Source organism: Strigops habroptila, chromosome 1 (assembly GCF_004027225.2).
Source record: "Strigops habroptila isolate Jane chromosome 1, bStrHab1.2.pri, whole genome shotgun sequence".
NCBI lineage: Eukaryota > Metazoa > Chordata > Aves > Psittaciformes > Psittacidae > Strigops > Strigops habroptila.
In genome coordinates, this window is record NC_044277.2 from 70,850,389 (window position 1) to 70,989,399 (window position 139,011).

The window sequence follows — 139,011 nt, forward strand, 5'->3', positions numbered from 1 at the left end:
CTTCAGAGGAAGAAGATGACAAACAGTGGATGCATCCCAGACCACTGGTGGATCACAAGTTTTGCTGTCCAGCAGCACAACTTGCATCTGCTTGATTTTATAGGCAGTATCTCGTGGTGTTACACTTCCCTGTTCCATAATGAGTGTTACCACATCCTGGCAGCAATGCTCAGTGGGCAAACAGTCTTGTCACAATGCTGACAGGAGATCTGGCTGTTCTATAATGGGGATCATCACATCTTGGTGACAACCGCAGTTTTGAAAAGGGGAAGAGAGAAGTTGATATGTGATCAACATGCTTACATTTTATGGCTGTTTGTCTTAGGAAATGGCTTTGGTTATGCTAACCATATTGCCAGGCGTCAGGAGCAGGGCATACTGGTCACATGGCTACAAAGGAAAGCCTCATCTTAGTGTAAATGCTCTTCCTAAGCAAAAATCAAACACTACACTCAAGCAGTTGAGGCATGTACACACACCACTGCCACCTCTGAGAAGGAGACAATAACCCAGAGCAGAAGGTAGCAAATACTACTTTACTCATCACGTCAGCTGTGAATGTGTGTCCATGACCAGGGAGAACTGTGGATGTGGACGATTCAGTTCTGACTCAGTTCTCCAGAGACCTAGGTCTGTGATATGTGTAAAGTAATTTCTCTTTCTTGGAGAAAGTCCATGTACTCAGTAACTTTTATGATAATTGGCATTGGTCTTTTCTAGAAAGGTACTTATGTTAGCACAGGACTGAAGGGGAGTCAGAGGCATCTTTGCAACAAAGCTGTCAGGGAGGAAGGGCAAGAAACATTAGTATGATCCCTTGCACCTCTTGTAATCTCAGAAAACTGAGCACCAACATGCTCTCTATGAGGAGACTCCAATGTTGTTCTCATCCCATAAAGAATGACTTGAGGCTTATACCGGTGGCAAATGCTGTTCCAAGTTATTGCAAGCAGTGCATAGTAGTGCACGGTCCTGATGACAATGCATTAATCATAGCCAATGACAAAATGTTTTCAGGACCAAGTGTTACATGATCTTTGATATCTTTGTAAACAGTCATCAAAACAAATCAATTCTATAAGAACAGGCACTGCATTATGTTCCCTCTGTATCCCAAGCCATCTTGTTCCTCATGCCTCACCTAGGTCTGTCTTTTCACTCACACAGTGGACAGACTATTCTGTTCGTAAACTAACTGCTACAATTTGCTTTTCTGATGAGTTCTTAATAGCACATTTAAGCCCTGATAGCAGTTCATCTATCAGCCACTGCTTCTGTGAGGCTCAAATAGTCAATGCTTGAGAAAATTCTTCCTGTGAGCAGTATATGGCTGGATGCGTGCCCCGGCAGTGCCTACACCGCTAGGTAAGCACATCTTCTCAAGCTCACAGCAGAAGCTATTCCTATCTCTGTATTGGAAGAGCCTGCCGACTGTGATTGCAGCCTGCTCTCACTGTCTCTGTGACTCTTCACAGCCTGTCAGTTTTTCTATTGACACTTTTCCAGTTCATCACAACCCCTCTCTTTTCTGTAGGCTTGCTTCTGTAAGAGTGAAGTGCTTAGACTGCCTCAAACCAGCAAGTGGTACATTAACTCCTCCGAAATTGTGTGTTTGAGTCTGTGTCCATGTTCACTCCGTTAGCAGTTCCTTTTTATCCTTCTTTGGTTTACCTTCACATGTTCACACAGACAGCAATACGGAACTGAAGAGAGAAAACAAGTCACACATAAAATATTCATGGAAGACAAGATAGATACTTTCCCAGTTTGTCAGCTCTGTCTGAGATTCATCTCCTGGCTAATCTGTTGCAAAGTCTACTTATGTTCTGCAGGAGACTTAGGTTTTATCCTCATACGATGCAAGTAATCTGTCTATTTGTGTCTGAAGGCTTTATTTAATTCTTACTCGCTTCCAAAGGAAATGCACACTCTGTTTTATCTAGAAATTGTTAGTTGCTCATTTCTGCTAGAATAGTCTTTTCTGTCTTGTCTCATTTTATGGCTCATGCAGATTTGGACCTTGTTCATGGAACATACAATGACTTTCCATTCCAATATATCTGAGTGATTGTTAGATTTTTTCCCTTTCCTTCTCCTTTTTGTAGACAATTTTCTTTGCCATTACTGGCATTATTACATTCATGGAAGAATATATTGGGGAAAAAAAAGACAAAGACAGGTTCTATTACTGTTCTTTTCCTGAATGAGCAACAGCAAGGGAAGTGGGGAAAAAAAGGCCTGCAGTCTCCAAGTAGCAGCATCAAACTATGGATAAGGAGTAAACCAAATACTAAGCAAGAAACACACACCACCAGGTAGTTTTTACTTAGGCTTAGCCAACAGTGACTGTTCTGTTGACACCAAATGTTGAAAACAGCCTCAAACATTGTGCTGGTACCATTTCTAATTAACTGTTTCAAATTATTTTTTCAAGATATTGAAGATATTTAAATTTATTTAAGATAATTTAAAGCCCTTCAAACTATAGCTGAGAACAGGTTTGTTCAAATAATGTTAGGCTCAGTGATCTACAGCACAAACGCATCTTGACCAATTTAGTAAGTAGAGACACACTGGAAGGCTGGCATGGGATGAGTGTCACGCTATTTAGGTGAGGGAAAAATAAAGTTGGGAGTAAAGCCATATAATCATAACTGGACTGAAGGCCTGGGAAATCTGCCTTTTAATTTCTAATCTGCATTGTATAATGATGGAAGAGGTGAAAACTACTGGAAAGTGGGTACGAACTGTTGAACTCCCGCTGCTTTGATCTGTGTCTATGGGAATACAAAGTGACTTATAACACATTGTCTGCATCATTCTCCGGTGCTGTGCTGGAGCCTTCTGTTCAAACACGTTATCTTTCCCACCTTGTTTGCAAACCAAAGAGTTCAGCAATGGTAATAAATTAGTACCATTTCTGCATGGGCACAGCATGGTTATATATCATCATCAGGGTGACATACCTCCATGAGCAAAACCACGTTGAAGCCTGTTTCACGTAAAACGTGAATAATGCGATCTGTTGGTTGCTTACCAACAAGCCATGGCCTTTAATGTTTTTAGGATCATCTGTAATTTCTCACACACTGGTATCTTGAATTTTGAAACAGTTTGGCAGTGAAGAGGAGATTTGTGTTCATTGTGTTTCAGCAGTAAGAGAAGTTCTCTATGAAAGAGCCAGCACACTGAATGGCCTGGAACAAATCTGCAGGGCCACAGCAGGTCTGGCTTAGCCAGCACCTGTTAGGGAAAACTGAATGATCTTGCTTTTGTCCACCACAGAAAGATTCTGTAAAGCAAAGATTTGTGTATTGCCAACAGTTGATGAAGAGAATTATGGAAAGTAGTGTGAGCCAGAAGTATTATTAGAATTATAGGGAGACATGGGATATGCTTTTAGAAGGGCATTTAATTCCCTTTTTCCACGTTGCCTTTCACACTTATTTCCTTTTTCTTCCTGAGAAATTAAAAAAAAATGTGATTTTAATAGAAAATGCAATTATTGCCTGGTCTTTTCCGTCCCTCACAAAAAGGTTGGCTGTAATACCACAGTGTAATAGGGACTGCTCTGGGAGCAGTGGCTGTCGCAGATCTCCTTCCACACTACCTGCCTATAAGCTGTTCAGGACGATGAAATGCTGGTAGTATTTTTAAAACAAACTTGAACTGAATAAAAATGACAGGCAGTTACCGGGATACATATAAGAAAGAGAACTCCCCATAAAACTTTTAGAATAGGGAAACAAATCTTGAACATTTACTATAGCTTTTAAGTATATGTATGATGAGAAAGAGAAACCGGAAAAAGTTAGATACAGCGTATCCCATATGTATACCTGTTCAGAGCTTGCAGACACTTGAGTGGTATTTCAACCATATCTGTGTTTCTTTCCTGAAAATAATGTTTCAGGGAAGTGGTTCAAAGCACTTGCTTTTAGAGCAACAGCCAGAGCAGAAATGTCCCGGAGTGTGTAACACAGACCAGCAGCATGTGATCAGACGCTCACTGTCAGACTCATTAATGGAGTTAGTGGAAGGAAACACACACCACTTCACAGTTAACGTAGGCAATGGCTGTTTTGCAGATCTGTCTGCCTTTCAGGTAGCCTTTTTTGTTCAGTATATTTTGGAGGAAGTGTGGGAGGAGGGGGAGATGCTGCTGCTGCATGTTCAATGCAAAGTGCTTGGCTGTGATAGGCTGAGGGGACGTGGATACTCTGCCTATATATGCTGGTAACTGCATCCTCTGCGCTTTATAGCTGTCACAGAGGGGCAAAGAAAGACAGTGAGAAAGACAGAAGAGAAGAAAAAACCTTACCAACTCGCTGTAAGTAGCATTCTTTGACCTTAAAGCTTTGTAGTTTTTGAATTCAAGTGAGTGTGTTTGGATTAATGCAACAATTGGTTACTTAGAGTGGGAGCTCGGCTAGTAAACAGCCAGCCGGTGTTATTTTAAGGATAATCTGGGGTACTCAGAAAGCATTTCTTTTTAACCTAAGTTTGCACAATGTTGTGTGCACCTGTCATTTTGTGTTTGCTTGTTTTTATGTATGATGTATGTCAGCTATAACTGTTTATGTACATTTATGCAGAATCCTGTATATCCAAAAGTTTATATCTTGACTTTCCAAGTGTAACAGTTCTGAATAACCAAGCAGACCTTGAGAAATTCTTTGCCAAATATTCTGAATAATAAGATTTTCAAGATAAATTCAGTGCAGGACTTTTTAGGGTGAGGTTTTCCTCGGAAATAAACCTTTCCCATCACTATAATAAGACCTCAGAAGGGAAAATTACTAAATTTGCAGACTCTGTGCCAGTGATAGCAATTAATAAAACCAGCAACTTCTAAATGGAAAATGAAATTTTTAAATGAAATGTAGGGCCTGTAACATAGATACCTAATTCATAGAATCATAGAATGGTTAGGGTTGGAAAGGACCTTAAGATCATCTAGTTCCAATTCTTGGCTTGTGCAAAGGTAGAAGTACAGAGTACAGATCCAGTTCCTTTTTACTCATGCTGAAATAAAATTCATCCTATAGTCCTTATTCAGGCAATACTATCGCCAATAGTAAAGTTTAGTTTAACAGTAGCAACAGCTGCAAAAGCCTTCAGTAGCAGAAGGGTTCAATAGCAGAAAGTCCTCATGGCTTCAGTGGTGTCACTGTAGCACCACAAGCCTCTAAATTACATTATATTCTGCAACAGTCAGTTGGCAGAATAGAAAGTGCACTTGTCTCATTTATTGGAAAGATATATAGTTATTACTTTTTTGAGCCAATGCAGCTCTCAGTTTAAGGTGCTGTTAGTGGCTTTGTGCATTTTTCCTGTTGTATTTAATAATAGGAGCTGCTAAAAGATTTTATTATGTTAGCTGTTTTTTATTTGATGAACTGGAGAACAGGCACTCATAAAATTATAATACATCAAATACACTTATCTCCTCGTTTGTTCTTTTTTCTCTTGTTCGTCCTCATAATGAATTTCCTGGTAGCATTTAGATATCTTTTATATTTAGTTAATACAGATAACAGATTCTAAAATTATAGACAATACTTTTAAACAAAAATAATAAGCTGAATGTTACCTGCATAATGTTACACCTATTTGATACTTAAATGTGCTTAAACTGCTTGTTTGTATGGTTCAGTTTCAAATAAAGCAGAAAATGGTTTGCAAATGAACATTATACTGAATTTACAATCTAAAGACTTAACAGTTTTTAGTAACTTCACTAAAGTAAAATATTGCCATGTTCTAATTTCAGTGCATTAAGGTAGGAGCAGTTTAAACAAAGCATCAGAGGATATGTTATCTGTGACAAAAATCCAGCAAAATTAAAGAGCAAAGAGTCTATAGATGAATAATAATTTGAAGAAGATACATAGATATCATTTAACATTTAACATGATTGTTCTTGGTTTTACCTGAAGTTAAGAGCATAACTCAATCTTCTCCAGTAAAGTAGGACTTTATCTGAAGAAGTATGCAGTGGTGACAATATCCATTGATTCTTGCTGGGAACAAAAGTGCTCACACATAGCGTATCGTAGAATCATAGAATGGTTAGGGTTGGAAGGGGCGTCAAAGATCATCTAGTTCACCACCACCACCACGGGCAGGGACAGCTTCCATTAGTCCAGGATGCTCAAAGCCCCGTCCAACCCAGCCTTGAACACTGCCAGGGATGGGGCAGCCACAGCTTCTTTGGGCAGCCTGTGCCAGTGCCTCGCCAGTCCTCATAGTAAAGAATTTCTTGCTACTAGCTAATAAAAATCTACCTGATTTCAGTTTAAGTCTATTCACCATTGTTCTGTCACTACCTGTCCTTGTAAAAAGTCTCTCTCCAGCATTCTTGTAGGATCCTTTTAGGTACTGGAAGGCTTGGGTTGGTATGCTTGGTAAAATTGATTTTTATCAATCAGAGTGAGGCCGTCAGTGAATTTCCAGTCTGTGCTTACAAACTGATAGAGGTTGATAAGTAGGGTGGGTGCCTGCTGAGAAGCTGTGCTCTCGCCAGTTGGGGTTCAGCTGGCAGATGTTGAATATGCTGAAATTCATCCTGGGAAGTGTGAGATCCCTGAAAGCAGGGAGTCTTTATCAGTCTTTATGGGCCTTCAAGAAAACAGACCACTATTAAATACTTTAGAGAAACTCTCAGCTTCGCTGAAATTTCCATTTAGTTTTGGAAACTCGGCCTGCATTATTTTTCAGTTTAAATTGCTTCAACTTAAGTGCATAATTCAAGTACATACAGATTGTAACACTCAGCCCTTCAGGAAATATGGTGCTCTCAAGCAGAGTTTTCATTTTAGACCCTAAAAGCTGAGTTATTTGAGGTATTTTGCTTCTTAGAAAATCACATTCTATATTTTTAAAATACACCAGCATAGAGGGAAATTGTATTGTTGCATTGTACATGTGTTGTATATTCATGTGAGAGGTAGAAGAGAGAAATACTATGTACTGTTTAGAGAGGTGATGTTTTTTGAATTTTGAGAGTACTAACTGGTAAGCATTATATTTGTCAGATATTCAGTCTGCTGGATGTGGCTTCCGTGGCAAGTAGTACTTTCAATCAGATGAAGTGAGATCTATAATGAAAAGTTGAGGAATAAAAATAGGGATGAGAGCGTCTTGTCACTCACAGAAGAACGGATATAAAATAGGAGGTGAAAAGGAAAAGTGGAATAACCACTGTGTTCCTGTGTATGCCTTCACAGTTCCCAGTGAGATATGTGTGTTACAGTAGGTAAGGAATTTCCAGGCAAGGACTTTTAGGAAAGATGATGCCTAGGTACATAAAAATAGGTAGGTAGGTAGGTAGGTAGATAGATAGATAGATAGATAGATAGATAGATGTTTAGATAGATCTTAATTTCTCTTTATTGCCTTCAGGAGAAAGAAGAATGAAATACTGTGTCTCAGAGTGAAGCAGATTGATGTATTTCACTGGATCAAACTGAAGTGAAAGTTCATTAGAGGTTAACTAGATACCAGTTTATATGAATTTATAACACTGCAGTGACTATGGCAGATTTGTGATGGATGGTTCATCCTCCCATTCTTTATGTTTAAGCTTCCTGATTCAATTACTTCTCCCATGCAAAACAGTGGGTTTCCCCTGTAATTTAATTCTTCATCCTGAATTTTGAGGATGCTATTGAAGCAGTGATTTATGACAGAAGTAGTGCAGCCAAAACAATGTTAGAATGAGCCAATGGACCTCCATTTCTTAGGAAGACCTATAGCTAGCACATAACAAATAAGATCTCAGTGATTATCTAAAATGTGTGTTTTGTCAAACTGAGTTGACAATTTTCAATGCCATGGTCATAGGCTGAATCCACAGAATGTGTATCTGATGTTTAGATCTAAATTTTTTTTGCTTATCCTGATATACGAACTTTGTCCAAACTGTTAATAATAAAAATGTCAATAAATTATATTGGCATACTATATAGGAACAAGATAATGCGGGTATTACTTGGAATAGAAAGAATTTCAGATCCAAAAAGATCTCAGTGGTAGAAAAATAGTCGCAAGCTATATAACATAGTATCTATGTTGTAGTGCTATGATAAAATAAATTTATTTTTGTCTGTGTGTTTGTGAGCTTACACATGATGCTATTTATGCCATTTGATTTATATTTCAGGAAAAAGACCAAACGATCCACAGGACCTTCTGTGTCCTATATTTGATTGATAAAAAGTAAAGCTAGAGTGATACTCTTGACATCATACTTGACAAGTATAGTGATACTTGACAAGTATAGTGATACTCTTGACATCATACTTACAGTTCATTGGACCCACAGATACTGAACGAGATATTCAGCTGAGCTGATCCATGTGTAAAAGTCTGTAGGAATAGCTGTAACTCAGTGGTGAGCAACAGTAGTGCTAGAAACACCAAATTAGTGGGAGTTCTGAGTCAATTCAGTCTCAGGCAACTCCTACTAATTTGGTAGTCATGGGTTGAATTCTTATTTTCACAGTTTTCATCTCTGAAACCAGAGGAAAAAATAACAGATTACCACATGCAAGTTCTTCAGAGCATGCTATAGCAATGAAGTGATGAATGAAGTAGCATAAAAGAAATAATGACAGCATAAATTAAGGGTTAAGTTAGAGATATTTTGAAAAAGAAGTGAAACGGTACGATGTTTAGATTTATTCTGACGAAGTATCTAAAGCAACAAATGGAGCCTTGGGGTGTGATTAGCTTGCTGCCACAGAGATGCATATTGATCACTGCAGTTTATGCTGACTACTGATAATGTGTTTTCAGCAACTTAGTAGCAAGACCTGAGAAAGGTCCTAATTCCCCTTTCAGAAATGCATAGAGAAAGCCAATTAATACTTACATGATGGTTAAAGAAAGTAATATAACTCTAACAAAATAGCAACAATAACAGCTATTGTCGGCAGGAGGTGTGGGCTGGGGTGGGCCGGGAGGTGTGCGTGGCGTGGGGAGTGGGGGGATGGAGACTAGAAGTCCCTACTGTTCAGATCCTTGCTTTCCCAAGTGGTTAATGACCTACAGCAGCACCCTGCCTTTTTAAATAGCAGCAGCAGCTGCTCCACACAAATCCCAGGTCCTCTATTTGTAGCAGCGGACATGTATCTAGGGTGGTGTTTATCAATGATGCCTTTCTTTTGTAATGTGACAGTACTAATTCAAGTATAATAAAGACCCCAGAAGGGTCTCTCTTTTCTCAAAATGATGACCTCTGTTATAAATCCTTAGCACAAATAACTGATACCTAAGTAATTGTCTCTTAATTACCTAATATTCACCTTGTGCTTAATATAATTATTTCCTTACAAAGTGAAGATCTGAAGGTATGTGAACTAAGTAGTAACTGTTTACACTAGCAGCGAATATCCTTGCTTCACTTGCCAATTTTCTTACTAGATCCCCAGGAACAGTATCACTCACTCAATCTGAGTGTATAAAGACTCTTGGACTGTTTTCAGGCCCTGTTGTCTCAACCTTGTGTTTACTGAGCACTCAAAATGCACAGCCACATACAGTAAAACAGTTGGGCAGCCAGGATGGCAGGAGCAGGCACTGTAGTAACATGAATAATGTTTACACAGTACTTTGCAGTCAAACTCCAGCTCATCGGAGCTGAGCCATATATCACTTTGGGTGTGCTCACACAGCCTCTGCCTAGCTTAAAGCACACTTAGAGCTCCTGCCCAACATCTTGGAAATAGGGTCAGCCCCAGAAAGCTTTCTCACATCCTGCAAAATACAGCACAGATCAAGTCTAAGTGAATTCTAATTGAAACCTTGGTATGAAGTAAGGTTTTGTAAATGACACAGTATGTGCATTTACAGTGAAAGAGTGAAGAAGCTAAATCCTGAGGCAAGATGCCGGGTAGGAAGAAGATAAAATGACAGGGAAGCAAAGTGGATCACTGTGATAACTGTGATTATTATAGCTCGTTATTATAGATTATTTTAGAGACAAACAGCATGCTATTTTCTTAGACCTCTTCTTAATGTGCCACATAACAGTGCCACATCCTTGTGTCAACCAACAGCAGCAGGAATTAAGTCTGTGATTTCTGAATCTTCACTGATGTGCCTTTATTGCTTTCCTGTGGTAAAGATACAGCCTATCTGTATTAAGCTGATCTACACCGTGAGTTAGGCATCAAAGATTTAACAGTGTGATTTATTTCTATACAATGTTCAGCCAGTATCAGAGTGGAGCAGAATGCAATACTGTATGGATATTGGCCTAATATGCAGAAATGAGAGCATATGGTCTTTTCAGAAAGGCCATATGAGTCATGCTGTAAATCTGAATAACAGGTTTAAAGCTAGTAAAATTTTCTTTCAAAAATGAATTTTTTATTTATTTTTTTTTTAGGGTTTTTCTGGTAAGAAGTCCTAAACTCTGATACCCATGGATGCTGCAGAGTTCCGCAAGAGAGGGAAGGAGATGGTGGACTATGTTGCAGATTACCTGGAGAAGATAGATAAAAGACAAGTCTTCCCAGATGTGGAACCAGGATATCTAAGGCCCCTCATTGCAGACTGTGCACCCCAGGATCCTGAGAGCTTTGAGGATGTCTTTAAAGACATTGAGAAGATCATTATGCCAGGGGTAAGAAAAATGGATCTGTAGTGTAATGTTCGATACTGCATGTAGGTTTTCAAAGGCTTTAAGGAAAGTGCGGATTGAAGGCTGTGCAGCTAGACCTTACAAACATAAGTATCTACACTGATTAGCTTTTAGAAGGCAGGATTCTGCTTTGTATCGCTAGTTAAATATGACCTAACACTTTACACAACAAATGTTTTCTGTTCTTGCTAAAAATAATCAAATTGTTATTTTGCTTCATGCAAGGATTGCTTTTGGAAATAATCCCCTTTCCTCACCTTGAACTGGTTAAGGCAAAGCTTCATAACTTTCAATTTCATGTGATATTTTTGCTACTTGCAAAGTACAGTAAATATTTTATAAAATGCTTTTTTTTTTTTATTAGTCTGCTGTGCCTACAGTGTTCCTTCAAGCTGATCTTTAAATGTTAAAATTCTCTTAGGAGTTTTCCTTTTATTACAGGGCTGACTAGAAAGGATTCTTCCCGATACTTGTTCTGTTGACTTACTCTCCTAAATGTCAACTTCTAGTAGCTTTTAAGGCAGATGGCCACTACCTAAATATTAGTCCTTGGATAGATCAGTGTTGGACAGACAATGCAGAACAAAGTATCTGGCATTTGTCCTGTTTTGAATCTTTCTCGGTTTTCCACTCCCGGTGTACCTTTTTATTTTAAATATATCCTTGTCTTTTAAGGCCTCTAAATAGCTTGAAGAGGACAGTATTATTAGTAAATGTTCAAGAGGAATCTCCCTTTTGGGTCTCTGCAATAACCATTTTGCGTTGCTTCTCTGGATATAGTTAGGTGATGTGATTGCAATGTGACTGGACCCACTGCTTTGCAAATGTGTTTAGTCAGTGTACTATAATACCAATTCCTTTTCATTGACCAATGTAAATATTTGATATTCAATATGACTTTATCTTGTTTCCCTTGGAACCAACACTGCTGTCCTTTCACAGGCAAAATCTCCACTGAAATCAATGAAAATCTCTCCACTCTTCTCAAAGATTTGTGGATGAAGTCTGAAATCCGACAGAGTTAATTAGACAAGAGAATTATGTCCAACACATGCAAATACTTTCATTGCTGCTCATAGATACGATTGCCTTTTCTTTTTCATTGGATGAAAACACTAAATGATTATTTTGTCTGTGGAGTAGAACAGAAAACACTTTGCTTTAAACACGTAAGAACATTCAAGAAAATAATATCAAATTCAAAAAGAAGAGTCATATGAGAATAAAAAGTGAGACATCGAATTCCAGTTATATCATCAACATGTCATATTTCCTAATTAAATTGTTTTTTTCTTGATATTTACATGCCCTGCAAGTAAATTTACAAGGTAATACATGCTGAAGAAGAAATGTTCTATCCAAAACTTTCCTCTGGTGTGAAATGTTAGTGTTTTTGACACAAAGAGCACAAGCACATAATTACATAAGTACATAAATCCCTGTTCTTATAGTAACTCTGATTCTGCCTATGTTGTTTATACTAAATACTGAAGACTCACATGAGCATAGAATCATAAAGTCATAGTATAGTAGAGGTTGGATGGCACCTCTAGAGATCATTTATTCCACCCCCACTGCTTAAAGCAGGGTCAGTTAGAGCAATTTGCTCAGGACCATGTCCAATTGGGTGTTAAATGTCTCCAAGGATGAAGTCTTCACAATCTCTCTCTTGCGTCTTAAAACCCAAATCCCTGTTGTCAACACTAAGCTCAACACTCAGGTTGCTTGGATGCTTCACTACACACAGCTGTGCTCCCAGCCCATCTGCAACTAGGGCACTGAACCTTTTATGTAGTTGCAGACCTGCGGGTGGAGCAGAAGCCTTCCTCCTAGTGCCAGTAGTTGCAAGCTTCTACTCTTCACCAACACAGGACTCCATTCCCCAGTGCAATAAGCAGAGACTCTGACTGCTCCTCCTTTGGTATGTTTTGGGGTTCAGGCTCTTGTATCTGAGATACCTTGTGCAATGTCTTGGGAAGTTCCGCTCAATCTCTTTTATGTCATTTCTGATACTGCACAATCAGCAGTATAAGACCTCCTTATGTTGGATAAAACAGACCCTCCATTAGTGCATACCTCCTGCAGGCTAAAAGACCATCTTGCGCTGCCCCAACTTTGGCAAGAGGCCTCATCATCCCTGTAATGCCAGGCCTGTAGAGCTGCATACTCCCTCAGGAATTTAGTCTGGGTTGAGACCCATGATGTGCCAGGGCTAGCTGTTCAGTTCCTGCTGGGGACTGTGCCTTATGGAGCGTCACAACCACTGTGGGGCCCACGTACACTACTCTTAGTAGTGTTTCTGGACCTCTTCTATGCATAGTGCTGCACAAGCTGCTGCTTCTGTTGGCTGTGTTCACAGAAACTGAAGTGTGAAAATGATGGTGCTGTACAAACACATGGTGGCAGGGAGTATAGGAAGAACTTAACATAGGAAGACTTGTTCACATTTGGTTTAGAGACTTTTAAAATTATTTGTAATTTGTTTTAGGGACTTTTGAAATTGGCTATAGGGACAATCTACCCCCATTATTTTCCCTTAATCTTCTTCCCATCTTTTTCCTGACAAGACTAACATTTTTTAAATACATCTACTGTTTTTCAGCTATAGTGATTTTCTAGTGTTTCACCGGGGAATGTCTTATTTCCATTTTATAAACGAGGAACTGGGCTTCTTCAAGCAGAATAAGTAATACGACAGAGGTCATAGAACCTTATTTTGCTGTATGCTATCAGTGGACCATAAGTGATTCTTGTCTCCTTCATGCTGATATCTTTACTGTATTACTTGTGTTCAGGCATTTACCACATTGGATGATTGAAAACATGAAGATGATGTTCCTTCAGAGGAGCAAGGATCAGTTAATTGCGTAAAGCAATAATGCAGTACCCACTGCTGTCTTTACCCTATAGGAGAACAAGTATTCATGTGTGGTAAAACTTCTCTATGGAGACTTCTTGTGAAATTGGATATAGGCCTTCAAAGGGCAGTCCGCTAAGTGATAATGACCATAATGGTGCCAAGTTCCTAATATGAACACAGGGACTGAGGGAACAACTGCTGAACTCTGATCTCCACATCAGGAAGCCAAGGTGGAAAGGATCTTATAAAAATATCAGTGGGAGTCACCTTTCTCTCTCAGACTTGCTTTGTTCTCTTGAGATATATGTTCTTTTTTAGAGCCAAAAATTTTCAAGTTTAGTTGTAACTGCAAGTAGCAGTTACGAAGATGCTAATTTTCCTCACATTGGATCCACTAATCTATGAACTCTCAGCTGAAGTACCTATTCTTAGTGTGTGGTAAAGGAAGACTCTTGCTTAGGCTAAGCAAGCCACAGAAAGACAGACATCCTTGGACGAAATCTGGGCAATGAGATGTCTCTGAGAAGCATTAGGGTGGTAATTACTGACATCAAGACACTTGTGTATCACTGTTTATCAGCAGAGGGCTGAAAAAACAAGCATCAATTATATCACACTCTTTGCAATATTTGACAAGTGTCTGTGCCAACATGGCGAAAGAAATGAATTATACAGCTGCTTCAAGAGAAGGGGGAAGGGGAGGCAGGAGGAAGAACTGCAGCTGCACTTGCCCTAGGGCTTTTGGCTTTTTTGCTTTGTGTGAGTGGTGCAACTGAAATCTGCTGTGTTTCATCAAACAAATGGCTCCCCGCAAGTAGGCAGTTTAACTTGATTAACCCAAGATGAATGTCACAGGTCTTACAGATCACAAAGGATTAGAGCTGGGGAGATGAACAGCGGCAGCCCTGGCTCATTGTGGACGTCAGTGAAAGTCTGTGCATGTGGGTCCTATCAGGGACCGCTGTTTATTGGGTATTTCTAAATCTGTTGTTTGCCTGTGAAAAGCCAAGTCCCATCCCATTTTTTTTTTTCTGATTTGTGAAGGTAGGTGTTTGCCACAAGTGCTCTAAAACTTTGTTACAGCAAAGAAAGAGATCCTGACCAGGTAAGAGATACAGCTAAAAATGTTCACAGTGGCCTGTCTTTGGATACCTGGTTTGAGAAGGTTTGGATCTAGTGACCAGTTGTTGTGGTTTAACCCCAGCTGACAAATCAGCTTGCTCACTCCCACCCCTCCCTCCTCCATGGCATGGGTAGGAGCAGTGGAAAAAAGGTAAAACCTGTGGGTTGATATAGGAACAGTCTAATAATTGAAATGAAGTAAAATATAATAATAATATCAATAATAACAGTCATAATAATTGTAATGAAAAGGAAGATAACAAAAAGAGAGAAAGAATAAAACTCAAGAAAAACAAGTAATGCACAATACAGTTGCTCACCACCAGTGCGGCAATCTGCCTCTCGCAGGTAACTCCCCCCAGTTTATATACTGGGCATGATGTGCTGTGGTATAGAATACGCCTTTGGCTAGTTTGGGTCAGGTGTCCTGTCTCTGCTTCCTCCCAGCTTCCCGTGCCCCTCCTCACTGGCAGAGCATGAGACTGAAAATTCCTTGATCAGGGTAAGCAATACTTTTAGCAACAACTAAAACATCGGTGTGTTATCAGCATTGTTCTCAGACTGAAGCCAAAGCACAGCACTGCACCAGCTAGTAGGAAGAAAATTAACTCTATCTCAGCTGAAACCAGGACACCAGAAAAACAGGAATCTTGAACATAACCCGTACAGGACTAGTTTAGATAGTGGAAAATTGTAGTGGATTGGGGCTGTTTTCCTATGAAAGAGATAGGGGCATCTGAAATGTTATATATGGTATACTATAGCAGAGAAAGTGATATCTGATTCATTGTGTATACAAGAGTTAAGACAGTTTCCCTTAGCATGGAGCATGTCCCTTAAAGAAGAGCTGGTTGTTGGTATGAAGAAGGCTAGGAGAGGAAATAAATGGATATATGCAGCATGTAGAATAGTGTGGTACAGTGACCCCTGAGTTAGCTCTAGAACTAGAAACCTTATCACAGACTGGGAGAGAGGGGAGTGTGAAAGGTAAGATTGATCAGAGGTGGGAATGCAGAACAAAACAGGAAGGAAATACTGAGCTCAGGCAAGAGATAATGTATGCTCTTACCATCCTTAATTAGAACTCCAGTATTAAAAAGAAAAGAAAACAAAATGGCATAAGAAAAGGCTTAGCTTCAATAACTTGGCAGCCTCTGGATTTCCAACCAAAGAAAGATCTTATACACATTCTGCTGAATTCTTGCTTATAGTCCATCTAATCCTCTAGAAGCATTTTTTTCTAAAATTTGCCTTTTATCTTGAATGTGAAAGCTGGTTTTGTCAGACATATCATATCACATCTCATTATTTCCACTGCACATTGCAGTGTGGCAGTACATTTCCCATTTTCAAATTTTATTAGATTGGAGATGTGGAGCACTATCAAGTATCTCATAGATCCTTAAAATTGCATAGATGTTGCATATGATAATTCTAAATATTGCTGCTGCAAGACAGTTGACTAATTTGTGCTGTTATTGTGTTGTGCTCTCATATTAGAAGATATAAAGTGGAATTGTATATAAATCACAACTTGTTACAGAGAGGTAATACTTTAATTTTCTACAGAAGATATTGAATACTGGAACAGATTGTTTCATTTTGTAGTAAGGAGCTGTTTGGCCAGATTCAGTGCCTGAATTTTAGCAAATAACTCCAGAGTTATTTGGAGCAAGAGAGTGGGCAAGAGAGTTCTGTGGACCTCTGCTGCCCTGAAGACCCACTTGCTAAGTCAATTGCATGTCAGAGATGAAATAACAGAGTATCAGTGAGTCCCTGAAAGCAGAGGCTCAAGAACAATGCCCTGCACAGACACTCATGGTGTCACTGCTCATGCAAGTCTTGCCTTCTAGGCAGGGAAATGGAGAACTCTGGTTTTGGAACTGCTGGGAGGTGGAGGCAAGAACTAGTTTATTCTGATATGAGTAAAAGATAGATACAAAATAGAGAAAAAACAAGGAAAGCTATTCTAAAAAATGTAACACTAAAAAACGTTACAGTCAGGCAGTGAAGAACTGTTGACTGGCCCCAACCTCTAATATTTTCTGATTTTGTGACAATTTGTTTCTGCTTCCTGCATTAGCTAAAAATGACTACTTTTCCCTTAATACAGGTGACTCACTGGCACAGTCCGTACTTTTTTGCCTACTTCCCTGCAGCCTCTTCCTTCCCAGCTCTTCTTGCAGATATGTTGTGTGGTGGAATAGGATGTGTGGGCTTCTCTTGGGTAAGTTTACTGGGGTATGTACTGCTATGTGGTACTGGTGCGTCACCTTGCCAGGATTTTAAGCATTTCAGTATCGTTCTTCAATGAAAATATTAATAGCAGTAAGGTCATAGGACTATTTTTATAGGTGAATTTCCTTGATTAATTAAGTGTTTTCACATAGCCTATATGACTCAAGGAATAAAAGGCTATTTCCTCATAGAAGTTTTGCTCTTGAAAGATCACCAGCATTTAGGATCAGTGGTAGTGCAAACTTACTGGTAATTCATTGAATGGTATGACTGTTGCCTATCACCCAGTGTTGTCACTCATCAGCTGGATGAATAGAAAATTGTGTTAAAAAAACCCCACATTCATGTAAGATGGGCTCTTCTCAAGAGGTTGTTACTTGATGTCAAAAAAAGCCCAATGCCAAGATGCAATTCCTAGCTTTGACATGATTCTATGTGAGGCGCAGTTTGACTTTTTTTTTAGTGAGTATTAGGAAAAACATGCACAGAATGGTCTTCGGATCCCTAATTTGGCTAGTGAAGTTAGTCTGTCTTCCTAAAAGACAGAGTTATTCTTGCTCTGGCAGATCCTATTTCTCTTCATGGTCTAGTGAGGTTATTCCCTCTGTTCTATTTTTCAACCCAGGCTGCAAGTCCAGCTTGCACAGAGCTGGAGACTGTCATGCTGGATTGGCTAGGGAAGATGATTAATTTGCCTGAAGAGTTTTTAGCAGGGAAGGATGGCCACGGTGGAGGAGTCATTCAGGTAAGAGAGGATATGAAGAAAGAAATCGGGATGAGTTTGTGGACTCTGATTTTGTGAAATCTTCACACCAAAATGCTACTAAACGAATGTAAAGTAAAATGAAGAGCTGCTTAAAATTTCAACTTAAATGGTTCTATCAGTAGATAATAGAATTTTCAGACTACACTGCAGTATCCAAAATAGAACAAAACCCCCAAACTTTGATGTTAACTGCTTAATGAAAGCCTGAATTAACAATTAATACAATGTCTGAACAGAGTATCTGTTAGATAATGAATATATCATCAATGGGCAAACTTGCATGCATAATAAAGCTGTGTTGTTTGACAGCCATGGTTCACTCGCACATGGTCTTTCTGCAAATGCAGACTCTGGTCACAGCTATTAATCTAACTGTAATAGATCTCTAGTATGAAAAAGACTGAATTTTAAATAGTTGTTCTGTGCTCCTTTGATAATCTCTGGAGTCTGGTCATTGGAAGCCAGGCAGGGCACAATCCATTTTATCTTAAGATAGGCTTCAAAAATACATCTGAATTACATGCTAGAAGTGGGGGCTTCTTTCTTTGATCTCAGCTGCAAATGCCTATAGCATATTCCAATTAATTCTTCCCAACATCTTCCCAGGAAAGTATGAATTTAACCCAAGTGCTGTGTTTCTCCTGGGCAGAGCTGCAATATTTCCAGCATAGCTCTTTACTCATCTGCTTGCTCTCTTAGGATCTTTATTATTATGATGACTGGGGAGGGGGGTTTGTTCAAGAAATCAAGCTTTTGTCATGCGTCTCAGCAGTATTTATTTTGTACCAGTGAAAGCAAGCAATTATGCCTGATGGTTATCAGCAGGAAATATTGCCCTTCCAGGCTGACAATGCTGGATTGCTCATAATTTTCATCAGAAACCAGTCAGTTTCAAGAATTGAAAGTGGGCTCTGTGTTCCTGCTTACGATGAAGTCATTTGTGCTGCAGATCTTCTTGTCTTGCTCTTGAAACAATAATGATACAAAGAAGAGAGCGTGAGGCAAAGACAACATGAGCGTGTGAAAGTGCCAGTCATTCTCTTGGTAAATACCAAGTAATTATTGTGGTATTGGGTAAAACAGCCTGTAAAAATTGGCTCTTAATTGCATTTGAAAGTCTATGTCAATATGAAGCACTTTGTTGTTGTGTGCAGGATGACACTTGAAAATGGCAAAAGATGAAAGAAAATTTCAGTTCAGAGCTCTGGTGGACATGAACATCAGCTCTTGCTGATATTTCTTCCGCCTCTTGAGCCTGCTTGCCATGGCAACCTTTGTTTGCTTGCAGTAAAAGGAAAGGTATCATCATCCTTCACCAAATGCAGAATACAGCATTCAAGAGGAGAAAAAAAACAGCTTTTAAAAATAAGTGAGAAAGCAACTTTCTTCCTGAAGCTTGTATCCTGCTGTTCATTCTAGATAAACTGCTGAAAAGTGTACCTACTTTGAATTTTAAAGAGTTCTTGCTCTGCAAAGAAAAAGTATTTTAAGGGTGAAACAAAATGAGATTCAGCCTATCTTTGGCCTGGCAAGGAACACTGATGATTTATCTTTCTTGTAAGTTAGCCAAGTAGTTCAAGAACCAAGTTTTTTTTCCTCAAAAATATTTAGCACAAGATTGATGCCAGGTGAATAGAAGAGCTGTAACAATCCATGTTCTGTAAACACTATATGCTTCAGTATAAAAAAGGTGACTTATGGAAACTGAGGCAAGGTGAAAAAGCCCATGTCTATTGTGAGACATCCAAAAACTTTCCCAAGTTGCTGGATTCAGGCGCCTTTAGGCTATGTCCGAGCCCTATATCAGGAGGCAAGATTCAGCTGGGCAACACGCCCTTTCCTTTTCATCCTTCTATGTAAGGAAATTCATACAAGAACTGTTGTATACACTGACTAAACACCAGCCTGGATGAGCAGCCAGGATGCCAGGGCATCTTGTGCCACCCCTCAGAAGGCTGAGGCTATTCTTGAGCCTAAATCATTTGCCTGCCCATCCAGGCAGTCTCCAGAATAGTGGGGGCTTAAATTTCCAGATCTTAAATTAATGCCTGAACCTTTGGAATTTCCTACAGCCATTTTCTTTTATACATTTGTGTGCATTTCTTTAATATGGATATTCCTTACATGTCCTGGAAAGACAATAACGATTTTACAGGGCCTTATCATTACCAAATATGTTTTAATAAAAGTAATAGTATTATTTCCCACATACTAAATGCATGTGTGCTAGAGCTAACTTTACTGTGAAGAACCCAGATTTAGAAAGGTCGCTTTCAGTGACTTGCTTGATGTGAGTTCTTGCACACAGGCTTTGTGTTGCCCAACTTCATTACGAGGACATACAGCTCACCTGAAACACTGTATGAACATCACAGTAAGGTGCAGTGGTTTGCACAAATGAAAAGTATTCTCACCTGCTGAATTTCTGGAAAGGGTATTTCAGACAACATTGTCTGATGGTATGCTTAGAGTATTCGATTATATACTGCTTGTAAAAAAAATCAGGAAAGAAACCAGTTCATCAGAAAATAGGTGATGTTCTTGACTGAAACATTCCTTGCATCTGCTGGACATCCAGGACCAGAATCATTATATTCTAGCTCACAGGGCTGTCAGGAAGCACAGGTATTTTTTCCCACTGTTACTTAGATATTGTGCTGAGCATGGCAGAAATAGTTTCGCTAACAGAGACATGGTGACAAAAGTTTCTCACCAGGAAACTTGAATTCTGTTGAGATGTTGCCATGTATAGAAGGCAGTTTTGTCTTATATAAATAGCTCAGCTAACTTCAGTATTAGGAGAAAGACTGAGCTCATTGGGATCATTCTTATTTATGAAATTGTAAGATCAGACACACCTCCAGGGAAGAAATAAAACTTCCCAAATATTTAAACATTTGTTGTAATTATTAAGTATACACAAGTCTTCAACAGAGGGAGCATAGAATTTTGGTACAGGATAAGAAACACCACCCCAAAATTAGCTTGTTGTCACTGGGGATATTTCTGAAATATACTTATTAATATAAGCAACTGTATTCATTGCACTGTCATGTGCTTGGCAGAGGAAGATTCACATGACAGTTGTTCAACTTTGAAAGTACCTAAAAACAAAATCTTGTGTATGGACATCCAAACCCACTGAAATTTATGAACATGTTTACAAACTGTTACTTGTAGTTTAAAAGAGCAGTTTAGAGCATGTTTCATCTGCCTGTTCTGCAGGAAAACCATTAAGAAAAATTGTGGGATCTTGTATTCTCTTGTGAAGTTTACAGATCAATTGATACAAAAATTCCTCTCTTTGTTGTCGCAGAGTATCCCATACACAATTTATACTTACGTTTTGTGAGTTGAAATGCAATTTAGAAATAGTGTGCGACTGTTTGTTACATCTGTGTGATTTTGATGAAGAAAACATACATACCATACTTTGAAATGCAGTTAGCTGTATTGAGTCATAACTTTTTTGCTTTTCCAGTGTTTTTTCTCCTTTAGCCACAATAATTGACTTGCCCAGGATAACTCTAAATGTTGAATAATCATTATAATTATGCATATTGCTTGATAAAAATGAGAGTTGACAGCCAGATTCTAGTGGAAGTTAAATTTGCAGAAATCCAGCGTAGCAGAATTCAACAGCTACTCTGCCATTGTCACTGGTTAACAAATGATTGGTGCCTGGTTGGAGAGCCTTTTGACATACATTTCAGTCTGTGAGTCCAGCTTTCTAGTACTGATTGCAAGGCTGGTGCGTAAACTGAACAATTGTAGAGATTGAAGAGAGCAGACAGAGGCATCGGGAAGGAGGAGACCAAGATCAAATGGAGATTCCTTCCTTGCTGTCACACATATTCTTAAAAAGCCTGAGATCGTGCAGTTTCTCATGTGCAGTTTTTGTTAACCACTTTGCAGATTCATACAGAAGAAAATGTTGCTTTTCTTCTTCTGGAATGTCTTCCTTTTGAACCTTCCTTCAATTTGTCCCACAGGGAAGTGCAAGTGAGGCCACCCTGATTTCACTGCTTGCTGCAAGAACAAAAACTATCAGACAGGTGCAGTCAGAAAAGCCTGAGCTAACAGAAGCAGATATCATGGGCAGGCTGGTGGCCTATGCTTCTGATCAGGTGAGTACCTCTCCAAACCATGGAAACATGGGGTCTGTACTTAACAATTCAGTCATCTCAATAGGCAGGTGAATTAAGTATAAACTCTTTGGATTGGTGACTATATGGTTTTGTGTGTCCGTGTGTGCACACATTGTTTTCCTCCAATATACACATGTGCGAACATACACACATACATCCTCCCCCTGTACGCATGCATAGTTGCAGGTGCAAGCACACAGAAAACCTAGTACATGAATATAAAGTAAATTGGTTTGTAGTACTTCAAGAAGCCCAAAACATTATATCCTTTTATTTCTTTTTTTTTTTTTTAAAAAAGAAAAACTCTGCTAATGTGTCCATGTATAAATCCAGCTAAGAAATCTTGTAAGAAAACAGAAAACATAATCCTTGATTTCTGGCTGTGAGTGGTATTTCGCAGACTGAGTTAGGCTAAATTCTCAGCAGGCCAGGACCATGAGAGGCTTTTACTGTTAATGAAACCAAATTTTAATCTTGTGAGTTCTGCTGCTCCTACCCTTCTGACACACTAATCCTACTGAAGGGCCAGGCAACGTTGTTTTTCTCAATAGCTGTGACATTTTCATATCTAAATGTCAATGAGATAGAAGAAACTTAGCACTTGATGTTTAGTTTAAAATCATAGCTGATTATGCAGAATAAAATGGCGAAGTTTTACGCTTACCTTGATTTACTACCAAGTGTATGTTCAAAAGCACTGGAGAGCAATTTAGAAGTATACTTGCTCTTTGCTGTTGGGAAGAGGGACTACACTTGTAGGGTGAGAAGAGTCAGAACAAGAAAACATGAGGAAAGATAAATGTTTTTAAAAGGCACAAATGATATTTGTCTTTTTTTTTTTGTCTGGGACCCTAAGGTCTGTACTGTGCAGATCGCCAGTCCCAGAGCTCAAACTCTGACTCAGTGATGCACAAAGCCTTTTACTTGTTTTCGGGTTTTGTCCCATGTAAGTGGCTGACCTGAAATAAGGTCTGACAGGCCTTACTGCTTACTGAAGGTCAGAGGATCTTATGTTTACAGAAGGATTTGCCTTAAGATATTGCTGACATTTCAAAGCAGATTGTTGCAGAGCTCACTGGTCCTTCTGTATTAAGAACAGACCTGTGTGACTCACAGGCAATAATCCACAAAAGAAAGTAAACGTAAGCCATTCTGTGGGAGAGAAAGCCATGCACTGACAGAGTGCGATACTGCAAGAAAGCATTAGGAGGGAGGTAAAAAGGTGGCTAGTAAGGAGGCCCAGAGCAGAAAGCTAAATTCAGATCTTATATATCTCACTAGGCATTTTTGGAAAATCTTTATCCCATTGAAATAATTTTGCTTTGCGTTAATGAGTACAGGGCAGGACTGGCAACAAGGCTTTCCCCAGTAACTGCTTTGGCGGTTGGAGACAACAGAAGAGGATTCTCTTCTAGGGCTATCCTGGGCTATCTCTGCCTGGGCTATCCTGGCTGATGTTCCTCTTGCAAGGGGCACTGGAACCTTGGAGCTAGAGGAGTATCTAGCTATCCCTGACAGTAGACACCTGACTGTCTGGGACCAGGACAGAAGTCAGAGTAGTTTTTTGATGTTCTCAACTTTTCTCAGGCCATTTCCTTCATCAGCCTTTTTTTGCCATGTTTATTTGGCTACCTTAAGCAGCTGCCTATTCATTTCACTGATTTCTGCTTGGTTCCTTGCTCTCCTCAAAGGTGGTGTGAGATTCCTGAGTACTTTGCTGAGGACTAGGAATTCCATGGAGCAGCAGGTTACTAAAGATTTGTTATAATGCAAAAGAACCTTGGCAGTTTTAACCTTAAGATTGTGAATGGCTATGGTTATCAGAGAGCCTTATTACCATTTTGGAGAGTTGAGGAAGTAACTCAGAGGTTCTGACTGGCTGACAGCCTCAGTGTATTGTTATAGTTTGCTTATTTGCAATTCATGTATAAATCAGTTATAAAATACCTCTTTCTATTGTACACTTGAACGAAGTATGGTGTTGCTATGGCACACACATTTTTTTTCCACTTCAAAAGTTATATTTCAAGTCTAGACTTCCACATTTTCTCAAGTTGTTGCCTGATTAGTTTACCAAAGTACTTTGACAAGAGGTACTGCTGAGATGCAAGTTGATAGTAAATCTGCCTTGTCATTCCTGGGGAATATGAAGTGATAGGCAAAAACTTGTATCTTCATCTGGTCTTGTTCAACCTGTGCTTTAGCTTAATCTTTTCTGTCATTATATGCTAAATGAGAATAGAATTAGTAAGTGCTCTTCTAGGCATTAGCAAGAACTAACAAGAGTAGGATGGAGATTAGGAGTGAGAGTAGTCACAATATGAAAAGGTGAGGAATTATTCAAATTAATGACAATTAGTGAAATCGTAGGAGATGGAAGGTAAAACAGCTTTTTTGGGGGGTTAGTCATGCTCGAGAGGATTTTGTGGGTAAAGTTATTATTGTACTTCACAAATTTATAAGAATTTTTTAGTGATACCTTTGATTTTATTTACGAAGATGTGCTTTATGTTCTAAAAATACTATTTATGGAGAATTCAGATCAAGTGGGTTATAAATAAAATAATGTATTGGGAATGATCCTTAATTGCCTAACAAAATGAATGAATGATTGAACCACGATTTTAGTCTGTGTGTAATCTAAAAAAAAAATAAATTATCATGTAAGAAAATATCTCACTGTACATACTTTAACAAGACATTAACTTTTTAGAGTTCAGCAAAGCTGTATGCCATAAAAATATGATAGTAAGCAACTGAATCATTATCAGGCAAGCTGATTATCTGCATGTCTTTTGGTTGATTTAGAGCCAAATCCCGAAGCTCTTAATCACTCCTACCTAACTGTGAACATGTTAATTAAAGCTCTCTCTAAGGTTAATTGAACTCTTGTCTGAATGATGCCATGGCAATGGTCTCAAGAATACTTCAGGTTTTCCATTAGTGTATTTTGTGTGTGTGTATGCGTGTATGTATATATATATATATGTATGTGTGTCCATATGTCTGTATGAAAGAGGGAGAGGTATGTGTCTGTTACATACCAGCAACAGTCCCAGGATCTCAAATATTGCTTTACATGAAAGAAATTATTATTTTATTTTTAAAGTCAAATTAACTTCTTACATTCCAATAAAAAGTATCTGTCTTAAAATTTGCCCATTTCCTTGTAGGCTCATTCATCAGTGGAAAGGGCCGCACTAATTGGTGCTGTGAAGATTAAAAATGTTTCTTCAGATGATACATTCAGTGTTTGTGGTTCAGCCCTAAAGAAAGTTTTGGATGAAGACAAAGCTGCTGGTCTTATCCCATTCTTTGTGAGTACTGGATTTAATTAGTGGATTTATTGCTTCTGATAAGCTATTTTTGACATGAGTAGATGATCTCATCCCTAACAGAGGGATCAATAGGCAGCCTAGCTAGAATACCACGATAGATTCCATGAGTGTTCTACACACACCTTTCTGTGCAGGAAGAGCAACTAATTTGAGCAACTGGTTGCACTTCTCAGCAAAAATGATGTTTTAAAAGGACTTAAAGATATATTAGACAGCCGAATAAATGGAGGTGAATTTTGTAGTTGCAGTGTTATAATCTCCTAACACTTGAATTCTGAACTGCTGTTTTTAAAAAGGTATACCTTTATTTTTCAGGTTCTAACTTACCCATAGGTAAGTTTAAAAGCAAGAAATTAAATGATGGTATCTCACACTTAAATATTTTCAAGAAACAGTAGCTTCCCCTCCTCACTGCTGTAGCAAAGAAATGAACCTCCATAATATACCCAGGTATCATCAAGATCAGACATTGTCAGGCGGGTATTTGTGAACATGTAACTTACCTCTAAATGTGGAAGCAGAGATTTCTGCTTCCACAGCAGTCTAGCAAAAGCAAATGTGTTTATATCTCAGTAGCTAAAGGTCATAATCCCCCTTTTTTTGACATAAAACAGTGTTTGTTAGATTGGATAAAATTCTAAAGTTCGGTTCTGCTATGATAAGTACGTGATCAAAAAGAATATTTGCTTGCTCATCAGATCTATTCTTCCTGTCAGTTCTTATTATTTCAAGTTAAAACGAGATTTTGCCTTTTGGTTTTGGATTGTTGTTGGGTTTTGGGTTTTTTTGTGTTGGTTCCCCCCCCCCCCCCTCCCCCCCCATGGAGTAAGTAATTTTTGTACATCATCAACAAAATGATTTGCTCATTTCTAAGCATATGGGCTGTATAAGAAGTATAATACGCTACCAAGAATATGTTTTTACTGGCCTTCACTGAAGGGAAATTGGAGAAAAGAACTACCCCTATTTTAGAAACACAGAACTTTAGAAATGGGTTTTTTTTAAGAGAGCCAAAGATATGTCACGATTTTTTCAGAAAAAGTCATGTCTGACTTGACAGTTGTTTCTTTAATTTCATGTAGTAACATTTTGAAAAGGGCTAAAGTGACTTAAATTTCTATGAACTCTTTTCAGAAGAATTAGCAGATTAAGCTTGCTTATAGTCATGGATAAGTGCCAATTGGGACAAAGAAGCTTAAATGTCACCAAGCTCTTTTGAAAATGTAATCTTTTTACTCTTCTTGTTATTAACCTTTAGTGTCTGTTTTTATGTAGTATAACGATGACTAGGCTGAAAAGTGGTTTTGATACGTGCAGAATGCTGTTAATTTCTAGTCTGACTATAACTAGAGAGTCCTTAGCATGACCAAGCACTTCTCATCAATTGCTTTCCAATACAATAAGATTATGACTGAGAAACAAAGCATTTCTAGATATTCCAAAGTGAAATTTCTTCTGTGGGCTGCACCTATTGAAGTGGGGATGTGCCATAAGGTATGGTTTATTTCTTTGTTACATGGTACCAGCTCATAGTATCTTATACAGAATCCTACTTGTTTATGCACTATATCACATCTCCATACACTAACTACAAAGTTAATGTGTTTTTTCCTCATCTTTTGTCCATTAGAAAAAAAAAGCAACTTGCCCCTCATAAATATTTATTTCTTATTAATTTTTTTATGTGTAGCAAGAGGAAATAAAAAATTCTCTTTATGTATTCAGTGACATCTTTACAAAGGCTGATTTAGGTGGTTTTGTTCTTCCTCTGTTTGCTTAGCTGTGCAAAACAGGCTTTTAAAGACAGCAGAGGCTGGTCTGAGTTAATATGGCCTGTACCAGGTTTTCCATTTATTTGTATACATAAAACATGTCAGCTTAGATTAAACTAGATCTCATTATCCTTATGGATGGCCTCTTAACTCAAAAGGTGTGTTAATTCTCTGTCATGCTGAGCAACATTCCATGCACTGTGTTAGTGCTCCGTTTTCTGGCTTGCAGATTTCAAAAGCCTTTCCATTTCTTTTGTTCTTGAGTATTTTGGTGCTATTTTATTTTGTTCTGGTGCCAAAGATATGCACATTGCCAAGGAAACACCTCATGCCATGCTATTCCTTGTCTCCCTGTATTCACTGATCCTTCACTAACGGGTGTGATTCAACATCAAAGCAAAAGGTTTAACAGAAGAAATTCTGCCTAAAGAGACTTTCGGCAGCAGAGGGATCATTCCTAATGAAGACATCTTGGCTGCATCCAAGCTGATGCAGTCTCCCTTGTAAGAAATAAAAAAAAAAAAAAAAAAAAGGTTTGTAGGGGATTAAAAAGAACATACAAGCAAATTACAGTGCCTTATAGGCATGATTCTCCTCTTGTATTTAAGGAACAAATGAGGAATTATTATCCTGAACTTGATAGAAGTGCTTTGCTTGTAGAGGTGAGTGGAGAATAAGGGGAAAATTAGCTTGATGTGAAACAGGTTCTCTCATTACAGCCATCTGGTAATTATAGGTTTGCTTTTCACATACATAGGATTTGGCAGTCAGTCTTTTTTTGGGGACAGGCATTGTCTTTAAAATGAGTCTTTGAATTCCTATTCACCATCAATATATTTTAGCACTAGTAATGTGTCCAAAATTCTGTTCATTGAACGCTATTGCCAATTAGTGTACCCAGACCTCTACTTTTGTTTCCTTTTTTTAATTTTTAAATTCAGATGTGTGTTAATTTGCCTCTTTCAAGGCACTTCTGCAGAAATTGAAACAGATATATTTTTGTATAGCAAAGCAAGCAGACTGTGCAAACAAAGCACTTAACCGTGTCAGATGTTAAGGCACTAAAGTTGCCACAATTTACTGAGGAGCAATTGCCAAGGGTGTACTGAGGAGCAATGGCCAAGGGTGGCTGATATGCAGCCCTTTATCTGGCCACCATATAAGGGGCAGCTTTAAAGCATGTGCTGAGGTCATGTCCATTTCGATAATTGCAAACATTAAGTGGTGGTTAAGCACACGCAGAAATGCCTTTCTCAGTTGGACCCTATATGCTCCTAGCTTGAGACAGGCCTCTACTTTGGGTGAATGTTGACCGGGATGCTCAAATGTGGAGACCACCAAGTAAAGCACTGCTAAATTCAGGTGTAGGGTCCACTGCATTCAAGCCTAGTTTACTTGAATATATCTAAGTGGCCTGTGAGCTTTATGCTGTCTTTCATAAGTCAACACTGATATGTTGCAGATGGCATATATATAGTACAATATACTTCAACAATCTCTTTCAGTATAAAGCTGCTTTAACATAATTGCCTTGCTGCTGAACAAAGGCCCAGCATGAAATCTCTCTGATACTAGCTGAAATGACTCTTCTGAATGATGATCTGCAGGATATTAGGAAGCAGGCTGTTTTTATCTGGACTCACTTGGGAAACAATAAATCAGAATTAGACTAACAGAGGAGCCATCTTTTCAGTAGAAGTTAACACTAAGATCCTGACCACAGATTCACATTTGGAAGAAGCATTCTTGAGATGTGTACAGGCATCCAGGGTGATGTTTCTTAATCCACAGTTTGTGAAAAATCACTGTTTTGTAAAGCACTGAGTGGTTTAGTAAACTGTTGCAGTTTTCTACAAGCCACAGACATTCTTATGAGTGCAAGATGGCAAACAACTGAGTAGGATAAAATAAAAACAGTAAGAGAACATTGAAGGTTCTGCCTCATTATAGTTAATTGCAAATGAAAAGCTTTGTGGTGAAACTGTGCAAAATGTGTCCACATATTTTTCAAAAGCTGTAGGAGGTCTTCCAGTTGAAAAGATTGAGAGTCATTGCTCTCAGGCATCATAAAGATTCATGCACATTTACTGACATAGCTCTTGATTTCAGGAAAGTAATACATGAGATGACTGATGCAAGCATTTTAGCTGCTTTGTATTAGCAACCAGGGTTGAGTCAAATTTGAAGTGCGCAACCTGAAAAGGATAAGGCCTGCAGGCTATACTGAGCCATCAGTCCTGTTTCTGTGATGCAGCCTGTCCTCCGCCCTTTGCACAAATGTGATTTTGCCAGTGTTATACAGGTTACAAATTGAGTTAGATTTGCTGTGTAGAAGTGAGACAGGATAATGAGAGTCCTGAAAAAAGCAGATGCTGTCACTTGAAGTGGTTTCTGAGAATTAAATCAAGTAGCTTTAAGGCTTAGACTCCTGCAGAGAGGACAACAAAATTATTTTAGAAACTGAGGTACGCTTTACAGAATTAGCCATTATTTAAATGACTAAGCATATGTCTGAACTCATAAAATCTCTTACTGAAGCAACATACTCATCCTGATTAGAAGGAGAATACTTTAACTGCAGTACAACACTAATAACAATAATGTGTAAGTTTCTGTTGTAAAATCTCTGTCTTGCTTTAGTTGCTGGACTAGCCAAGATAATTTCACTCTAATCTTCTCAGAAAGTCTACAACATATTATCATAAGATATATGTACAAAAGTAGACCTAAGTCTATAGTCCACTCTTTATTAGAATTAACCCCTATTCTTTATGTATATAGAAACCCCAGAATTTTCTTCATGGCATCCTCCATTTCTTGTGACCCAATTTGTAGATCTGTAGTTCAGCCAAAGATGAAATGCAAGTTTCTCCTGATTGTGGGAACATCCTAGGTAGACAATAAAGTGATAAAGATATTTTGACTCCACACATGCATGCCGCCTTAGTAAAAGAAGAGAGCAAACTTACTTCTTTTCTAAAAAATATCCTGCACTCTTTTAAAAGCAACCTCCCTCAAAGGATGATTAAACTTCCAGAGAAATCATAAATGTACCTCCAGGCACTGTAATTATTCTGTTCTTCTCATGTGTCTCAGAATATGGGAAGGCCCAGCGTAAAGATTAGATTATTCTGAGGGGAAAATGTGTTAGCAGCAAAATGTTCAGCTCATTTGCAGAACTATATTTGTTTCAAACTCAGGTTCTTAGTAGCTTGATTTGGAAAAAAAAAATTGAATTTTCCCTTTCTTATTTTTTAAGAAATTGTTATTTTTACTAGAAATTATTTACTATTATAAATACATAATAGTATATTATTATGAAATTATAGTAATATTTTTCCCCATAGCAAATATTTTAATTGGTGCAATGAAACATGGTGATAGCTATTAATATTTCTGTAATTGTGAAGTTGGGGGAACATGCGCGCTGTCAGGGATAAAGTGTTTTCAGGTTTTTGTATGACTACATTTAATCAGGTCTCCCCTGTACAGATTATGGCTTCTTCTAAGAGTGTACATAAATTCATATGAATAGAGTGCTGTCTGAGTACTTTCCATTAAACAGAAAAAATCAGCTCCCTACAACAATTTAAAATATCTCTGAGGTATACAGTATGATATAGATGCAGAAATGTTTGAAAGTGTACTTGAAAGAGGGGATTTACCTCTCTAGCAACAGATTATTGAACTAGTTCGATATTCTTGGGATGTATAATTTTAAATGTCTGGCTTTTTGAATACATATCCACCTGCTCTTTTTACTGAATATTTATGTCAGTGTGGGATTTCCAAGAAATTTTGAAAAATCCAGTTTAATAAGTAGCGAAACAGCCATCTCTCACTTTGCATGAGTTCTCTAAAAACCTGGAACTAGCAAATGAAAATCCTATCGCATTTATCCAACTCTTTGTCTCATAATCAGATTATTTTTTGCAAGATGCCAGGCCTTTCTACTGTGCTGTTGCTGCATTATTTCACAGAATGAAAAGAAGAAAAAAAAGCATGATGGAAAATGTGAAAAGCAAAAAAAACTTGTTAAAACCTCATGAGAAGTTATTGAGAGGACTAGTTAGGGAACCCCAGAAGGAAAACCAACTCTTAGTTCAGAGATGTGTACAGGACCTGCTTCAAGATGTGACTGTAGATGATTTGTAACAGTCTCCAATATCCAATAGCTGGTAGAAGTGAAAAGGCAATAAAATCTCTAGCTTGAAAGCAGGTGACAGCTTATGAATGAGGATGAGTGTTCAAGGGACAAATAAAGGGTAAAATATTGGTAGCTATCAAGCATTCTGTTTAATTAGAGCAGATTTGCACACTTAGTGCAAATGTGCATCACCTTTTACAAAAGGGGGGGGGGGAAGCTGTTGTTGTTTGAGTATGGGAACCCCTAGAATTAAAGAGATATCACTGAAATGCAGGAGAGACAGCATGTGAATGTTCAAGCCAGATGAACAGGAAAAAAGCATAAACTTGGCAAGTGAAACATGGTATTAGGCTAAAACAGGCGATATAGGATTTAGGCAAACAATTTGCTACTGCCATAATAACATGAAATTATTTTTCTCAGAAGTAGAAAGTTTGTGCTAGAGCGAGAGAGAGTAAAAGCTGAAGCAGATAAGGCCACATCAGGTAACAGAAACATGAGCAAAATCCTTTAGTACAGAAGTGCTTACTCACATCATGATGGCTGTAACAGACAGGCCAAAAGTCCACCCTGTCCCCAGCTGCAGCTCTCAGCTGGTCATTGGCAATACATCCCCATTCTGCAGCAGCTCCACAACTACGTAGCAATGACAGCTAGTATAGCAGTCCTGGACAAACTAAACAGATGCTTAGAAACAGAAGATTACTTGGCATGTTGGATGAGCCAGAGAAGTCCAATGCAGAGAAGGAACTACTGGAAACTTTCTGTGATGGTATCACTCCTACAAGGGAGGGCAGTGAACCCAGAGGCCCTGCATATGTACTCAGTCTGGAGCTGTGTCACAAAACTGCACTGGATAGAGTTTTAATGCATAGTTGTGCCTGTGGTTTGCTATGAGAGTATGTTTTTTTCTTGAAAGGTCTCATGGATGGACAGGTATCAGCTAGGTGTTCATTTGTCTTCTTATAGGTCTTGTCATGAGTTCACTGAGGGATGTGGACACACACAACAGAAAAAATGTGGCTAGTTGCAGATATGTAGGGAAAACAGTGAAGGCAAAAGATAGTGCATTGGCAGTGTACTTGGCAGGAAAAGGTAACCAGAAGTACAAAAATAACCCCCCCAAATTCTGGAGTTGACATATTTATAGTCATGTCCTGGCTGTATTATAGTTGTGTGTGACCTTGGATAAATGATCCAATTCCTTTGTACTTAATACCCTTAACTAAAACCCACCATATTTTATTTGCCTATTTAAACTATTATGTGTCTTCTAATGTATAAAAATCCAGTACAAGGCAAAAAACAAACCCAGTCTTTATTAGCACTTGCAAAAAGGAGACAAAGTGTTTAAAGTGTAAGTGTAGCAATGAAAAATAAAATAATGTCAGTTTATATGCACTTGGTAGTTGGTTTTTGGGATTATAATTCTACCTGCATATTCCCAGTAAGATACCATAGCTCATTTTCACCTAGTTATATTCTTTTTCTACTGTGAAAATACAATATTTACGTTGCTTCTGCCTTTTGCCCACTGGTAATGCAGCAGGATACATTAAATGAGGCATTAACTGAATGAAAGAAGGATGTTTCCAGTATTTTGGGATGAATTTGGGAGAAAAAGTTTCTCTGGGAATATATCTTGCAAACCTAATATGCTACTAGTGAACAGGTCCCAGGCTTCACATCCGTTGAGCACAAAGCAGTTACAAGTCTGTTACAGAGCTGTGGCTCTTTAATTCAGGCAGTAACATTTTATGATTCATTCTGTCAACGGCGCTTCCAGCACCTTTAAGTTGCTCAAGTTCAGAGCTTGCTTATAGACCATAAACTGCAAATCATTATGGTGATAACTGCGTATGTGAAGTTAGTATTGGGCCACATGATAAGCATGTGGAACACATGGAAAATATATAAAATACAGCATTAATGTAATACTGTGACTATGTTGCATTACTTGTCAGTCAATTTTAGATTAACATTTGATTTTATGCATCTGTTCCAATAGATGCCTATGGGAGCTTTGAAAATAAAAAAAATTGATTCTCAAAAGTTCCACTGAAGGATGGTTATTGGCTAAAATCCATTTCTTTTGCCCTATATTATCTATTATCTCCGTTTATTGTTGCCTTTGCAGGCAGGTTTTTTTCATTTGATACTATTCTTTGCTGTAACGTATTTTATTTTTTTGCCTTTGTTTTTTGGCTCTGCAGTTCTGTGCAACACTTGGAACCACACCTTCCTGCTCCTTTGACAAACTGTTAGAACTGGGTCCTATCTGTAAGTCTTCACTGCTACTTTCTAAAATTGCAGATACCAGTTAAAGCCACACTGAGTCATTTCCAGGGCATTGTGCAGCATCAGTGTCCAAATTCAATAAGGCTACTTATAGATGAAACCTTCAGTTACAGTTTTTTTTCTAATATTAGGTCAAGCAGCAAGCTTGCTTTCTCAAACTGTTAAGGAGTACAGAGGACATTGCCTTAAGGGTTTCTTGGGCGGAGGGGGGAGTATTTTGGAACACTCAGTTAAAAATTACTGTAAGTGCTTCAGTTTGTAACATTTTTCTTCAAGTCCTTCTACCTGCAAGTGCATCTAGAGCAATGGTCAAGAACGCGGAAAAGCTGAATTCTGATTATCCTTTGCACCAAGTGTTTTGCTTTTGTCTGGTTCTAAAGACTATAAGAAGCAGGGAAATATGCACCAAAATTCCACATATATTCTCCGTAATCCTCCCTCTCCGTTCCCCAATTTCTTTCTCAAGAGAATAGGACAAGCGCCAGGCTGTTTAATACAGTGATCGAGTCATGGACTCCACGTAAGTATTTCTGTGCTATGGTTTATTGTGTCAAGCTTTGATCTGCAGCAAGGCTTGGACAAAAGCACACACTTGCTGCCTTATGAAAATGCAACAGAAGCGCACCGTATCTATTCAAATGTGCATTTAGAGCAGGAAATTTATAGCTATAAGCAATTGGAAGCACCTTCATAGAAATGCAGCTAGATTTGATGTTCTGTTAATTTATTCAGGTAGGGCCTCAAACATTTGGGGTTTCTGTGGTGGTGACTTGCTCTGTGAGGTTTCTTGCCCTCCAGCTCAAGGGCCACAGACTCAGTTCCTCCCAGACCTTTCTACAAAGGATTCTAGTACTGCTTGGCAGCTAGAAATTATTTTGCTGTTCAGGTTACTCCTATAGACCTGACCTAACAAAATAGGGACACCAATACTTTTAGGTATAGCAGCTAATCACATGTGTTTCACCCATTGCTCTCAACGATTTCCTCCTTGAGCAGCAGAGACCAGCAGAAAGATTGCATACTACTCAAATCATAATCACTACTCATGCTAGATTTTCTGTGCACAGGTGAATTTTCTTCTTAATATACATGAGCAGTAGTCTATGAAATAAAGGCAATGTCTCAAACCAAGTATGTTTAAAAATACATAATCAGTTGAACGTTGAACATGTTTTCAAATAAACCTAAGTCATGGATGTTGTGGATAACATTTCATTAGCTTTTTCCAGATATTCATGCAGAAAAAACAAATGTAGTTCACAAGAATGCACATTCCAGCATGAACTTGGTGCCCAATTGCAGATCTGAATTGATATACCTCTGTATGTGAAAATACCCATCAGAATTATTTGATGACCAGTGTGAAGATGTTATGTGGGCTTCAGTCATCAACTTATAGACCAGAATTCTTACCATGTGCATTAATAGAGGTGATCTATAGCAGAGTGTGAACATTAAATTACAGAGGATGCATAAGAGGCTTATATGCTAAAATATTTCTTCAGAAACCATTCAGTGACTAATCAAAACTAGTACTTCCTTCACCTTTCCGTCCTTGCTTTTGTGTGTCTCAGTCCTTGAAATAAATAGTTTGCTGCACGTAGTTCAAAAGCATGCACATGCACATATATCAATACACAAAATATACTGTTTAGAATGCGTTTGTGATTCATGAGTTAGAAATGGGGAGCACAGCTAAAACTCTAGCTCCTCTTGCTAAAGTAGATAGTTTTAATGCTATAGAAAGGAAAACTACATCTCTAGATACATCTTTTTAAAGTGCGTTTTATAATGGTTCTTAAATCAAAATTGTTTACTATTTTATGTTGCTTAATATTAATAAGATAAACCTAGACATGAAAGGACTCTGTTCCTGTAGAAGTGTGGAGGAAGAAGAATATGTTACGTATACATCTTTATGTATTAACAGAAACCCAGATGGTAGAAACATTTAATCTCTTAATTCAATTTTAAATTGGGAAAATAATAACAACAAAGAAAAATCTCTCAGGCACTTGGCTCATGCAAATGAATAGGGCTTTTTAATCTGCTGTTTAATTTACTTCCCCTTCAATTACTTTTCTTTATTTTTTTTAGGTAATAAGGAAAATATCTGGATGCATATTGATGCAGCCTATGCTGGGAGTGCATTCATCTGCCCTGAATTCAGGCATCTTTTAAATGGAGTGGAGGTGAATGTGGTGTTTCTTCTCTAGCAGCCTGCAAAAATCTTGCTCTTTCATAGAATTTGTGTGTTTCTTGTGCATCCCACATTAATGGCTCTTCTAGAATCTCTGAGTATGCTGCACTTCAGTTTGCACTGCAAATCCCTGTATGTTCAATTACATTGCTTATGTTTATGTAATTTTTGCTGCTTTATTCTGGGAATATGCTAGTTACCGCACTATATCATTCATAATAGCAAGTAGTAGTGAATCAACAAAGTGTTTTACAAAATACAAAAGAGGAACTTTTCCCCAAATATCCAAAAAGTCACATTTATAACATTACACGAAAAAGGAAAAAAGAAAGAAAAAAGAAAAGATATGTCTGATTTTTAGCTTATATCCTGAAAGTCATATAGGATACAGCCAGTAGCTGTATCTCAAACAGACAGGGTTTAATAACCAAGAGAGCTAAATGAAATATTCCCCCAACAGCACTCCTGTTCCTTTCCCCCCCCTTGCTGAGCTACTTGGCATTCAGTTCTTAGATAAGAATACTTCAATTTCCTGCTGCTTCCCTCAGACAGTCAGATAAGTTCTTGTCTTCCACGTCAGTGGAGAAAATATTACTGTTTGGTAAAGCCAGAAGTTTAAACACAGCACTGATAGGTAGTGACTAATGAAGAAGAGGAGGGAAAACCCCCTCACAAATAAAGCATTTCTTTCTGTCTCTTCTTTTATCAGCAAATGAAGCTTGTTGTAATTTCCTGTGGGGGAATATTTTTTAAATTATTGTTATTGGTTCCTGAAGGAAATGAAACAGCGTCCCTTGTCTGGGACAGCATTTGTCATAAGAGTAAATATTTAACAACCGTGAAGAGGTTTCCTATCTTACACAGTACAGGGAGATAGCTAGATAGATGTATAGATAGACAGAGAGACAGACAATCTTCTCTTATTAGAGCAATCGTTAATTGTTTACAAATGACAGGGAAGGTTATGAGAAGCAAAAGAGAACAGAAAAGTGCTATATGGAGTAGTCAGACCCTAGTACTGCCAGGCCCCCATCTCTTTTTTAAGGCAGATGAATTCTGCCTTTGTTAAAACACACAACACTGACAAAGCTTTTCCTACATGATGACCATCTTACCTATCTGGGTTTTCTCTGACACTATGCTTAAATATACCAAGTAAAACACGCCTGTTACATGATATACCAATATGTTTTGTGAATGCTTATTCTGTGTTGGTTTTTCGTTTGACTTAGATAAAAATGACTTCTACTAAAAGAAAATACCCTGGCAGTAAAAAAAAAAAAAAAAAAACCCACACACAAAAAAAACCCCCAAAAAAGTAATTTCCTGTTTAGTTGTAGTTTTATGAATGAATGTGATAGGAAGATTCTGAACTAAATATATCATTTATCTTTATATATGAATTTTGTGTGTATATGTTTAATATTCTTGGAAATAGAAAGCTTAGTGAAACGTTATTGAAAATTGAAATATGAACCACAGTGGGTGTTCCTGAGTATGCAGATGGGTTTTTTTAGTTTACACTGATCTATATACTTTTCAATAATATATGTATCTGAAAAGTATAATTGTTAGCAAATGCTCAAAATGTTGATAATACCAATAGCCTAGCTGCACACCTAACCTGAACTCCATCCCCAAAATAAATGAAGATTTAGCTAGAATAGTTATTAAGTAAGGTGACACATCAGCATGAACATTATCTATAAAGACCGAATCCAGGAATTCATTCGTAGTTAAGGTGTACTCAGACAATTTGACAAAGTTGTATCATTAGCACATGGATCCTTTTCTCTTTCATAATTCTGTTTTTTTATTTATCCATTCTCAGTTTGCAGATTCATTTAACTTTAATCCTCATAAATGGCTCCTAGTGAATTTTGATTGCTCTGCTATGTGGTAAGTATTACAGTAAAAGGAAACATTACAAGAGACAAAAAAATCACATGTTAAATTAGTCTGCCTTTCTAGCAGTAAACATTCATTTACATTTCTCTATTGAAATGAGGAATTCTGGATAGCTTTGACTCTAGTAAATTATTTACAAAATTCACTCTTTTAATATAAGTTTGAAACAAGTAAAATTTTGAAATAGGCCTGAGCTCTGCATTATGTTCCCATGAGAAATCCTGAAAAGTCTGCACGTTCATACTTGCTCCATTTTGGGACTGTTTAAAACATACATGAAAAAACTTCCTTTAAGGATGTTAATGCAATGAACAGCATGCTAAACAGAGCTTTTTCTTATTTTCTATAAAATTTCTTTTTGTTTGAGCCTGAATTCTTTCAAATGCGTTCTTAAATGCTTGGGATTTGGCTGATTTCAAAAAAGACTATTTATGCAATTTTGCACTGAATTTCAATTTCCCCAGATGACAGCAGAGACAACATTTCGATATAAAAAGATGCCAAAGTAGAAACCTGCAGACATGCTTTGAAACAAAGCAAAGGATCATAGCAGTAACAAAAACATCCCATAGAAGATGATTCTGTTGTGTCCCAATCTGGAATGTCCAGAACCTAGCATCTATCAGCATCATGACTTATGATACTTCTTAGCAAAACAGCTAATCAGTAAATGCAGACTATTTATCAAAATAAATGAAAGCATTAATTTCAGATATAATAGAACAAAATTTGCAAAAATCAAAAAAAGAAGGAAAAACTGAACATTAGAAAGAAGAATTTAAAACCTCATCCATAAGAAGGTCACCTTGTTTAAAAGAATAAATGTGAGACAATGATCATTCAGTTGCCTTTGGTTCACCTTTGGCTGTTTTAATATCCTCAGCAAAGTTGACTTTTCCACAGGTATGCAGATTATTCAGATAAGACATTTTCTACTTTAATAGTTTTCCTGACATGGGCACTTCAGACATTCCAGGACATTATGCTGGGTTTCCTTTTTTTTTCCCTTAGAGCAAATGGCTTCCATTTTGATCCTGTTTTGCCTGGCTGTCCAGGAAAACAGCGTATATACAATCACATTGTCTGTCAGTTTATGTTCCCATCTCAGGCAATTTTAGCTTCTTCCTAGAAAAGCTTACACTTTAGACTTAGGAAAGTCTTTTTCTACATTTTAGTTTTTGCTTTTTCTTAGGTAAGCCATTGCATAAAATACTTGTTTTCATAGGTAGGAAGATTCCATTACAAGGAATCTCAAGAGACCTTGCAACATGTCTCCTTACTTGATGCAAAAACTTCACAACTACAGCCATTCAGGTTTCATTTCAGCAAGGCACTTACGTATAGGTGTTATTCACTTAATAAGAATGAAGTATACATTTACAGTTAAACTCTTTGACTTGAAGCCAAATCCGTCATCCAACTACTTCTAAGGCCTTTGTCCCAAATTCACCTCTCTTACCAATGCTGCCAGAAAAGGTGAAATGTAATAAGAAAGGATGAAGGAAGCTATGAGAAAAATAACTATGAAGGATACGTAGTCCTTTTAGGATCCACGAGAAATGTAAACCATGATATTGTAACTGTAATAATTTGAAAAGGGTTCAATAAACAGTGAACACCATTTCAGAATTAAATTAAGCTGAGTTCCATTGACAGGCAGGCTTCCAAATCACACAGGCTCCTCAGCACTTCTTCTCCCAGTAAACACTCCAATTTTTTTTCCCTGCAAGTTGATGAAGATAATCTGGACATTAGATCTATAATGTAATTATTTAACTGCTCAGTGCAATATGTAGCACTGATGTTATTTGGGATTTGGAGGCAATTTCATTATAAACCTTTTGTAAAATATTCTCAGGCTTCTCAATATACAGAAAAGGGCAGTCAATTTCCAATATAAAGGAAATGAACACAGCCACTTCAGGAGGGGTATATTTTTCATATTCAAATGTTAGGGTCCTTTAGAGACTTTCCCCTGAAAGTACCGGTCAGTTTTGCCTGACTTGTTTAATTGGTACTCTGGAATATTATAAAATAGGAAGAAGTTGGGTTTGGTTTTTTTTTCCAGAGAGAGTGAAAATAATAGTGTTTCTTGATATTTTTGCCTTTCTTTCAGGTTTTAAGTGTTAACTTTTGTTTGGTAAGGTTATTTTAGTATTTGGAAGGAAGGTGTTTAAAGAAAATGCTTCTCTGTAGGTGGAACTGAAATTTTCCTGTTGGTTTATAAAATGAAGTAATCTTTTTGGTTCTTGTAGCTATCATTTAAAATGCACAGAATAGAGTGAGATAGAATAGAACAGACGTTGTTGAAAGCTGCAGATGTACAATCCAAGTAAGTAACTTCTCAGAGATTTTCACTGCTTTTATTCACCAGGACTTTTGTTGTGCATTTTGTTCTATGAGTACTTAATACGTGAATCTTTGCCGCTCAAGTTAGATCTTAATAGATCTATTAGCATAACATCAAGCTTTTAAAAAAATCTGGGTTATATCATGGACATTTTTGAAATATATATTCACAATCCTTCAGTCAACCAGGGGTATTTGCAAGGAAAGTTAAGAACACCATATCTGTCCATTGCCAGACCACACAAGCACTTACTGCAAAGAAGTTTAAATACATAGGGTGAAATCTAGACATGGTGTATAGAGGTGCAACTTAACTGGTTCATATACATTGATGTCCAGGCTTTGGATTTATTTTAGTAATCCTTTTAGACAGTTTTTCATGGTTGCCAGATTAAGACCTGTGAAGTCCCCAGATGGAACAGACACCATCTTTTAAAATAGGAACATCACTAAGGAAGTCCAAGGTGGCGGCATTTTTGTATCTTCTAAGCTAGATGGTCCTGCAAAATAGCTATCTGTTCCATTTAACACAGCGTATTACAGGGGAAGAAATGAAGCTCTCACAAGACAATGGATGTTATTGCTTGTAACTCAGGTTAGTTGCATACAGAATGAACACTACTGAAACATGAATATGTCAAAGTAATCAAATATATCAAATAAACTAGAGTAGAACAACTTACGGTTTGTTAAAAATATTTAGTGTAATTAAACCTGCTTTCAGTTAATAGTTTATTCTTTCTGTCTACAGGACATTTCCAGCACACAAATAAGTTATTGTTTTTATTGAGAGCATTCTGAATATCTTTTACTGTTTTTCATGTGCATAAATTTACTTATCTTCAGCTATGTACTTTCCATACCTGAAGGCAAACATATAACTGTTAATCTTTGTACTTTCCTAACCGTTAGTGAGAAGAAGGCTTTTCGTTTGTTTGAATAAGATGTTTTATGAACACAGTCTAGATGTGGATGAGAGTGGGATTATGTTTTGGCCCATGCATTTGTACCTACACACTAAAATACTGGAAATGACATTTTTACTTAGACATTTACAATTTTACATTAAAACATTAAAACCCAGGAAGAGATACACAGAAAATCATAAACGGTTTGGACTTTTGTCATTTAGACTGTCTGCGTGTTGACATAATTATTGCTTACTTCATAATATATTTATAGGCCTAACATAATGTTGTTGCAGTCTTTCCCTTTTTGATTTCTGGTTTCTTCTTCTGCCTCTGTAAACCCCAACATTTGTGGAAGTGAGGCAGTCTTACATATAGAGTGAAGCATAAACCAGGAAAATCTTGTTACTATCCACTGGTAAAACATAGCTTATTCTCTCTAAAAGGGACACATTGGCTTTTGAACCTCAGTCCAGTCACACTAGCTGGCAATTGTAAAGTATGCTTCTGCTCAGTTTTACATGGTGCTGTAGTATGTTTGTCAGTAATTGTATATTGGATCCAGCTAAGGGCATGGTGGTACAAGAGGGAAGCCTGAGTCTGGACCCGGTGGCTCATCCCTACCACTTGCTACCACTGCAGCATGCAGAGCCAGGGGCCAGCATCCACAAAGCCTCACCGCGGCTGTGCACGGTGTCTAGGAAGCCACAGCTCTTCCCACACAGCTTTGTACTGCAGTAATTTCAAGGCAACTTCTGTTGACTGCAAACATTAGCATTGCTTCAGCTAGTCTCACATTCTGGTGTGAGTGTCTATCACCATAAAAAGATCCTCTGTGTCTGTTTCTTGTCTGTTTTTAAATATGCAATCGTGCAGTCATGCTGCCCGTTCCTGCTGAGCCTTACACTTAACTACTTGTAAGTACAGTACTGATATGGCTGTGAAAAAGCACTGAAAATGGCACAGGCTGTGCTCAGGAAATGCGCCAGTTTAAACACATTCAGTTTGCCTTCACTTCATGTGGAAATTTAATCCCGTCAATTTTAATTCTTAAATTTCTCAATTTGATGTCTTTCTTTTTTTATACAGGGTGAAGAAAAGATCAGATTTAACAAGTGCGTTTAAATTAGAACCTCTGTACCTGCAGCATCACCATCAGGAGTCTGGTAACTTTATAATTAAATGAGATTATTATTATTTTGTTTGCATATTGGTATTTAATGGAAAGAAGGACTTAAGATGAAAACTGAAATTCTTAAGACTATCTATGTTGTTTAGGAGCCTATTTCCATTTTCAGAGTGCCCTGGGGAGTTAAGCTTGTTAAAGTGCAAACACATGTCTAGTGAGATTTTAGTTAGTATAAAAAGCAATAGAGGGAAAGCCATTTTATAAATCATTATATTAATACTTTTATATTGGGATTTCCCCAGCTCCAGACTTACTACTGACTCTTTGCAGGAGTGTTGAGAAATTTATTAATGATCTTTGGGCAGTCAGATATTATCGGGTGCTGTGTACTGAGTCCCTTAACCTGCCTTCCCCAACATACCTTTCTCCAGAATGGTTTCAAGATCTGATTTGGTTTTAGAGTTTCTGTAGTCTGTGACCTTTTTTCGTAGCTATGAGTGCAAGCTCTGATTCAGTTTCAAAAACCCATGTCAGGAGCAAACACTTCTTGAAACCGCAGAGAAGGGGTGAACTGTGTTTGATATCTGTGCTCTATTTTGAGTGATATTATCCTATTGCTCTCATGTTCTTAGATTGATTGTAGAGGAGGCAGTAAGTGCAGGCTATCTATCTTGTAGAAAATGCTCATGAAAGCTTGTCACAAAAAGCTTACAAAGAACTTACAAATCTTAGGCCCTGTACAAAGCTGCTTAATGAATTAGTGCTGCTCCTTGCACATACCTAGCAACTGCAGATTGGAATTTGCCATCCTGACGCCCATTTTTACACACTCAGTTATTAACTAATTACTTGAGAAGAAGGTCCCAACAGTGCAGTGTCAACATGTGGTGCAAGTTCCCTCATAACTTTCTCAAGAAGGTAAATCACATGTGGATGTCTTACCATTTACTCTATCTCATATTTTTCCTGGAATTGCTGGTGCTGATCTGTGCTCAGAAGTGTATCCTGAGTACTTTTATCTTCTCTCTGTTATGTCTATGAACTCATTGACATTTAAATCAAAACCATCCAGAATTCCACCATTCACAAAAAAGCCCTAGGGAAAACGGATTCCTGTGCCTCAATCCTGAACTGCCAGAAATTTTACATTTTATTCCTTTTTTACATTTCCAAGCAATGCAAATACAGAGCAGTGCAATAAACAGGAAAATGCAATAACTCTGGAGCTGAGCTTCACTCTCCAAAGGCTAGAAATGTTAAGAAAAGATACTTTTTTTTCCTTTTTAAATGAAAAATAAAAGTTACAGAAAATACACTTGAGTCACTAGCTTTTGCTTAACATACATGAAAAATACCTCAGGAGAAAAAATCCAACCTTAACTAAACTGAAAATACGTTCTTGTGACAAGTGACAATACTGATACAAGAACCTTGGGTCTTCCACAAGTTAAATAACACCAGAAGAAAATCAAACCTTTCTTAAAACCAGGTGCTTTCAGTCAGGCCACCTTTCAGTTGATGTGAAAACTTTATCTGCTCAGTTGGATAACAAGTCGTTCAGCCTTTGTTTTGCCTGCAGAAGCTGTGATAGCATGTAATGTGATCTGGACATAATGATTTCAAAGAGATCAACTGATTACTAGCAGCCTAGTGACACTAAATTTTTCTATGCTCTATTCCCATTTGATATTTCCAAAGAGCTGGACAACACTTTTCAAATGCAAATGCCCCTAGTTAAACTGTTAAACCCAATGCACAGCTATGTCTTCAATAAACTTAGTCCAATTTGCAAAGGTGCTGTTACAGTCCCTATTGATCCCTATGGGATTTATGGCATATCAGCATATGAAAATATGACTTGTATAATGGAGGGTCTTATTTTTTGAGAATGTCTCAGGTCTGAGAATTCCTATAATGGTTTACAAGGCAAATGAAGTAGCATTTTTGAATTTGCTGATCTCTCACTCAAGAATTTAAATGAGTGGAAAAATATCTCTATATCTGTGAGCAATTACTCTTAATAACCATATGGCAATTATGTGTGCCCCCAAGGGGAAAGTCTTTATTTTGTCATTAATTATAATTTTATGTGATTTGCATCATCACACCAGGAAGATTGTACTAGCTTGCCTGGCAACCCAGGATATAGGTCAAATCCTAATGGCAGTGTTAGAAGAATGCAGCTTTATACTCTATTGTGAATGCCACGTATGCTCCCACAATGCTACTCCTCCTGGTTAAATACAGATGTAAGACTAAGGCTTGTAATCAAGGACTAATCATTGATTGCATTCTGCTTCACAGCTTGTGAAAGGCGTTGTTGTGGATCATTAGACATAGCCCCTTTCAGGAGCGTAGGATTATTTATCTATCACCAGTTGCTTTACTCTCTTTGCTACCAGTCTGGCAGCTATCAAACAAAAATGGCTGCTACAACGCAGAAGAATATGAACGTTATTAAATTACCTCATTACTGAGCTGAGACAACCATATTCATTATCTGAAGTCCAGGAATAGGTTAATGTTTATTGGTTGTTGTGGGTTTTTTTTTTCATCTGGCAAATAACCTATAACAGGTTAAAGAACCAAATGGCTTTATGTTACAGGGAGGAAACACCATGTTTTTTCCAATGTTTTGGCTGCATAGATGAGAAAGCATTTACAAGAGAGCTTGTAACACAGGAAATACAGAAATACAGCCCTTTTAACTCCTGGAAAATATAAAGGCTGAGAATTGTGTAAATGGCATAGATGGGATAAATTCAGAAACTACAGTTCTATATAGAACTTTGGGGTTCATAATTCCAGGGGCACTTAGACAGCACTTTCCTATGGAATTTAGGTAAATACTTTCATATGAGGCTTATACTCCACTGCAGAGTAATAAAGCAGAATAAGAAAGCTAAGCAGATGCTTCTACATTTTCCTAAAGAAAATGTCAGTTTAATTTCTGTTGCTGTCTTACTGTAATCCAGTTTTATGTTACAATTTACTGTGAAGTCAGTTTAATTACCTTATTCAAAGAAAAGGTAGATACAACTTCTCTCTGTGTGCTTACATAAAAGATAACTAATAATGCCCTCCATGTGCCTCCCTGGACTGCTTTGTGGCTTGGTCAGTCAGTGTTTGTAAGGGGCCTTTAGTACGTCAAATGAGAAGCTATAAAAAAATGCAGAATATTATTCTGCAAGCAGGAAGAGGTCAATTCTGAGTCATTTTTTCCAGTCACTTATTAGACATGCTGAAGAATTAGCAACAAATATATGAATGAGTTTAAAAGGCAGTTAGAAGTGGATTATTTTAAAAAGTGTTAACAGTTTGCTATGGTAAAGGTGGTGACATTTCACAGCAGAAAATGAGTGATGAAGTGGGTTTGGGGATTCTGCAAACTGTTTCAAACAAAATCAGTAATAGCCAGTTCTTTTACTACTTCTTTTCCTTATAAGAAGAAAACAAACACAGCCCATCATCTCCCCAGTATCTGTGGTATAACAGAAAGTAAAACTGTGTTTCTTCTCTCATAAACTGTTTAATTTGCTAGTAGTATATTCTGACTTGCTAAGGAATGAAGCTTATTACAAGCACCTTCATCTTGCATGCTGCCAAGTATCCTACTAGATATTTAGTGGTCCTGTTGACCCTGATGATGCTGAAGCTTGTAGCAAACATAGAGCATAGCTAAGATACAGCTTTTTCAAGAGCATTAGAATGAATGATGGCTTTGTGTGTTGTGATGAAGCAATGTCAACATTTTTTCTTTAATTTCTAGGCCTTGTAACAGATTATCGGGTAAGTACAGCATCAATGTAATAACTAACACTACTACTCATATATACTGCTATTTTCAGGACTTCTATTTTCCATTACTATCATAAACCTTATTTACTATCAAAACCTCATGTTTATTTCCAGAAATGCAGCTTGATAAGTTTTTAATGTTCCTCAAGCTGAAACTTTAAACCTTAATTTTGAACTCTGTTTGAAGGCAGAAGACGCTTTGCATGTACAATATCTCAAGGTTTAGGCAGCAGAAAGAAAGGTCCTAAATGGCTGTGGGTTTTCCCTTACTATGGTGAATAATACATTTTAAAAAAATGGGGAAGTGTTTTAATCTTTCACCCATAGAAACATTGTTGCTTTGGAATGGAAGGTGGGCCTGTCATTGCAGATGCTAGACCCACAGCTGTAAACAAGCCAATGTACACAAGCTTCTAAGACAGATATTCTTCTAAAGCTTTTGAGGAGAATTCAGGATGAACAAAGGAAATCTGATTTGCCTTTTGACCCTTCAATTCTGACACCAACCTCCTTTTCCAATTTTAATTTTAAAATTTTGAGTATTAAACAGTAACCCCAGGACATTACCTGGGAATAGACTTTTCTACAATTATTTGACCCACCTCCACCAACTGCCTGTAAGATGTGGCAATGTATTACGCTTCAAAATCGTTGTAGAATGTACAGTTTCTGCAGTGTCACTGCAGTGGTGACTTCTAATGTGGGTGCCCTCCCTTCTCCCTGGCTTGCAGCACTGGCAAATCCCCTTGGGCAGGAGATTCCGCTCCCTGAAGCTCTGGTTCGTGCTGAGGATGTATGGGGTCACGGGACTGCAGGAGCACATCCGCAAGGTGACTGGAATTTGGTTTCTTGGGTAACCTGTGGTGGGATGGCAAGGGAAAATGAGCTGGCTACCTACCTACTTTCCATGACTTATGGACTTACATCAGAAAGCACAGGCAACCGCTTTTAGACAGCTCAGATCAACAGGGTGCTGCTTGCTTGCCCCGTGTAGTGTCACAATTTCATATCTTGGCAGGATCAAAGCTCATCCATTTTGTATTAATCTTTAGGGAAGACAAGCCTAGGAGTTTGGAATTTCTACAATGTGGGACCGTAGTTCCCTCTCAAGTTAAGCCAGAAGTTTTATTGTGGAAAAACATGTTTATTCATTACGTCTTTATTTTATTAATGTGCATGCCATGCATTGATAGCATGTTTAGATTATGACTAAGGGGTACAGTAACTTACTGGGCATGTCTACCTCTGCTCCTTCTTTGTTTCCTGTTTAAAATACATCTTCTTAGGAAAAAAAAAAAAAAGAACATGTACAATTTACAGTTTGTTAAGATTGCTGTAAGTACTAAGTTTATTCTTGATGTAAAAAGAAGGGGGTTTTTATCACTAAAAACCACATCTGGCGCCAGCCTAAATTACATATATATTTCCTCTGCAGCAGTAAAGTCAAATTCAAGCATACCTTTCATCTTTATGAAGTTTAGGGAAACTTCTAGTGAGGGGAGATCCATGGCTTGGCTCTAAATATTTACAAAAATATCCATTAGCTAAGGGTCTGGTATGGTATAGCAAACTCCCTGCAGACACACATTCCTTTCTATTGTGGTACTAAACAGATTAATTCCTAAGAAAGGCTTTTTCCACTGTTGTAAAATCACTGCATGAGGAAGTCTCTTTAGATTTGGAAGGGTTCCGGGATGGAGGGCACCCGCTGTGCTTCTCATTTTTATCACATTATAATTTTCAACTGGCTCTACAAATATCAAAATTAGGTTTTTATCCTTACTGAGGCTTTCAAAACCAGATTTTGACAACAGTGGTGATCTTGATGTTGTCATCCTTGTGGCAATCTGATATATATCCTTCTGATGAAAAATTGATGCAAGGTTTGTTAGCGCTTTACTAGGCTACCATTACAGTTTGTAGTCGGATTCTCTCTCAGGTTAGATTTCTGGAGACTGCAATTATTTCAATATGATGTCAAGTCTTTAAGTAGGGCTAAATCTCCCACTGGGAGAATAGAGGGTTGGAAGCCTCATATCAATTACATGGCCTTTTATAAAGCTGGTTTCCACGAGTCAGTATTTACATTCAGTAAGTTCCCTGTCTCCCAGACATTTCCCTGGCTGTCCAGCCAAAAAGTGCTTGTCTTCCTATAATGATAGCTGAAGACCAGGTTTTTGTATGTTCTGTGACAACACAGTTCAGGAAGGCAGAGAAAATCAATCTTTTTCTGAAATAAAGCCCTAATATGTTCCCTTATTTGCAACAGTACCTCAGACAGGTAGGTTTCCAAGGACTTGTTGAATTCAGTGTGTATGTTTAATGTTTCATTAAGGACTAAATTGTTCTCTGGTATACAGAGAAAAATAAGTTAGGGCCTTATATTTGTGACTTTCAAAGGGCAAGAGAGGTAATTAAGTGCAGAATTTGGCTCACTGTACACAGCTGTCAAACTGAAACCAGTAAGTTAGTTTCTCCTCGCCAGCCCCCTCTCTCCCCAGATTAATACTCATTCAGTTCAGTGGGTTCCAGAGCAGCTCTTTCTTTTTTCTTAAAAAAGTAACTTCTATCTTCAGCAATTCTCTGTTTAACCTAAATTTCAAGAGAGACTTGCATTTCATTTGCTCCCTGCTCTAGCAGAATTTAAAATCTCTTTGGAGTTTGCAGACATGTTGGTAAAGTTATATCAGTAGCTGCAAAATAACAATTATAAATAAATGTGTTTCTCATCTTGCACATTTTCCTCTTTTCTCAGGAATTATTGTGGGTTCCAGATACATTGTGATGACTTTTCTTTTGGCAGTGTGGTAATGAAGTATGTGAACCAGCCTGATGCTGGTTTATATTTCCAAACCTATAGACAAGTTTCCAAATGAAAAGTAATTTGGAATTTAACTTCACTTGTTAACTGCACTTTAACATTGCTTATCCCAGTGCTTGGCCTTGGAAAGTTGCTTTCTTTTAAATATGTTGTAGCATCTTGCAAGCAACAGCTTTTATATTCCCATTGTGGGCAACAGCAGTCCTTGAAAAGAATAGCTGGTACTGTATCTAGTGTACTTGGGGCTCTAGCTGTGTTTTAAGGGAACCCGTGTAGTTGCCAAAATTATTTCTAAAGCTGCATTTTCTTACAGTGGGTGGTGGAGTGGCCATAGGTAGAATAAGAGACTTAGGAGCAGTGGCAGAAGCAGGTATTGAAACCTTCAAGTGGAGGGCAGAGGCTGGAGCTGGGGAAGTTGTGTTATTACGGAGTTGCCCCAGAGAAAGGGCCATAGAGTCAGGCAGAAGAGTGGAGGTTTGAAACAGCATCTTGGGCTGGAACCTGGGGAAGGGGCTGCTTACATCTGGGATGTAGCATGCGGTCGTACACCACGTAGGTCTCATACATCAACATACCTATGTGTGAGACATGTTGTTCCGGTCCACACTATACAATAGTAACTAAGGCATGCCTGTTCAGATACAGGCCTGGGCCTTATTGGGAGATTTGGGACCTAGGGTTTCAGTTCTGTTCTGAGTTTATGAAATTCCCAAAAAAGGCACTTCAGCTCCTAAGTCATAGAAAACTTATAGAACATAGAAGACTTATCCAGTGTTTACAGACTTTGAGTTAGGCTTCTTTTGCAGTGCCAGGTGTTACTTACAAAGTGATTTGAGATTTTCAATAGTGATGAACTTCTGTCATGACATAGAGGGGAAAAATACTGCATAACCTTAAGAAGTCACCCTATTTGCTGTGTGATCAACAAGATTCCATATGGAGGACCAAAGATATCTGAAATTATCTGTTTACAAACTTTTCTTTTTTTCTGGATGTAAACTGCCACAAACTCCCTATTTGTCTCTCTTTTTTTTTAAATTTTATCTTTTATTAGTATGTTTTAAGAAAAAGATGTTTGTTATGTTTGCAGCCTTAAGGACGGCATCAAAATGACGTGATAACCACTGCAACCTGGCATTTGCTTGTACTGAGGAAGGCATTTGGGAACTAAAATACTCCTGGGAGATGAGAATGTGTGACTTGGATTTAGATACAGTTACTTTTTTTGTTTTCCAAACCTTTCAGTTATGCACTTTTTTCCCACACAACTTATTGCAAAGTATAGGTCTTAAAGCAGTGGTAAAGGGGAGGACAGTTATCTCTGAAGGATGTGGGGAGACAAAAATACAAATTTTGTAGGTAAGTCACAAAGCCACAGAGAAGATGTACAAAGAGGGCAAACTCAACAACAATAACAGTCTTCTGGACTAATTCCAAACACTCAGGGTCAGTATAATGTGAAACCCAAAAGGTCCATTTGTAAATGGCCCATTTGCAAACTGCGTGACCAGCCATTACTTCTGTGTTGCCTTAAGTCCTCTCAAAGAGCTCAGAAGTCATTTGAGAAATTTAGCAGTTAGTGGTTTTGTATGTGATCCCCATGAACATTCCAACTCAGATGAATCCTCCATAGGACCAGAAGAAATCAGTGCACTGTGTCCTTCTTTCTTTGCTGAGGACAATGGATTCCATTAAAAATTAACAGCAGAGACCAAGAAACTGTACAGAACAGCAATGCAGAGACAGTGTTTCAGCTGGGGACTGGCATAGTCCAAGTGGCTGTTGAGAAGACTCTCTTGACAGCATTTTCCTTCTGAGTGTAGTGGGATGCAAGCGAAGGCTAGGCAGGTATGCTTATTTGCACAGTCATATTAATGTACTCTGACACTTCAGGGAAGCTCCCTTCAGTCAAAAACTACTTCAGTTCGTGAAGGCTTTGCCCAAAAATCAAAATTAATTTTATACACCTCAATGCAGAAGCAGTTATAGTTATATTCACACATATAAATACACATACACAGATTTTTTTTAAATAGGGACCACATCTTAATGCCTTATAAGTTTACTGTTCCTATTAGTGATTATGTAAGACACTTCCCTTAATCCTGAATAACCAAATTAATTAGGTTCCTTTCTTGTTTCCCTTCTTACTGCAGAAGAACAATGGTTATTTACCTGAGATAGTGATACACAAAAATTCCTTACAAGCTTCTTTTCTTCAATCTGCTAAATTTCACTGTGAAGAGAAGGGCTGGTATTCTGTTCCTATATACCAAGGCTTTTCAGGCCACTAACGCAGTCCTTGTGATTCCACTTTGGGAACCCACAGGATAAAAAGATTGTCTTGCTGGAAACAGTATGCAAGTTGGTTTGTGAAGGCAGGTGTGATACTTAAAAGCCCCTCTTAAAGAGTTTGAACTTCCAAGCTTATGATGTTTACCTTTATTGGGTATAATTATTTTTTCCTTGCAACGATCTTTGTAAAAGCAATTCAGGATAACAGCTTATGGGTCAAAGGTGCAGGGCCTTCAGTAATTGTGTTAAGCAAAGTTTGCCCAAGGAAGTGGTGGAGTCAGCATTCCTGGAAGTCTTTGAAAGATGCATAGATGTGGCACTTAGGGTCATGGTTTAATGGCGGGCTTGGCAGTGTTAGGTTAACGGTTAGAGGTGATGATGTTAAGAGTCATTTCCAGCCTAAATAATTCTATGAGCCTACACAGGTGAAACTTCAGTTAAATCCCCACTTTCTCACCTTCAGGTTCTGTAAAATCTAAAAGACTTGGTGCCCCCCAGTGGCTTTACGAATTATTGCTACTTGTTAAGACGGTGGATAAAACGACTTGCATCAAGACATGACTCCAAAATACTTCCAGAATTTTGATTTGTGTTTTACTGAATATTGTCTATTTTCCCTTGCTTTTATTTCTTTCAAATTCCCGAAAAATTCTTTGGTGCAAAAAGTGGACATAAATACCTGCTGTAAAATATACAGCATTGGTCTGGAGTTTTCTTTTACAAACTACTTGCAGGAAGCCAAATCTTCAGTTTTTGTTTTATTCCGTTCCTACCCAGGTAAATTTTGATTAAATTCAGTTGGTGATTACATTCAGATGAACAGTTGTGAAACTCTCATCTCATTAAACATGAGTTTTTTTATGTCTTTGATTTCCAAGACGTAGTGTATGCAGTGTGAAATTTTGCAGAGCTGTGTAACAGACATCGGTTTGGTTAAGGCTATAGAACATGAGGATAGGAGGAGACAGTAAAAGATCATTGTAACACGTGTGCATATTTCACATACTTTTCCATGCACATATGCATACAAGCATCTGTATGTATACAGATATTTCTGGTCACTTTTCATAGCTGTAAACTCATGCTGTTTATATTAGCAGAACATTCAAATGCCTTGGAAAGGATAGGCCATTTTATTGGTCTCATTCCTGACTCGAAGAGCTTTCAGTCTAATTTTAGAGGGAGATGATAAATGGATGTAACAAACAGCAGGGAGGACGTGGTAACAACAGTAAGATTGGCTGGTTGGGTAGGGTACCAGTATGCCCAGTATACGATTTTGAAGCAATGTTTTGATTCAATATAAACAATGTTTTTCTATTTGAAGAAATATGCAAGCATCATAATGCTGTGATTAAGACTGCAAGATGTGTTTGTCTTTGTCCTTACTTTCTTCCTTTCTTTTTCTTTCTCTCTCTCGTTCTCTCTTTCTTCCTTGCTTTCTTTCTTACTTTCTTTTATGTAATTTCTGTTTTTGCCTTGTTCTTGCCCTTTTGCAAAAAGTTCCTGTGAGCTGAAACCTTCCACATCTAACCCTGGCCCAAAGTGAAATGTTTCATTTTTGTTTGATATCTGTCCTTGAACTTGAAAAAAGGCAAAGTGCGAAAGCAGGAAAAGACATGTGCTTAGTTATTTTTCCAAAATTATTTGCTGCCATAAATGTATAAAAGCTAAGGAAGTTTTAAACATCATTTCAGGTGTTGCCCATAATTTTTGGTGTAGACTGGCTATTGCATGAAGATGAACTGTAATTCTAATAGCTGGTTGCTGTTGTTGTTGTATTATTATTATTATTTTTTTAGCGCAGTGAGCACAAAGCTGATGACAGCCAGAGAGAGGGAGACTGGGTAAGGTTCTGCAGGTACCTGTTGAGGAGAGGAGTTCTTCTTTTCCAAGTGCTTTTGTATTAATTTTCTGTTTGGAAGAAAGCAAAACATGGTATGAGAATGCAAGCATCACTGACTGAGTGTTAAAACTTCCCAGTTGGTTGTTAGTATGCCTGTTGGTATTTTTTCCTATTTGTTTGATTTTGGAAGAGCACTGGTTTGTTATGCTCCAAAATAATTGCTCTGGCTTCATGTCCAATGTCACTCTTTTTCCTCCAGTAGTTGTAAACAGATTGGCTGAAATTTGCTATCTATTTTCTTGCTTGTACTGCCATCATCTTTCTTTTCAACTGAACCTGAGCACCCAGGTGAGAAGAGCAAGCAAGTTCTCCCCTTCGTCACAGTTATTTTTGTATTAAGTGAACTATTCTAAACAGTGTCTCTTTCCAGCTTATTTTGCACTGGAATTTTGATCATTTTCTCTCTGTATGTCTGTATATCTCTCACTTTCCCCAAAATAACTTTTGGACTCTTTAGACATTCCCAGACAAAACTAACAGTGGTAGAAAACCTAAAGAAGAATTATTACGATTATTTACTATTAATATGGTATCATATAAAACTGTGCCGAAATCTTTCATTAAGAAACAGACTAGTACTGCCTAAGATAGACTGAGCTACTGATATAGTAACGGCTCAATATGATCTCTGGAAGTCATAAATGGGACGTAAGTTAACATAAACAGATGGCAACATGTGAATATTATCATATATGAGGAGAATGAAGAGAGAAGAGAGATTAGGGATGGAAACAATTTAGCACATCTTTTCTCTTGATGAATCAAATTTCTACAATGTAGATACTGTCTTTCTCTTCTCAGCATGTCAGGCTGTCGCATCAATTCGAACATTTAGTCCGTCAGGATGAAAGATTTGAGATCTGTGCTGAAGTTATCTTGGGACTAGTCTGTTTTCGGCTGAAGGTAAGAAAGCTGAGACCTATTTCTTCTGTCGTGTTTTATAGCAGTAAAGTAACCTCAATTGAATATAATCTTTGTAGTTAATATACTTTATTATTTTTTAAAGAAAGAAAGTTCATGTAGGTCAAAGCACATTAAAGAAAGAAGCTTAAGACAATTTTGTTGAAAATTAATTAAATGCTTAAGAGAAATTCAAGCATATTAGGGTATGGAAGTATACAGTCAAGGCAAACAAATGGTCTACACGGTCATACAAAATGACCATTATGTTCTGTGCTTGATGGGCTTTGATGAGGAGGATTGTTTTAAGGTACTTCCATATGATGTGTGAGTGTATGTGTGTGTATTACGTTTTCTTGTCAAGTTAATTTTATATGTGTGTATATTTAATGTTCTTGAAAATAAATAAAAATCATATATACATAAAATTACTATCATGGATGAAGATTAGAGTAGTAAACACTTTTTTGGGGGGATTTTTTGTTTTGTTTTGGTTGGATTTTTTTTAAGAATACACTTTCATTTATAAAATCTTACAGCCAGACTGGGCAAATTGGAGCCAGACACAAGTAAGAACAGGTTGCATGGGAAGCCAGCTTCCCAACTGCTCTTGGCCTTAGTCTGCTGCTTTTTTTTTGTGCTGAACATGATCCTTTTGTCCTTCTTGGCCTTTCATTCCCCACAATCTCTGGAAGAGCCAAGTTCATTGATGTAGAGACCTTACCCAACAGAAACCTGAAAACTCACTCTGCACTCAGAGCATAAAAGCTGCAGTAGTTGGGAGGGCTCACTTGTTCAATAAGACATTAAAAAGGGATCAGTATCTTATTTTAGGTAAAGAACACATTTAATACAGGAGCTTGCAACTAAAGCCTCTGTAAAGGACTGGGTTGTGACACTGAATCTGAACACCAAGCAATAATAATAACAGCACTGGTGTTTTCCAGGTCACATGATACCTAAATGAGCTTTTTGGTTCTCTGAAGGCTCACAAGCACATCTTGGCCCCTTCTGGCCAGTGTGGTGTTACTACTTTTCACCAATTCTTTTCTCAGTCATACAGTTGCCACAGTTACCTGAACTTGATGCGGTTGGCTGAAGGAGCCAACAGATCTTTAATAATAAGGTAATGGTGAATTCATCTGGAATAGGAAAATGGTTTTGTCAGAATTTATGTTTTTTAAAATAAAAAGAAAAAAACTCCATCTGATGCTAGAGAATCAGAGAGATTACAGAACATGGAGTTTTCCCAGTAAGAGGAAACATGAATGTAATTTCTTTCCTAACAGGAACTTTTAAAAGATTTTGAGGAATGGGTTCTGTTGCTTTTATTGCTCAATAACAAGATGTTGGTTGTAGTCTGCTCTCTCACGTGGAACAACAAACACTAATTTTGCAGATCCAGAGACAGCTGTTAGTCAGTGCTCTGTATTTACTTTAAAGGAACAGTCCTGGTGAAATAGAGCATAGCAACACAGGAATTGTCACTTTTGATCAGACCAGTAGTTCATGTACATCTGTTGTCCTGTCCCTGATGATCCAGAGGAAGAAATCAGATCTACAGGGAACAGTTTTACAATAGGAGGTAAATATTGGGCACCTAGCTAAGAAACTTTTGGACAAGTTGCAGAATAAAGGCACGATTCTGCTGAAAATCAATGTTGAAACAGCAGTGTTTTCATTGCTTGCCTTCCCAGTCCAAAAAAAAGAAAACAAAATAACAAGCTTTTAAATGAAGTTATAGTTACTTTTTGCAGCTTTATTTGCTTTTTAAATCACTCTTTAAAAAATGTTCCTGTGATTTCTGTAATTAGTATTAAAATGCATCTTCATCTTAGAAGTAGGACACTTGTAACTTTTATGTAATTATAGTAGGACTAAGAACTGTAATGCTGCACAGCTGGAGAAGTATGAAATGTTTTCCCTTCCTTTGTTCTTGAGAAACCTTTTTTTATTTTCTTTCTTTTTTTGCTTAGCTGTAACTGTTAATTTTTTGCCTTTCACACTGTTGCACAGATGCACTAATAATCTGACTTTACAACCATTTCATCAAATGTATCATGCCAAAGGGTTAATTTTTGGCCTCCTTGTCAAGTGTGCAGATGAATACAAGTCAAGCTAGTCATTTCTCCAGGGGAGTGAGAATACTGTCTTATTGAAGCTGACAGACTCAATCAGAGCTGGCTTCTCAAAGCTCTGGGAGAGGATTAGTCACTACTAACTTCAATTTGACGTGACAGCCGAGTGTCAGAGCAGCCCCTAGGTGCAGCTGTGAGAGTAGAACAGAAGAAAGATATATAAATCTTTCTCCTGCCTCCCCTCACCCCTGCCAAAGGCATGAACTTAACATCATATAACTGCCTGTATTGCCTGAAAGTTAGTGCTGCACATTTTATATTAAAGACAAAGATCATAATTTTAATGATGGAATACCTTTGGTAAGAAAACAGGATATCATTGTCACCAGTGACATACCCATAATGGGTGGGGACTTGCAAAACACCAAAGTCGGTCCTTTTCTTAGTTAGGAACATTCCAGTTGCATGGATATCTCCTAGAAGATTAAGGCGAAGCTATGAATTTCAGGCTCTCATCCAAATTCCCTGACAACTTGTGCTGAGGCAGAACAAGGTTTTGACTTGGGTTCAGCTCTAATATGATCCAAAGCCATGAGAATAATACATTTATCCTCAGTGCCAATGGGAAACTGCATCTGCCTTATGCTTTGGTTTTATATGGAAAAGGCTAAGCAGGCAAGTCATAACTGCACAGATTTGGGAGAACATGTTTTCTGATACAGATGCTTTCAAGATGACCTGTGCTGCTACAGGAACAAAACTGCTGCTGAAGAGATGGATTTGTCCAATTGTTACTCTTTTACTGCAGTCAGTGTTCAGTGAGGGAACTCTGTGGTAAAAGCACAGGTGCTCCTGGCATCTCCTGCAATTCTGTGTTACCAGCAGTGTAATGGAAAGAGTAAAGGCCGTACAATAGCTGAGATACTTCCCCAAATAATAAAATTATAGCACTCAAGATCGACATGGTATATCCTAAGCTATTACAGCTAACTGCCCAGCAAAGCTGAAGCCAGCTCTCTGTCTGCCAATATAGAAGTTAGACAGATGGGTTCCTTTATTTTGGGTAACAAAGACTGTCAAAGATATGCAGCTAGCACTTCATCCTGTGTTGCTGAATCAGGCAAAAATCCCAAGATTTTTGGGATCCCTTCTTTCATTGTTTTCATTTAAAGTGATTTACAACTGGTTTTGAAAATCTGATGACATCTTTAGTTTTATTTGCAAATGCTGACGGACATGAACTAGGAAAACCACTGATTCAACATTGGCTGAACTGCAAAAAAGCCAGCACTCCTCTGTACAGCCCTGTTTCTTTTGAGATTTGATATTAAAAGCATACAACTGCTCTAAAGAAACCTTCACATTCACTATTTGAGCACAAAGAGAATGAAGTACACTAGAAGGAGATAAAATCCAGTACTGCATGCAGAGTCCCTCTGACCTTCTGCAAGATATTTAACACTTATATCTTTGTTTCCTGGAATGCAGAAGACTGACTGCTTCCAGTGGGAGGGTCAGTTTACCACATCTCTGAGCTCTACTGCCCCTCAAAACCCTCTCTCTGTAGGTTTCCGTGGTGGACGCTTCCTACAGAACTTGAGACAAATACTTTCTTAGGATTTCTACTGATAGTATGAAACTTACTTATGCCAGGGATGCATTACTGTAACTATTTCCTAATTAAGGGCAGGATTTCAATCTTCATATTCAAGTGACTCTCTCACAGCAGCCATGCTCAAGTGCAGACTGGAGGGTTTGCTTTATGAATGTTCGTAGAGCTCATTGCAGAACTTCCTCCCATATTGGTTTGATTAGACCTAAGAAAAGTGGAATCAAATAGATGTAATAATGAATGCTTTTACATGAAGCTACAGAGCTCACGACCTTAGGTCACAAAAAAGCAGTCAGCTATCACAAATGCCCCAGTGTGAACACTGCTTCTAAACCCCAGTTAATCCATAAATCTCTTGTGGCTGAAAAAATATCTCTTGCGCCGTCATCTTTTTGTAATCCTTTGATGGCAAACGACTGAGAGATGAGAAAGTGGCTGCATGTTACTGGTGGTACCTGGGCTTGGCTGGTTGGTGGGATTTACATATTCCAAATGCACTTCTGAAATTCATCACCATATCCACTGAATTGCAATGATTTCAGGGCTCAAATGAACTAAATGAGGCGCTTCTTAAAAGCATAAATGAGGCCAAGAAGATTCATCTGGTACCGTGCCACCTGCGAGAGAAGTTTGTGCTACGTTTCGCTATTTGTTCCCGCATGGTAGAATCCACCCACATCAAGTTTGCCTGGCAGCACATCTCACAGCTGGCAACTGATCTTCTGAAAACATGGGAGCGAAACCACCACCAGCAGAAACAGCAGTGAAGTAGCAGTGGGGAGGAGGTAATTAACTGGCTTTCTCTGTGTGGCCAAGTTTTATTTTAGGGGCAGGTGGGAAAGTCAGGATATGAAAGGAAAAAAAAGAAACCAAAGCCTGTTGTTATACAGCCCAGCTGCAGTAGCAAAATCCTTGCCAGCAAGTTGTGTTGTAACCTTAATCATTCCTTCTCTGTACTGTGGTTTCATCTTGCCTGTTTCCAGGGTGCAGAGAGCCATGGAGGCTCGAGCTGTCATTTCCTACCAGTTTGTAATCAAGAGCATTTACTGAACCAGGCAATGGAAATGTGTTAGTGGTCCCTCTGTTGTCCCCTTTAACCTTTAGCACACCCACTCCTTGCTTCACAGGGGAAACTGGGGGGTGTCATCAATTCATTTAACATTGCTGTGACTTCAGAAGAATCCAATTTGGGGAAAATTCAGTAACCTGGTTCTAATACTGTTCCGGTCCTATCTAGGCAGGCTTGCGCAAATGTTGTTGTCATGATCTGGGGCACTGTCATGTCATGACATGCTGTTTGCTGCAGTACTTTTGTAAATGAAGTTCGAGCTTCAAAACTTTCTTTGTTACACAGCCAGATCAGGGGAGGGTGAGTACTAAATGGGCACTAACTGTCCTTATGGCAGGGTCCCTACTTTCTCCTAAAGGGTTTGCTTTTAAAACAGCCATTTTGTCAAATCTGGCAGCTGGTTTTCACTTTGATCATTCATAATGAGGCCTCCTAAAAACTCCTTCCTAAGAATTTTGTCAAAAGCCACGTGCTACCTGGTATTCTGTATTTTTAACCATGTTATTATAAGCAGTGATTACTTGAAAATAATTAAGCTATGTTCTGTGAAACGGAGTGGTGATTTCTTTTTATGGCTACCATTCTGCTTACTTCATTGTGTAATAAATCTTTGACAAAATGTGCTAAGAAATGTGATGAAAAAAATGTTCCTCTTTGTTTCTCAATTTAGGTAACAAACAAGATCTAGCAAATCACAATAAAAATAGAAATTAAGAGAACTAACCCTCAAAATATGGTGTGGTGTCCCCCCCATGGTTTTCTTCCATTAACAATGACGCATGGAATATGAAAATATCGGAAAACAACCTTCAGAGAAAGTCAAATAATGTGTGCTTGACACCAACCATTGCTATGTCGTACTGTCGAAGGCAGGTACAGTAAAAAGGTGAAATGAAAGTCAGAAACCATATCTGACTTTAATAAGTACTTCTGCAGTTTTGAAAACATAAATTCCAGGCAGTTATTTCTGTGTAAGTAAGATCAAAATAAATAGCTACTCCAAGAAAAGGAATCTGTAGGATTCATTTCCACATTTGCATTTGTTTTAATCTTCTCCTTTGAACAACTTGCACAATTATACAGCTTTCTTCCTCTGTCACTTGCAAATATAATTCCTACATTTGGGAAGCTGCAGGTAGACCATGAAACATGCACCAGGGCAGCTAATTTGGCACACAGTCTGCTCCAAACCACTGTCTTTCCAGAAGGGATTAAAGAAGTTGAGTATGGATCTGGTGATTCCTAATCACCTCACTTCTGCTGTGCAAAGCGCGGAGGGATTAGGGTTAACGCATATGCAAATGGTACGTGAGGGATGTGCATGAATCCTGACAGTAAGGAAAAGTGGACCAAGCTCTGCACTTCCAAAAGGTCTGGCTGTGTGCCCAGGGGAGGCAGTGACATGCCACCCTTCTGTAGGGCTCACCAGAGGCTATGTTATCCACCCAGATGGAAAAGCTGGTTACTATTTCTTTAAGGAATTGCTTTCACAGGTAACAGATGAAGCAAGGGATGACAAATGAATCTGGCAAAAGCCTGTAATATTTGAGCAGGTGACTGAGCCATTCCACCAGACGCTGCTCTCAGCTACAGGATCAGAAATTCTGATGGCATCATTCTCGTTAGCAGAACCAATATGAAATTAAGCTTTTCTGTAGTGGCACAATGCAATAGATTGGTAGACTGAAGACAGCAGAAAATGCTGGCAGTTGTTTCCTTTCTCTGTTATCAGGTTTTTTTAAAGCAACATTATTCAGTTCTCCTGACTTGGGAAATAATGGTCCCATATGGTCCACAGTGGTACAATTTTACAGCTTTTGCACTATGACAACACTAGAATCTAGGAGCCAGAGAAGAATTACACCTTCTCTATGAGACAGACCAGTGTTTTGTATGTGAAATATCTAACCAGGTCTGCCTAGGAACAAAAAAAGAGATCAGATTCTGGTCAAAGCTATCATAGAGTAAATCCAGGATAATTCCATTGAAATTAAATGGAGTTGTTTTGGGCTTAAGTGACTATAATTGAAATTAAAATTCTAACTAATAAGTATTGGAAAAGAAGTGCATAAGGTAAGGCAACACTAGGCTGAACATAAGAGGATTTTGGTGGAAATCCTCTCCATGGAAACTAGAGCAGAGGTGGATGATGCACGCCTGTGCGAGCCTCAGGCTGCTGTAGAACAGGGATGCAGGCAGGATCCACATCCAAACCCAGGAAGGGTTAAATGTTCCCAAGCGCCCAGAATTAGATACAGGTCTCTCTAGACATTTGTGGTAAAATGGTGCCAAAACCTGACATTCAATGAAACACTTTTCAGATTACGGGTATTAGTTTTACAACAGGCTGTTGTCCAGATACCAGAACTTCTGGGAAAGAATTTAGAATAAGGGTTAATTTAAAATATTATAAATGCAGTAAACGTTATTTTATTTTCATTTTTAAGGAAGTGATGTAAGTAAATCTTCCCAGAAACTGCAGTGACAAGACCCCTGGAATTACATTTCCCCGTAGCCAGCCCAGTACAGAAATCTGAAGTTCACAGTCCTAGTTTTTCTGAGGCGATTTGAATATGTAATTGGTGAAGGGCTTCTTAGGGTTCAGTCTCACATACCCTCTTTTCCCCACCTGGTAATTCCTTCATAGACTATTAATGTTAGGTCATCTGAGAATGGGATCTGGTCTATGTTATCGACTCCAGAACAAAAGTGTTGAAAAGAACATTCTGAAAGAACATAACTGCTGTTTCTGTTCTGTAGCTTTGCAACATACCTGTGAGTGAGAAGTTCCGTGTTTATGAATAGTGAATGTGTGAACCTGGATTTATTGTGCCTTGTGTGCAAAAGCTAATGCAGTCTGTGCCGATTAATACTGTTTGATGTTAAAAATAACTACCAAATCTCAGAGCTGTGCTTTAGTAGAATATCCACATCTCGAGGGAGACAGTGTGGCTGCTGGAGAAGGGGAGGGGAAAGTAACTCCTCAGTCAACATACATTTGGGGTTGTTTTTGAACTAGTAGGGTGCTAGTGCCATACTTACATTCTTAGTAACAATGAAAAATTATAAATATATTTTATTACTGATGGTGAAATATTGAAAAGATGTATTTATGAAAATATTGCTAATATATTATATCTGAAATGCATTATAATTATTAAATTCCTAATTTTCTCTTGCCTTTACATATAAGATTCTGCTCATGGTTGTTTTGTTGCTGTCTCCTCTAAGGATACTGTACTTATGAGTGGTACTTACATTGCACTTGCCTTACAACAGCTGTCTAAACCTTGAGACGTGTAACTCGAATTGCTCAAAGAATTGCTCAAAGACAGGAACATACGGGAAACAAAACTGAGAACCCTGATGACCAGGGTGGTGGAGGCAGATTAAATAACCATGGATGGCTAAAATCTACATAGCATATATATAGTCTGTATGACCTAAATGGAAAAATAATCAGATGTTTAGTGCTTTTTTATTATAATTTGTTGAGTTCCTTTAAAATCTGTATCTAAGGACTACTTGAATGGACACATAGGTTTTAATTGGCAGCATTAATAAATGGAAATAAAACTATGACTATTGTCTGTGTTTGCTCTTAACCACGCTTTTCCCATTTTATTCATGCCAGATGCGCTGTAAGGGGTCCAACTTCCCCACTCAGTGGGTGGAAATCATTGCCCTGATTTTCACCGTCAGTGCCTTCTCCTCAGTGTCTCAATGCCTGGCCAAACCAGAATCCTGCAGCTGGAAGTGCCACTGGAGCCAGCTGCCCAGCTTCGGCTTTGGTTTCCAGTCCAGGCACCGTCAGGTAGGACAAGGCAGCATCCTGTTCCACTAGCCCTGCCTACCCACAGCCTGTGTTCCCCAGGGGAGCTGGGCCGTGGGCTCCTTCCCTCCCTGCCCCTGCACAACCCAAGGGAAATTGGGCGAGCGCACCTTGGTAGAAGTGTGATGGCAGCAGTGTTACCAGCTACAAACATTAGCCCAATTTGGTCTCAGATGATAACTTGCTAGTAGAGCAGACAGTTTAATATGCTGTTTGCACTAATGGTATTACAAGCTTGATGTAGAACAAAAACCTGACAGTAACAAAAGAAATGTTTCTCATGGGAAATTAAATGTTCACCCACACAGAAGCGACTGTGTTAATACCAGAGGTGTAACTGCAGCGTAGTGTGCTAATTTGCATCTACATCGGTGCGCTAATTTGAACGTGGGCTGGTGTGATCCAGCTAGGGGCTCCATGACGAGATTCAGTTCATGGGACACGGCCACCTGGGCCACCATCTTTTGCCCTGTGAGCCTCATCTCATCCCTCTGCCAGAGCCCTTTTGCAGAGCCGTTCTCCAGGGAAGGCCTGTTCAGCAGCTGTTGTTTCTGAGGGTGTTGGGCAGCATCAGCCTCCGATGCTGCCACGGTGGCTGCAGTACTTGCAGCCAGTGATGCAGTGGGAGAGATGGAACAGGTGTCCGCGGAGCTCTGGCGCTGCGTGTGCAGAGGTGCGGGAGCCCATCGCTCACAGCAGAACCACCAGCTAGCCAGGCTGGGGCTTGTGCATGGCCTCCCATGGAGCTCACCCTGCGCAGAGGGCACCTTGCGGGCCCCGCCTCCCCCAGTCTGAGCGAAGGGCACCCAGAGGGCCTTCTACTGAGGGAAGGGCGGGCAGCAGATGCCAGGGTACGTCCACGTGAGGTGGCTGCCCTGCGGCGTGGGGCAACCATTGACTTCAGCACCGAAGGAGCCAGGGGCACCCCTGCTCCTGCAGTCACCGAGTGCGTGACCAAGCCTTTATCACAAAAGCTTTTCCGAAGCCCGCGCTTGTCCTGTGGGGGTGCGGGAACCGCCCTGGGCGGACAACCGGCACCGGACACCCGCGGCTCCCGCAGGCCGCGCCGTGAGGGCGAGGGCCAGGGCCGTGTGCCGCGTGCCGCGGGGCGCTGCGGGGGGAGGCGGTGCGGGCCTGCCGGCCAAGGCACGGATCCCGCGCCCATTGGAGGGCGCGCTTTCAGGCGCAGCCAATAGGGAGCGGGAGAGCCCGCGCACCGCCCCCTCGCTCTCCCTCCTTCCCTCCCACAGCGCCGGTAAGCCCCAGCGGATGACGTCACGGCGGCGAACCTTCCCCCGCTCGTCCCTCCCTTCCGGTCACTGATTGGCTGCGTCTCCCAGAGCCCTGTTATCCGATTGGTGGGCGGGAGCAGGGCGGGGCTTGCGGCAGCGCGGGCGCGGGATCCGCAGAGGCTGCTGGCGGCGGCCGGCGCGGCGGCTGGTGCGTGCGGGCGCGGGCGCGGGGCGGGAGGCCCGGGGGGATGTGTGTGTGTGTGGCGCTGCGGGACCCATCGGCCCCCGTCCCGTGCGGGTGCCCGCTCCCCTGCCCCCGCCTCTGCTGCAGGCGCCGGGCCCGGCCCGACGCGGTTGGCGGCCACTGGCGTGAGGGGCCTCGCTGCGTGCCCGCGGCCGAGCCCGCGCAGCGATCCCGAGGTGAGGGGTCTCTTGGCCCAGGAAGGCCGCTGCGAGCCCACAGGGCTCTGGTCTCGGCTTCTCCCCCGCTCCGGTGTGGCGGGGGTTGAGCCGCTGGAGGCTGTGCCGGTGAGGAGGGCTCCTGCGGCCGCGGGTTCCGGCCCGCTGGGCGGTGTCGGGCTGAGCCCGGGGGGCTGGGCGGCTGCCGTGGTGCCCGTCTGGGTTCTTGGCCTACGGGCGGGCGGGCTTTGCCCTGGTTTGGAATCACAGAACGGTTTGGGTTGGAAGAGACCTTAAAGATCATCCAGTTCCAACCCCCTGCCGTGGGCAGGAACACCTCCCACTGGAGCAGGTTGCTCCAAGCCCCGTCCAGCCTGGCCTGTATGTTCATGTATGCATGAACGTGGCTTGTCAGGCAGTTACTTGCCCCTCTGTTTGCTGAGGCTGAAACTTGCATGCCAGAAATTCCTTATTGTCAGTGCTTTGGTAAACCCACAACTTCAGACACTTACGTTGTAAGTATGATGTCCGCATCTGGGAATGGTTTTGGCTGACTGACCAGGTACACATTTGGCTGACTCTTGGGGAAAAATACTAAGACTGTGGGGGCAACTAATGGAAATTAGACTAGGGAGAGAATGTGACACTAGAAGATGCTTGCAAATTAAAATCAAACTGAAGTTTTAAACTAGCTACCGGTGCTTACTTATGACCTTCCCTCAAAGCCGTGAGGATGATTACTGAATCTTTACAAAGTGGTGGTAAACCTGAGGTTTTCTGAAAGATGCAGATCTATGGAAATGTTTCTTGGGAGCAGAAATATTTCCTATGTTGCTGCTAAACTTTTTCTGAGCTTAGCTTTTGTGTTTCACGAAATGTTTTTGGTGCAACAGTTACAAAAAGGTAATATGCACAGTGACAGTTATTTAGTATGTTGTTAGAGAAAAGAAATAAAAGGCTCAGCCCTCCATCTCCTGTTTACCTGTTACAGATGGATTGTGGTGGGAATGTGTACCTAATTCACTAGGTGCAGATTGGACTTCTCACGGTGCAAAAGTTGACAGTAATTTTTCAGAGAAAGTCTATTTTTTTTTCTTTAATTACCTTCCTGTTCAAAGGCACTGAATTTTTAGGTTAAAAACTATTTTGACTTTTCTAAACAGCTCTATAAAGTTTTGCTGAAGTTCCAAAAAATCCAAACCAATATAATTTATCTCCTTATTGTTTATTATGCGTGTGACCCTCCTGCCAAAATCATATTGTGCTCTCTGTTGTCCTAACACTGTTGCAGGCTTTTTGGAAGTAAATAGAGGACACTCTCCCCCCGGATTCCTTCAGCTCTATCTCCCCAGTCTTGTATGTACATTACACCTGCGCCTCAACCTGTGCTCGTACATCGTAGTTGATTCAGGAGAAGATTGCAGGTTGACTTGTGCTTTGTTGGAAGGGCTGCAGAATATATGGACCTCCGCTATAACAGGTTTTGTTTGAAGTATTCTCTGGCTGGAACATCCTTGTACATAAGGAAGCTCAGAGAAACAAGAATTCTATCTGTATCAGTCATATCCTATGTTGGGCGCATGTCACTTATGGACAGATGAGAAGATCAGAATTACTGTGTATTAAGAGCTTCCTGCAAACCCTGTTGAGGCGGTGATTAGTGTCTTGTAATTTTGCTTGTGCCTGTGTCTCTTCTGAAATCATGAATCCTTGACATTACCAGAATTATCTCTGCACGTGAGACATTGCAGAGAAAGAGTTTTTTGAAAATACATCATAAACATAAGCGTATCTTTTCAAGTTGAGCAAAATACTCCTTCCCAAACAAATGCCATCTTGCCTGTTTCTCTAAGTAAAAAATTGCCGAAGGAATATAAATATCCCTTTCTAAAACTGAGAAACAAGTGTTGCTGTAAACACAGGAGAGCTTTGTTTCTCTAAAATGTAAAATGGGGACATTTTAGCATGTTCTAAATGGAATAAATAGTCCTGAACATTTGCTCTAAATCTGTAAATATTTTCTTAATCTGAAAGTTTACTACGTTCTGGCTTATTCATTCCACTTTTACCTCCCTTCAGATACTTTTCATATAGTTTTATTTATTAGCTTCATTGTTTCATTTCTATTACCATCACTGCAATAAATTTCATCATTCTGATGTATAATCTGTCCTTCTCTGCACTGTGCTGTGTTCTGTCAAATAAGAGTGAAAGCACTGGTGATTGCATTTAACAAGGCCAAGTTTTGTTTGGCCATCTGTTACCATTCTTTGCACTCTACTGACCTCCCTGGGAGACCTCTGGTTAGAAGCAAACTCTCTTTTTTATGGGGGTTGAGTTTTGTTTGAGGTGGTTGTTCTTTTTTCCCCTTCTTTTCTTTTCTTGACCAAGGAAGAAAAGAGAACCCTAGTCTAAATGGCTTTACACCACAAAGCTGGTTGCTTTTTGGAAATGGTGAAGTGTCCAGGCTAAGTAGCTTACAAGATCTACTGCTCTGTTTATTTCAATTAAAATAATGTATGTTTTCAGGTATATGTATTTAGGAAAGGGGGAAAGCACCTAAAGCAAATGGCAGTGTAATGCCTTTTCTAACAGCAGGCATTTTACGTGTGTTTCAGCATCGGTGATGGAACCCCCCAGCCCCAGCGCTGTGCACCTGAGTGACTGGCAGAAAAGTTACTTTGCGATTACCTCCGGCACCTGCACGCCCGGCCAGAAGGCAGATGAATACCGTGCCAAAATCCTCCATATTCAGTATGCATGGGCAAACTCCGAGATCTCTCAGGTCTGTGCTGCCAACCTGTTTAAAAAGTATGCAGAGAAATACTCTGCGATTATTGACTCTGACAACATAGAGACTGGCTTGAATAACTATGCTGAAAACATCCTGACTTTGGCAAAGTGTCAGCAGAATGACAGTGACAAGTGGCAATCTGCCTTGACAACAGACAATGTATTTAAATTAAAGCATGTGCAAGAGAGGATGCAGGCTGGCAAAAATTTCCAGAGCTCTCAGATGGCACCAGCAGATGCCTGTGTTCTAGCTGAGAAAGGGGTCAGTGCCTCTGCTGCTCCAGCCCTTCCTAAACTCAGTGTCTTCAGCAGTGCCGGAGGGATGGAGCTCTGTGCTGGCTCAGCAAAATGTGCGAGTCAGGGACCGGATCTCCTTGAGCATCCTTCATCTTCAAAGTCTCTTCAAAGCAGTGTGCTTCCTGTGGCCAAAACTTCAGATACGCTTCCTGCATCTTCAGCCTCCTTAAATGAACAGGTGCATGCAGGTTTCCAGGCAACTCCACTATTTGGAAGTAAAGAAGCGACAAGTAGTAGTGCTCTGAAAATGTCAGGTAACTGTCGTGATGGACAAAATTTGCCTGTTTCTAATCAGTCAGCTGTACCTGTGTGGTCCACGAGTTCTGGGAAAAGAAAAGCATTTTATGGTCTGGCTGATGAAGGCAGCACGGCGATTCCTAACCTTGCTCCATGCCAGGCTTCTGGTAGCACAGAAACCAGTAGTTTCTCAGGGTATAGAAACAGAAATGAAGAGGCCAGTGTTCCTGGTTTTAGAACAGCAAAAGAACAGCTGTGGGTGGATCAGCAAAAGAAACCTCAAAGCCTACCCCAGCGTGCATCAGTCTCGTCGTACGGAGGCATAAAAAAATCACTGGGAGCAGGCAGATCTCGGGGTGCATTTGGCAAGTTTGTTCCTCCAGTTCCCAAACAAGATGGAAATGAAAATGGAGGAGCACAGTGTAAACCTCATGCAAGAGGGTCGACAGATCCGTCACTGCCTGTAGATGAGCGACTGAAGAACATAGAGCCAAAAATGGTTGAACTCATAATGCATGAGATCATGGACCACGGGCCTCCGGTCAACTGGGATGACATTGCTGGGGTTGAATTTGCTAAAGCTACTATAAAAGAAATAGTAGTCTGGCCTATGCTGAGGCCGGACATCTTCACTGGGCTACGTGGTCCTCCTAAAGGAATTCTTCTCTTTGGCCCCCCTGGCACTGGCAAGACTCTCATAGGCAAGTGCATCGCATGCCAGTCTGGAGCGACTTTTTTTAGCATCAGTGCCTCTTCCCTGACTTCCAAATGGGTAGGTGAAGGGGAGAAGATGGTCCGTGCGCTATTCACTGTGGCACGATGTCAACAGCCAGCAGTGATTTTCATTGATGAAATTGATTCCCTGCTGTCTCAGCGTGGAGATGGGGAGCACGAGTCATCAAGAAGAATAAAAACTGAATTTCTGGTCCAGTTAGATGGAGCGACAACCTCCTCAGAAGATCGTATTCTGGTGGTCGGAGCAACCAATCGACCCCAAGAAATTGATGAAGCTGCACGAAGGAGACTGGTGAAGAGATTGTACATTCCTCTTCCCGAAGCCCCAGCGAGGAAGCAGATTGTTACCCGTCTAATGTCGAAGGAGCACTGCTCCCTAAATGAAGAGGAGATTGAACTCATAGTTAAGAAATCAAATGGGTTTTCTGGGGCGGACATGACACAGCTTTGCCGAGAAGCATCTCTGGGCCCTATCCGCAGTCTTCAGTCCCTGGACATTGCAACCATCATGCCAGACCAAGTACGGCCAATTGCTTTCCTGGACTTTGAGAGTGCCTTCAGAACCGTGCGGCCCAGCGTCTCCCCGAAGGACCTGGAGCTGTATGAAACCTGGAACCAGACATTTGGCTGCGGTAGATAAATTGCATCCTGACTGTTTCACAGAAACATTTCCTTACCACTGTCACGTATCAAACCACGATAATTTAGAGTGTCTGCACGTCTTTTGGTTTCTGTCTTTTAAATAAATTTTCTTACGTTATGCAGGCAGATACCTGGGCCCTGGCCTGAGGTTTCACCAACTGAAATGACCATGAGGATCTGCTGGTCACGAAATGAGAAACTCTAAACACAAGTAGCAGAGTGAGAAGCTGACTAAAGTTACAAATAGCTGTTGTGAAAGATGGACAGATTTCAATGGTATGTAAGGGGAATGTGGTCAAACCTCACATAGAATTGGAGAGAGTATTGGGGGGAATTTCTTGAGACCACTCTGCTGTATCAGTAACACCGTGCAAGGCAGAGGCATCCCAGGTAATGTTATCAGAAATAGCAGTTTGGGGTAGGAATGTAGCAAAACTGGGACCAGTGGGGAAAAGTAGTTCAGGGCACATTGTCTGGGAGGAGGTTGGAGCAAAGGGGGGAAAGGGTTGAGGTGGGCATGGGAAGAACATGCATGGAAAATACAAGGGACGAATAAAAGGGGTTGGCCCCATGTAAGCAGTGCTCTTGTCTGACTGAGCCCTGTGCCGTATCACTGCTGTCTGCCTCAGCTTCTTATTAAATACTTTTTCTGATGATTTTTGGTCTGACCTTGCTTTCTGTTCTGCATCTGTATGTGTGGATGTGTGTTACTGGGAGGTCTGGGCACCTGCAGCTGGAGAAGAGGCTGTGAGCCACAGGGGCACTGGGGTCTGAGGCCGGCCATGGGCTGACCAGCGTGTTCACAAGCAGGTGCTGTAGTGGTCCCAGTGCACGTGCAAACTTCACTGGCAAAACTTAGTAGCAAGCTCCAGGCTGGACTCTGTAGCTAAAAAACAGCATCTGGAAGGAGCCCAGATACCAACCAGTGGCAGGGGAAGGGGCTCAGTGCGTTTGAAGGCTCTGTGAGCGCGGTGTCCTTGTAAAGCTGGAGAGCGTGTGACCTGCAAGTCTCACTGGTGTGCTTCAGTCCTGCGTGGCTGGAGACAAGGGATGAGATGGGGCTGTGCTGTTGGATTTGTGTGAATGCATTTACCATGTATGTGAGTGCTGGTAAAGGTGCTGCTCTGTGTGTGTGTGTGTATCTATCTGCTGTTTGGGATTAGGGGCTCAGCCTCATTCCTGGCTGGACCCATAAGCAAAACCAGTGGCAGTTGCATCCATCAAACGAAGATGGGAGAAGCCGTAGTCTGGGAGTCTACAAGAAAGCTGGAGAGGGACTTTTTACAAGGGCAAGTAGTGACAGGATGAGGGATAATGGCTTTAAACTGAAAGAGAGGAGATTCACACTTGATATTAGGGAGATTTTTACAGTGAGATGCTGGCACAGGTTGCCCAGAGAAGCTGTGGCTGCCCCATCCCTGGCAGTGTTCAAGGCCAGGCTGGACGGGGCTTTGATCAACCTGCTCTAGTGGAAGGTGTCCCTGCCCTTGGCAGGGGGCTGGAACTAGATGATCTTCAAGGTCCCTTCCAACCCAAATCAGTCTATGATTCTAGGATTGGGCTCTAGTGGCTGGGAAGGAGAAATCCCATGTCCCAACATCAGCTGGGTTCCACTGCTTCTTGAATAATCTTCATGTGACAACAATAAAATTCACAGTGAGCTTGTATTTGGTGTTTTTACCTAAGGTCTGAAGGAAATACACGTCCTCTCATCAACAGAACCTGTCCTTACGCAATGACTGGACAGAGCTGCCCCTGAATGGAAAATAAATTGAAAGCTTTCTGTTGGATTCTTTTGTCAGTGTGGCAGAGCTGGCTGCTGTGGTGTCCATGCTTTATTTTCAGTTTCTCTAAAGCACGTCTCCTCTTAGGGAAAATGCAGAGCTTAAAAGGTACTCTTACATAGATCCTTTTAAAAAAAGGATAAATGCTGCTCAGCTAGCATTTTTTTTTTAAAGCCATTTGGGAGCTACAGGGGCTATGACACTACAGTGAACCTTGAATTCAGAATGATTTAGAAAACTTGGAGTTTCTTAAGAGCTCATCCTGATTTAAACATAAAAAAATCAGTTCTATTCTTACCTTATGTTTTTAGGGAAGCCTGGTATGTATTAGAAATTGTTTTGCAGAGATGGAAGAATTCAGGTGTGCAAATTTGTCTTGATTTTAGAAATAGTGCAAGTAGAATAATCAGATTATTTTGTGAGAAAAACTGTGGTGGGGTCTGAACTGATTGACTTTTGGGCCACTTGGGTAAAGATTATGAGATTAAATCTACTTTTACGAGTTTAGTGTTGGAGAGCTAACATAAACATAAACATAAACATGTACTGGGTAAGGTTTTTGCTTTCTCCAGATATCTTTCCCACCCTAATGAAAACATGTCCTTTACAATCTTTTTTCTTAGGCAAGTGAATAAAACCCCAGAGAATTTTAATTGTTTAATAAAACTTAGAGGTAGCTCAAGGGTAGTAAAACCCTTATGTATGGTGAAATAACCACCTTATTTATGCTGGGAATTATTCTGGTATGCCATGTGAGCACACTGTGCTCAGCTGTGTATCTGAATACTCATATTTTAATGGAAGTGGCTCTACTAAACGACTGGCGAGAGTGCATGCAATGGTAGGGAATAAAATGCCTCCCAGGATGACAAGGGCTGAGAGAGAAACGCTGCAGTGCTGTATTTGTCTCCTGCAAAGTGGAAATTGTGAAAGAGAGAAAAGGTAGAACCACAGTCCCAGACAGGAGTATCCTTCCTCCTACTTCTTTTAAGGCCACGTTTGACAGGGCTTGGAGCAACCTGGTCTAGTGTGAGGCGTCCCTGGCCTTGGCAGGGGGTTGGAACTAGATGATCTTTAAGGTCCCTTCCAACCCAAACCATTCCATGATTCTTGTGTTATTCATTACTTAGCACTCTCTTGAGTTACATGAACATGCTTTTGTTTTAGAAGGCTCATAGAAACAGTAAAAGGGAGCGTCGGGTAAAGTTTATTCTTTTTCTCTTTTGGTAATTATGTAGGTAATATGACTGTCTCTTCAGCTATCTAGCAAAATTCAGGCTTTGCTGCAGGACTCACAAGTCATCAGGACTTCCAATGTTGGCCCCACATGTATTTCATAACCTGCTATAATAGTACCACCAAACAGGAGATTAGATCGCCGGGAACATAATTTCAGAAATACTGAAAATTGCACAGACGTAGGGCATGATTGTAATTTAAGGGAAATGGTGCAGATAAATCCACTTTAATGGATCTGTTTAGTGTATGCAGAAACCTATGTCCTTCATTATTTATTCTTTTTGGCTGGCTGAACTTTGCAAGAAGAAATGCAGGACTCTCCTCTGGTTTTGTGGTTCAGCAACGTTTGGTGCACAATCTCTCAGTTTCTCTTAAATGAAGGTAAATAATTGCAGTCCTGGAAAAGGGAGGTCTTATTAATAATCAAGGCAATTCAGAGTCTTCATTTTCTCAGTGCTTCTCGTATTCGAGTTAGCTAAATTGTCCCAAAGCAGTATGAAATCCCCAGATGAATTTTCATTTGTATAGAGCTGTGCCACACAAGTAGGCAGAAAGCTGATGAAACAGCAATGATCATCATCTGCTAACAGCGAGTGGATGAAAACCAGACTGACCTCCAAGAGCATCGTTAAGATTGTCCTATTGAAATAACGCAATTTCTGTTTTTCTAGCAGGAATTATGGAACTGCTCCCAAGCCAACATGTCGCTGGAAAAAAAAACACCACCAAACAAACAAACCCCCACTTTTTATGTTAAAATGATATCTTTGGTGGCTGTGAGGGGTTGGTCTTGGTGAGCACCTACATTTCCTATGACTTAGAAGATGCTTTGAACTGTGGAGATATAAACAGTGCTTGCACTTGTCTTCAAACCCAGGAGTGCACCTTCCTTTGAAATGTAAATACAAAGTCAGGCTTGGGAGAGTTTTGTAAGAAGGTGTTGCAAAACTGAGTGTTCAGGATTGCTAAAAGAATCACTGTCAGAAATATTAATAACAGTAATTTAATAGAAATTTATAAATGTGTGATTCAACAGAATTCGATGGCAAGGTTCGCTCTATTACATCCATGAGACCTGAAGTTGCATAGGCTTTTCTGATTTTAAATTTAGAGTAGCTGTGAGGGTGGTGAGGCACTGGAACAGGTTGTCCAAAGAAGTGGTAAATGCCCCATCCTTGACAGTGTTCAAGGCCAGGTTGGACAGAGCCTTGGGCAACGTGGTTAAGTGTGACGTGTCCCTGCCCATGGCAGGGGGGTTGGAACTGGATGATCTTAAGGTCCTTTCCAACCCGAACTAGTCTACGATTCTATTATTTATTATTTTTTATTTACTGATATTAGTAAAACTGTCTTTTGACAGCTTTTTACCTATAGCCAAAGGAGAAGGTGTCTCTCTCAGTTGGGATGGTCCTTCCACCCAAACCTGTTGCACTGAATCATTTTGATTAGTAGGCATCACCAGTTAGGAATATTACCCAGTGGTGGTAAAGACCTGCAAAAAAAAGTCTGTTTTCTCCTTTCCAAATGAATGATTTTTATGTTGTGCCAGTTACAACTAGTGACTGCTTACCCTTGCAGATCTGATGTAACCAATGAAATTTCTTACAGGCGTTGTCACGAAATAGCTTGTGCTCATATACTTCATTCGATATTCTGAAGAAGGAGAATTTGGCCTTCATTACTATTTCACCTATGGATTTATTTTTCCCCAAATACGAAAAGAAATAAGAAGAGGTGTGAGATATTGACACAGGCAGCTTGAATTGCTCTTGATATGTTGTATTTCTTGCATACCAGTTATTTGTGTTACAGAATGGATATAGACCTGTTACAGGTGGAATATAGCCAAGTAAGTACAATTAGAGAGACTCCAGATTTGTCTTAAATTGTGGAGAATCTTCTTCAGCGAGGGCATGAGCTCTGGAAGCTGGTTTCTGCAGGCTGGTCTGGCGCCAGCTACCCCTTGGAAAAAGGGGGGAAATAATACACAAAGAATCAACAGAGAAAATTGCAAGGTGTTGTTGTGGAGAAATTGATTACAGTAAAGATGCAAATAAACAGGTGTACTTTGAAGTGATTTTGGCAATAATGGTGAGTTTTTCAATAACGGTGGTTTAATGTTGTATAAAAGCATCGTTTAGCAGTGATGGCATAAAACTAGGAAAAAGAAAAACCCTGCTTTCATGAATGTCACAGAATCTGCGGGCTACAACTGGAGAGGAGGAACAGGTAGGAAATGCACCCATAGTGACACAGGAGGAGGTAATAGGTAATTTGTTCCCAGGTTCTGTGATTAATCTGTTATTTTCTGAACACCCCTGGTAATTTCTTTTTTCAATGATTTTAATGATATGTTTAAGAAGCTCCACCCTGTCTCCTCATACAACAGTGAGCCTTACAGCTGACTGCAGGAAATTAAATGTCGTAATTGAAACCTTGTGATGTCAGAAGTCGTTCCAAACCCAGAAGTTTTACACCAAAGAAATGCAGAAGAACTCAAGATCAAATTTTCACTAACTTTTGCTGTCCTCTGCTAAAAACACACACTAATGCTCTGTCTGTAGATGTCTCAGAAGAGACAAACCTGAGCACGCTGGGGACTGCTCTGTGGTAGTTTCATTCATGTAAACTGTTTCTCATGCACTTTTAAAAGTAGTTGTGGTAGTAGAATGCCCCAGATAGTCCCAGTAGTACAACCCCCTCCTCTATTGACCCCGGAGTAGGGATAATTTATAAAAGAGAAGGTTACCTTTTATCTGTATAACATAATCCCCATAAAAATAATATCTTTAAGAGTCTTATTACCCTTGCCGCAGTGGAAAAGTACCACCTTGCTTGTATTGCTGTAGAAGGATGCAGCCATTGTCTGTAGGTCAGTCGTAATGTCCTGGACACATCTGCCTGCTGATGGAGGAGGCAATGGTGCTGCTGCTGCTCATCATCCACAGGCTGGGAATGTCTTTCCTACAGCAGTGTTAGCAGCAAAAAGTGTGCGATGGGATACGTGAGCCAGAGGAGCTCAAATGCTCTCTCTAGACATGTGTTTAGGGCACTCTTAGTAAGACTAGAAGATGCGCTGCTCGGTACATCCTATGTAAAGTTTAGAAATTTATGGGGAAAAATATTATTCACAACAAATGCACTGCTTTTCTAGTAACGTCGGTCTGCTCAAGGGAGAGTAACACCCCTGTAGCTGTGTTGACTTGATCTTTTTTATAGCCTGCCACCAGGTGGGGATCTTTTCCCAAAGAAGTCCACCCGATTTCTTAAGGAAAACCCGAGGGTAGTCAAAAGTTATGTTTCCGTGTTTAGTCACTTAAAATCACCCAGTATTAACTACTTGTAACTGCCATTTCATTAAGGGTTATTGTTGATTCGTTGGGTAGAAGAAGATTGTGTTGAAGGGAGCTGTGAAAACCAGCCTGACATCTCTAGTCCTCCCTATTTAACAAAGATAGGATTTTAAAAGATGAATTTTACCTTGTTTCTCAGGCTGTACTATAGCACTGGGGTTGGAAAAAGAGGTGAAAATCCCGATACAGTGCATTTGTGTTGAAACTGATCCTTGATCTTTGGAATTTTAAAGCAGAGTAAAAAGCAGATATGAGCAGTCTTCCAGGCTGAAGATCCTGAAAATGCATTGAAATGCAGATACATAACAGGTAGGAATTGAGTCTAATTAATTCAACAGTCTCAATTTGAGTGTTGGTTGATAGCAAGCACCATTTGTTGCTGTCTTTCTGTTGTCTCGCAAGTCATTGGTGGTGTTGTAGTAGGGTTGAACATTTGGTGGGACCACTCTTATCCCAGTGGTGCAGTGCAGGGACCTTCCCCTGACCCACCTGACAAAAGTCCCAGAAGACAGAACTCCTACGTGCAGGGTAATCATTAACCTTTCAGGCGATGCCTCTGCTGACATTTGGCTGAGTTGTGCAGGTACATACCCATCTGTGGTCAGCACTGGGGATAGCTTTTGTGACTGAAGGAACCACTGGACTGATTTCTCCAAAGAAAGAATTCTCTGGAGCTGCTGAAAAGCCCCTCGAGGAGCATATTTGAAGTGGAAATTGCTGATGCCATCCATGGTCATTGATCACGTATATGAAAAACACGTATATATTTAGATATAGGTGGCTCATATTGCTCTATCTTCCTGAGTCCTCAGTTTCTCACTTCCCTGCTTTGCAGGTCAGATACTTTGCAGCCAATTTACATCAATTCCTGGCACTGTTTTTAAAGGAAGCAAGGGGGAACAGCGTGAAGTCTCGCTTTCTGCCAACAACAGGAAGCGTTTGCTCTTTGAGTCGGGCAGCTTGTTTCAGCCATGCCTGTTGTTGAACCAACAAACTACAAGACTGGATTCAGTCTGCAACACGGTAGTGCTGCTTCACAGTGGCACAGAGGGGCAGAATGGATAGTCAGGGAGAAAGCTGTATGCTGCTGAAATTCCCTTTTTCCTAGGGAGCATTTCTAAAGTCTGAGGAAAGAGAGGGGAAATGGCAACAGCATCTCTCTCTTGTTCTGCCTTATGGGTCTGAACATGCTGCTACTGAAACCTTGCTAGGGGTGACCGCTGGAGGCCTCTGGGATGATGCTGTGAAACACAGCTGCCCTGCCTATTGAATGGAGAGAGGTGCTCTCTTGGATCCTGTACTTCATTTTTGTGTCTAAAGCAGGCTGGGGTACAACATGGGCCCCAGGAATTTGTTACGTAGTTTTTCGAGACTTCCACAAGTCACTCTAAAATCCTTATTTTGTTTTTTCCTGAGACACAGTTAAAACTGAAACTGATATGAGGCTACCTTAAAAAAGATCCCGCCTCTGAAAGAAGTGTCTTTGCAGGAGCTGTTTCCAGGCCCATTTTTGGTACATGGCATTTATACTATTCCCCTTTTTTTCCCCCTTGCCACTGCAGCAAAACTTCTCAGAAAGCTATCTGCAAAAACCAGGTGTTTTTCCATCTACCTTCATTCCTCCCTGTATTTCCCTGATGCAGAGGCAGGCTCAGTGAAAAAAGAAGCCAGGAATGAGCAAAGTGCAATTTTCTGGAGAAATTATGTTCTTGTATTTTACTGTCACACAATTTTTTTTTTTTTTTAATGGTGTAAATTTGCTTTTCCCTCTCTGCTGCCACCAGACCTCTGTGTTTGTTCCTTCCTTCCTTCCAGGTATTTCCTTTCTAACTACGCACTAGCAAACTCATCGGGGTGTGCTGTGGGGCTGATGACATCCCTGCTGGGAAAATGGGATGGAGGTGCCTGGTTAAGACTGGAGGCTGATGAATGCCCCCAGGGCAGTTGTCTGATGGCTCCAGGAGTGATAGGCTTCCACAGGGCATGTCCGAGGCTGAAGATGCACTAAGGGCTCTGACTACATGTGGTCAGGAGACAGCTGTGGTGGCAGAGCCTAGAAAGCAAGACCCTGCTGACAGAGCATTTGTTCTGCTTTTCTGGAGCAAAAGCTCCAAGGATGACCTCAGGAAACACTGAGAAAGGCAGGAATGGTGGGAAACAGGGAAGGGACTTGTCCCTCTGTCCCTGCACACCTTCTGGAGAGGCTCTGCTGAGTGGCACCATCCTCCCCCTTCTCACTGCGCCAGAGATTTTGCCTTGCTTAATGTTAGTGCAAGGTATTGTTAGGGTATGGTATTGCTATAACCATAATATCCATCATATAAAATTATGGACATGGCCAGAGGCTGAGTAGCAAAAGCACACAGCACAGTAAGATGTGGAGAGGATGGGTCTTTGAGTCAAATTATTTCTCTAATTGCAAAGGAAATTAGGCAAGCAGTTTATATAGGAGAAGCAGAACCAAAAGGAAAGCTCTTCGCTTTCCCCCTTTGCACATACTGTTTCTCCAGAGAAGCTGTGGTGATCCTGCAAAATTTGACAAGGAGGGTGTAACAAGTTCTTCCCTATTTTCTGGAAATCCCACCCTCTTTCCACAGCTTATCTGAAGTTTCTATTTTGCACGTTGGTATTTGTGCAAAGTTTCCAGCAAGCCTTCTGTTTTCTGTTGTAAATTAGCCTGCTCACCAAAGCCACCATCGGGTTCTTTTTCTTTGGAGCATAATATTTTCACGTGGCCATCGCCCTGTTGGGGCTTGGTTTGTTGTTTTTTATGGGGATTTTTTTGTCTTCTTTTCCCTGAGATAGTTGAGATAGAGCGATTTTGCCTTGCTTTTTTAAGGCTATAGAAAAGCATCTCAATTTGGTAAATCGGTCGGGTACCATGAAGCTGTTGTTTGAGTAGCTCATTATGTCTCCGCAAGAGAACTGAGGCCTGCAGTGCCATGCACCAGACAGAGGGCCCCTCTCCCAGGCTTGTTTCCCTTTTTATCTGTACATCATTTAAAGACAATTGCAAGGCAAAAGCTGTCTAACTTCAAAAGCTGATCATGGAAAGGATTATGGATCTTTGTATGCTGGGTCAGAATATTCTATAAATTAGGTAACATAAGATGTTTTCAGTTACAAAGAAATGGAAGGAAAACCAGCAACTGCTGGATAAAAATATATAAATTATTGAATATTTTGAATTAGTCACACATATGGTATATAAGCATACAGCACACACACACACTTCAATGTAAGCTAAAGCCTGAATTCTTAGACCTGTGGCCTTCTTACAGCTCTCAGGAGTTAGTGCGAGGGTCTGCAAACATGGATTCCTGATACTACCTGCTGAAGAGGAGGCCTGGTCTGTGGCTGGAGAATAATCCAGTGTTAGAAGACGTAGCTACCAATCCAGATTTTGTGAAAAACTCATTGCATGATCTTGCATAAGGAATTTAGGCACTTTTTTTGTGCTAGAATTTCCCTCTCAAGGAACGGGGAAGGGTGTGATAGTTTCACAGCAGTGCTGCTGCTTACCAGCTTGTCAGAAATTGTATCTTAGATTTTGGAAACTATAGAATAAATTTAAAGGTAATAGGATGAAATAATATTCCTTTTTGGTTCAGCTTCATTTTTACCTATTGCAATCTTACTCCTCACCCCTGAAGTCAACAGAGCTACACACCTCCTGTATTGAAACAAAAATGGATATTCTTCATAGACTGGGATATTAAAAAAGAGGTATTTTTATTGTTTACATTAATGACAACATGAATTGTTAAGAAGGATTTGCACTGTGTGATTCTCTGCTTTGTCAGATATTGAATTAAAAAGGACGCATGAATGTATGGTGAGAACACCTGCATTGGCTGTCTGGACTTGGTGGTGGTTACTAAAATCCAAAAAAAAGTAGTTTTAGTTCACAAATTGATTTTAGACTGAAGGATAATCGAGAGAAGAGGCCAACTCTTCCATAGGATAAAGGGCATGCAACTATTAAGAAGGGTAGAATATTTTATTTCCCTGAAGTGCACTGGGTTTGGCTTTTCTAAGTGCTGTGGTAATAACCCTTATGGTAGAGAGTAATTTCTTCACTGCTGAGCTCGGTGTGTTAATTTTTCCACCCAATCTTCTACCACCCTTCATTTCCCTCTGGTCTTCCTATCACTTCTGGTACATTTGCCTCTACCTTCAATGACCAAATTATGATCCAACCATCAGGAACCATTTAACAAAACTCTAGCAGATAACTGTAGTCTCCTTCTCCTGCTTTGGGCTTCGGAGTTTTGTTGAAAATGCTTCATTTTAGAATCCTTAGTCTATTAATACACACATTTCATTGTCTTCCTAAAGCCACTCCAGCTTTTCTTCTTGTGCATTTCTACTCTTTCTGCAGATCCAATCTCTGTTTAAAGGTCGGTTAAATGCAGTGTGGTTGTGGCTTGGGGAGCAGTAGCATGCTGTATGTGCGTGGACTGAGGGTCTGTCAGTACTGCCTATCCTTCAGCAGCTTGACTAGTTCCACTTGTTCAGGTTTACCCTGGTTACTGCAGTAGAAATCCTCCTGCCAGGTACAATCACAGTATCAGCATTAGACCTTATAAAAGTGGTTTGTGTCTCAGTCAGCTTACATTTACAAAGGGATAGTGAGACAGATGTTTCCAAAGCAGAAGTTATCATTCTAATTTGTACACATATTTAATGAGTCCAAAACCCCCCCACACACATGCGTAATGTGTTAAGTGCATTTCCCAGGTGCATTTGCTAGACTATGCAAATATAATACTATACATAGTATTAGTCTAGAACTGAGTGACTGGATGCAATGCAAAAATAAGGAGTTTGTGAATGTTTCAGAGTAGGGCTTCTGATGTGGGGTATGTGCTGTGCTAAAAAAGAAATAAATTCATATAACAATGCTTCTGCTGGTGCCTGCAAATATGTTTTCAGCAAGTATTTACTCCCTCTTCTTTTTTCCCAACACAATGGAGAATGAGCCTGTATTCAGTCCCATGGCTACATGCAGGAATCTCCCTGGGATGATGAAGGTACTTTTTTGTGCACTAGAACTATCAGTGAAACAGAACCTGAGTATCTGAATCCAGACTTGAACCCCACTTAATGTTAAGAGCAACTTCGAGCTCTCTTTTAATTAAATTAGATGTAAATGACATTATTATAAATTAAAGGACATTATTATAAATTAAATGATTTAAGGCTGTGGTGTATTTAGTCCTTGTTAATGCAAAAGGAACACTATAAAGCTGTAAACGTAGACATTACTATGTCCTTTGAAACAAAATAGGGAGGAGTAGTAAAAAAGAAATCCCTCCTTTACTCGTAGCACATTGTATCCATGTGTTAAACTGCCTCCTCAATATTCACGGTGTTTTCCCAGGTTTTTGGTAAAGGTTTTTAGTGCAGTGCTGGCATGTGCAAAGGTTCTGACAGGTTGGGAAGGTTTTACAGCCAGAGGCTCCCCAGTCACACTCCCCCGGGGCAGAGGGGTGAGGTGCTGGGCTGCTCTGGGGCTCTTGGCTCTGCTTGTGGTAGTAACGAGCTTACAAAGGGCATTAGCCCAGGCTTGTGGCTGTATCCAGGCTCCATGCATTTTGGTGCATGCAGATAGAGGCTATTAGCTCAGGTTTGGTTTTGCTGCTCGTTCACAGGGTGACATGAAGTTCATGACCTTAAATTAAAAATCAGAGGCCACTGAAATTAGTGCATACAATTTCAACTGGCTGAACGGAGATCAGGGGTTATGGCCCTGAAAGCTCCAGCAGTGACCTGCTGAGCCCCCCCGCCTGCAGCGCAGGTTTCCCTAGAAGAGCTGGGAGCCACCTCAGGCAAACAGGAGGTTCAGAATTCAAGTTTAATCTGGTCAAGCACTGAGTGGGAAACAAGAAGTGAAAACTGTCAACTGTGCCCAGATCCATCCAGATCACTTCTAGGGACAGTTTTGATACCAAATTATCCTTGTTATGCAAATTTCCTCACCAACCGGCTGGTTCCCAGTTATGCATGGGGAGAAGCGGTGGCCACATCTGCTTCCCGTTTTGCTGTTTCAGAGACGAGCCATCTGTTTGGCCTCATCCCGAACAGCCTGCTCGGGGCTGATTAACTTCCTCACCCTGCCAGCCCGGGCTCACTGTCTGCTGCAAGGTGTTGATGGGTTTTTTTGCTTTCTTTCTTTTTTTTTTTCTTCTTTTCTAACTGCTTACAAACCAGAACCTTCATTTCTCTCCCAAGGGACAGGAAGGCGTTGGTTTGTGTGATTTGCAGCCGCCACCAGCAGCAGCAACAGCAGCAGCTGCCCTCTATCACTCACATGGTTCATATGTGTGGTCAGGATAGATAAAACTGGGAATTGTTCCGTGTCCTGGGACAGGCTTTGAAGCAACGAGACCTTACCTTATGTGAAAAGACATATATAAGAATAAAATGTTCTAGTGCTAAATGCAGCAAAAGTCTCGCTGCAGTTAACGTGGATCTGTTAGTTTAGTAAGAGCTGGGTTTCAGCCATGCTTGCTGCATCCTTTTTACATTTACAAGTGCAGACCTGCTGCTGTCTGAAGCTTGCTTCAGCAGTTCCTCACTCCTGTCTATCCCATTTTCGGTGAAACTCTGCCAATTCTTGTCCATCCTGTTTTCTGAATCTGAACCTTGTGGCAGTTGCGGCAGGATTTCAGAAGCGCCGCATGTCCACGGCTGACAGCGGCTTTGCTGAGAAGTGCATGTGCAGCAGACCTGAAAAGTCAAAGTCTGCATAGCCAAAAAAAAGATGCATCAAAAATTAAAGTTGAGAAACTGAGATAATAGACCTTCTGTTGAGATAAAGGATTCTGCTGCCTTCCACAGGCCAGGTCTGAGGGGTTTTGTCATTCTTTGGACTAGAATTTGTTCTCATGCAGCATTTTCCTTCCATAAAAGAAGCTGGCACTGTTTCCTGATGGTGGGGACAGCCCGGCTGGCCCGCAGCAGGGAAGGATGCCCTGGAGCTCAGACCACAGGACAGGCAGGAACAGTTTTTTCATAAATCAAGCATTTTGGTTTTCCAGTTGCAACACTTCCAGCTTTCAAAGTGTTGCTCCTGCTGCTGGAACGTGAAGATTCCAGTGAAAGCTTCTCCTTTATTTTTGACCATCTCACAAGCTGACAAAACCAGGGCGATATCCCCAGTGTACTGGCAGTCAGGAACATTTGTAACCTCTTTCCCCAAATAAGATGTTGAGTGATCTCACCCCCCTCCCAGAAAAAGGGAAATTGTGGCATTATTGGGTCTATGAGCTCCAGGTTTGGAGCCGAGTTGTCATTTTGATATCTACTAAAAGAATCTTGCATGTTTTAGTGTATTTCTTGATTTCAAAGACTGACTAGAAAACAGTTGCTGAGCACATGTTAATAGTATTTTGGTGTTTAGATGCTCATATATGGATTGGGAAGTCTGTCTGGGGACTTGAGGCTGAAAATGCTCATCCCGTTAGTCATATGTTTGTGTATAACAATTTGTATCATCTTGTCACTTACCACCATTTCTGATGTAATTTAATCAAGCTATTGCAGTAGGAAAAAAATATAAATGTGATGATTTAAAGCAAGTCTTTAAAACTTAACACCCAGGATAGATTTTTTGGTATACAAACTCTCATTTAAATCTGTGAATGTCTCTACATTAGTTCAAGGACTTAATAACATCGATTGAGGCTATTACATTTGGTCTATTTTTGTGATTATGATGATTTTAATTATTACTACTATTATTAATTATTTAACAGACCATATTTACTTTGCAGAAGAATCACCTGCTGCAACAGAAATTTGTAGTTCATTTCATTTACTGAGAATTAGCTATGATGAACAGAAAAATTAGGATTTTTAAAAGGTCTTTCTTATAGAAAAGTAGCAACAGTTTATGATGAAACCGTATTACAGTAACGTAAAGAAAATTTAGGCTTTGGGAACCTCTAAGAGAATTGATTACAATACCATTAGAGGTTTGTTTGGGTTTTTTTAATCTCATTTTGTTCATAATAATACAGTTTTACAAATGGACATATTTCTAAAACTTTATAAATGGTGCTTTTTCTACGCAAAAGAGTGATTCTTGTTTGCATTAAATATGTGATGTGAAATTTACTGTGCTGGAATCTGAAGGAAACAGGGACACCTGCAGAGAAATCACCTTTGTTATATGGCAAATAGTAGAAATAATTTCTCAGTGTTTTATTTTGAATTACCTTGACTCTACATGCAGAAGTAATTGTGTTCTGTAATGACTTTGGCAGGCTGGTGAGAGGGAAGGGTAAGACAAGAGGGCTGGAAAGGAAGCAACCTCCTCAAAGCCAGCTGCTCACAGGAGCTATATGTGTGTTTTGTGGCCAGGGACATGCTGGGTAGGAGCAGCCAATGTCGAATCACAGAATCACGGAATGGTGTGGGCTGGAAGGGATCTTCTAGTTCCAACCCCCTGCCATGGGCAGGGATGCCTCACACTAGACCAGGTTGCTCCAAGCCCCATCCAGCCTGGCCTTGAACACTGCCAGGGGTGGGGCAGCCACAGCTTTTCTAGGCAACCTGTGCCAGTGCCTCACCACCCTCACAGGGAAGAATTTCTTCCTAATATCTAATCTAAATCTCCCCTGTCAGTTTAAAGCCATTGCCCCTTGTCCTGTCTCTACATGCCCTTTGAAAAATCCCTCTCTGGATTTCTTTTAGGCTTCCTCTAGGTATTGGAAGACTGTTATAAAGTCTCCCCTCAGCCTTCTCTTCTCCAGGCTGAACAAGCCCAGCTCTCTCAGCCTGTCTTCATAGGAGAGGTGCTCCAGCCCTCTGATCATCCTCGTGGCCCTAAGGCCTTGGACTTGTTAGAACTTCGTCTTCAGCTGGAGCTGGCTTAGCAAGGCCGCTTCACACAGCTGGGGAGTGCAGGGTGACTGCCACAGCGTGGCTTTTTGTGGCCACAGATGATGGGCTGTGAGGTCAGCAAGGATGAGCTCACCGATGTGGGCTATAGGCAGTAGAGGCTGAGGCTGTGCATGATGTTCAGTACTCCTTCACTGCCCATGGGGCTGTCTACTTCCATCTCAACATACATTGCCCACACACGCAGAGTCACCAGCACAGACACACACATGCACGGCCTTCAGCTGTTCTAAACAGCTTCTTCGCTCACTAGAAGAGTAACAGAAATGTTCTGGGGTTTGGGGTTTTCACCATGTTCTCTTGTCTTAAAAGATACATCTCACTTTGCAGGCATAATTTAATAACATTTCCAAATTTTATGAAATCTGCTTGTTTTTGGTTTTTTTTTTTTTCTTTTTAAATACAATGTTCTCAAAGAAAAATGAAGTTACAATATAAAATCACAGCAAAAAAAAGAAGTGTGTAAATACAACTTTTCTATTAGAAAAGGCAATGTCTGGGGAAGGGCTGGGAAGCAGGTACTTTTTACTTTTTTAAAACAGAGATAAACTTAAAGCCATTCACCATATTTACTCATTCAAAGGTTCAGCTAAATCATATCAGGGTATTGCACCGTAGCAAGAAAAAAGAGAAAAAGGGAGATTACACTAAACTAGTTTTCTGAGGGCACAGTTTGTTTCGATGTACACACACACAAAATATCCTATTTTCATGCCTTACATATGGTCATAAATAAAATTATTGAAACACTTGTTTTTAAAGAAATTGAAGATGATTTTGTGCAAAAAAGAAAAACAAACCCCCCAAAAAACAATAAAGGCAAAACTATAAAAGCCCCTTCATGAACAGAGAATGCTGTTTGCTCCTGCCTTTAGACTATGCCCTCTGATACATTGTGTCTTAATATACTTACTTATACTACTGTACTGTTTAATATACAACATCAACATATTCTGTTATAGCATAAATAAGAAAACTCCAGACGCAGAAAACAAACCCACTGTGATTGACAGTGCATTATCATGTCATATGAACCATTTTAGATATATACACACGTACATATGTATATAAAATATTAATGACACACAAAACCACAGATAGGGCATGTGCATGTCGACAAGAAAAGTGACACAGAAACCCCTACACGTGTGTGTGTGCACAGAGATGTTGTGAAGGCAGTAAACCTACCCAGCAATCAGAAATCACATTTAACACCTAAGTTCAAGGCAGCCTGAAACTCCACTGGAGTTATGCTTGCTTACACAGTTAACGAACGTGGCTTTATTTGTGTTGGATTTTAGTAAAAGCAAAGAAACAAAACCACCTGAGTAATCTTCTGTCCCCTCCCTTTTATAGCTTGGGGTGTCTTAAAATGAAGAGTTAAAAAAAATTATGGCATGGGGTATACAGTGTCTTAAATCGAAGAACGGTAGGAAAATGGTGTAAGAGCAATAAAAGCAGAATATTTCTGTGCAGTCAATGTCTAGCTTCAGACAGGACATTGCAGCAGGGCTGGGAAATTACTTGGTCTCTTGTTGGTTGGTATTGATCAAAAGTGGAGAGGGGTAAGAACAGCTGACTGTACCCCTACCAGCTATGAAAAAATGAACCTATTTCAACTTCATTGAAAAAAAAAACCAAAATAAAGGGGATTCATCACTGTAAGCTCCCCCCTTGAAGGTCCTCTTCAGGTCGTTCTTATACAAAATATTTGGTAATACCTTGTTGCCAGGTACAATCTGTCTTGAAGCTAAGTGTGTAGCAGGCATTGATGATAAAATCATAGCTGGGGCACAATTCCCTGTGCCCACCCCCTGCACAGTGCCTCAGGCTGGAAGGAAACAAGCAACAATGTCACTTAAGGCAACTGAGTTACAATATGGAAGTAGAGGGCGTAACCTTTGGGCCTGTAGTTTACACTATTCATTTTTGTGGGGGTCATTGGTCATCCTGCATGTACCAGCCTACCTGATGTGCTAGTCATTTACTTCCACTGTTGTGGGTACGTGCATCAGTCTACGGATGTTCATCCACAGAGTTCATATCTGGTGACAAAGCTATGAAATAGGCATGCACATATGCACTTTTTCAGTATAAAAACACTTCTGTGCCCATGTGCCGTTTGAGGTAAATGTCCTAGTTGGCATGAAAAGCTGAGACATGAGACTGTAAAAGCATATATTTGTAACTCATTATTTCATCAGTATCTTTCTTCTAACTTCAGTGTTGTTGCCCCTGACTTACACCTGCAAAAGTGAAAGCAGAAGAAGGAACTCTGTGTGCCTGTAATAGTTTGTATATATAGGAAATGTATATCAAATATAGCTACACGTATCAGGCCAAATTGTCTGGGGTACAAGCATTCATGGTTCCATCAAATTTCTTTTATAATAAATATATGTGTTTGCATGCACTTGTGAACAGAGAACATGTACCTGTATGACAAGACTGCTGTCTTGTTGGTTATACGGTTGTGTTTATTGCAGAATATCCATTTATTATGGAAAGTGGAAGTTTTTATAGATCAAGTTAATAAAATGGGTTATTTTTATGCATGTTGCCCAGGAAGTATTGCAGCACCAATAGCAGATTTTTAGGCAGCTGCAAAAATTTCTTTTTTATCCAGTCTTAAAGTATGAGGGTACTCAGGGAAAGGAATGAACTATTAGGAAGAGGAAGTTCAGTAAAAGCCTTTACAAAAAGTATTTTTTTATATCAGCTGTGCTTGGGGTTAAAATCTTGTATACTTAAAGACAGAAGTTTTTATTCTAACTGAAGTTACAGTAACTGCAGCAGAACCCACCACGGAGTGGCGGACTCTACTACACTCTGCAAGTGCTGCAGTCTCTGGTCTCCATTCAGCAAAACACTTTTTTATTTAACCTTAAGATTAGTTCCACTGAGGTAAAAGTAACTTAAAGCACATGGTGAAATGATTTGTTGAATAGGAAGCCAGGGTTCTCAGCACCTTTGTGGGGCTTGGTCCTTCATTAAACAGCAAGCGCCAGGAAGAAAGGAGAAGGCTACAAATTTTGACTGGCTGATTTAATTCGGGTCAGTGCTTTAAAAATAATTAAGTGCAACACTTATGAGTAGAGCCACAGAATCTACAAGAGGACATCTGTGCAAGCAAAAGGGGATTTTTTTATATGTAAGAAAGGGACATTTGGATATTTTCCAGGCATTTTAAAAAGATGAAAAATGTGCGTAAGGAGACTTTCCCCACACATATTTCTAGCTAGTGCTTTTCTCAACTGTACATCATACTTTTCTAAATAAGTAAAACATAAAAAAGAAAGAAAGAACAATTAAATACATTGTAACTTGTTTATGCAGAGAGAGGAAGGGTTGCTAAACGAAAAGTGGGGTTTTATTGGGTAGGGAGAGAAAACATTTGTTCAAAGAGCCAACAATACCCTTTTTCTATACATTAAATGCAGTTCATACTTCACAGAGTATATTACAAGGGTGTTTCTTTTATCTTTCACATACCCGCTTGCCTGCCCAGTGACACAAACAAGGCAGCACCCTTGCAGGTGGAAACGTTCTATGTTTACCACCAAAGCAACTCAGAACCCTCTGGTTGGAGGGTCCCGTCCCACCCCAGCTGTCTGTGAAGCCATCTGAGGTGGGCACCTCCATCTTTAGTCGAGTTTAGTCTTCCCAAAAGAGTCAAATAATACCAGGAAGTCAAAAAAAAGTACATCTGGTGTAAGAGACCTATGCTCAGGGTGTTAAGTGAGAAAGCTTGGCCACTCCTGCCCGTTGTGTCCTCGTTGGCATGGTGCATCCTGCACATGGTTAGCAGTTTTGGCAAGGGAGGTTTGCAAGAAGCATCTGTTAAGGGAAGTGCTTTCAGCTATGTGACTACAAAAGCTCCTACTTACATTACTAAAGGGTTTTGGTGATCAAACATTTTCAGTAAAAACTTTAGTACTCATTTTAGAAAACTGAGTTGCAATGCATGCTACCAAAAGGAAAACTTTTCTTGTGGGAGAAGATAGCTGAACTTCTGATTCTTTTGTTACTTTCACAGCCCAGCTGACTTGTGCTTCGCTGCTGCCGTGGCTCATGCAGCTCCAGTAACGCAGCTGTTGAGGCTAGATATGTGCTGGAGGAGTTTTAACTCATGTGGAAACGGTGCTCCCCTCGAGTTATGTGGGAAGAGAATTCGTACCTGTCCTGGCTATGGTAGCCACACATGTTGCATTCAAAAGGATCACGGAACCCATGGCAGCCCATATGGATCGTATACATAACGTGATCCAAGAAAAGGACTCGACAGTGTTCACACTTGTAAACTTTCACTTGTTCCCCATTGCTGCTGATCACTTTAAAAGCATCCTGGGAATTGTCAGTACCAGCCCTCAAGACATCATATTGCCTGTTTTCTTCTTTTATAGAGATGCCATTTCTTGCATGGGGACCTATGTGGTTTGTCAGGTAGATTAAACCACTGCGTTCCTCGTTATTGCTCTCTGTATCTGTTGAGTCTTGGCAGCTGTTGCTGGGGGAGGCATCTCGTTCAGAGGAGACAGATTTGGCTTTGGAAAGCAGCAACAAGTTTTCCACTGCGCTGTCCTGAGATGTATGGTTGGAACGAACCTGATTGTCCCCGAGAGGTTTGTGGAGCTGATACATGGGGCTGATGACGGGCACCATCTCAGAACCACCTGGCGGTGTCTGGACAAGGGGACGCAAGGACTCTGCCCCCAGGTAACTGATGGCGTTATTAATGGCCTGGTCTATAACGTGAGTCTGCATTATCTCATTTTCCTTCTCATAGTTGGTGGTGGCATCGTATGGAAGATCAGACAGGCATTTCTCACCTGTAGTGAAAAACAGTCAGGAGTTAGAGGGTTGATTTCTTCGTAATTAAGGAACCAAACGTAATGGATTAATAAAACAGCAACATGGAAGAAAAGACTCGGTCAAATACCACCTGAGGTATTCATAGTTCTCTAATACAGCTGGTCAGAAAAATTGTTGGTTGGTGGGGTTTTTTTGTTTGTTTTAACCTAGAAAATAATCTGAGGTCCTTGGAAAAGCAAATAGATGAAAACAGATCCTGGAACTAATTGTATGGAGACTCATGAGAGCTAAAGATTGAGTGCTCCATCCTCTCTTTCTCCTTTAAACTGGACCCCCTCATCTGCCTCCTACAGTGAACTGAGGCATGCCTTTGTGGTTAGTGAAGACAGTGAAGACAGCACAGTTACAGCCAGCCTGGCCTTCATGCTTCAGATCATGAAGCACATTGTCAATATTTTTCCCCCAAAATATTACAATTTTATAGTGGAAATTGTGTGGTTTAGTTTTAGACCTTCAGTTTCTTACAAATAACCCACATTGGCAAAGTGATTATATGTCATTTTGGACAAAAATTAACAAAATCTTAACTTTTCAATTTCCTCCCCCTCCCCACCTTGTTGGTTAAATAAGCCATGGTAGACACATTACTAGAAGCTACTTATGTTTCTAGAAATCGTGGAGTCAAAAAGTTGTCATGTACAGGAGCAGCCAAGAACCATGGAAAAAAATTAAGACCATTTGTAGTTGGAATATATTTTTCCTACGAGGTAAAAAGCCCTATATAGAGCAAGATTACTTCTTGCTTGTAACTTCAACTTCGATTTGGGATACCAAATATAAGGGGGGACTCTTTAACTTTTTTAAAATCAGACTGCACTTATGTATTTATAGCTGGATTCCCCTGTATTGAGTGCTGAGTTTCACGACAATTTCTCAAGATGCCAGGACAGATAGGACTAAGCAAGACATAGAAAGTAAAATTTAGGAGCAGAAGAAACTGTTTAAGTGCACAGATGCTGATTTTATGAACCCAAACAGTCTTCTCAGTGTAAAGCAGCAATGTTCTTTTCGGGCCCCTAAGAAATTTATACAAATGCAAAGGGATAAAAAAATCCCACAGGTTCCTAGGAACTACCAATAACACCCTGTTTACAGTCTGGATGGATTTGCTAGCTCTGCAGATCTTGGGAAATTCACTGAAAGCCACAAACATCTCTATGAGGGGCTGTCACCATTTTCTAATCAGCATGACATTGCTGGTAGGCCTTGGAAAGTCCTAATTTGTCTAAAATAAATGCTAATATGAGCATGGAAAGTTTACCAGAAGATCTGCAAATTAAGTTAACAAGAATTACCCACTCAGATTCTAGTCAAATTGACTATTCGAAGTCAGTGAAGAGCTCAGAAAACATCTAGCATGACTCTATTGCAATGATGGGGCTAAAGTGTAGAAATTCCTGCTGTCTACATTTCCCACAAGATATGGTTTCATACTAGTTTGTCCATGTTCTGCAAGCAGAGAAAGAAACACGGAGCATTTCATAAGTTCCTACAAGGGATGTAGGGTACAGACACCTTCTAGCTGTGCTGCACAAGCTTCTACTTCCTCTTGTTTCCTTTCTCTATTATTCTGCCAATGTGAACACTCCTCTATGGGGGTGCATTCTTTTTTCTTCCAGATTTACCCTTTCTACTGCTATAGTCTTCAGGCAGAGTTTAAGGCTTAAGATTCAAAATAGGCATTGTGAAAGACTCTTGAATTAAATATAGAAAAACTCTGCCAATATGAATGTATACCCTTGACTCAAGGAGCTAAAAATGAGGTCAAAATCATTTATATTCCATGGGCACTGTATACTCCTGAGAAGTGGCACTGGTCTTCATTATATACAAGATTTTAGGCATCTAGAAGGCATGATTTTAGTAGCTATTTCTTGGGTAGTCTTTGCTTTCTGTAGCCTAACTAGTTGGCAGTTGGACTGAGAGGGTCAAGTGCTCATAAGAAAAATTGTTTCCAAGCAGTGTGTCTGAAACAGACACAAACTTGAGGTAGGCAGGTATCATTTCTATATCTGGGCAATGCAGGTAATACTTGTACTCATTAAAAATAATAGCTCATTTCTGTGGTTATCAGAGCATAAGTAAATTAAACTGCTAATGGTTTGATACACTTCAAGCTTTGCACTGCTCATGGTTCTGCAGCAGGTACCAAATTGTAAACCCTTCTCTTTTCTTTACTGCCTATTGTTTCCACGTGATAAACGTGTCAACCTCACCTACAGTTCTCACTCTGGTTTGGATGGCACAGTTCTGCTTTTGGGTCTGGGAGCTATTCCAGTTTGGAACACATAGAGAATTTTACAGATAACTTTCTTAACTTGGTGAACAATCTCACTTTTGAAAGGTAATGAATTTAGCCTTGAGAAAAAAGAGTGAACAGCAGATCATCTTTCCCTTATGCAAAGGGTGCCATTTGCCCCTTCTCCCTGGAATTCAGCATGGGATTTGGGATGACACAGTGATCTACAGGAGCAATAAACATGTTTTATTACACAAAAGCTCTCCTGACCAGCTGGCCCAACCTTGTGTTAATCAGGAATGTACCTATTACATGAAGCAGCAGGTGAGGATTGGAAAGGAAAGGATTTGGGGGCATTTTCTTGTCAGAAAAGTTCATCCTTTTGAAGTTTAACAAATTTCCATAAATATCTGCTGCCAGTAGGTTGTCTTCCTACACCACACCCTGAATAACTAACTGACAAGAAACTCTGCCCTCCTAAAACTTGTAGTTAAACTGGCTGTCTTTACTGTTTCTCAGGGTGAAGAGAGAAAAGGAGAATGAAAAAGCTAGTACACACCCACAGATACATCGCATATAAGATACTTGCTAGTACCTTTTAAACTTTAATACTTTTAGTCTTCCTGGAGCTTTCATAGAATTAGTATTTTGTCTAATGCAACCAGGTACTAGAGTGTCTAAATGAATCAGGTTTGCTTCATGTAATTGGTATATTTTTGGTAACTACCTCTACTACAGCTTTTGTCCTTTAAGAAGCATAAGCATTTCTTATCCTTGACTACCTCCTGCAATTGTTGCCTTTGGATGTTAAAAAAATCTTGGACTTCCATTTCAAACCTCCTGTCGTAGCTGAGATTCCCCTTTCCTTGTCTCAGAAATACTAATTTTCCTTTCACCCTTGTGTCCTCATTGAAGAAGGTATATTTGGAATTTCTGTCCCATAACTGATTGTTTTTGGCCTTGACTTTTGACTGAAGACCTTCTTAACATGTGTTTTGTTTCAAAAACTTCAGTTTTCTCTAATTGTCTCCTATAGAATGATATTATAAATGAACATGCAGAGAATTATAAAAGAATCTGACTAGATATGAGTAGATGCTGTCCTCTGATCTCCCATGTTTTTATTTATGTAAGACTAACTCTACATAGCTAACAAAATACTGTCTGTGTGTCACACAAAACTCATGTGACCACTATTTGGTACAGACTTACGGAACAGAAAAATATACATGTAGCCTCCACTTTTTTTTACTGTTAAGACAGAAAACTACTAGGTGTAAAAAGGCCATGAAGTTTTTACATTATTTATAGAATGTGCCCAAAGATCTTTTAGGTATTATTCTCAGACCTGGTTTTATTTGTTTCCATGATTATTTTGGGCTATAAAAGTAAAGTATACAGACTTTATAAAGGGATGAAGAATATCATCCAGCCTATGTTCAACTACTCACAGATACTTTCACAAACACCAATATGCCCAGATCTGAATGTCATCCAAGATGTTAATAAAATAACCCTGAAAGTGTGGTCAAATGCTTTCCCAATAGGAAACATCTATTCCTATCTTCAGGTTCTTAAGGCAACTTCAAAAGCCTGTCCAGATCATGTAATGATCTCGTCCACAAGCATTAGAAAAAGTTGGGAAAAAAGACTTAAAATCAATCTCCAGATGTGCAAAATTAAAAATACAGAAATGTAGGCTGGAGAAATTTAGTTGTTTTGGTTTGGTCTGGTTTGGTTTTTTTTTTTACCCCAACACATCTCTGTATCTGTTTTTATAGATATTGCTAATTTAGTAAAACAAGTAAAATCAAAATCATAAAGCAAAAGTTAAAATCTTGTGAGATGATTTTTGGTTTTGTTTTCTTTTTTAGGAGACAGCAAACGTTTAACTCTTACCAACAAATTTCTGAGGCATAGAGCTCTTACGTTTGGCGACGTTACTTGCTAGTCTATCCAGCACGAGGGATCTTTCTGACCCTATCTTGCACAGGTCTTCAGCCATTTCACTCTGGTTAGTATCCTCTTTTATGACTGAAATCAAATGACATCAGAAGGGTTAGGCACGCTTGTTCCATTTTAATGGAACTATTGTCTTCAGGTTATTGTTTCTCAGCTAATGTCTTTAAGCTCCCAACCAACTGGAAGGAGAAGCTCACCACTGCAGACACAGGATGATTCTGACTCTTGTTAACAAAGTCACTCATGCTGATCAATCTATGTACATGTTCATGTTTCCCTCCTTTAGGATACAAAAATGAGATCGCAGCTGCAAGGCATCTGTCTGTATGTAATGTAATCCCTCCACCCTTGTTCTAGAGCCACTCTGCATTTCTGCAAATAAATGAGGTCCTAACATTATACTGGACATAAAGGAGTTCATCTTTTCATTCTCCTGCTGTCGTCCCCCCACCATCCCTCTGCACCTTTCTCAGCAGAACTGCCTGTATAATCATTGCTTTTTCAGCAGGAAAAGGGGACATGCTTCTCATCTCCAGCAGAAGGTTCATTTGCAACCTACACCAACCCTTCACCCCACCCTCTTCTTTTTCCCTAGTAAACATTTCTATACTTCATTGATGCAATTTTAGACTGTAAATGACAATTTAAGTTGCTTAAGTCACATCCATAGGGGAGCACTGATATCCAATACTCAAACCTGTTTCCCAACCTCCTGCTGCTGCTGTGACACTGTTGAATTAGAAAGGAGCTCAGCTGTAAGGCTCAAGGAAAAGGAGACTATTTCACTTTCACTACATTTTACTTCAGTACTTTCCTGCAGAAAGGGAAGGGATGTATGAAAATGCATTGTCAAAGCAATGACTATGAAAAATACACGGAAAGGTATTTCTCACTTCCAACATCTAAAGGAAAAGTGATATGCAGCAAGATCACAACAAAATTGATTGATTAACTGATTTTGTTTGGTTTTGTTTGGGTTTTTTTTGGAGGGGAAAAGGAGGGAATTGGTAAGGGAGGTCAGAGACAGGAGAGAAAGGGGTTAATTTTACTTTTATCTGATACTAGGATACAGGTATTTTTCCTGAACTTGTGAGTTGCTATTAAAGGGAGAAGCAAAAGATGACTTTTAGATTTGATTCTGCAAGCTATTTCAATTGGATGCACCACTCTGCTTCATTTTGCCTTCTGTGTGTGCCTGGTGAGAATTTGTTTTATCACTGGGTTTACTGGTTCACAGAACCCACTACTCTGACACCTGGGTCTTTCTCAATAGTGGGGAACATGCTGTTCCTATGCAATATTGTTTTGGCAATATACCACTGACATAAAAGGATGTTTGTGAAAGTTTCATTGTTCCTGAAAGATGTGAAATCAGGGTCTGGTGGATAATTAGAAGGAGGACTTAAAGTGTCCTAGACAACAACACTCCACAGTACCAAACTGAAGAGTACGCAACTCTGCAGTCCCTGCTGCAGTAACACATACTGCAGTGACAGTGACAGTGAGTCTCATGGAATTATGCCCCAGCCCCATAAGATTCTGAAGACTGTGACAAATATAAGATATGAGCCGAATTTGATCATAAAGTTGAAGAAGAGTAAAGGGCATTGTTGGCACCTAGTCATTATTGAACAAGCACATGCCAGCATCTTGTGCTGGCTAAGGCTTCCACATATCACTTCAGGAAGGGACAGAGCAGCCTATTCAACAGGGAAACAAATGATTGAATTGCTAGTTAAAAGTGGAAATGATCAAGAAATATCTGTTCAGGATATAATAACATTCCATTTCTAATCAATTTGAGAGGGGGTAAGTTATGTATTCAACTCTCAAAACTTTTAAAGCTGCTATATAGAAAAGTAAAAATTACATACTAATTTCAAGCGTTTGCAACTGAACCCCCCTGAAATTTGCTACTGATCTGGTAATGATTTTTCTGTAATTTGGTGTCTGTGAACTGAAAAAAAAATCATTTTATCTTTTCAAATAAAAATCCACAAGTGACTGAAGAATTGTAATTCTTTTTAAACTTTGTAAACTGTGTTGTCTGCTATTTTATATAGGCCTGGTAAGACTTCAGCACACTTCCATTCAACCCAAATGCAAGACTCCAAATAATATCCATAAGAGAAGAACTTCACATAGAGAGTGAGATTCTAGTCCTCTAAAATAAGAATTTTGCCATTAAATTCAGCAGGTTCCTAATTTCATGCTGAACCTCCTTTCTTAAAGGAAGCAAACAAGAATTAAAATATGAATACAATCTCTTGCTCCCCTCTTTACTCTCTTTGTTGGATCTTTCCCTTATTTAAATACTTCATATTTATGATATATCAATTATATTTGTTAGATTTATAAGCTGATGAAAAGCTTGTACCAGTTTGGATCCTTTCAACTGATGACTGTTCGAAGTATACTGCACAAAGTATTTTCAAAATGCTGTGCAAAGCAATCCCAATCTAGCAGAATATCAAATCAGATGTTCTAGCGATTTTTGTACAGACTTTTTTGAGTCTGAAGGGCCTGAATTTTGGCTCTGATAGCTCCATACCACACCCTGAAATATTATAAGAACAGTGGTAGTATGGCTATTTGGTTTTCTAGATATAATGTAGAATGCAATAAAAATCCCAGGACACTTACTCATTCTCAACTGTTTCATTGTACATTTTCATCTTTGAGTTTATAAGAGAAATAATGTAAAATGGCAAAATGATAAAATGTTATGTTTGCAGTGAAGTAGAATAGATTAGAATGAAAAATACTAGGAAAAAAATGCAGGAAAATTTCCTCTTTTAGAAACACAAACAAATTGATTTATTAGTTCTGAGAACTCAGTTTGTTTAAGAGTGAAGTTTTTGGCTGGATACAAGGTCTAAACTCTGAAGTTAATCCTCTATTTGTTTGGGGTTTTTTTCCTAATTTGAAAAAGCACTCATATTAAATATGGATTTATATAATACTTTCAGTATATGCAAGGAAGAAGTAATTCTTGGGAAGCACTCACGAATTCCACAAGTTTTCATCCCACTGAGATACTAGGTATTCGGTCCTAAGCTAGTGTAAACTCTCCTGTCATGATTTTCTATAAACAAAAGTCCATCTCTAAAATGGTACTATTCCTTATCAAAGTTTACGATTCCTGACACCAGTTTCACCTGGACATTTTTGCTTACTAAGACTTTAGTAGTAGTTCAGCTATGCATCCACTCAGATTTTCATGTTCTGTGTGCAGGCATTAAAATCCATGTGCCAGACACTGAAAATTCAAATACTAACACAGAATATTTGCTTCTAGATCCTATCACCTATTTGAGGAATAAGTATTGCTGCCTACTGTGTATTACATTGAGCTTTTCTATTTATACATACATTCTCCAGCCTCTCAATAAAATTAGAAGGGTTGTTGCTCTAACTTGCTGTTTGCCAGAAGCATCTCAGCTGTATTTGCTGCTATCATTACGTGCATATACTTTACATTATTTGATAGCATGTAAAAACATATTCAGGTTCTGTCCAGATACAAAATATTAAACGAGGCATCATTGCAAATAGGTCAGAGGCAACCTTCCATTTCCATAATTTGAAAAGCCAAATAACATATACTGGCAGGATCAAAAAGGTATACAAGAAGTGTAACTTACTGGATGGGCTGAAACTCCACCACAGGAGATGGATCTTATATTTTCTATCTAAAACTGCACATGCAAGGGGATTTTTTATGGTTATTTACTGAGACGAATCCCAGATAGAACTTTAGGATCTTCGTTAAAAACCAATCCAAACCCCAATATCTGCTTGCTATATTTCTGGGCATAATTTTAGGTTTGATATTCTCCGAGAAATGGACTTTACCTTCATCATAAGGCTGATCTCTCAGAGAAGCACAACAGTTCACCACATCCCCCCAGTTTTCTTTTAAAAAGGAGGTTGGGAAGAAAGCTATCAACAAATTATTAGCCTTTCTGGATTATCTCAGACAAACTAGCTGCATTTAATGCCTTTGGCTTCATGTCCTCATGCTTGGAAAAGTGGGATCAAAGACAGATGGCTCATCCTTGTTAAATGAGTTGGTCTCAGTGGTCAAGTAAGCCCTTTAAGCTGTGCCTGGAAAGGACAGAAGATGTGCAGTGTGGAAGCTTCTGCAGCCCTACCCAGAACGCTAATATTAAGCCTTTATTAAGAATACATCCACAAGAGTACTGCAATACAGGACTTGGGGCAAAAGGGAAAGGTAGTAAGATGATGTAGTCATACTGCCTTGAGATGGTGAACTGAAATTTTCCATGTCTTGCAAGTGTTTTGCTACACACCTGAGTTTTGCTTTGGCTTTTTGTTTGAGCTAAACAAAACAATACAACAGCCAAATATTTTTCAAATATAGACTAAATCCAGATGCAATATCATACAAAGGGAGTGGGTATGTGCCTCCCCAATGCAAAAGATGCCACAAATGGTACTACTGTTCTTTTTGCACTCTTTTTTCTGTGTACATGACAGGACAGAGTTAATCTCCAAATGGACACGTTCATTACCTGAATAAAGACTGCTTGAGATATTCATGGTTTGCAGGTAGTTATGACAGCGTTCTTTATGTTCTTCCAAAGAACTGCGCTGCTTATAGCTGCGACCACAGTATCCACATTTATGAGGTTTGCCAACTGCAGAAAACACAATCAATGGAGAGATTCAGATGAGGTATTCAACAGTCTATTAATAATGGTAAGAAGAACAGGAACAAAACCTATCCCAAAAATAAACCCATGCTCTGGTGAACTGAAGATTTTGTTAAAAAAACAAACCCAACCCAAAACCTAAACCCAAACTAATGGAAAACTAGTTGATTATCTTCACATCAACAGGCCAGTTCTGTGGGTGCTGCAAGTTGATTTTAGATGATTCACATCAGATAAAGTCTGAGACATTAAATCTTCAAAAATGGCATCTGCACAAATTAGAAACTGAGACACCTTTGAAAATCTGTGTATAGCTGCTGTAGTGCCTAGCTCCCACAGAGACTGCCATTGGGGAACTGACAGCGTAGGTAGAGACACCTGCCCATGACTGAATGTCAATTCTGATGTAACTACAATCAGCTCAATCCTTTTAGGACAATGTTAGATTCCACATGTTTTCTGCTTCTGGAAATTCAAGAGACATGGCATGAGAAAACGTTTTCTGTATTACACCAATCCAGATGCAGGTAGTTACAGGAATTTCGCAGTAACAATACGGTTTCATAGACTTGTGGATGTGAATTTTCTGTCTTAGCATGACAAGACTGTCACCTTATATGTGATTTCACAGTTTTAGATGGTTACACAGATTAACTTTTGAATTCCATTTACAAATTCTCACGTGAAAATCAGACTCAGACATCCAACTTATTTTATAATGTATTGATGTCAATTAGCCAATTGCAAGAACTAATCACAATCTACAGTTTATGCATTGTCTCTGTAGTTACTGAATCCTAAGTTTGCCAGAAGTGTCTGGGTGTAATTTCAGGTATACATGAAAAATTATGTTTAAAATTGTGCAGCCATGAAAATCAGTAACAGTAAGGAAGAGGGAGGCAAAGTAGTATTTTAAAAAATACACTTTCTTGAGTTGGGCCAGGGCAGGACAGGAGAAGTGGAAATTATTTTGGACATCTGGGACCAACACTAGGGATCTTATTATTTAATGTGTGTTCTAAAGAAGAATTTCCTTAGTTTTGTGCAACACAGAAATGTCACTGTGAGAGCTCCCCTTCTTATAGCCAGAACTTAGTCCCAAAGCCAACTTTCACAAGTAGTTACCACTGTCAGTTCGAGCATTGTGTTGTGGAGGTCTATCCAAATAACAATTTGCGTTTCTGGCTTAGCTTGGGAAACTAGATGAGACAACACTCTGCTTTTAAAGGCACTTTGAAGGTGCTAAATTGGTTTTGCTTCACAGAAGGTATATGACTATGGCTTCTGTCAAACAATGAAAGGTTCATGGTAACAGAAAAGTGCAGCTGTTCAAAAATATTTATTCAATATACTGTTGAGACAAAACACTGAAAAACTCTAGAAGGTCCTCTTTTTTTGAAGATTATTATCTTTCTCTTTCCCACCCTCTCCCTCCTCCCCACTCTTTCTCTTTCAAAGTAGTTGTAATAACGAGGTGTAACAAATAACTGCTGCTAAATGCTGTAGGTGGTATTCACTCTTAGGTCGAGAATGACTACCAGACTAGAGGTTTTTGAGCCTTTGTGACTTGAAACCTACTGTTTAGAACTTACATTATTTCTATATGCTGATAAATGCCATCCAAACCCTAAACCAATTCATCAGTTTTAATTCATGTTCGTAGTTCCATGAAATGGATTACTCACATGAGGCTTGTAAGATGAAACCCCAATACAGAAACTTTTAATCAGCTAAGAAGTATGGGAAAAAAAACATGATCATGAGAATGAGATGTGTTTAGTCATTTCTTTGCCGCTAAAACACGGTGGCCAGCTCACAGCTTGGTTAATCCCAACATGGGGCTACTCACCTCCCCAGCGTGAGAAGACCTTTCAGGCTTGGGGGCCACAAACGCCTCCATCTTCTCACTGGGTACAGTGATGAGTGCCCCTGGATGGTCCCACACCTTCACTTACCCGAGTGAGTCCTCAGGTGTCCCGTAAGGGCATCCCTGCGACGGCAGGCATAGTTACATAGGTGACACTTGAAGGGCTTTTCACCCGAATGCAACTTTATGTGGCGCAGAAGGTTGCCCTTCTGTGTAAAGGAGGCTCCGCACTGATTGCATTGGAAAGGGCGTTCTCCTACAGGGAGAAGGAGAAAATATGTGAGAACAAAAAATCTTAGCAGTAACAAGAGAAAGATTTCAGTGAGAAAGTTGTTTTCTCACTGCTGCTCTGTGACTTCCACCGGCTGCAGGTTTGATATAACATGAGGCTTTCAGACTAAACCTGCCAGTTTCTTAATGCTTCACTGGCTGGGTCAATTTGATCTGAAAATCTAATTTTTTTTTTCTAAATCAGAATGGCACATCACAATGCAAATTCAAACTCATTTAAATAAAGTGACTGCAACATTTTGTGTTGAAGAGCCACTCTTCCTGATCAGCAGTTTTGGAATAAACCAATATCCAATTTTGCATGTTGTGGCATTTGGTGGGGTTTTTAATGTGGCTTCTTTCAAAGGGTCTTTAAAATATGCCACTGAAGCAGCAAAATAAAAAGGAAACTCATTAAAAATGCATTTCAGGATCACAAGTTCATTTCAGCGTTACATTCTTATATTTAAATGAAAGGCACTTCATTATAACAGTTATAATAACTTCTTTTCATTTACATTTTCCCTGTATTTTCCCTTTCAATTTCTTCTCCATTACCTGCCTGTCCCTAAGCAGCCAAATCAGGAAAGAGACAGAGAAAGAGACAGAAAGAGAGAGAGTAAAATCACATAAGTTAAGACAGTGCAAAGGAAGCTCTGTACTTCCATGCTGAAGTCCCAACCATTCTCTACGCCAGGTAGAAGCAGAGGAGCTGCACAAATGGGCTCTGCTGGTCTATGGTTTGGATGGACATGGGTTAAAACTTGGAGACGGAGCCTTGATTTGTCTAAACTGGTGCCTGCTATCAAGGAAGCAAATCAACTAGCCTTTGCAAAAACTAATATGGCAGTTGTTTGCTTTTTAGTGCTGTTTAAAATCAATATGCTCATTTTTTCACTTAGCTATTTTTTAAAAATTGAAGACAGTTGAAGCCTTTTCTTAAATCAGTGGGAAATAAAATAAGTTTCCAGTTGTACCAGACAGAAGTAAAGGAAAATTTATATGTAAGAGTATTCTATCAGCAGGAACTGCTCCTGCGTGCCCATTTCTCCATAGTCCTTGACTAAGTCAAATCAGCCTTTGAAACTCATTTGCTGAACTCTGTTTCTCTTAGGCATAAATGTAATCTGCTCTAGTAATTATGACACACTGACAGTATAAGAAACAGCCCAGAGATGACCTGTTCTTAGTTTTGATTTTCTTTATGTAACAATAATATTGAATTTAAAATTTCAGTGCTGAAGTTAAAATATACAAAAAAATAAATACAAGTTAAACAATTTTTTTCCTCTCTCACTTAACCATCACGTATTATTTTGCACATCTAGGACCAACTTATACGTACATTTGTGAGCATATATGTGCAGCATGATCATTTCTGACTTTTGGGTAATGCAGTAGAACAGCTGAAAATCAATTAGACAGCAGCACAGTCATAACCCAAAAATCTGCAAACTCCACCGTCAGGGCTGGTAGATTTAGCATTCAGCAAACAATACAATTAATCTGCTTTATAACAAGATATTACCATTGGTCAAACAGCTACAAGCAGATCAGCATAGTCCCTGTCAAGCCAAATGAGCTCACTTTCTTTGTCCATCAAGTAGCTGTATTCACCTAAACTGTATCTGCAATTGGTTCAACTGGGATGGCTCACAAAAATGCCAGAATTAGTCTTATAGATTTTGCAATGTACTTCATAAGCCATGCACAGTAGTTGCTAGGGGAAAAAGAAAATGGGTAAGAGTCTGTCTGCTTTACTTCTTAATCTTTGGGCTAGTTACTCAGTGTGGAAGGTATTTTTCAGAAATGGACTGAAACAGTACTGAAGAAGTCAGTTTGTCATGGGGACACAAATTCAGAAGAAATGGTTAATTCTTACTAAAGAGCTTTTCGAGTATTCATTTCTGTTATTTTTACTCAGAGCATATGAGGGAAAAACAAGGACCATAGAAGTACTCCAGGAATGAAATGTAAAGCAAAGTAACACTGAAATCTATCTCCAACCTACAGGTTTCGCAATTACAGGGTGAAATCTTGCACTGTGTGGAGAAGACAGGTGGATGGAGCATTTCAAACGAGACTGCTGCATGCCAAATATTTGTACAGAACTTACAGTGGCACCAAATGTAAGGGAACCTGGACTCACATTGCTGTGCAAGGAAAATGACACCAACACTGCAAGATGCTGAAACTACGTGTAGCTTGGCTGGCCCTTGGTTGTCCATGCTGCAACTACCCGGGTGGTGAAAGCCTGCCTTGTGAGACCAGGAAAGCTCCTAGCCCTGTTAGAATGGAAATGGTCACTGATGGAAGGTTACTGGGTGTGGCGCTATCCCCCCAAAAAGGGAAGGATGGGAAGAAAAAATGTTATGCATCTTATATTTAAACAGTCAGCTTTGGGTGCTATTTTCTTGCCAGTTCTGAACGCACATGTCTATCCCAGGCCAATTTCACCACATGGTGCATAGCTGTGGACTAATATGGGCCCAGAAGCAAAAACTGAAATGGGAGCCTTGAACTGAATCAACCACCACTGCAGTGATTTGCAAGCCTTAGTGGGAACATGGGCTCTGGGCTACTTATGGAGTGAAGAATATTGATCCTCTTAATTGAAATATTTATTACTTCTTAAATAATACAATGACAAAATCGCCCAATACTCAGAGACATGCATAGCTCTCTTTCGTTTTGCTTGGGCATTAGTTTTTTAAATAAATTGGAGACATTCAGACCCATCTAAGAAGACATAAGTGAACTAATTGATGACTTAAGAAGTGTACATATAAGGAGGGAATATATATACCTATGCACACATGCATATATATGCACATATACATAAGCACACCATGCACATACATGTTTGCACAATGAGTAAGAGAAGCCTGAATCTATAGCCTGAGGTCTTAGCACCAAGGAGCAGGAGGGGGTTTCTCTCTCCTTTCTAGATCTTCTTTTTCCTAAACACCAAGCAAGACAGCAGCAAGCTGGAGAAAATCAATGTACTGAAAGCCTTGAGGAAGGAGAGTGAGGAGAGTCAGGCATCCACAGATGGGAGCAACAGGTAAGGTGCTAGGAAGCAGTCAGTGCTGTACAGCTGCTAGCAGACAGGAGGGGGCAGAAATATCAGGTGCTGCTCTGCATATCTGCACTTGGCAGGTGTATTCATTTAAAGTAATTATGCCTTTTATCAGGTCAGGCAGTCATTTTATTTTGGCACTTTAGCATGCTAGAGTTTTGTTCACTTATCAAATATTTATTTAAGGAAGCCTCACTGCATATGCAGGTTTTACATGAATTAGCAGCAAAGCAATTCATTTGTGAGGCTTATTCCTTCACCAGGCATGTATTGAAATGGGCTTTGGCGTAGTCAGTTAAATGTCTGTAATAGTATATCCCATTTCTACTTTAATTTTCACAGTGCAGCTGAAAGGAAAAGCAGTCACCACAGTTTCCCCATGACGTCCTTTTAATTTAAACTACCAGCTTCGAGCCTCCACTCCCTTGCCAGGCTCTGAAAAATGCCTAAGAGGCTGCTCAGGAGAGGAGCTGACGGCAAGGCTGAAGGGGAAAGCAAAGGCTTTCTTTCAGTGGAAGGACTCTGGAGCGCAACTTCACACCCTTTAGTTTTATTAAGTGTAAAAGAAGGGGGTCCTGCTGAGCAAACTGCATCTCATGAGGTGCTTCCACTACAGGTTTTAACAATGTTCCCTGATTAAAAAGAGGGTCCCATTGGCAAGGGGAGGGGTCTGCAAAGGGTGGAGAAGTCTTAGAGTGACAGTTCTTGTGTGGTAGCATCCTGAGCACACTTGGCAGGCACATGAGCCCCTCTGCCGGGTAGGGAGTTTGGGCAGCTGGAGGTCTGTGCCTGGGAAACCAGTGAGGTGGCCCCTGGGGCTGCTGTCATGGAGAACAGGCAGCCCAGCTCATCCTCTGGAAACTCAGCGTGCCAGGTACCAAACGGTGCGCTAGAAGCAAAAGCTGCTCTGCTCACTGCCTCCCTAAAAGCAGATGTGCCCCACACAGGCCATTCAGCCCTAGTGCAAACACTGCCTCTGATCCACAGGGACCTGAAACAGCTCCTCCAAAAGCAACAACATACTTTTAATTAAATAGGAGCCTTCTTAAAGCAAGCACAAAGACTTCTACCTCTAAATGCATTTTAAGTTGCAACATTTTATTTCAACTACTATAGAATCCTCATCAAGCCCATGGGTCTGTTTAAAAGGCTTCATGTCCAAGTCATTTTCCGCATACATTTCTCAACTTTTAAAGAATCACATTAACATTCAATTAAAAAAAAAAAAGGAAACAATAGACCAACAAGCACTTTATTATATCTAGGAAGTAGGCTGCAGCCTCTCTTCTGAGAACTAGATGTGGCTTTTCCAATAAAGATAATTATCTGCTCTTCCCTGACAGAGGGATTTATCATATTGAATTGAAGAGTACTTTGAAGTAGGCAATGTAACAGCATTGCTAACTATCACCAGCACTGCTTCTGAGCATGGCTAACCCGTGTTACACTAACAGATCGCACCCTTCCAAAGCTTGAACAGCCACAGTTGCAACAGACAGCACTGGAGGGGGTGGAAAACAGGGTCTTTTAGTGGATCCTTTCTATTACTCTGAAAGCAATTTGCTAATCTGATTCTTTAGTAATTCTGGGAAAATCAGTTAAGCACAACTGGGGGGATGCAGAGGAAGAAAGTATCTATGTGTTCGCTAGCCACACTATTTCAGTGGAATCTAACCATCTGACACGTTATCCTCACCTTCAAAATATTTTAAAATTCTCTCTCATTTGAATATTCATGCAAAAATGCCAAATACTTTATTTATTTATCTTCAAAATAACTTGTGTAGCACAACAGTAGAGTTCGGTTCTTCTCCTTTGACTACCTTAGAGTTTAGACTGAAAGCCTGATTTTCAGACAGCTTATATCAGGTAAGATGAGACTTACCCTCATCTTTACTTCTTCATTTGTATCAGCCTCTTCATTTTTTGCATTCTTTAGGACTAGTTAGAATTAGAAAATTGAGGCAAGAAGATTCAAAGCACTGATAATGAAAAGCCATCCCTATGGACCACAACATCTTTAGATGTCTCCGTTAGTGTTCCAGTGGAAAGAAACCATTTAGTCCAGCTTTGACCAGTGATAGTAATTGGTTTTACTTCATGAAATATTCGACAAAAAATTAACCCCTCTTTTACTGTCAGTACAGGTCCCTTAACATTTATTTTTCCAATTCATAATCGCTGATCCATAATGAGCTTTGTTGCATTGTTGGAAACATTAGAACTAGGTCAATTTGAGAGTTAGCCACATATGAGTTTTTCTTCAGCAATTCCTTAAAATATCTTAGAAATTAAAAGAAGATTTTTTTTTTAAATTTGATTTTTCATGTAGCTTCAAACCAAACAAACTGCACAATTTCTAGCCCAACAGATGGAATTCCATCAAGAAGAAATTTCAATTCCTGTGCTGTCCGACATGATGTAACAAAGTAACTGAGTTCCAAATGCCCACCGATGCTGCATTATCTTACAAGAGGGAACATGTGCATGATACAGAAAATAAGTCTTAGTTCCTAAAATGGGGCCAGTTCTCGCCAGCTAAAGGAAGAACTATGGCAGGCCTTACCAGTGTGGCTTCGTTTGTGAACCATGAGCACATTGGGACCGATGCAAATTATCCCACAGATATCACATTTTAGCTTTCCGTTAGGAAGTCGAATGCCTCCAACTCCTGACATAGCCTTGCTGCCTGGGCCATTGTGTGAGCCATTCATTTTCTCTCCAGAGGTATCAAGCATTCGTAAATCCTCCGCACATTCTTCCCCATTCATTTCACAGGCACGCCCATTCTCTTCATCACTCTGAGTCTCTATTTTAATATTACCAGCTGAAAAAAACAATAGAGGATGCCACTCAGTTTTGTTACAGAATAAATATGGTGGCAAAGAAACAATCACATCAAAGGAGATAACTTGCAAACAGCATGTACAATATACCTAAATAACAAAAGCTACAAACACGACTACATTTCCATGGGCAACACAATGACTTTGTAACACATGAAGAAATGAACAGTGAATATCAGTAAGACAAATACCAGGCAACTGGGAACTCAAACAACATTACAAGTCTGTTCTAGGTCACTTTGAGAGTTTTGCATTTGTAACGTTCATTTTGACAATACAGGGTAATTGGAATTGAACTTAAAATGAATCCACTTCACATGGATTTGTCCAAAACAACTGTGAAAGTAAGTAACTCCTCAAACAAAATGGATGAAAATGAACTGAAAATGCAACATTCTCCTCTTGGCAGGAAGATCCTGAGGGTTGTACTTGACCTAAATATTTGGTTTGCAGTTCTATGGGGTAGACAAGGACAGTGGGAAAGTGAAGAGTACAAGCATTGATAAAGAAACCAGGGTGGAGAAGGATGGAATGAAGAATTTAAGAGCAGGAACTAGCATTATAGGAAATTATAGGAGTGATAATTCTGGTTTTAGGACAGCAGGATTAGGATCGCTGAGTGAGAGAAAAGGATCTCTACAGCCATGAGCTACTAGTAAAAAGTCAAATCAACAAAAGTGGGTGAGAGAACTGTTTTGACTTTATTGGATAAGTCCTTTGTGTTATAATCCCATAGGTGACAATCACTTGCAGTTAGAAGAATTCAGGTATAAATTTGATGTAGCCTCACTACATGTGATAGTGTAAATTGGTAAATTTGATCTGATATGATCATAGCAAACCTAAGTGCTATGGAAAAGGGCCAAGATTCAGATCAGTTAATGCCAGTATTCATTCCTCTTCTCTCCACAGGACTGTATGATGTTTTGTGTAGAATAAATCATCTTTACAGTTATTTCCCTCTTTCCTAATCTGATAACTTGGGGTGAAAAATTAGTTCTTCATTTCATTGCCCCAAATCTTACTTTTCTTTCAGTAAAAAACCTCTTCTTTCACCCCAACCCAAAAAGGAAAGCATTTACTTCAGTGCCTAGCTGAGTGCGTGAGGGGTCTCTTTCACCCAATAAAGACCAGGTCTTTTCCTTCTGGGGAACAGTAGTTTCATGGTAGAAACATTCATAAGTGGTAGTGTAGCAATGACATAACTAAGCTATGGGCAATAATTATCTCAAGATGTGAAAAACCTTGACATTCACTTGAAAATGAAAGGTTTAACAAACTCTTCTCTGCTGCACCCTACAATAACCCAGGAGGATTGCATGGATGTGACTGACAAGAGTGTCTGACTTAAAATCCTACTGGGAAACACAGTGAGTGTAAAAGTGTTCACATTTCTGAACACTGCCTAAATAGACACCTTCTATAAAGTTTATCAAGCTAGGCATTTTAAAGATTTTTTAAATATTGCATTTTTAATAGAAATCATATGCAAGACAGAATGAGTGCACATCATAAATAGCAGGGTTTTCCTTAAAATGTATGCCCTAAAAAAGGGAATAATTTAGAGCTATGTGAAAAAAAAATCAATGACCAGTGTTTTACAAAGATGGCATGACTGGCTAAACAGAAGTGACCTACGCTATTCTGCAAATTTAGTGGACTACAACCCCATACTGCTGTTTCACCATGGTGAATGGAAGTAATATAACTATTTGGCTTGAGCACATGACAGATTTTCCATAATTCACACACCATTGTTTTAATTTTCATTATAAGAATAATAAGAATAATTTGAATGTAAATATATTTATACAAAACAATTACAGACTCCTTGCCTGCCAGGGATTTGGAGAATGTGGCTTTTGAAGTAGGCTTTATGTTAAGATGAAACAATACATATGAACGAAACAAAGAAATCAGGCTGTTGAAGCTCTTTGGTGGTGTATGCAGACAAATGTACATTACTGAGAAGTGAAATGACACAAACAAAAATTATAGAAGTCAGAACTAGACAGAAATGCTCTGTCGTGAGCTGAGTTTGCAATATACTTACGGGAAAAAGATTTGGGAATTATTGCATGAAAGTCCCTAAAGCCTTCTGCCATGTATGCAGCTGCAATAAAGAAGGCAAACAGGATGCTGGTTTGTGGTACTGCTATCAGCAAATGTAAAAGAAGATGTCATTATTGCTATAAGAGAAATACCTAGGAGAAAGGCGGAGCTATCATCACAGAAGCAACACAAGCAGTTTAGGATGAAGCAGGAACAGCAGCAGGACAGTTGGCAGGGGAATCCTGACCTGCCCAGAACAACTCCCATTTGTAAAAATGCCCTTTTCTTCCAAAGCATCCAACAAGTTTTATCGTGTTTTCTAAATGCATAATCTCTCTTGGGTATTCCCTTCACCCACAGGTTAACTCCTGCTGAAGTCAAGAGGAACTTTTGCTGAAGTGTCTCAAAAGGGTCAACAGGAGCAGAGCACCTAACACATCCTTCTCATGACCCCAGGGAAACTGCAAGCCCCTACAGTGCAAGCTGCCTCTCAGGATGTGTTTTTTGCCAACAGGCCCTCTTTGCATGCCAGACAACTCTTTTATATACATCCTTGTTTCTAGTCACTGCAGTTATAAAAAGTGAAATTGCATTGTTTTCTTCTTATGCCTGCTGGTCTTATGCAATGGAAGAAGAGGGAGTTCAATTTTAAATATATATGTTATTGTGTATATTGGCATATTTTTTGTTTGCATTTCTAAGGCTTGTCCTCACAATGTATCTACACAAAAGTAGCTGCACAGACACACTATACACTGCATATTATGAGTAGCCATGTGCAAATTAACATGCCATGGGGCACACTGATACAAGTAATGATGGAGTTCACTACTTGACACGAGCAATGATAGGGATATTGATTCAGTCAATCTTCACTAAGGCTCTCCACAGCTGTGCTCCTGGACTGCCATAGCTGTGCTGCTCAATGAATGTCCCCACACAGATAAGGCCAAGCATCCAGGATGCCCTTTACAAGCACATCCATTTGGCAGCACAGCTCATGGCAGGGGCTGTGTTCAGGTGTGGAGCTCACTTTGCAAGTGAAAGCTGATGGATGGTGGGGCCACCCTGCCTCACCCTGGGTCCTAGTGGAGATTTTATAGGTGTAATTAACAAATAAAATCTATTCATGTTCAAACTCAGCACTTTCTGCAAACGTGTTTTCCAAATGAAAACTAGTGAAAAAAGCCCCACTGATGTAGGAAACACAACAAGAGAAAGAAATCTCTCCAGTAGAAACGCTAAGGACTTCTATTAAATCTGAATGAAGGCAGGCTATACTTTTTTCTTTTTCCTTTTTTTTTTCTCTTTTTGTGGGCTTAAAAAAAATAAAATCAATAGTGTTTTTTATTTCTTTTGTGAGAGAGGTTACTGTCTCTCCCTTGTTATAGTGGGGAAAATCACTCTTGGAGCACTGATGAAGTGACAAATACCTGGGAAACAGGCTTTTCAAATGCACTGATCAAAAAAATACTCTGCATTTGTACAGGTTTCTCAAACAGTGACTTGATATAGTGTTTGTAGAAATAATTTCTGTGCACATCCATAGATATACATGCAGACATTTGTTAGCTCTATGACAATTAATCGTAATAATTTCTCACTGGCTCTTGTAACACCATTAAGAAATTACTCATTAATTAATTTACTTCAATTTGGTTGGAGATGACCTTAAAAGGCTCTGTATTTTACTCTCTTTGTACATATTAATGCAATTCAGGGGAGTTTAATACAAACCCTTTTATTTGTGCAAGGAGCGTGGCATGCATCAGTGAACCGACAGCTTTCCCCTGCTCCCTTTTTACCTCCTCAGAGTGTGGAAAAGTTACCCAAAAGCAGGGCACTGGGTGGGTCTCTCATATTCTTTGAGGTTTACTGGGAGCTTCAGTCAGGATTTTCTGAAGAGCATTTGAAAATTATGCTACAAAGGCTGTTCTGTATTCTATGGTTAGAGGCGCTTTGTGCAAATCTTTGGAAAAAGAAAAAAAATTGACATGTCAGAGGGGAAAGAGGTGATATGATCTATCACTGAAGAGCAGTGTAGCTGGCTCAGCACGAGACTCAGGCTGGGACAGTCGGGAAGGCAGAATGGAGGGAGAGGAGATGGAGTTACACTTCCCTAGAAAGCATTGAGCAATGTGGAGAGAGGGAAGGGAGGCATTTTGCAATGAGTCAAAGAGTTGGTAGTGGGGAGAAAGGAGAAACCAAATGGACCTCCTGGGAAACAGGATGTGGATAGTGGCTTTTAAAGAGCAGAGAAACAGGCAGTTGGAAAAACAGGCATATGAAGAATTAGTAATTTGCTTTCAATCCATTGCCAATTTACCATCTCTCATAGCTATGGGACTCCCTCCCAGATGTAAAATCATTTTGACTTTGGGAGACTTTGGCACTGGCACAGGTTTAAATGGGACAAAATCCCATTTGGAAGGCGATATTCACCTCCCAAGTCATATTCTTCTCCGGTGGGATTTTTTTGTTGTTGTTGTTGTTGTTGTTGTTATTCCAAGACAAGTCAGAAGTATTTTGCTGATATTAGTTGATACGTAAATGGTAGCTTTAAAGTCCAACAAGAGTTTTGCATGACGGCATCATAACTATTCAAGCAGCAGACAGATGAAGTTGCAACAGTGCTGGCTGATTTGACAGTGGATGAGTACTGTTATGGTGTGGAGGAGAAAACCCTTAATGCTACAAATTAGAGAAAATGTTGCAAAAAAGGCAGAATAAAATGCGGAAAACCCTATCAGGCAAAACTAAATCACCTCGGCATGTCAACATGTGTCAACAAAAGCAGCCAGGGTCTCTTCCTCTTTACATAGGTGCAAAACCCAGAAAACAGAATTGCCAGCAATTCCACCTGTTATTTATGACAGAAGACATTACTTCTATTCTGTTTTGTTACAGTGTACTGAATTCTAACACTTTTTTATGACCTGAAATCCACTTTCCCATCCACTTTTTTTTTTTACGTCATAGTAATTTACTGTAGCATCAGCTGGGTTCTTACCACATAAGAGCACTGCGGGTGGAGGGTGCCATTCTCAGAAATAAGCAAGTATTTTGTCAACAGAATATTTAAGGAGTCAGTATTCACTGGCTAGGCTTGACAACAACAAAGACCAATGCTTTAACTTAAATTATGTTTCCATTAATAGTATCTTTCCCTTATGAGCTTCTGAAGTGTCATGAGGAATCATGTGGATGTAAAAGGCCAACAAAAGGTCTGGGCAGAGAAACCATAATTAGTTATGCAATGGCCTCAGCCCTTCTTCAGTAAAATTCGGAAGACACAACATAGGTGCAACTGATTCAAACTTAGCCGTAGAAAAAGCAGATGTACCCAACTGTGCTTAAAAACAGCTGTTTTGCCCTCTCCTTTCTACATGTAGCACTGCATTGCCCAGGTAACTAAGCATCTGTGGTGTCTGCATGTGCAAAATGCTGAAAGTTAAAGGCAGCTCAGAACAGCCTAAAAAGTTAGAGCTTACAATGCAACTTAATTGCTATGGACAAAAGGAAATCCCTCAATAAATGACGGGGCTGTATGCAGCCCATGTTGTGCAAGCTGTGACATAGGGCTTCTGTTCTGACAGGACACCCAGCATTCACTGGATCACAGGACAGAGAGACCACTAGCACAGCAGGAAGTGGACGGCTGAGGTTGGCAAGGCAGCCCAGTGAAGTGGCGCTGGCACCTTACAATTTTGCTTGAGAGAACTGCAGCGTTTGCCATGGGCTGCAACATGGTGGAGAGGGGGCAGCAGATAAAAACGAAAGCTCCTTAACGAGAGGCTCTCAGCTGGCTTTTTGAAGGGAAACAAAAATAACAGAAAGAAGAGTAGTAGCAGGAACCGTGGGGGCACACCTGCAGGAGGAGAAGACTTGTGCCGACGGATAAGGAGATCCTCCCTGCGGGGTCCGTGCTGCCTCCTTTGACTCCAAGTGCCAATCAGCCCTTGGCAGCCAATTTCTTCCCTACTCTAATTTTGGCTTTCAATCAAATGTATATTATTCCAGAAACACAGGCGTCCCCAGATAAGCTATCTCCCATGGGACAACCGGTGTGAGGAGCTCCACCCATGTCATCGCCCGCGACTGCCATTTCCTCCCACTGCTGGGTGCCCTGCTGCGCGGGGCAGCGCTCCTGGTGTGCTAGCGCCAGCACCCGCCGGCATGCACGGCTCAGCTTCAGTGGCAAGGAGCAGGGAGCTGTACAAAACACATCAACGTGGTTTTCTGGGGGCTGCAGTGGGGTCAAACCATAGGGAATGCAAACAAGTGGACAAAGCAACCAATGAAGTATGTCCTCTCTAGGAACAAAAAGCGGCTTTTGCTCCATGGTGCATGCTCCCAGTAACATCCCATTAGTTACCTATAGGAATCCTCTAATGCACCAGTAAAAACAGGTGGGATAAAGACCCTTGCACACTTGAAGCTAAGTGCTTTTTATGTATCTTTCTGAATTTGTGTTTCAGCAGGAAATGATCTGTAACCAAGCCAAAAGGCTGATCTAGTTCATATTTACTGTCTTTGTTGTGCTACTTGCTGGCACATTTTGTACTGGGTTCAAGATGCTTTTTTTTTCAAAGGACTGTAAACTACCTGGCTGCTTGATGTTCATAATCTGAATTACATGTAAAGTTAAGTTTTAAAGGCAAGAGAAAGAGCATTATCAAAAAAAGCCATGCTAAACCTATTTCTCAAGTTCCACATGTGTGTGTAACCCATGCTTCCTCTGTACAAAGCGCTCTGTGTCTTTACTGGCTGCATGATGGAGAAGCTAAGGGAACTGCTGCGGGCTTGCCAGTAACAGACTTTATTGACACTTTTCTGTTTTGAGAAGTAAGCTAGGAACATTTTCAAACTGGAGGGAAAGCTTTGCTGACAAATGATGGCAATAACTGAGCTGCTCATCCTTAGTGTTTTTGTGTCTTCTGTTTCCATTAGATGTTTTTTTATGTGGGCATTAAAGGATGAGGAAGTACCAAAAGGGCATTTAGCAGGAAATTTTTAAAAAGCAAAGTAACCTCAAGTAACAATACACAACAGTGAGGTAACACTACCATATATGAAAACATTATCAGCTCACACAGGTATATCTGTGTGGATACACATGCTTATGTGCTGAGCCTGGCACCTCTGAATCTGTGTTCTCCAGCTGTAGGCACAAACATGTGGCTTCTGCTCTTCCCCACATAACAACAGTTACCTAAGAGAAGCAGAGCCTCAGCTATATGATAATCTAACTCTTATAAGGCATCCCCTTCTCTAATCCTTCCACAGAGCATGCTTTGGTGACATTCATGGATGTTAACCTGTCCTCAACTAATGCAACAAAATTTTAGCTAATGGCAGTTGCACATGGTAGCCTGGGAGAACATGAAAAGAGTATGCACCTGCAAGGGTTAGTGTTCTGGAGAAGAGGAATGACTATGTTGAGATTTAGCAGGGGGACCCAAGAAGCTTCTCACAGATGGGAGAGACAGGCAGGTTCTTGCATGAAGCAATGCTGTCACAGCTGGAATTTGTCCTATAACCTGCTGCAAACCCAAGGGTTACTGTGGGGATCCCCAGCCAAAGGAAAGGGATTAACAAATGTAGAAATACAAACGAAGCACAGTTATAAACTTAAGATGATCGGTTACACACAAAAGAAGTGAACTGTAGTTCATCTCTCTACTGTAGTAGAGAGGGAATTTTAAGCCTGCTTGACTAAGGTTCTCAGATTGTGAAATCTGAACACATATAGGGGGTATTGGTCAGAACTGTCCCAGCTGAAGACAGCAGTCATTACCCCACAGAAGAAAGCTGCTACCTGGGAAGAGTGAAGTGTCTTTGGGTCTGTGGTAGGAAGGGGAGGATGGCTCTTAGGCTTGCCACATAGCCAGTGCAGGGGAGACAGGGACAGGCAGAGAGATGACCTGTTTTGTATATTGCTTCACAGCACCTAAATTTGCCTTACCCTGAATGCAAAATTAGCCTTTGCAAACCTTCCCCTCTTCCTGCTCCGGCTCAGTGAGCTGCTTGCATGTCTTTAATTTTGTCCCTGAAGTGGCACAGAGCTACCATGTCTGAGGATCAGGCCCTTGCAAGTCCACCCATGTGAGCACTGAATGTGCTGTGCCTTCACTGTCAGTGAGACAGACATGGGGACTTTCACCAGGGACTGTTTAATGACGTTTTGAGCTAAGGACACAAGTGTTCTTAGTTCCCCAGCTGTCAAAGGGTCAGTAGATCTAAAATTAGACCAAACAGCTGTGTTTAGGTTTGGGGAGGTGCCTATGGGTGCTGTGCCAAGGCTGTACATTGTCAATCTCCTCTTTCAAGAAGAAGTCAGAGGATGAAATGGAGAGGATCTTAGCCATTTCAAAACTTGAGGGAATACTTTATGACATTTTTACTATCTTGCCTACTCAGAAAACAAATCTGCAAAGCAATGACAGATATCTGTGTCCCCCTCACCACACAGGAAAAAAAACCCAAACAGGGATACTGAAAGTTTATTTTAGACTAAAGCATATCAAATGTAGTTATCACTTTATGAGTGATAAAGTAGATGATCTCTCTTGGGACTGTGCAAAGAATGTAATCCCGAGGTACCCTGCTTTAGATCTGTTAATCCCGAGTGCTCAGTTATTCTTCTAGAAGTATCCATTCCATGCTATTGAAGTTTTTTCTTTTTGGGCTGTAGAAATATTGCCAGAAGGTTTTGCAATATAAACTGTTGTTTACCTGATTGCAGTCCAGTGAAAGGAAATCTAATCTACTTCCTCTGGGGAAGAGGCATAAATTGTTCTACACAAATCCTAAAGAAATTCTCTGAATGTGGACATACTAGATAGTTCACGAGGAGAAAAATGTCAGGACAAAATTAGTTCTTTGTCACCATGTACTGCAGCTAATGGTTTGCTAAAGGAACCAGAGTACCCCTCAGGCAATCTGTCCTCTATGCTGAAATAGCAAGAAACCCCAAATGGTCCTGGTAGGCTCTCAAACACTCAGAGATCTTGATCATTCTGAAAGTCTTCAAACTCAGTCCACCTCAGGAAAAAGAAGCCTTCCTTCTCTTTTCTGAATAGAATCCAGCTTTAACCGTATTAGCACTATGAGAAGTCATCCCTGATGTAGGATGCCTCTTCCATGAGGCATTCAACAGTTACAAAGTTGTATACTGTTTCCTCGGATCTTTGAATGCAACGTGAAGAGAAAAACCTAGATTTCAGTGGTTTTCTGCAGCAGCTGGCTCAATAAGAAGGAGAGATTGTAAAAAAAACCCCAAAGAGTTTCTCAGAAAGATGTGGAGAAAAATATGACTGAAGTTCAGGATAAAGAGTTTTCTATGTGTAAAAGATATTACATGAGGAACAGCATTCTAGCTGAACTTCCTAGCACTGCAAACACCCCTCAGATGTGATTTGAAACTACTGAATTTAGGAGACCCTATTCCTGTCCTGAAGGATATCTCCAAAATCAGAAAGGAACCATGCCACAGAAGGGAACTCAAAGTTGAGGTTTAGTTGGGTTTCTGGTGCAGGTATCATCATGCCTCCAGAGAAAGACCAATATGGCATCCACTCAGGAGCAGCTTCCTCAAACTCTGAAAAAATCTTCAGCAAAGCTTTTAAGGCTGGTGAATGTAAGAGGGTGGTTTAAAATTATTTTACTGCTCTCTTGAACGAGTAATCTGACATTTGAAACTCATTGGAAACACTGTCAAGATCACAATCTTCAAACACTCACAATCACCATGCTGAGTATCTCTATCTTACATCAAAATACAACCGTTTTCTTAACATGGATAGATCAACAAAGCACCCAAGCCAACATGTTGCTGGCAGAATTTCAAGGGAAAATGCGTTCAAAATAGTAGCAGTTGAATTAAATGGTCTCCAATAGCACCACTCTAGACTAAATTGTGATAAGTAGCCAAGAACTGACTATTATTAACAGGAGAAACTTACATAATGCAGACCACAGAAATTATTCCATCAAATCCTTCATTTCTGGCTGGGGTACAGAACAGAATAACCTAATATGGTTTAACCAGCATTCAAATACTGCTTGAATTTCTCAAAATCCTTCCACTCATTTCAATATGCCTACCAATTATTTTAACATTTGTCCATCAACAAAAGATTAAAAGATTTTTATAAAAGCAACTGACATTTTGGGGCTCTCCAGCTTCAGGCACTAATCAAACTAGATTGTCAGAAAAGAAATCTGCCTGGAAAACACTGACCATTGAGAAATCAGACCGCTCTCTCGAACTCCATATCTGAATTCTGGGCATCCAGTCACCTCTGAAATTCAAAACCATCCTTTGTTTAGCATAAACGTGCAGGCAGCCATTTGTTAGCTCCTCACAAACTCTGTTTGCCATAACTGTAAGATGATCAGTGGAGAAGCAGTTAACAAAAAGGACATGTATTAGCATACGCTGATTTCAAAGCTCAAAGCTGCCTTAGGTGTTGCTTTCCAATCTGCAGCAGAGGAAGACTATCAAACCCTTGTTCTACTGCAAAACCCCATGGATTGCAAGAAACTGTGTGGCAGTGGAGAGCAATTTTGAAGTATCTAAACGATTTGGGAACTTATGTCTCCTTGACTTTTTGTGATATTCAGATTTTTAAGACAACCTGAGCTTTTCATTGGGTGCGAAGAAACAGCAAATCCACACTGAGAACGCTGTTGAACTTGAGTCCAATTACTGCCATAGCTGAGAAACATCACAGCTTCCCCCTTGTCCGGCTTAACAGGAAACCTCTATCTACTGTTCCTCTAACTCCTTCCACAAACACACAGAGCAGTCTGGACATATTACCCATTTCCTCCCAACCCACAGTTGTTTATCTCCTTAGCATCTGTCATGGTCTAGAAGTTTGGAGCAAGTCCTACACTGGTTGCTATAATGTATATTTAAATCAACTGAGTTGAAAGGCTTCTATGAGATCCCAGGGAAAAGAAGAAAAGAAGACAAGAAGAAAAGAAGAAGAAAAAGAAGAAAAAGAAAAAAAAGAAAAAAGAAAAGAAAAAAAGAAGAAAAGAAGGGAAGGGAAATAACACCTCTAATTAACGGGTGCCCCAGGAAGTAGTTGGAGCAAAGTCCATGGGAGTGAGTTTTCCCAGCTGCCTGATATCTCAAGAAAGCTACAGCATGTCCTCATTTTCATCCATGGTATCTTCCAAAAGCTTACACAGACATGGCACTAAGAATAATTTTTCCTTTGAGTTTTTATTGTTTTATTCTTTTTTCTGTTTTTGAAAGAGCGATGCTACGGGCTGTGCACAGTACATGCCTACAGGTCTGCTCAGCTTTCATGTCTCTACAAGTATATCTTGTAGAGGGAGCTGTATCTTCTCTGTGACAGCAGAATTGTGGGAGACCCTGAGACTGGCACAGACTGCCATCTCTCCTTTGCATTCAAGGATACAGTGATGATTCAGTTTGGGATTATCTTAAACTATTATTCTAAGTTCCCGAACAGGAAACCTTGTGACTTTCTGTCATTTCTCTTCCCTATTTATAAATCTCTCCCTTCTTTCCCTCAGCCTCCCAGTCCTGCCTCTCCACCCTGACCTGCTTCTCCACAATCCTGGAGGTGAAACGAAAGAGCTGCAGTTGTGACACTGCAGTTTGTGTGTCATATTGTAACTAGTTTCCACATCCTCCTCACTCTGTTGTAAAAGCACTTGAAGAGGAAGAAGGGCAAATAATGAAATATAGGAAAGCAGGAAAAGAGGAAGCAGCCAAGAGACAGCAGCCCAACTGAAATGCTAAGAATTATGGAGAAGTGACAGAAAGGGAAGCACAGACCAGGAATTATACTTGGTGGCTTAGCAGAAGAAAAAATAAATTGAAACAAACAAAAAATATATATGCTTACCCTTTTCTGCCTCTGCAGCAATCCTCTCTGACTTTCACCCACTTGACCTGTATTCCCCTTCCCACCTACCAACTGTGCTGCTCTGTGTGCTGCTGGACTTCACCAAACTTGAACCAACCTTCCCTCTCTCTTATCTTCATATCAACCAAGAGGAGGGACTCCTCAAATCACTCTCAGATAGAAAAGAGGGAAATCAAACACGAAGAAAACATCTCAAAATACCTAGCCACAGGGTGAGAAGGGTTGATTAGGCAATGGTCTTGTTTGCTGAGGGCAGCCACAGAGGACAGAGTGATGGAAGACTACAGAAGGAAATTGGCTAAAGCAGAGCCGGGATTGCCTAACTGGCAATCCTGCCCGGCTGCCAGAGGATGGAAGAGGCAGCTTAGGAAGTCCTTCCACTGAGATCATGTACCATTCTGTCCTGCTTGTTCAGAACGAAACTTGGCCAGAGCAGAAAATGTTTAAGATTCACATGAAGAATTTTCTCTTCTCCATTTGCAGGCAAAAGAGATACAAAGCAGAACATAAACCTCTTTAAGAACAGTGCAGGACCCAGCTTTTTACACTGTCCTATTTCTTGGACTTTTCAGCAAGAATTTGTCTGATAAAAGTCTGAGTAGCAAGTAAAAACTTGGGAAATGACCCTCTATAAATATCACAATACTGATGGTTACGCATCCCTTTCGAGTCAAGCTCCAGTCTTTATCTTATCTGGTGGCTAACTGAATTTCGTAGTTTCTCAGGAAGATAGTGGTGAAATCCCACATGTAAATGAAGAGCGTTACACAAAGGTGTACTGTGGTATAATTAATTGTTCATCACTGCGTGAAAGCTACCCTGTTGGAAGAGCTCTTCAAAACCATTTGTGGCTATTCCCCCACAAAGGAGGCTGTCAGGAGGTGATAAGAAATGGGGATTAGTGAGGCTTCACTTTCTTTGAAACACTCTTGCACAGAGAATATCAAAAGGTTCAGCTATTTTCCCTACCATTTATCTGTGAATTAAGAAATATCTTTTGGGCCACTTGATCAGTGTTTACTTCTTCAGCTAAAGTTAATGTCTCTCCTCTGTCTCACGTTTTGGGGTGTGTGGTACAGAGGAGAGATGACTATACCTGCATAGGAAGGAGTTAGCAGTTTCCTCTTCAGAACAGCAACAGTCACTTAGATGTTATGACTGTTGGAGACCTGGACTGCTTTTCCACTTCTCTACAGATACAGTACCAATACCTCTACTTCACAGTGGCATAATTTACACACGGTATTATTTTTCTAGGGAAGGCAGTGTGACCAAGCTGTGTAATACCCATGTAGACGTATGTGAAAGGGAGTATTACCATTGTGAAGGTTTTGCCCAGCTTGTCATGTCCTACCTATTACAGAGAAGGGCTGGTGTAACTTTTGGGTTTGAGGGACATGACCTGCCTTCTGGCTTTATTAGTTCTGGTCTGTTTTAAACTTCAGTGGAGTCCCTCTTGATTTAGTTCAGCATTTGCAAAGACAAAAAACAGTCATGCAGTGGTTCAAGAAACAATGCTATGTCAAGTCAAGTGAGTATTGCAAGAGAAAACTTAGCTATGAATGCTCTCCACAGAAAATGGACATAATTTTTCTGTCTGATTTGGATGAGACATGTCAAGTGAAAGAGGCAGAAATATGATCATTTTCCCATCAAGCCAGTCATAATGTTACTTATTGTTAAACCAGGACAGCAGGAAACAGCTAAGCATCGTCCTGTACTGCAATTGTAGCCATAAGGAAAGGCACGAGTAGTTTGCTTGGTTAAGGAGCAATACCACAAGGGGATTTTTATGCTGATGTAAACTTGGAAAAAAGAGAACATTAAATAGCAATAGAAATGGGCAACACTTGGTCCAGAACTATTCTTGGTTTCTCACCCACTACAGATAGTACTCATCTTTTAATAATTCTCTTCCTCACAAACAGTAGCCTTCTGCTTCAACCTGTAGAGAATTCAGTAACAACAAAATTTTATGGCCTCAAAGAGGGACAGAGCACTGGATTCAGACAGTGGAAAGCTAGGTTCAATTCCTAGCTGAGCCACAGACTTCCTGTGTGGCTATGGGAAAGGCACTTAATCCATCATGCGCCCTTACTTCCCTATCTGCACATTTTTCAATTCTTTTTTAATGGGGATAAGACTTCTTTTTTTAATAGGGAAACTAAAAAGCTATGTTGCTGTCTAGAGTGATTCCTACAACTGGGTACAAGTCTCTCAAGGGTCCTAACACATGAGGCCAGATTCTAACCACTGTACCGGTCACCCTCCTGGCATGTACCCCACAGTCCCACAGAAGATGACTAGGGACCATGGAGCAGGCAGCAGTTGTAGCTTGAGAGGCTGCACCACTTAGAAATTTCTGCAAATGCTACCCATAATCTGTGATGTGTCCTACAGAATTATACAAAGGTAGAATTATTGTCTAGCCTAATAAACCTTGGCTACACCCACAAAATACCACATATCAAGTGCTTGGAGCCCTTGGCCAGCTCTCTCTTTTTCAAGGTGAAAAAGTAAGCTTTTTCTTCCACAGACTAATGATGCAGAAGCAGGAGAGGAATGATATTTTTCCTCAGGTAGCCTTTTCCCATGCTACCACTCTGTTTCAATAGAGATGCAAAAATCCCAAAGGCAAACACCTCAAGAAAAGAAAGCATAAGCTGTTTAAAATATCCAAACCAGATCTGCATTTCCCGCCACATTGTAGCCAGCATAGAAGTTATCAGTGGTCTGAGAAAGGAAATAAGAGAGGGGCTCAGCCTGTACCTTTTTTGTAGGAAATGACTTAATTCTGAAAACTATCATCTCCAGTTCAGATTTGTAGCACTTACATGTTCAGTTATGAGGTGTGCAATCTCACTCCAAAACCAAATTGCTAGAGTATTTATTTTTCTGTAATGCAAAGGATCTTCAGAAATATCTCAGCAAAGAGAAAAGCCTGGACAAGAGTATGGATTTGACTCTGTGAAATTTGGGCTTGTATCTGAACTTTATCCTCATCTGCCCACTCTCCTACGACCAGCCTCATGCACTGCTCTGTCACGCCAGCACCAAGCTGTAATTACACTCATTGCACTGACACGACCCAGGAGTCCTGCTGGTACAAATCAGGTATGGAGCTGGAAATCAGCTCTCCCCTTTTTCCAAAAGTCCAATCAATGCAGTGGATTGCTCCTCTGTACTAAGATATAGGCTAACTAAAAGTCAGGAAATTAATTATTTCCTGATTCCCAAAATGATCTAATCATTCACTGCCAATATTTATATATGCATGTATGCATATTATTGCCTCATGTACCATCATCAAATCCTTCACCTATATTTAAATGTACATACAATATATAGATCTATATTAAATATAAATATATATGCCTGGTTTATATTTTTTGATCTCTCCAAGCTAAAGAGACACATTATTTAAAACAAAGTTTTAAACTTTGAACTAAACCAATCCCACTGCACCCTGGAAGAATACAGAAGACTACTTTGCTGCAGCTATTAGAAAAACAAATTTGCTCTCTGGACTCCAGAATACTCTTTATAGTTTAGATTCTGCAGCACAATTGACTGCATATCATTGTGCCCTACCTCATAGTTACCTTGGCTAGGACTTGTAAGGCTCAATTAATCAATCATATATACATGTATATAGCCTCAATTAGATTGTAAACTCTTCGGTGCATGCTGTTGGCGTTTGTGCAGTTTCTAGAGCTCTGTTCCTTTTCCTGGAACCCTGTGCCACAACACATATTCATAGACAAAAACAATAAAACCATTGGAGAGAAATGGGTAATTTCTCTCCAGAAGTTAATTCTCCAGCTTAATTCAATGCCCTTCCCAGTCTTAGATAAACAGTAAGAGCTAATATGGACAGAGGACATTCAATTATACACAACTAGAACAAGATCTGTGCTATGAGAACTGGTGCCATGCATTCAGAGAATGATCAAAACTTGGCCTTCCATAAGGGTTGATGATCTGTTCAGTCTATCACCATTGGCATTTCCTGCCCTCTCAGCATTTATGGAATATTTGAAAGTGTCTAGCAGGCGAAGTTTCTGTCAAACTTCCTCTCTGCTCCTAGTCGCGTGTCCCAGACAGTGTAAGTGCCTTTTACTTGGAGGAATCCTTTTGTCTCTTTTTAAAGCATCTGCCCAGTTTATATTTTAAATGATTTTCAAATATTGCAAAGGAACAGACATTGCATTGCATTGCATTTTTACCAAATGCAATGGATTCTAAATGTAGAAATACCCAGATGTGTCCTACTATGCTTTACACATTAGGAATCCTTCTTCTTTCCCATGAACTACCAAGTTGCAACTCCTTGTCCCTACCAAGCCAGAGAGAGTGCATCAGTACTACTCAGTCCAGGATTCATAATGCGCTGAAATTTCATGCTAACTCCCAGACAGTGTGGCTGGACTAAGAGTGAGGCAGTGCAAAGCAGTTCTACAGAAGTTGCTGTTTGTTATTAGCTGAAGTAAACATTCATATCTATGCTGTGGCCATGCTGTACTGTGTAGTATAGTGTGAGGTCAAGAAGAGAAGCGAAATCCTCCTAACTCTGCCACCTAGGAACACATATATCCAAAAACACTGTTTGGGCTATACAGGCTGAACACTTGGCCAGGCAAGTTTGTCAGAGGCTGCAGCAAACGTGCAGACTTTGTCTTCAGCAAAATTAACCTTTACCTGGTAAACTGGTAAGCAACCAGAGACAAAGATATGGGACTGACAAATGATGCTTTGTTCATTTGGAGGAGAGCATCTCAAGGAAAGTTGTTTCTGCCTTGTACAACACAAAAAGACAACATTGTGCTGTCTGAACATTTCTGAGCACATAAGGCATTCGAATCTCAGTGATGCCAATATCCTGCTGGCAGGTCTTTGGACTCTTGGAAACTGTTAGATATCAGGACGGTCACTTGCACCAGAGCAGGGCTGAGAGCCCTCCTTGCCACCAGGACGAATGAAGAGTGGCTCATCCACAGCTTCAAATTCCTTTACCTGAAAGGCTCCATGGAGTGCCAGCAAAGCTGATGTCAGCCACAGGCTCATAGCACTGGGGTAATGTGCTTCTCAAGTGTTTGTAGAACAGAACGTTAAAAGTTTCATTTTCTGTTGTCATCTTTTTTATCGAATGAATGTGCAGTGGCTGTTGGTAGTGGAGGACCGTGGCATGCTGCAGCAAACCTTCCCAGCAAGTCTTGTGAAATTTGTTTCTGCTGATGCAAATGTGCTATTTGCTAGAGCTCCCCATTGCTATCTGATTAACTCCCATCCTATGCCTGTTCGTGAAAACAACCCGCAGCCCAGAATGTGTGGATCGCTATGTTCTCAGGAAGTATGCAACTAGTAAAACTATTTGTGCTCTGTCTCACTGAGGGTAAAAAAGATGGGGGGAAAAACCACCATTGCACAGCAAGACCAGTCCTCACACAGGAAGGTTAGGGACTACATTTTGCTTGACTAGCCTGACCTTTGTGAGGGGATATATTTCACACTCAGCTGTATCTCCCCAAGATGCGCATAAGGAGATTCTCTGAATATCACTGTTACTGTCTGGGATGAGAGTGTAGAAGGGTTCAGGGTAAAAGTGATTCTTTTAATCATGTTTTTGTAATTGTTCACTCAGCTACTGAAACAGCTCTAGGAATGTTACATGCACGCATGCATCAATTTTTAGTGGAAAGTTGTATCTCAAGTAAGAGATACGAGATATTATATTTCATTAGCTTATTTCAATAGGTCAGCCATCTATCCTTCTACTGTGAGGACTGTATGTCCTCCAAAGCTTCACTGTGCAATCCTAAATTTTGTACAGGACTGTAAAAGAATGTTTTGGAATGTTTCATCAATGTATCTCTCACTCTCCACTATAGATTTTACCTGAATAACACTGTAAGAAGTTAAGCAAATAAAACATCTGAATGGTGGAAGGAACAGCTCTTATGAACTGCAGGGGAGGATCCAAGAGCCCATGTAACCCTTCACTGTGGAGCCAGCAGCAGCAGGCAGAAGAGCCTTTTAAGGGCACTGCTTCAGGCGAGGAATGCCAGCAGGAGGACTGAGAGGGAGAGCATGTCTGTCTCTCTCCTTTCCTCAGCAACCCTTATCTTCATGAACTCCTTAGTGGTCCTTCTAGTACCATGACCCCATCTGCCTTCACAGCTGCCTCGTCCCAGCAGCAATATGCAGACTGCAAAACCCACAGTGGGTACAAGCAGATCTTCCTCAGCTGCCGCCCACTTCCCAAATGGAATTTACACTTAGGTTGCTTAAAGGGATACAGACAAATTAGCAGGAACTAACCTTTTCCTCTTTTATGTTTGAAAAAAAAATATCTTCATAAGTTTATTTTGCAGAGTGTATACTTGAAAGGTCTTTCCCTCTTAAAAGAGAGAAAAGCTCAGCTTTCAACAGAAATGCTCTTTTGCATACATGTGTTGGTTTTTCTGGTTTTCTTTTTTTTTTTTTTTTTTTTTTTTTTTACACAAAAATACAGAGGAATTTGATTTTGCAGGCATATGATTTTGTGTGTGCTAACAGACATATCTTTGTATGTACATGTGTGTATGTGTGTGCATTTACACATGTAAAAGAGAGAACACAGCATAAATGGCTCTTGTTGGCTGGAAAATACATTGCCATTTCAAACTTCAAAGAGATTATTAAGGTGAAGAAATTAATCATAAAAAGTTTTAGAAATGAAAAATATTTTCACATTGTCTCCTTAATACTGAGGGCTAAATTGTGCATTGTATAAATCAGTCTCTTTCATGGCACACAAGAAAGATTATTAGCAATGATTACACTGTATAGTGGAGGTACAAGCTCATTAATGTGTAATTACAGGATAAACAGTATCAGACTTCCCTAGATTGTTTTGCAAGGAGAAGAAAACCTCCACTTAACACGACAATAAGCCCGTGATAGGATACCAATTTTACTAAGATCTACTAGCAATGTGGTGGTAAGATTAAACAAATGTGTTGCTACACCAGAGACAATGCCTCACTACCATCATTCCTTCCTCATCCTTTCCAAGTGTTGGGCTCCAAAGCCACTGAAGTATTTTACTAGCACAATTATAATTTCTCATTTTTATTTCTACTTGCCATTATGTGGACAAATGGGCAGGAAGCTCAACCCCTGAAGCTCCCCAGAAAAGCCTAGTTCCCACATTTGACTTCTAGACGAATTGTTGTAGGTCCACACCTGCAGCAGACTAAGACCCAGCAACCATGCTGGCCATCAGGGCTTCCCACCTCCTCTCCAATGTCCAGAGATGGGAAGTGCCAGCTGCAAAATTATGTGGATTCTGGGAGGAAAAGGGATGAACCCCAACTCAGGAAGGTGCCATGTCAGTGTGGAAGGGATGTTCTCACCTTTTCATTCATGGCTTCAGGCTGGGGATACCAGGAGGACTGCTCTGCTTAGGAGAGACAGAGGCATTTGCAGCCTGAATTGTGAATACAGCCAGCTCAGGGTCAGGGTAGGGATGGACCACAGACTATTTGACACTTCTCTTGGCCACATAGGTGTTTCTTTCCCTTTGCAAATCTGGGCACAAAAAATGATTAGTGGGTCTTAGTCTACCCTACAACAAGGGAAGTACATTTTTCATAGTGAATTCTATATGTGCAAGTGTGGTTCTCACTCAAAAATACTCATATGGAAAGACCTGGAAAGATATCTCCAAAACACAGATGCAGTGCAAAAGGTGCAGAAACAGCAGTGTTCCCTAGCTGGCAGTCACCATTTTGGTGTTAATGAAACCATCGTGCTTCAACACCAACCACTGCCACCACTTCCGAGCATTGCAACACATATTCACAGCAGGAAAAAACAGGCTTAATAACTCACTCCATATATTGCTGAGATGCATGGTACTGTGAATGGGAAGGGACTGATTTCCCTCTGAAAAAAACACAAACTGTCATTAAAAATCAGAGTGCAAAGCTGTTGGCTTAGACAGAAACCAAAACACAAAACCCACCAAAGATCTGGAAAGTTCAAATCCATAACGGGGATGTTGGCTGATCATGATCACAGCTTCTTACAAATACAGGATGCTTTTAAATGATGAAATATGGAGAATGAATATTTCCTTTTCTATTAATTGCAACATAAGCTGAAAGTGTCTCCAACTTTAGTCAAAACCCACCTTTCCCTTGCATTAAACATGTCTGTTACGTTACTTAATCAGCAGGGAGAACAAAATCATGTACAGATACACTCTGCTGTATGAAGGAATTAAAAATTCCTTTTAAAGCTCTCAATTGGTTTTATTTTTTTTTTTTAAGAAGAGGTCAGGGAGCAGACAAGTTCTTACATTGTTCCATAAAATAATCTAGAAGTTACAGAAAACTCTGGTTGGTAAGAGCCACTTCCTCAGAAGTAACATTTCCAGAGTAAAAAAAACCTGGTTTATGTGAAAGTTCTCCTTACTCTTCAGTCTCTTCTCTTTTTTTTTTCTTTTTCCTCCCTCTTTAAACTCTGATATGCAGCTAGGAAGAGTGGAAGTCAATTCATTCTGCCACATTTCTCCACTTTTGCCACATTTCTTATACATCTCAAATGAGATAAGTTTGGACTGTATTTGGGGGAGGGGAAATAGGGGAAATGGAAGGTGAAAACCAGAGTAAAGCATGAATCTTAACTTTTCTTTTTGGATCAACCCTGTTTGCTTCTGGCTTCAGGACTAGAGCTCCAAACATAAGCCCCTTCTATCCTCCGCTCTTTAGTATAAAGGGCACGACCATGCTGTAAACCCTTCCCTGCAAACCTCTAATTTGGGGATGCAGCCACAGTCACAATGTGTTTGCACATTTTGCAAATGGACAGAGCCTGGGGAGCTCACATCTGATGGAAGAACATCACTGCAAGTCCTGTGCAGCCAGCAACCTCTCCTCTCCCAGGGAGGAGGCACCATAGTGGGACTTGAAATTACAGAGATGTGAGGAAAGGCTGAACAAAATCAAAACAGCAGCTTGTTCCAAAATGGAGACTTTGTAGAGGCAGGTGGTCCCTGTACTGGGCCTCAGTCCATCAGTTAATATTTTCACTCAGCATACACTCCTGAAGAGCACTAGGGTTGAATAAGAACTTGCTCAAGAGAGAAAGCAAGCCTGCAACAAAGAGCAAGTAAGAAAGAGTACAGAAAAAAGGGACAGCTGGTGTTCAGAGGTCCATCCAAAGTTTTGATGCAGAGTCATTCCCTTAAAATAGCCTGAGGTTTAGCAAGCTGCAGTTATAGAGGTGTTTCCCATCTTAAAATATGTCCCCCTTCCAGCCAGAGCCCTGTATTTCTGAGTTGTGCTGCAGCCACAGCTGAGATCCTGCTAGATAATTTCAACTCCCGAGCTAGAATGGGGCTTATCTCTGAGCCACATCTCTTCTGCTCAGATAAAGACAACTTACTCTAACTGCAGATTAGATCAGCAGGCTCAGTATCCGTACCTAAAAGCCACACAGCCAAACACACTGCATCTCTCCACTTCAAACGACACTCGCTGCTTTCTCAACTCTGAAGAAAAAAAACTTGCACATCTCCCAAGCTTTCCCTGTCTTTTGTACTGATGTTTCCCTCTGAAAACATAGCAGTATTCAGCAAGTGCTCATGAAAGCTCCACAAACTACAAAGTGCTGGAGAAATAAGAGAAAAAACCACTCACTGCAACATCGTGTTGCCACACAGTGGCAACAGAAACCATACTTCCACCAAATGGGCCAGGAGTAAAAAAAATTCCTCACAAAACGAAATAGAAATCACTGGAAAAGTACAATAGTCTCTTAGGATTAATTCTGCTCTCAAGATTTTGATTTTATCACATTTCGATTGCATCAGAAGATAAATTTTTACATGCCTGCTTACACAGTGGTTCTGCCCTGGCTTTGTGTGGGCTGAGTTAACTGTGCTAATACAGTGCAGCCTGTGCTCGGATAGTGGCAGCTCTCCTTTCCAAACTGGCTTACCCTTCCTTTGAGAAAGTACTTGCAAGTTTGCTTTGAAAATGTTCACCCTCACTACTTGCAGCAAGCATTTTTAAATCTGATACAGGAATTTGCCTTTCAAAAGGAGGCTGTTTCCCACTGGCCTTGTGAAAATTCATGCACTTCTTCTTTTTAAGTCCCGAGTCATTGTATTGAGCAGAGCTTGCCCCTGGGACTGTGGCTAATTCCTCAGCTTCCCAATGGCCCTGCATACCTGGGTTCTCTGCACTTCACGCCAGCTCACGCTTTCACACTGTGCACATGCAAAACATACCTTTGAAGGATGGAATATACTGTATATCCCATACATCGTATATAAGGGAATTCATGAAATTTGTCACTTGCCTTCTCCCACTAAACCACCCCCATTGTTCTCTATGAAAATTCCCAGAAGAGTTTTGCATACAAAATGAAAATAATCCTGACAAAAATATCTCCCGTGTTCCTCTTAAGAACAGATAAGTCATGCTGGCAGCATCTTGGAGCATGCAATATCAGTCCGTATTTTGGGACTAGAAACAGGGGCTTTGGACCAACAAGATGGGAGATTCCCAACTTCCCTATTTCTAAAAGTTCCTAAAATATTTAGTTACAAGTCTTTCAATTCCTTCAGAAGCCTCTTTAGCAGGACTTTCAAACCGTGTTTCATTGTGGATGATTAAAGACAATTCCCCAAACCATCTTGAAACAAATTTTCTCTCTGCTCTCAGAGCTGGTAGGGCTACATCAGGTGAGACAGCAATTAATAGCAATAATTTACAATGGCTCGTGAGCTCCTACACACTTTCATAATTCTGAGCAGCAGAGATGCCCACCTGAAACCTGAGCAAGTAAAGCACATTACAGAGCCCTCCAGGTTACTTTAGTTCTCTGAATGACCACGTGTCCACGTGCACACATGCCACACGTGCGTCTTATTACTCATACACAACACATTGCCTTCATAGTGAATGAGCTCCTACAGGAGGAGCACGCAAAGATGTTTAGCTCTGACAGTCTTTTTCCTCAATCCCTTTCCCTGCCCTTGAGAAATGCCGGAGCAGCAGCAAGCTGGACCTGTCTGAGCAACAGGACTGATTTTGCAAGCTGGGGTGGGGCACTTCCCCTTCTGGCTTTCCCCCTTCTCCCCTCTGTCTGCAGCCTTTCCACACTTCTATTCTGCCTCCACCCAGATATGTGTGCGTTGCAATGGATTTATGTAATGGCAAGCTGCTGTGGTTGGCCTGGTGGCCCCTCAGCAATGCTCCTGTCCATGTTCTCAAATGGCTGAGTTCCTTTTAAGGAAATAAAGCATGGAAGATGCTCAGAGTGAGGACGCTTGCCTGCACCAGAAACTTGTGCAGGTTACCACCTCTGACTGCCCATGGCATCCCCAGGATGCAAAGGCAATGCCAGTGTTGCCAGGCACTGAGGACTGCAACTTCACAGGCTTCTTCAGTAATTGGGTTGTGGGAGGAGGGCAATACCAGTCATTTGACGTTTTCCACTGGAGAAAAATGCCAAAAACTTCTTTCTTTTTAATGTCTCTTCCCATACTAATGTGCTTTATTTTGAACAACTTGTGAGTTTCTAACTTCATATAAATTTCATCTGTCTTCTGCTCGTGTCTAGGATCACCTTGAGTTTTTACTTTAGGCATCTTCTGTCAGTTGTTCAACAGTTTTAACCCAATTTTGTGAGATGAGTTCTCCCTACCTCTTCTCTCAGAAAGAATATCTATACATGTTATATGTTCCAGGTCCAGACTGTAATCTGTGACTATGGTGATGATCACTTTTTTCAGTGAGAAACCCTTGACTTTTGTGTTGGAAATCGTATTCAGCATCTGACAGCTGCCTGTGCAGAAATGGTGAGCCCACAGCCTCTTTCTGAGGCCAGTAACACTGTGAGATGGCATCAATGGTTTTTACCCATTGATGGCCAGCTACAGTACAAGTTATGGATAATACAGTACAGTTATGGATAAAGGAAGGTACTGCTCGCCTTTCTAGGCAAATACTGCCACTGAGCAAACGGCTTTTTCTTCATGAAGTAGGGTCTGGCCTACAACTCACTGAATCATTAGTTTCCCACACATGGCTTGAATTAGTCCCAGGGCAGAAACAGCCCTAAATTGCAACCGTCTACCACATACAGGATGTTCAGTACTGATTGTCCACAAAAGGCACACGCAACATTTAACCTGAAACTTGAACAGAGACAGTAAGAATCAGCAGAGGATGTTTCAAATCAGCTCTCATGTTATAGGTTAGCATGAGAAATAGGGCTGCCTGTCCAAAATAGGCTGCAAAGCACCAATTCCTAATGGAAATTTTGGTGGGATGTGTATTTTTAAATAAGTTAGATCATAATTTCAAAAGGATATTTAGAAGAGATGGTAAAAGAGAGTCTCTAGTGCCTTAAAGAGCTGTGAGAAACTATCTTGTCTGAAAACGTTCCCTGTGTTTTCTAGAAAAATTAACTGTAGAGCAGGTGGGTGCGGAGAGTAAGAAGATAAAACAGTTAAAAAGTTTTAGGTGCCAGACCAGACTGAGAAGAAAATTTGGGGTGGAGAAAATGACAAGGAAGGAAGAAGCACAGAAGCAGCAGAAATGAAGCTTGCAGGAAGAAGCTGCTCAACATAGGGTGGCACTCTGGGAGTTACAACATTAAAAACCTAGCAAGCTCATCAAGGAAATGAAGAGACATAGCAGTGACCAGAATATGTCTTTTAATATGTTTCTGCTTTTTTGAGCTGCTTTGGGTTATTACTAGAAACTTTTAATGACTTTACTTCCACAAATGACCTTTCTTACACCCACTATAATTTTTGCATTGGTCAGAAGCAACCCACATCTTGGGTGTCTCTGTCTGAAGGAACAAAACAAAGCATACATTTCATGAACCCCTGGACACCTGCCGTATGACATTTGCACCCTCTCTAGTAGTTCTAAATGATACACTCAAAATCTCACAGCATCCAAGAAAATCTGGCAAGTGAATTGAGTACTTTAACTTCTGAAGTTTCTACTATGCCTGCATTCTCAGAGCAGAAGAGATGTTTCAAATGGTTCTCTCTATCAGGTCTATAACACCACATTCAAGCCTCACTCTTCAGGTTGGAAGATGCAAGAAAAGATTTTTTCGAAGACATGTAGAGGAGCTAGAGCCTATCTTTGTTTTCTAAAAATAGCTCATTTCCCTTAATCCTTGACCTTTAAAATGCTAAACTGATGAAAAAGGGTAATAAATTTTGACTCCAGGGTTAAAGGTTTTGTGAAGTGTTACTACAAATCTAAGCAAACGGTCATTCAAACACGTCTATTTCACAAGCTGATTAAAATTAACAACAGATTTCTCACCTAATTTTAGTAAAATCATGTAAATGCGTACTGTTTTCATTCAACAAACCTCTAATTTCCATTGTAACCTTTATAACACTAGGCATGTACAAAAGAAATCCTCCAGAGCCTACTGACCCTCTTCCATAGATGTCTGATTCAAATTACCCTTTCTCAGTGCTTGCTATATGGACATCTGATCTCTCAGGACGTTAAGATTAAGTGGAATGCACTGTATATCATATATTGAAATACAGCAAAGTGCATAGGGGATTCCTTTTTGATGAAGGAAGCAGATGGGACATTAGGAAAGTCATATAGAGAAAAGCTGTTGCCTGGTCATATCTGCTCATGTGTATCGCCTGTCAGTTATCAGAGGCTGCAGTCTATCTCCCAGCTATGAGATACATATAATATGAGTTGGTCTTTATAGTATTCTCTTGCCTATCTACTGTTCTTCAAACTAGCTTTTCAGATCATCCTTTTCTACCTAAGTTTGGTGATAAATAGATCACAGAAGCAGATCTTAGGACCTAGATCTTAGGAGATCACAGGTTGCACTGAACAACAAGTCTGCTTACACTGCCATGCCACTGCTTACATAGAAAGATAGCCCCCTTCATCCCTAATACATCTATGGGATCATATAGCTCAAACACCACCCTAAGGCATTGGTTTATTCCTAAGAGATTTTGTTTTAATGATGATCTAGAATGTACGTAGCAATCATACAGCTTCTAATATGTCTGGGGCATGTGTTCAGGCCCTTTTTGTAAAAAAGGAGAATTCATTTTTTCAGTATACTCTTTTCAAAAAGTTAGTTTAGGGCTAGAAAAAGGAGCAGGAGAAGAGGTAAAAGCGTATGCAGCTTTACAGAAAAAGCAAACATTGCAAGCACTGAGGTTGATAGCTAAATTTAAGATCAACCAGAAAACAGAGTACTGTGAAGTGTCTTTGTTTCTGTTGACTGTGGTAAATGTCTCACTACAAGATGTGACCCTTCAAAACCAAAGAGCTATAGGTAAAGAAAATAGAGGTAGAAAAAATGTTGAAGTCAGGACATGGAAGATCTAAGGTATTGCTGAAAGCACAATGTAAAACTAATGAGAACAGATGGAATTCATCATATTTTGGACACCAAAGATAAAATTTTCTCCTTCTTTTATTGCACTAACTTCTAATATGTGTTTATATTGGTATATAATTGAACTGTTGGGAGAATCATTACATCATCAGCAAATATAAATTTCATCTTTGCTGGTTCTGTGTGATATTTGCAAGCCGAAGTAAATTTAGTGTTTGGGTTTAAACAAAGGACTTTTTTTTTTTTTAATTATTATTATATTTTAAAACAAGGGTTAAATATTTTGGAGGGTTTAGTGACTTTGGGAGAAAAGAGGCTTAACTCATTTTACTGAGTTGATACACAAGCAGTAAAAGCAAGATTTTGTCCAAAGAGGTTTGAACTGAGAAACAAAGCACTAAGTAAGTGATCAGATGTTAAAAAGCATTTTTAAAAATCAATTTGTTCGTAAGGTATGTCAATATGCACATAGGAGCTGAACTTTATGCTCACATTTTTAATAAGAGGGGATCAAGTGGTAAATAAAGTGAAGATGCACAAGATGCTGCATTCTCTAACAGCTAGTCCTGGAGCTTGGGAATAGGGTCTACTGCTAATGCTAACACCGTTCTGCTGTACTACCTTGACTTTGATTATTTAGTCTTCTGTGCCCTCCCTTTCCACTTACTGTCCTTTATCAGACTTCTTTAGACAATAAAGATGTAAAGGCACTTACAATCTTTCTGTAAGCAGTCTTCCACCCTGACCCTTAGTGCAGAAATGTAAAATATATGAACAAAACTTTTATTTGTGGATAAACAAACCTATTTTGTTAATTACTCCTCTCCTGAAATATTTTTATCACATAGTGCATTGATCACAGTATTCTGGGAGTCTTTGTGGTTTTTTTCCTTTTTTTTATTGTTATTACTGGTAAAAAAGCATTGTGTTCAAGTATTATCATTTAGTCCTTTTTAGTGGACTATATGTGAGCTGGTGCATGGAGTAGTCAGCATTATTTCTAGTCCTTGGTGTGGACTCTGTGATCCCTAAGAAGATCATCTCTGGATCTTCTCTGTAGAGAGGATTTGTAAAATCATCTCTGGACAATGGTTTCTTTTTATCCAACAAACTTTATCAATTATGGACTTTTACCTAGAAGAACAAAATTCAAATGTTTTGTAATGTTCTGCCAGTTAAAAAACTCATAAGTAAATGAAGATCAGACATTGAATCTGAAACATACAAATACTATGCGTGTGCTAATATGGCATTTATAGAGAAATCTGAATAGTAGATAACATTCAAGATAGCATTCAAATTAATGATAAAAATAATAATAAAAATACCTGAGAGTTCACACTGAATTTTTATCAAATCTGAGTTCAGATAATTTTGACCAGGAACCACGTATTTGATTCCATTTCCTATGCAGAAAGAAAACCATCTTTCCTGGGGAGAATTTTATGCAATCAGTGATGCTTTAGAAATAAGATAACTACTAGGATCTTTATAACTTCCCTGTGGATGAAAAGGCTTCCTGTCCTTCAAATGCCTTTCCCAATGAAAAGGTTGCACAAAAAACACTAAACACCTGAGTAATCCTGTGCTGAACAAGATGAAAAGGCACAAGATCTACCTGTATATCAACTTATTATATAGTGCTTTAAAATTATTGGCATATTATATTATGTACTAATACTCCTTCTCAGATTGGACTAGTCATCTTACCCAAGAATCTCTCATTCTTGGCACTCTGTTGTCCTCCAGTACTAGTTGAAAGGTCCTCTGGTACAGGCATAGGTTCATCTGCATCATCTGGCACATCACTAATTGGAGGACTTTCCTTTCCTAGTAGTGAAGAAAGTAGCATCAGTCAGAGCAGTCTTATTTCAAAATAATACCATAAGAGGAACCACAAACCAAACAACTTGGCAAAAAGACCTAAGCACTACTGAAAGTGTGACATTCTTAGGACCAAAACCTGCTGTCCTGCAGGTAAAATTTCTTTAGAAACGAATGCATGGCCGACACAGAATCATAAAATCGTAGAATGGTTTGGGTTGGAAAGGACCTTAAGATCACTTAGTTCCAACCCCTCTGCCATGGGCAGGGACATCACACACTAAACCATGTCACTCAAGACTCTGTCCAACCTGGCCTTGAACATCTCCTCCAAATTTACTGAAGTCTGGATATGCAGTTATCAGTCTTACCACTTTGGATATTTGTAACACACATACGAGCTGCTATGCTCAAAAGATCCAGTTTAGCCAACATAGACTGACAGATTACAAAGGTTATCAAATGGTCATCTTCTGTAAAAACTCTTCTTTCTTCCGCAAGTGCTCCTTGAGAGCTCCAGATTTGCTTCAATGACATAGCAAAGTCTAACCAACAAGTATTCTGGGGCTTTAACAGAACTACCTCCACTTCTCCCCCCCCCCCAAAAAAAAAATAATTTCCAACTAAAAATACAGCTACATCTTCAGCAAGTTTCACTAATACCCACAAATCAAGCTTTGGCTGGTCCTTGTGCCTACAAGTAATTAAGTGCATGTAGCTCCTGGGACTTCCTAAAACATGTACAATTAGCAGTCAGTCAAAACATGACTTCAAGGGTTTTATGGTCTCTTATTGGCAAAGAGGAAAAACCTCACAGTATCTTGTGTACACAAGGTTTAGCAGAAGAAAACAGCCTGGAGCTTTAGTATAAGTATTACAGAACTGGTTTAGTGCTGAATGCATGACAAGAAGGAAAATAACTCTTTCGCAAGCATTGCACTACCAGAAATTGTGAGGTTTCTTGGATTAGCTCTCAGTCACAGCGTACATGTCGTGCCCACAGCACTATCCCTTGCAGAGCTTCTTTTAAAATATCTTCACACATCTGTAACAAAAGCATGACTTGGAAACTACCAAAAGAATTATCTAAGTGATTAGTTTCATTGACTATTACTAAAAGGCTGGTCTTCGCATTAATAGCAAAGGATGAAATAGGCCCAGAGCAGGATTTGAACTCAGTAATGTTCACATAAAACCTTTGTCTCCAAAATGGAGACAAATACAATCTATTAGACATCCCATGGCAATCAGCGCACCAGCAAGGACTGTAATTTCATGGCACAAAGGCCTAGCAAATTAGTGCTTTTTTTTCTAATGAGAATTCCCTCATTAACACATAAACATTCATTAATTCTGAAATCACATCTCAGAAGAGGAAAAATTAAAACACATACAGCTCACTTAAGTGATAACAGTCTGGTGATGGCAGTTATGGACTTGACTTGAAAGAAGAAAACATTTTCCTCCCAACCTCCTGGATGGAGCAAAACATTGTGCTTTGGGATCTGTACTGATCATGATGTGGGAGAAATGCCAGGTAGGTTTAGGTCATCATCCAGATTAGCTGGGTTGGGTGTTTGCACAGTCTAGGTTTAAACGAACAAAATGAGTGGGGGGCCGAGTTTCTTAGTGATGTTTCTATCAGACTGTGGAATAACTTCTGAACAGGAGTGGTGGGAATGGCATGGGGTGAACCATTTAAAGGTGCAGCTGGAAGACTCGAGGATAACGAAGGAACACTCCTGCACTGGCAGAGGGACTGACTAGATGATTTCATAATATCATCTGCAGCTTCAGTGGGGTACTCCAAAATGGGCAAAATCGCACCCACTGGATGTGAGCGCAGGAGCAAAGGTGGATTGCATAAATGGAAAAGAAGGACTATGAATTTTACAGCAGAGGAAAGTAAAAGCAGGAAGTTCATTGAAACAGGTTTTGCCATTCACTGTTTAGCTCCTTATTTAGTTATTCCTGTATTTTTCTGCACTATTTTTCTGGGATGTAAGGAACTTAAAGAGCTGTGAGCAACTTTCCAATGCAAGTCCCATACTGACAAGCTGAGGTATCTCTTACAGATAGAATGAATGGGCAAGGAGAGACAGCTGAAATATTTCAGCTTTTTCAACATTTCTCCCCCATTCCCCCCAAAACAAAAGAAAAAACAAAAAAACAGAAGTTTAATTGGAGGGCAAGAGGCAGTCTGGTCAGAATCAGCTCTCTTGATGCTACATCTAAGTTAAGGAAATCTGTTAAAAAGTAACAGTAATCAAAAGCCACCTGCATCTTCTAAGGTTCAACTTGTGCTCCTAGTTAGAATAAAGGAAGTTGATCCTTTGACTTCGTCTGGATTCAGAAGAACACTTTCACTAAAAACCTGAGGGCTTTTTTTGGTGATGAACCAATATAAACACATATCATCAGACCTATGAGATAACAGATAGCAAATAAAATCAAAAGTTTCTTGGTATGTAATTAGGCATCCTACAATAAGCAGGCCAAATAAGATGCTTTGAAGATAAGTCAAAGCTGCCTTTCAGAACAGAAACCTGTTAGTAGACCAGTACTTTCGCAGTTTGTGGTGAACTTTTTGGTTCACTAACCAAATACCAATCTTCTACTTGTTAAATTAATAGCCATTTGCCCAGGTGGCATGAATCAGAATAGCCTCACGGACTTGGTGGGGCAGAAGCCAGAGATCTGGTATGCTTCCCTTTTTGCAGGAGACTGCAGTTAAGAAAACTTAGTAAACTTAGCTTTAATGACTCATTTCTTATCATTTGATTTCCTCCTCTTACACATGATCGAGAAATCCCTGCATGCAAAAAGGCAGAGTGAAAATAGTGGATTTAGAATAGATACATTAGTTGAGTTCTGTGTCTTGGACTCTAGAGCGTGATATTTGTATTTCATGCCTTAACTACGTCAAAATTGTTACACCATGATAAGTTCACTACTGCGTGGTAATCTTATAGATACGCAATCTCACTAACATCCTTTTGCCAATGAATTTAGAAATAGAAAAGAGGCAGGGGGAAGGAGGGAACAGTTTCACATTTAATTTTTAACAGGCATGTCCAGAACAATAACTGGTTGAAGGGATGGAGCTAAAAAAAAAAACTATATAGTGGCAAGTACTGGGGTAAATTATTAAAATGTCACATAACAGACAAAGAGCCATAGATTTATTCCATTTTCATTTTATATTTTTGCTCAAAATAAGAAGTGAAGCAGAAACAACAAAATCTAATCTTGGGGCAGGGAGGTGTCTCTCTTTTATTTTATTTTTAACAAAGAGCCACCTGACACATCAAACTAAAAAGACAAGGGAGCTGTAGAGTTGAGGTTCTGTTTCCGGCACTGCTGCTAGCACCCTTGGTTAAGTCATAAACGGAGATCAACTATCGGCTGTATCATACATTCCCCCAATTTATTCTGAAGCTCTGAAAGTGTCTAACCCATCAATGGTGCCTTGTAAGATCCTCAACTTCACTCTACTTGAGTTTCCCATCTCTGCCCCAGCAATATAGTTAAAGACATGAGGAAAGAGAGGAAGGGAACAAAGTGCCTATTTAGCTCATGCCAGGATGGTGCTGCTGGAGCTATGACTATAAAAAAGGAAGCCAAAGAGGGATTTCTTACTAAAATCTCATTCTCCATCCTTTCACAAACTAAAGTTGGGTTTAATACGTGCAGGTTGTTTCCTGGAGAAATGCTAGATCCACTGGAGAAGTTATCATAGAATCACAGAATGGTTTGGGTTGGAAAGGTTGGAAAGGACCTTAAGGATCATCTAGTTCCAACCCCCCTGCCATGGGCAGAGATGCCTCACACTAGACCAGATTGGTCCAAGCCCTGTCCAACCTGGCCTTGAACACAGAGAGGGATGCAGGGCAGCCGCAACTTCTCTGGGCAACCTGTGCCAGCACCTCAGCACCCTCACAGTAAAGAACTTCTTCCTAATATCTAATATAAATATACCCTGTTTCAGTTTAAGGCTATTCCCCCTTGCCCTGTCACTACATGCCCCTGTAAAAAGTTCCTCTCCAGATTTTCTGTAGGCCCTTTTTAGATATTGGAAGACTACTATAAGGTCTCCCCTGCTCCTTCTCTTCTCCAGACTGAACAACCCCAACAAGATCTAAGAAAAGTAAGATAGACATTTTTCTGGATGAGAATCACAACCCAATTCACACCCTGGTTTTACTAGTAGAACCTCAAACCTCAGTGATGAGAAGAGAGTTGCTCTGGGACGGGAGCCAGGCTCTCAGGTAGGAGATACCAGCCCAGGATACACTCATTTTTACCTTCCTAAGACCTAACAAGAACATTAAATGCAAAACTCTTCTTCCTGCTTTAGCAGAGTGCAGCACAACCTGGTCGGTACTAGGGGATCTTTGTATTTTAGATGTGGAAACATTTGTACTTTTTTTTTTTTACCTTCCTTAACTGTTAGGCCCTAGAACTGATAAAAAAAAAAAAAAAAACTGAGAAAAAAAGAAAAAAAGGGCAGGAAAAATACTGCTTGTTAAGTGAGATACTATCTGTGTTTTCTGACTCTCTTGTACGGGTGCCGGATACTGTTTGGTTAAATGTATGTCAGCTCTCTCCTCATTTCAGAACTGCAACTGCTTGTCTCATGAAATATCGCTTTCAGGAGAAAAATAAAAAGTATGAACTCTGTGCTAGTCACACAGTATTTCAGTTCCTCTAGGAGCCAGCCATGCCTGGATTCCCAGAAGTGGGAATGTCTGTGTGCACACAGGGTTTGGCTCGCTCATACTAATTTTATACTTCCTTGGCCCAGCTCGCCACTGCCACACCTGAATCAGCTACAGCTGCATAAAGCACATGGCTGCAAAACACTGCCTTTGAGCTGAGAAGACCTATTTTCTTTCTGGATTAAAAACCAAAAAAACCCACCAAAGAAATCCCTGAAACTATTCTTTTCTTTTAAACACAACTAACTGTGCTAGTGAACCAAATCACCTAATTCCATAGGCTCAGAGAGTAAGCTACACCTGATGAGTATTACTCACAGAACAGGAGAAATAAATAAAAGTGGTTTTCAACTGACAAGACAATCTCACACTCCTGAAACTGCCATTGTCTCACTGGTCCCCAGTATAAAAGAAAAGCTCCCTCATCATGCAAGGAAGAATCCTAGAAGCATGTAGAACCCCAGGAGAAGAGGAGGGGAAAAATTCCTTTCTGAATTCACCAGCCTATGAAAAAGAAGTAGGTAACATCCCT

General features: G+C 39.9%; 3 protein-coding genes across 15 annotated transcripts in view; 2 read left to right on the forward strand and 1 right to left on the reverse strand.

Moving 5' to 3' along the window:
• Nucleotides 1-4,225: 4,225 nt before the first annotated feature.
• DDC (dopa decarboxylase) lies at nt 4,226-61,863 on the forward strand. The gene is made up of 14 exons (XM_030503544.1): nt 4,226-4,330; nt 10,394-10,630; nt 16,744-16,857; nt 17,494-17,613; nt 21,627-21,761; nt 24,956-25,099; nt 33,253-33,319; nt 35,435-35,529; nt 37,369-37,436; nt 41,792-41,868; nt 45,601-45,620; nt 46,361-46,459; nt 53,453-53,554; nt 57,784-61,863. The coding sequence occupies exons 2-14, from the start codon at nt 10,430-10,432 to the stop codon at nt 58,006-58,008; spliced, it is 1,467 nt and encodes a 488-aa protein (XP_030359404.1). The 5' UTR covers nt 4,226-4,330; nt 10,394-10,429; the 3' UTR covers nt 58,009-61,863.
• A 1,681-nt stretch (nt 61,864-63,544) lies between these two features.
• On the forward strand, nt 63,545-69,135 carry FIGNL1 (fidgetin like 1). 4 transcript variants are annotated; one of them, XM_030507129.1, is made up of 3 exons: nt 63,545-63,582; nt 66,392-68,467; nt 68,601-69,135. In XM_030507129.1, the coding sequence occupies exons 2-3, from the start codon at nt 66,400-66,402 to the stop codon at nt 68,642-68,644; spliced, it is 2,112 nt and encodes a 703-aa protein (XP_030362989.1). In that variant the 5' UTR covers nt 63,545-63,582; nt 66,392-66,399; the 3' UTR covers nt 68,645-69,135. The 4 variants fall into 4 exon arrangements, with proteins under 4 accessions (XP_030362989.1, XP_030363008.1, XP_030362999.1 ...); XM_030507139.1 differs by lacking the exon at nt 63,545-63,582 and adding an exon at nt 63,723-63,794; XM_030507148.1 differs by having other exon boundaries at nt 66,392-69,135.
• Nucleotides 69,136-86,696: 17,561 nt separating this feature from the next.
• Nucleotides 86,697-139,011, reverse strand: part of IKZF1 (IKAROS family zinc finger 1) — a 66,539-nt gene continuing 14,224 nt past the window's right edge. For 6 of the 10 annotated variants that reach the window (XM_030480744.1, XM_030480716.1, XM_030480726.1 and 3 more), the window contains exons 3-9: nt 133,648-133,767; nt 107,625-107,684; nt 105,292-105,552; nt 99,465-99,632; nt 97,369-97,494; nt 92,771-92,905; nt 86,697-88,589 (exon numbers count right to left, since the gene is read on the reverse strand). In XM_030480744.1, coding sequence (XP_030336604.1) covers nt 87,883-88,589; nt 92,771-92,905; nt 97,369-97,494; nt 99,465-99,632; nt 105,292-105,552; nt 107,625-107,684; nt 133,648-133,767 — 1,577 coding nt within the window. In that variant the 3' untranslated portion in view covers nt 86,697-87,882. The remainder of the gene's footprint in view (nt 88,590-92,770; nt 92,906-97,368; nt 97,495-99,464; nt 99,633-105,291; nt 105,553-107,624; nt 107,685-133,647; nt 133,768-139,011) is intronic. The other 4 variants (XM_030480764.1, XM_030480705.1, XM_030480753.1 and 1 more) reach the window with 4 other exon arrangements.

Bases quoted from the DNA above. Each gene is read 5' to 3' on its own strand.
- DDC (XM_030503544.1), top strand. From the start codon at position 10,430: ATGGATGCTGCAGAGTTCCGCAAGAGAGGGAAGGAGATGGTGGACTAT. The intron at 37,437-41,791 runs GTAAGTATTACA...TTTTTTATACAG, and splicing joins TTTGATTGCTCTGCTATGTG to GGTGAAGAAAAGATCAGATT. The intron at 45,621-46,360 runs GTAAGTACAGCA...CCTGGCTTGCAG, and splicing joins GCCTTGTAACAGATTATCGG to CACTGGCAAATCCCCTTGGG.
- FIGNL1 (XM_030507129.1), top strand. From the start codon at position 66,400: ATGGAACCCCCCAGCCCCAGCGCTGTGCACCTGAGTGACTGGCAGAAA. The intron at 68,468-68,600 runs GTAGATAAATTG...TACGTTATGCAG, and splicing joins GAACCAGACATTTGGCTGCG to GCAGATACCTGGGCCCTGGC.